At 43.6% G+C, this 129200-nt stretch overlaps 14 protein-coding genes across 14 annotated transcripts; 11 read left to right on the top strand and 3 right to left on the bottom strand.

The window, feature by feature from the left end:
- The first annotated feature begins 15842 nt into the window (after positions 1-15842).
- Positions 15843-34237, top strand: LOC128715826 (serine-rich adhesin for platelets). Its single transcript, XM_053810743.1, has 7 exons — positions 15843-15930; positions 24739-24905; positions 29786-29930; positions 30484-30671; positions 30750-30990; positions 31140-31228; positions 31313-34237. Exons 1-7 carry the CDS (start codon positions 15843-15845, stop codon positions 34235-34237), a joined length of 3843 nt encoding a protein of 1280 aa, XP_053666718.1.
- Positions 34238-39202: 4965 nt separating this feature from the next.
- Positions 39203-39607, top strand: LOC128712426 (putative protein TPRXL). The gene has a single exon (XM_053807318.1). The coding sequence runs from the start codon at positions 39203-39205 to the stop codon at positions 39605-39607; it is 405 nt and encodes a 134-aa protein (XP_053663293.1).
- Positions 39608-50886: 11279 nt separating this feature from the next.
- Positions 50887-51600, top strand: LOC128714226 (general odorant-binding protein lush-like). Its single transcript, XM_053809102.1, has 5 exons — positions 50887-50970; positions 51034-51109; positions 51169-51257; positions 51324-51438; positions 51512-51600. Exons 1-5 carry the CDS (start codon positions 50887-50889, stop codon positions 51598-51600), a joined length of 453 nt encoding a protein of 150 aa, XP_053665077.1.
- Positions 51601-54662: 3062 nt separating this feature from the next.
- LOC128715040 (uncharacterized) lies at positions 54663-55569 on the top strand. Its single transcript, XM_053809921.1, has 3 exons — positions 54663-55292; positions 55361-55441; positions 55510-55569. The coding sequence occupies exons 1-3, from the start codon at positions 54663-54665 to the stop codon at positions 55567-55569; spliced, it is 771 nt and encodes a 256-aa protein (XP_053665896.1).
- A 314-nt stretch (positions 55570-55883) lies between these two features.
- On the top strand, positions 55884-56874 carry LOC128712424 (syntenin-1-like). Its single transcript, XM_053807317.1, has 4 exons — positions 55884-56117; positions 56188-56426; positions 56494-56757; positions 56829-56874. The coding sequence occupies exons 1-4, from the start codon at positions 55884-55886 to the stop codon at positions 56872-56874; spliced, it is 783 nt and encodes a 260-aa protein (XP_053663292.1).
- A 1163-nt stretch (positions 56875-58037) lies between these two features.
- LOC128714366 (protein PAT1 homolog 1-like) lies at positions 58038-60851 on the top strand. Its single transcript, XM_053809240.1, has one exon. It carries the CDS (start codon positions 58038-58040, stop codon positions 60849-60851), a length of 2814 nt encoding a protein of 937 aa, XP_053665215.1.
- Positions 60852-61507: 656 nt separating this feature from the next.
- Positions 61508-72732, top strand: LOC128712423 (serine/threonine-protein kinase ATM). Its single transcript, XM_053807316.1, has 19 exons — positions 61508-61539; positions 62508-63010; positions 63092-63321; positions 63404-63766; positions 63834-63967; positions 64036-65579; positions 65668-66183; positions 66258-66535; positions 66604-67551; positions 67621-67764; positions 67980-68078; positions 68144-68297; positions 68521-68816; positions 68888-69009; positions 69080-70469; positions 70555-71090; positions 71185-71827; positions 71913-72283; positions 72360-72732. The coding sequence occupies exons 1-19, from the start codon at positions 61508-61510 to the stop codon at positions 72730-72732; spliced, it is 8676 nt and encodes a 2891-aa protein (XP_053663291.1).
- Positions 72733-72967: 235 nt separating this feature from the next.
- On the bottom strand, positions 72968-73853 carry LOC128716188 (estradiol 17-beta-dehydrogenase 8). The gene is made up of 3 exons (XM_053811108.1): positions 73814-73853; positions 73119-73736; positions 72968-73050 (listed from the first exon to the last, which is right to left on the bottom strand). Exons 1-3 carry the CDS (start codon positions 73851-73853, stop codon positions 72968-72970), a joined length of 741 nt encoding a protein of 246 aa, XP_053667083.1.
- Positions 73854-74799: 946 nt separating this feature from the next.
- LOC128712422 (vascular endothelial growth factor receptor 1-like) lies at positions 74800-77554 on the bottom strand. Its single transcript, XM_053807315.1, has 5 exons — positions 77506-77554; positions 77296-77444; positions 76747-77215; positions 75573-75775; positions 74800-75501 (listed from the first exon to the last, which is right to left on the bottom strand). Exons 1-5 carry the CDS (start codon positions 77552-77554, stop codon positions 74800-74802), a joined length of 1572 nt encoding a protein of 523 aa, XP_053663290.1.
- A 4331-nt stretch (positions 77555-81885) lies between these two features.
- Positions 81886-82481, top strand: LOC128715375 (ATP-dependent RNA helicase A-like). Its single transcript, XM_053810261.1, has 2 exons — positions 81886-82072; positions 82135-82481. The coding sequence occupies exons 1-2, from the start codon at positions 81886-81888 to the stop codon at positions 82479-82481; spliced, it is 534 nt and encodes a 177-aa protein (XP_053666236.1).
- Positions 82482-84683: 2202 nt separating this feature from the next.
- LOC128715153 (keratin, type II cytoskeletal 1-like) lies at positions 84684-85109 on the top strand. The gene has a single exon (XM_053810034.1). The coding sequence runs from the start codon at positions 84684-84686 to the stop codon at positions 85107-85109; it is 426 nt and encodes a 141-aa protein (XP_053666009.1).
- A 2124-nt stretch (positions 85110-87233) lies between these two features.
- On the bottom strand, positions 87234-87685 carry LOC128715248 (uncharacterized). Its single transcript, XM_053810129.1, has 2 exons — positions 87438-87685; positions 87234-87363 (listed from the first exon to the last, which is right to left on the bottom strand). The coding sequence occupies exons 1-2, from the start codon at positions 87683-87685 to the stop codon at positions 87234-87236; spliced, it is 378 nt and encodes a 125-aa protein (XP_053666104.1).
- Positions 87686-95632: 7947 nt separating this feature from the next.
- On the top strand, positions 95633-102502 carry LOC128714421 (Bardet-Biedl syndrome 2 protein homolog). The gene is made up of 11 exons (XM_053809296.1): positions 95633-95758; positions 96002-96185; positions 96267-96386; positions 97431-97540; positions 97679-98084; positions 98173-98727; positions 100096-100196; positions 100330-100539; positions 100706-100869; positions 101270-101418; positions 102402-102502. Exons 1-11 carry the CDS (start codon positions 95633-95635, stop codon positions 102500-102502), a joined length of 2226 nt encoding a protein of 741 aa, XP_053665271.1.
- Positions 102503-111953: 9451 nt separating this feature from the next.
- LOC128711742 (titin) lies at positions 111954-126067 on the top strand. The gene is made up of 11 exons (XM_053806627.1): positions 111954-114062; positions 114169-114321; positions 114390-114517; positions 115477-115577; positions 115653-116482; positions 117179-118222; positions 118307-119092; positions 119615-121093; positions 121355-122133; positions 122569-122753; positions 123015-126067. Exons 1-11 carry the CDS (start codon positions 111954-111956, stop codon positions 126065-126067), a joined length of 10647 nt encoding a protein of 3548 aa, XP_053662602.1.
- Positions 126068-129200: the final 3133 nt, after the last annotated feature.

Here is a 129200-nt window from a genome sequence, read left to right as displayed (position 1 = left end):
TAGCTCTTGTTACATTGGTTAGAAAAGCGAACAACTGTTCATTACTTTCACAAATCTTACATCTTCACATCCCGCTAGAAAGCTTTCAGATTGCGGAAGTATAAAAGTTTAAATTTTAAAAAAGGAAAACATGGTGCGCAGAGACATAAACTTTGAAAACCCTCATAAACCCTCCTGTTCGTGTTTAATTAAAAACGTGATATTGTTGTTGTAAAGCTAAATATGCTCCTCTCTTAAAGATTCCACCTCAATTTGGGATGCATCCGCATCGTGGGCAGATGCGGAAGTTCTGGAAGTACGAAGGAAATTTTGTTATTTGCATGGAATGCGACGCTTGCACTCCTTCAACTTCACTTCGTTCAAACAAAACTAATGTAGAGAGCCTACCAGTACCTAAAAAAAACACACACTCAAACTTTTCAACAAACTCAAAATTGTATCCTATGAAAGTATATAATGGCACAGTGCTGCTTTAACATCAACTGGCAAGCTTTGTTTACTATCTCTGTTTCAAAAGGTTTTCCACCCCGCAGACATGTCTGTTGAAGGCTTAAGGCACATCATAAAAACACAACTCTCCGGTTCCAATAGGCACTATAGAGAGAGATAGAGAAAGAAACAAAGAAAGAGAGAGAGAGAGAAGAGAAGCATAAAGAGAGAGACAGAGAGAGAAAGCGAGTGAGATGACAAAAGAGAGTGACAAAAAAAGTTGGAAAAAGGTGAAAAGAGATAGAAAGAGAGAGAGAGAGAAAGTAGCGTATAGGAAATTGAAGTACGGCTTTTGGAAGTCTTCTCGTCCAAAAAGAAAGCCTAATGCTGCTAACACATTGGAAAATGTTGATCCTTTACTACCAATTAGCCGGGTACGTAGCACCCTGGTGCGACCAGTTGTTGTTCCATATCTAAACTCTTCCAAGTTACTATAGTTCTTATATTTATAGCAGCAGAGTCGTGCGCGGCTCCAAGGCACGCACCTTGAGTCCGTCGTGTTCCATTGTTTCTTGACGTTCTATATTCCTATACACATACATGATAAAACAAAAAATACAATCTTTATTAACTAGTCATTCTAACTCCTGCTTTTTGGAGCTAATGTTACGAACTCCTACTATCCTTATTGCAAACTACCTTGCCTAGACCGAAACCTAGATGTTGTGATTGGCTGTTATCTGGAGCTGCTACACGCTCCCAGAACGGTCGCATGTTTCGCGCAACATCCAAACGGGTGTGCTTTCTGTACGTCTGACGTTCTGCCAACTTAACCGTATTTTTTTCCTTCTCAACAGGTTGCTCGCACTAGAAGCAACACCTCACATTAGCGTTGGTTTGGGATTGTTTTTGTGATGTAATGTCGTCCGTACCTACACTTAATGCGTGTGTGAATTGTTATCGTACGCTCAGTTTTAAACGAGTAAACCATGGTGTGCTTCAGGGTATTTAAATTGGAAAGGTTTTTTTTTGTTTTTATTGACGTGCGAAGAAACAAACAAAAAACATGTGGCAGAGAGTGAGACAAAAACGCGAAAGATAGTAAGAAAACGCGCGGGCGGGCGTAACGTTTTACACCCTTTTGTTATGGCTTTTCCCAAGGAAAAGCATTAAGCGGCGGCAAGGCAGCGGGAAAATATTGATAGAACCGAGTTTACAGGAAATCGAATGATACAATTGAACATTATCCAAAACTAAAAACAAAAAGAAAATGGAGATCGAAAGGCGAAACAGATGATTGTTGTTATTTATTCAATAAAACAATACACATCCTACCTTATGCAAGGACACGTAGGATATACATAATTCTTATGGATACACACTCACTCTACATATGTGTGCATAGGTTAAGCGACCCGGTAAAGCCGGTAATGAAGACGGAAAGCAACAAAACCAAGCAAAAATCCTACATTTTGAATGTCTAAATGTTTCCACAAGTCAATGTTGTCTTAAGCGAGCAAAACAAAAAACACCATTGGTACATTCGTGTAACGTAGACGATAGTTTACTCCCCGCAATATCTTCACTGGTGTGAAAGATGCAATTGCAATTCAAAGCAACGTACGAAAACAAACACATACATATAGACACGAGCAGCACGCGCATACACAGAAACACAGCAGCAGACAAAGAGAAACCTTACCCAAAACCTAATGATCCGTATTTCAGTTGTTTCGATGTTTGTAATATGAAAATTGTACTTCAACTATATCATAAAATAAAGAGTCCCTTATACAAAGCAGGTTCTTGTATGTGCCGTATTAAAATGAGAAATTTTAGTAACATTCTGGACACTGACAAAACTTATTCATTTTAGTTGGGAACTTGAGATACTGAAGAACGTTTGTCTGGAATTTTTTCAATCGCATTAGAGGTTTCCTGGTTTACTAAAAACACCTCATTTCGCCTGATGCCATTCAATGCGATTTTATGCTACCGATCACTTCTTCTTCACAGCATTATAACCATGGAGATCTCCACCATTTCTAGCGTTTCTTTACTATTATATTACCCGTAGCTCAGGTTTCCACCTTGCGTATGAACGTTATGATCAACTACAGTATATTCTATAGTAAATAATAGGGGTTCCGCATTTGATATACCCCCATTGACCCAATCAGTCTGAACATCATACAGAGAAAGCTAAAAAAACGCGATCACTTCCGGCTTTTCAGTTCTTGCATAATTTTAATTAAATGCGACAAAAAGTTTAGATGTGCAATTGAGAGGAACACAGTTGAACGAGGTCCAGGATTTAAATATTCCTGCCTACAGTAGAGGCAAACTACAGCTAAATTTGACATTCCATTGACAGTTCGTAACGCGTTAGCACGAAGCATTTTGAGCGTTTTATTGATTTGAAAAACATAGGTTGTTGTGCTTGTGCGCATTTATTATCATTATTTCTGTAATAATTGTATTGTTCTGTATTGCAATACAAGAAAAAAATTCACCGGTGAATACGAGTTTGTAGTTAATTTGTGGTTATAACGCTTCCTTGTCCACTATTTGCTTCGATTCGAAAACCAGTCGTGTAACCGCGTGCTCATAAAATTGAATATCAATTCGTTTATACTAACGGGCGCAATACTCCAGTCAAGCTACAACGCAATCGACGGGCACGCAACTCGAAGAGAAAACTGAAACCGGCTTCAGTACAGATTTCTCACAGCCCCAGCTTGCCACTCGAAGTTGGCATTCGCCATTCGTGTGTGAACTTCTACAATTCTCACCTCCTAAAATCTGCACGGAACAGTGAATTACAGGCGAACCGCCTGCCCGTAACAAAGAAATCTCCCTTTCGCGGCAGTATTCCGACGAAAAGATTGACGGATCCTAGTTTTATTTCGCGTAGAAATAAAGGCGCAGCAAAGCGAGAAATCCGGATGTCAGTGCAGAGTTGTCATCTTTCCTGCAGGCGAACTGTCAAGTGTACGAGGAGGACTGCTAGCGACGAAAAGGTAAAATATCGGTTGCCAAGGCTAAAATATATCCGTTCGCTGGTGGTGAACTTTGTGCGGTCGGTTCGGTTTCAGGCCCGCTTGTCCGTACGGGTGCGGTACAACGTTTGGCCCGTGGACTGTACAGTGATCCGCGGTGTTGCCGGTGCAGGCAGAACCAACACAGCCGCCGTAGAAACAATGTTGGTCTCAATCTTCTGCGCGTTTTCGGGTATGCGGAAGATTGGTGCGCGAGGCTGATGAAATGATCATTAATTGGTGTCGTTGAGCGATGTGGTTCTGCCGTGTGTGATAATTCGTAACACGGTGGATATAGGCGCAAAACTTACGCCGAGTGTGGGATGGTATGGTGGATAGTTTTGGCCATAGGGGATGATGCTGCCAGCGAGATCGTCAAGAATAAGACAAAGGGGATGTAGAGGGTGAGTCTGTTAGCCGAGCAAGAGTGAGAAAAGGACTGTGCTATTCGTGTGCGTGTGTAGTTGTGTGTGATGAAGGAAGAATTGCGTTTTCGTTGTTTCGTCGCTGTACAATCGGAAATGAAAGAACTCGTTCACCACGGTACACAATAAAAAGCAATAGCACTGCACACAGACGCAATTGTGACAGTTACAGTAAAGTGCGTGCGAAAAGTAGCCACAGTAGTGGCTAGGAGCGAATAGGAAGGAGAGCATACCCTGCACCGTAGTTTGCGATGTAACGGGTGGTGGTTATGTTAAGCTGTTTAGGGGGGGAGGGTTGGTGATGGGTTACGGTCTTACGGGTAGAATCGAAAGGGAAAAGAGAAGCGCGAACATCTTCGCGTGTGTGGCTCGGTGTATTTACACGCGCGTGTGTTTGTGTGTGGAGATTCGCTGTGTGACGTCCATTGCCACAGTGCCCGAATAGTGAGCAAAAGATGAGCAGTGAACGAATGCGAAAAGTGAGTTAAAACAGCTCGTGAACATGAGAGAGTAAAGCGAAGAAACAATAGGACGTGCACGCTAGAGGAGATAGAAAAATCACAGCCTGCGTGTGTGTGCTCATCCCTTTCACGACCCTATCGTGTGATGATATGATAGTTCCAGTGTATGTGGTGTTGCTCTCCTTTCTTATTGCGTTGTGTGCGTGATGGGGATTTTAAATGCTGTAAAGCATCCACAATTCACGCTGTGTATTCCGCTTACCAGTGCGTCCTATCAACATCGTTCATAATTGTGTGTGTGCTTTTTTTTGTTCTTTGTACTCTTTGTGTCAGCACAGAGCAGGTCTTCTCCTTCAAGACAACGAAGATGCATTCCATAGCAGCGGATCGATCAACCGAACCGGTACTATAAACGATGAGTGTATCCCCATCGTCAGCTTCCTAACAAAATGATACGGTGGTAAACAACGGTAAGCTTATTAATCGCAGCAATCTTGCAGGAATCGTAATACTACGGCCTGGTCATTATTCATAGAATAAAAAGAAACTTCCTACAAGATATTTTAAACACTGATAGATACTACATGGTACATAATAAGGTTAATTACCCGCAGAATCTTATCAGAAGGCTTTATCAAATTTATAACTCTTCCTATTTTACTTCACAAATGGTGTCCACAATACGAGAAGTTGATATAATTGCTCTCTAAACGATTCCGAAGTTTGGAATTTTTATTTTAATTAAACATGTTCGATGGTTCTTTTTTGTGAAAAACAGCTACGGAGCAAACTCACACAATTTGGAATCCGTCCAGGGTCTATTCATACGAAATTTCTACCAAATCACTAGTTTCTTTGTTCGCACGCAATATTTGCCCCACAAGGACTTTTGCCATCGCTGTGCGTACCCTTTTTTCGGTAGTGCCTTTCCGTATGACTGTATTTGTGAGTCCTTACATGAGGTTGGTATGTAATGGGTGAATCGGAATGCCAGTGACCAGATAGGGGGTTATAGCGATATCTTCCTTTCGGCACGCGCTTTGTGTCTGTTTTTTTTTTGTTGTGTATGCTAAAGCAACGCCAGCAACACGAAGGGTGTAAGTTTGCCGGCTTTTTGCCACCCCTCAAGTCGGTGAGAGCGCAAATCACATCAGCATGCTGTGCATAGAGTATGGTGGGTATGTCTAGCTATCTGAGAATCGATAGCGCAGAGAGACCGCGAGAGAGAGAGCGAAAGAGATGCAAAGATTGCATAATAGAGTTGAGCGGGTGAGAGCGAGTATTACTACAACGTGAAAGTAGTTGACTTCGAAACAAAGAGCTTCCTACTAACCGCAAAACGGCGACCAGCTGGTTTTTGTTAGTTGCATATTGAAGATGAATGAACGATAGAGACATTGAAAAATGGTTGATTAAGAAAGAGAGAGAGAGCGCGAGAGAGCGAGAGAGAGGCACAGTCATGCGTGTAGGGCATGAAAGGGTTGCTTATGGTGTGCTGTGTGCTGCAGGTACATTTGCACCTAGAGCACGCGATAAAATGAAGTTTTGTTTTGAGTTGATACAATTCACTTTTCAAATTAGCTTTTCGAACTTGGTATGGCATTTTGTCAGTAACAGTACCTTAGTCACAAATCGAAGAAATGTTATTAAATTAATCTGTGTGCTGAGAGATATCTGTTTCCATCTCTGCATAGCTTTAAAAAAAACATGCCCAGGCTGGGTTCAAATCTCGAGACCCCTAGACGGAGCGTTGACAATACACAACTATCGACAAATCAATAATTCACACTGAGAGAGCAGGCCAATAAAAGAAGGCCTAGACGAACGGGCAGGATTGTCTTTTGGTGGACAGGGTCAAATAATTGGGAAAAATGGGCTATAAATCTTTTTGGTTATTGTTTTTTATGTCGTTTATTGTCCAATCTATTAGGACCAATTCTGGATTCGCTTGGAGCGAAGCTCTTTCATTCCATATTTCATAAACAGCGGAGCTGAATAGAGAGTGGAGCTCCATATTGTAGGGTATTTCAAGAAAATAAACCAAATTCCCTAGTGATGGGGCACTCTTTTAACGTTTTTACCGCATACTTAGTATCGTCCTGTTATGGAATGATTAGAAACTACTCACATTAGTATTATCAGATATCCAATTGTTGTTAAACTTGTGAAGCTGTAATCAAGTCATTCATTTAGAATTGACAACTGAAAGCAATTGCTTCGAATTTTTAGCAGTATTTGTTGGAGTTAGTGATGTCCCCGCGGGATCAATTGGTGTATTGGTAGCAGTGCCAGTCCTTCACACGAAAGGGTCGGACCAATCCTCGGTACGCAGGACTAAATATCCCGCTACGGGTAAATAAAGTAAAAAAAGTCAGAAATGGCAAGTTTAAACCTCTTTAGGTTAAAACTCTTGAGGGTTAAAACCTCCGATAAAGAAGAAAAAATCCTCTATCAAAAGAAGACATTAAGACTAGTGATGAAAGCCCGGATGCAACTCCAGAAAAAAGTTCCGAAGAATAATCTGGAGCTCCTGAATATTCCGAATTTTTTTAATAGACCGCCAGATTTTCAAACAAATACGTTGTTCGGGGCGAATCCGGTGACAACACCGGAGTAAAGTCGGATTATTTCAAAGTCAACTGGAATCCGGCAACTTCGGAGTCGGATTAATCCGGGGTTGGATTAATCCGGAGTCATCGTAACGTTCTTCTGTAAACGTATATCATCGACATTATTGTGAAGATGTTCGCAAACAAATGAGAAAGCGGGAATTACATTAGTTTTAATGAAGTTTTGAAGGCTTTGAAGTTGTACCAGTTTCATAAAGTAACATCTACTGAACAATCAATATTGTATGTGAAGTTGCACATTTTGGTTCATTTATTTTATCCAACTTGCTATTTATTCAGGATATTTAAATCCTTGAACGCAATGGACTATAACCAGTAGGTGTTCCCAAGGGCATTAAGAGGAACATCCGAAGGAAAGAGAACGAACGCGGTAATGAAACGATAGAAGAAGCAAAGAAAACAATGTCTTACCTGGTTAAGGATGGCACAAAAACCGAACTTACATCCTGTGTGGTTTCATAAAAACTGTTTGCTTGCATCTTCTGTTCGTTCTTGAAACAACAAACCCCAGCATCCTGTCCGACAGCTAATTCGGTACGAAGCATCACACCGTTCGAGGCAGTTTGCGGGCAGGTTCGGAAAGTGGATGGGAAAGAAACGAACGCACTACAATTTCCCCCCGATCGGGTTTATGCTTCTCATCGATTTACCCTTTTTCTTCCTTTCTTCTCGCGTTGCTTTATTCAAATACACCTCTTGTTGGATGTTTGTTGGTTCTTCTTTTTCGTTGCTATTCCTCTGTTTCTATTCCATTTTTTGCTTTTTCACATTTATCCTTTCATTTTTGAAACATTTACACAATGCAGGCTATGTGTCACATTCTTTTTTCTTCGTCGAGCCTTAATGAATCTGTTGCAATGTTTTCACTTTCACTTGTGTCTATTCGTGTGCACTTGTTATTTTGTATATCAAAAATGTATTCTATATTATTTTGTCTATTTTTTATTTTATCTAGTTTATGTTTGTTCATTTATACCTTTATTGTCTCTTTTCGATATGTGTAATCATTTTTTTGTTTCTTTTTTTCTTCAAAATTTGTAATTATTCAATGTATTTTTGTATTTTCATACAATTCTAATTTATAAAAAAAAGTTTTGGGTGAATTTGTACTAAAATAAGTCGTACGATCAGTACAATATATTGTACATTCAAGGTTTGATTTCGTTCATTTGCTTGCTTGCCATAACATTATCGTGAAACATGTGCTTCGTCGTGTGCCTTGGAAGATTAATCAAGCCTAGCAGCTGATCGGCATAGGGAAGCCAGGCGCAAGGGCAAATGTATGTCTATGTGTGTGTGTGTGTGTATTTGTCTTTCGGTAGAGTTGTTGGCTTTGAACAACGCGAGTTTAAGCGTGCGCTAATTCCGAAGCTATTTTTATGCTTCTCATTCTTTCACCATCATTCTTTCCCGCTCATTCGTCCGATCGTCACCCACTTTCATTGCATTCGTCACCGCATTTATACAAGGTGGAAGAGCACCGGGCAGGGCCGGGAGGACGGGTGGAAGCTGGTAAACGTGTAACGTTCCAACGGTCATATGCAAATTTTGTCGCGCCCGCGTGTACGGAACTGAGCGCGCGCGTGCTGTGGATGCCATCCACGGTTTGTTTCGGTCGCTATGGTTTATTTTGTGCCGTTTTGGTCAGGAGGTCATCTGCATATGAACTGGACCGTTGTGCAATGGAGAAGAACAGATTTTATATTGATTTTTTTAAATTATTTCTTATTACTTAACATCATGCACTTTGCATCATTTGAAATTATGGACAGCGGCGGATCAATCCTCTTGGAGGCCCTGTGTGGAATGACAGTTGGGGTCGCTTGTGGTACACTTCGGAGCCGCCTCTAGCATACGGAAAGGGTTAAAGCGTTGCTTTTAGGGCCCTTTTTTGACATAGTTCATACACTTTTTCCTATTAAACCGCTTTTTTTCGGCCCTAGACGTCCGCTTACTACGTCCACCGTTAGATCCGCCACTGATAATGGGATGTGTTTGAAGAATATTCTTAGTGCTCTATAACACAGACAATTAGTAACAAAGGGTAAAGAATAGTAACATTTACCAACGACGGCACATTTACATACTTTCTTATGTCTCAATTTAACATAAGATCGCTTCCCTATGTTTGAAGATCGACACAAGTGATCACTCCACCGGTTGGGGTCTGGATGCTTGCGCAACCGCAGACACACATTCCAATTCCATCAGCAGCTGAATGATCTGAAGCAGAAGCATGCAGCATAGAGAAGAATTGAGCTAGTCTTTTTTTTCTTCCTCGTAGATCACAGTGGAAAGGAACACATTCATTACGAAAGCGAAAGAGCACCCCTTCACAGCTCTTCACCAATCGGTTAATTAACCATCCATCCATCCAGACTTCCTCAATGTCAAGGTCATTTGGGTTGAGTCTGTCTAGATCTATTTCGGGATTGCTTAATTCAATTTATCTCGTGCTTCCCGTTCGTAACGCCACGAACAAGACGAAGAAGGAACCCATCTATCCATCTAGTGGGGTATATTGGAGCTGCTGCTACAGACCTTTGACCGGTTGCTGCCATGCTCGTGTGTTTGCACGTCATACATGCATGTATATGTGTACAGCATAGTGCTAAAGCAGAGAGCGAGATAGGAGGAAGAAAAGATTGGCGTAAATTGATCATGCTGCGTGTCGGTCTTGTTGCTATCGAGTGCTGGAAGTTGTGTGTTTTTCCTTCATTTTCAGGCATTAGCACCAGGGTCAAATGGGGAAAAGCTAGTCCCTTGGGATAAAGACGATTCTGTAATGATATTTAAAGCTTGATTTATGCTTTGAAGATGATGCGCGTCGAGTGGTATGCTCCGAAAGGAATTATTTTGTTGGAAACAAGCAGAGTTGCTGACCAATATCTTTCTTTTTTAATTTTTGGATTTGGTTTTGATTGTCCGTAGCTAATCATTGTGCTGTGAGGAACATAACGTTTGGATTAAATACGCGCTGAGTAAAGTTTGGCTTTATTTTAATCACTCACCATGCGTCTCCACTTGTCTTTGGTACAGCCTTAAGATCTGACATCCGAGGAGTCATTATGATAATTAATGTCAAATTAATTTTTAAAAGGGCGAAAGTTGTAGGAGGTTTTCTCTGCAAGAGATATAAAGGGGATCTTGGGAATGTTTGTAAAACAAGTAAAAAAATGCCTCGAAACAAATAGCCAGCTGTAACTAAAATTTATCTGTAAACGAGTGCCTCTATACTCCAATACAAAGAACAACAATACAATAGAGAACAATAGAATGAATAACTGAAGTACCTCTAGACTTCAAGACAGAGAACAATAGTCGAGATGTCAACATCTCAGTAGATTACCTAAAACCAGCTTACAGTCTAGTGTTGCAGAATTAGAAATACCAATTACATGTTCGAAAGCTACACCGACTTCACACGTTTTAGGTGCCCCGGGAGTTCAAGTTCCCGAAGGTATTGGAAACAGCTGCCCGTGCTCAGCAGGAGAAGTTAGGTATTGCTATATGTGCGATAGAACAAGACATGCGGCTAGAACAAACCCTTGCAAACGTAAGGAGTTGCTCCATTAGACGCCATAGAACATGTCAGACAATCGACATCGAACAAGACAGTTTGATTCTATCTGCTATGTCTGATTTGCACGTTGAAACTGTATATACCTTGGCAAATAACAGAGAATCAGTCGTGGTTTTATTTGATTTTAATTCCACACGAATACGAATAAAATTTCGAACTGTCCCTAATACGGTTCGTAACGGTATTCGATAAGCAACTCTAGTGATGGAATTATCATAAGTTTGTAACTATTTCTATATAGTTAAATTGAGGTATATTTTAAATGTCGAATTGAATAAAATATAGCTTAACTGCAGCAATGCCCAGGTAGTCCCTGTGATACACGGTACTGGGGATATACGCGATGTTAAAAATATTTGACGGTTGAGCTAGTTTATAGCACCAAAAATCAAGCATTATAAATTTTAAAATGTAATTCAATAAATTCCCGTTTTTATTATTGTTTTCTTCCAAAAAATCATCTGAAATGACGAATATCTTGTGAGCAAAGGAAGAAGTCCACTTTATAGCTTTCAAGCATAAAACGATATTGCTTCAGGATTTGACATATGTGGAAGTTCGAGATATGCGGATCTCTGTTATAATACAGCCAGGCATTACAATGGTCGCGTAAACCAATTTTAGTTGAATCATTTGTTCAATATTCAGTAACTGTAGATTACCGGGTAAGTGTCTAAAATGTAAATATGTTCAAAGAGCGCTTCCTAAGGCAATGGTCTAACTTGGTTGCGGGCAACATTTTGCTGGCGAAATGTATGGAGTTTGACATTGACAATTGAATTTGTTTTTTTTTCCTGCCATACCATTGGTAACATGTTTCTGGTCATCTTGGTATGACGTAAATTGTGTTGCATATTTACAAATAAAATAGTACCGTGAATAATAGATTTTGGCATTAAATTTAAACAAGTGTACGCAATCCCTGCAAGTTTTGGTTAAACAAGTCAATATCATTTATCAATATTAATACCAAATCAAAAATTGAGAGGTGAGCTACTCTAGCCCAACCAAGTTAGACTAATGCCTAATGGAGCCTCACGTTAGACATCACATTGTCATCCACGCGATCAATTACGAAATAAGACATCTGCCAAACATCTCGTCTAGAAAAAGTGACAGTACCGGCGAAGTGACCGGCAAGCGCATACAGTGCGGAATGCAACGCTGAAGAATAATCTGCAAAAATGTGGGGCAACCCGGGCCAAGCAACGTTACAAGTTCACAACTTCCAGAATGGTTGAACACGAAAATGTGTACGTTTGTTCTTGACGAGCGGCCTAGTCGTATTGCTAACTTAAAATTGAGAGGAGCGTATTGCACGGAATGTACCAGAATGGGGGAAACGATTGTTTTAGGGGGTCTCCAAACTTTTCAGCTCGCGGTCCGCATTGGTTGAAACTATAGTAACGTGGGGGCCGCTTACACATTAACTTGCGGGTCGTTTACAGTTCACATTCCGCTTAACGTGATTTTTTACGGCAATTTTTAGTGTCTAATGTTATAAACTATAACAGTAAATCTTATTGGAATTTAAGCAAATATTTTAACTTCACCATCCCTTACGGTGGTAACATTAGCAAAAGTGTCGCGGGCCGCATTGGAGACTCTCGAGGGCCGTAGTTTGCAGACCCCTGTTCTAGAAGATCTAGTGTAGTATGTGAAGAGCACATTCCAGCACAGAAACAAGCGTACCATGAACATTATGTAAGAGCTGTCTCGTTCTTTGTTCTCTTCTGCGGCGACTCGAGTCACTTTTGGCGATCAGGATGCTAATAATAATATCTTGGCAATATGTCTGTTCAATTGTATTGCGTACATTGTAACTTGTGTGTACTTTACAAAAAATAATACACCCCTTGGTGGGCATCTTACATACCTTGCGTATGCAAGATCTTTGCTGTGTTTGTGTAGGATAAAACGGACCTCAACGTGTGTATGTCCGGATGCTCCAGAACGAAGGTGCGTGGCCGAATATGATTGGCCCGAAGCCTTCGAAACCCACACACATGGACTCGCATATCCCAGAGCGCACCGCGAAGCGCATATAAGACCGGCTCTTGGGGACACTTGCCAGTTATTTGTAACCAGCGTCTTGAACCGAATAGAACCAAAGTGAGGATGAGTCTGTGAACGCGTGTGTGAATTTGTGTGCCGGAAGTAACTTTGCAATAATGGTGCCTTTCTTGGGAAGGTTTTTTGTTTTGTTACGTGAATTATTCTGATCAGTTAGATTAAACTTCTCGTTCGATTTGACCCTAATCATTGGAGTGTTGGTGCGGCTTTTGCACGTTTTGTTGTGAAATATAAAAATCGCCGAAAGAGCTGATCTTTCCGGGGGCAAAAACTACACCAAATCTCCACAAACGATCCATATTTTCATAAGTTTCGTGCTACTGTATAAGCTTACGTAATTTTCATCTCGTTCGTTGCCATTTTTCTTTCGTCTCCGACTCCATTTTGGAAATAGCGAACGCCATTTTGTTTTGCAAAATCGTGAAGATCACTGTATGTGTGAACGTGTTGGAAGTTGATCATCCCCTATGCTAATTTGTATTCTTAACTTTTTAGCTCGCTTCTACCATTCCAGCATCATACTTTACCAATATTTATTTTTCCTTTTTACTCTTCCACAGTATCCGGGGAAGTACTTATGCAAAAACCAGTGCAATTGAATGTGTAACGGCGTGTGCAATTTTATGTGTTATTTAGCAAATTCTTCCAATTGTGGCAATTGTATGTTTTTGTGTGTGCGTGTTTGTGCGGGCCGCTTACCAGAAACGATAAAACAATGTACTGTCAGTGATGCAACGATCAATTTCATCCGATAATGGATCGGTTATGTGGTGCGTGCGTGTAAATATGTGTTTTAGTTAATTTGGAGCACGTTGTATTATTCGACGAAGAATAAGAGTGTTGAAAAACCCTGACCCTGATCAAAGTAGGGGGTCTCCCTAATGGTGGTGGCTGCACCCACTTCCGGTTCGTTTCGCGAGCGTTGATGTGTGTGTGTGTGGGGAGGTTGATGCAACGGGACGCATTTTTAGCAACCCTGGAGGAGAAAATGTTGCTCAGTAGCATCGCCATCGCTAGCAGAAGGTGAATAGGAGCACGTGAGGCGTGAGCAAGCAAATAGTGTGTGAGGGTGAGAATGAATCATTGCGCGTAATCGATTAACGATCGTCGCACGCACATATAGCCGCAGGCCTGAAAGTATCCACGCGCCCACCGGAAGGAAGCATCTCACGCGCACCGTGAATCCCAACGCTGGGCCTTCACGCACATCCTCCGCGGTGATTGTTTCGCGATTACGGCTCGCGGCGTTGTCAGTGTGTGCGCGCGCGCACGTGTGAGAAAGTTCCAAGCGAAAAGTGGGTTTTCTCACAGAACGGAAGCTTAAAAATGCTTCCGCGGGACGTAACGTGTGTGCGGGAGAAGGAGTGAAATGTCGCGCGGCCGACGGTCAGCTGTGTGTGCGAAAAGATAAGGCAACGGGGGCGGGGTAGGGGTGGCCGCACGCGCAAGACGCGAAGAAAACGCATATATTAGTGATCGGTCGCGAATTAGGAGCGAAAGGCCACACGCACACCAGTGCCAAGGGGAAACACGCGATATTCGGATGAGCAATTCATGATCGTGAAAATTCTCCACCGTTTAGGGAGAGAGCGAGCAACATCGCGGTGAGAAAGATTTTTCCCCGCCGTTCGTTGGGAAGAGCGAGAGAGGGAGAGTCACACACATGTGCGTTAGTAAATTCCAGAAGCGAAAGTGGTGTAAGTGCGCGCAGTGGTCCATCAGTTGCGAGGATCGCGTCGTGTTGCTTCAGATGGAAGCCAATATACAAATGTGCAATATAGTGTAGAAGCGTCAGGTGAAGCATTGTGCATAGCTGCAAAGTCCTAGATTCTCGCTCGAGATGGTTCGCTAGGAAAACGGGGAAGCGTTACCCCCCGCTTATCAGTACCTTCGCGGTGTGTTAGTGCATCTGTTAGTCATCCCTTTCGAACGCCCGACTGGCTGGTGTGAGGGTTTGATGCACATACGCCAAATTTTAACGTGTTTCTTGTATGTGTGTGTGTGTTTGTGATATTACGTTTGTCGGTGTTTGTGTTTCTTTGTGTCTCTTATCACCACCACCACCTGTGCCCGGTCGTGGTGCCGCGATTGTACAGCATCGCGATTCGGTCGTTACCGGCAGACTGCAGGGCGTTTAACGGCGGTGCCCGCCCACTACGATCCTCCCACCACCTCCTATCAACCCTGTTCTCCGCGGACGGATAAGTGTTCCCTCCGCGCGTTCGGAAGCTTGTATGTGTCATCGGTCAGGTGGAGGTGGCTCGTGAGTAGGAAGAACAATGGCAAGACAGTAGCCAGCCAAAACGCGTATTTTGCTAGTGATTATGTGGTTCTGTGAAGATTTGAAAAAATACTCGGCCCCGTGTTCTTGCTGTGAAAGCGTCAAAAGAGAGTGAGAGAGAGCGAGAGTGTGTGATCGCGAATGGCAGGTTTGCGATGGAAAACAGAATAATCCCGATCGGGCACTAGGAGCGTTTTGTGAGCTGTGCAACCTGTCTTTGATGTGGAGTAAACCCGTCTGCAAAATGTGCGTACGATAATGCATCAGCGGGAGTTTGGATAGTAACATCAAGCGGTAATGGTAACAGTGAGAACAGAACAGCGTGAAGGCCCCTCATCATAGCTCGAGGTGATAGTCGACAGTGTTAATCGAACGCAACTGTGTAAGCAACTTAGTTGTTTTGTTAAAGTTTCGGTGCTGTTGTGGTTCAATTTGACGACAGTTTATTTCCTTCGTCTACGACGATCCACGGCTTCGCTTCCTCAATCCCGCGAAGTGCCGGAGTGTCACAACACCCTCCTCCCCGATCAACCACTGGAAGGAATGGAAGGAAGCGTTTGCGAGCATACTCTGCTATTCACTGCCCCTGAACAAGCGAGCCTAGAGCATCACTCATGCAAGTTGAAAGCAACGATAAATACTCTGCAATAGCGAACGCTCGCCGGAAGGACGGTGCAACGGTATAAAAACCAAGCTAGAATCCCAACTCTGAAACCTCAATAGAGCCTCCGCGCAACTCCACTCGCACTGGAGCGCTTCTAGGTCGCACAAAGGACAGCAAGATACCCTTCACACACAGCACGAAACCTTGCACCGCGCGCCCCCCCAGTCCAAGGTGACGAAGCGAAGCAAAATCGGTACGGAGCCGGTCGGCGTTTCTCGCTTTCCGCTATTCTACCGCATCTTCCGTGTCATCGGCCACATGGCTAACCCAAAGAAAATTATCCGGGAGATGGTCAGCGGGCAGCGTAACCGCTACACCCAAGATGACTTCAACCTGGATCTTACATGTAAGTAATTGTTTTAGTTTTTTCACATTAAATATTCCAATTCAAACTATTTTAAATATGTGCCACCTGCTAAACATCGGAAGGACACACTTTAAGTAATCTCAAATACAATTGATTGATGCGACCCTTAGACCTTTTGCTGAAGCCGGTAAGACAGTACATAAGAGTTCCGACTTAGTGTCTACTGCAACTAAGTATAAAAAGAGCTTCAACACAATTTCTTAAGCAACTAAGTAATTGCTTCAAACAAAAATACAGGTAGTCTTCGAAATACGCGGTTCTTCTTATATGCGGATTTGGAGATACGCGGTTTTTGGAAATTTGGCGGCTGTGTTAGTTTATAGCACAAAATCTAAGCAAAAAGTTGTAAAACTGGTCTGAAATAGCTTTCTCTGTGATATAAAACATTTGTGTTTAGTTTATTTTAACGTATTCTATCAAAAAGTAGTCTGGTTTGCTGAATAAATTAAGTGCAGATAAGGAAGTCAACTATGCGACTTTGAAGTATAAACGCTTTCACGTACGCGGAAATTTGAGATACGCGGATTATTCCCGGGTTACAGTGGTCCGCCATAGTAGCGTATCTCCAGGACTGTCTGTATCAAAAACCAAATATTTTAAATCTTTTTCCATAAACCATAAATTAGAAGCCATAAATTTAAATAATTTTTCTATAAACCAAGGTTTTTAGAACCTTACAAATGTCGCTCCATCATAACTGTCCGTGCAGAGGTTTCAGAAGTTAGTAGTTAGGGGAATGGAGTGTCAGAATAACATTTTAAGCTTCATTTTCGCACCACCTGCAGAACTACTACAATCTTTCTGTGATCTTACAGATATTCACGAGAATAGCTTTAAGATAATCACCTGAACTGAAGCATTCTTGACCATTGCTTCTTCGCTTCAGCCATCATCAATACTCGCGAAGTGTATTCTGACTCGCTGACAGTAGAAAAAAAACGACTGAATCGTTTAACACAATTGTAAAACCATTTTGTTCCACCATCGGGTTCAATGATCTCAACGTACTGCGCAGCGCCTGATGCTAGAGTGCATTTTGCCAATACAAAAAAGAAGCAACCGCCCACCACACACGCTCTCATGTTTTGCCTGTATGCGCTGATGCTGATGAGACGTGGTGCACGTCCACCATTCCTCATTGACGTTCAGTCATAGCGTGTAACTTTTGGTTTTTTTTCTCCACTCTATCGTTTGACATGCGATTTCAATTATGACAGTTGACAAATTGCATTGCAGCAGTAGCACAGCAGTGCGCTCACGCGAGTAGATCGTACCTCTTCCACAGGTGTGCACGCGCGAGCCCCTTCAAACCGTGAAGAGAAATGAAATCGAAAAAATTAACACACACACACACACACACACACACATTCTATTTGTTTCTGACCGAATATGCTGATTCGGCCTTTACGGTCATAAATGACCTTCACGAAGTTTGTCACACACACGCACACTTAGTACGTGCGCGCGTCACAGGGTGGTTGGGCTATTTTTAGTCGAGGTCATTGGGAGACGGTGGCGATCGAAGTTGACGCCATCGTCGACTGGGACCGGGGACAAGAATGCGCTTTGAGTTAGTTGAAAAGATTTGGAACGATCCCGCCATGGATCAAGTAGATCGTTTGCAAAGCACGAGCGTTTGGTTGCATCCGGTAGAGGGTTGCATGGTGATAAATGTGTCACCACGCAGTGCTTCTTTAAGTGTATTCGAAATTGTGGAATTTGTTTCATAAACCAAACAAAAAAGCAAGAAATCGTTTAACTCTCGTTAGCTCAACGCCAATATCTTAGTCATCTGGAACGCTGTACCAACAATCTTTTTAATTACTTTTGTAATAAACATTCCAGCGGTGAGAATTGAAGTTGTTATTGATGATGTTCCACTACCAATATCTATATGGGATTGAGATGGTCGAATTATCGATAGTTTCTGAAATCTGAAGTCCTTGAAGCTTTGAAGAATTGAAGTTATCTGACCTTTCTTTCAATCATCAAAATATATTTGATACTTTGATGATGTTAATTCCCTTCGAGACAACACGCGGCCCTGCTTTGCCATGTCGTTCTTCAGGAAACTATGGTTTAGCAGTAGCCAGTTTCTTCAGTATCAGTTCCTTCCTAGGCTCTTCGGGTAGCCTTGGTGTTGTGGACCCTTTATTTGCAACGCCATTTCTGCAACCATTCCGCAACCAACCTTCAAGCCATTTCCGATTAGTTCAAGGGATTATAATTTGTTACATCGTTTATTGGAGTTCCATGATGCGTTTCGATTGGTGTCATGCTTAATGAATTCTTTGAGAAGAGTAATTCATATTGTCCTTTAGTGAGGAGTCGACTCTCAATATACTCATGAATCTCTAGTGTTGTGCAAATCAAGCCTATAGCGACGGGCTGAATGACGAGTTGGCAATTTTTTAAGGATTCATGAATCTTTCAAATAGAGATTCAGGATCGTGATTCAATTCATTCAGATTCCTTCAATTCAAACATTCATTCGGGTTCATGAATCTGAATTAGATTAACCCAACAATAATTTCAATTTAGAATTGCTAACAATTAACTCTTAATATATTCATGAATCCACAGAGCTGTGCAGATCATGCCTTCTAGAAGCCTATAGCGGAATGAGGGGCAAGCAAATCTTGACAGATTCATGAATCTTTTAACTAAAGATTCAGGATTGTGATTCGATTCATTCTTTCATCCTTTACAATCCAATAATTCGATTCATTATTTCATATATGTGATTCGAATCATTCTTTCATCCTTCGGTTCAAAAATTCATTCTGATGCATGAATCTGTATCAGATTAACCCAACACCAGTTCCAATGTAGATTTGCCAAATTTTAAAATATAGAATTGAGAAAACGTCGCCTCATTATGTATGTAATTTGAGCTTAAAATGCCAAACAATTACAATACTCTTCTATGAGTATATGAATCAAACTCACAAGTAAGAAGGCTGTTAAAACCAAAATCCTGCCTTTGACCTTCTTTTCAATTGCTTGCGCTGATGTAGATAACCGTCGTTGGCTGGGCGATGACGCAATTAGTTTGATACGGGCGCGTACTTGGGTGTGCAGCCGATTGCTTCTTCTTTTGGTTGTAAAACACGAATCATACACCTCAAATAACCGGCACATACCGCCGCCGAACCTCTCCGCCAGTGCACTGCTGTTGCTGCTTGTTTGTGAATTCCCCCGAGCGAGTGGGGTCAGGCTCGTGATAATCCGATCGGACCTGCACCCCGGACCTTTCCGTATCAAAGTTCTTGTCGCATCAGTTACATGAAGGTTCACGTCCGAGGAGGAGGTAACGCTCAGGCTTATCCTCCACCGGCGTCTTGTCGCACGGTCGACACGCGCGTAAATCAGCGCATAACGGCAACATAAGCAGCTACAACGCACAGAACGCCGATGCAACATATGTCGGGGCTTCGGGCGGAAGAGGCTCGCGTGTTTCCAGCACGGCCACACACACACACACACACACTTGCTGATGACGGGTGGTCGCCTCGAAGTTTGATGATGATTTGGCTGACGACCGTCTGTAGCCTCTTCGGGCAAGGCATTGGGTCGATATGGGGTGTGCAGGCGACACCAACCAGCGTTACTTGCAGCACGCGAAATTTAGCTTATCGCTGGGTAATGTTACACACGCGATAGTGCTGATGCGCTTGCTCACACAATAAATGCTTTGAAATGCGCGCGCGTACACAGACACGCGCTATCAGCAAGCCGGGATCGGGCCGCGAACGGTTTGCTACCGCTTCGGTTCTTAGTAAAGCCAGGCGCTTGCGTCATAAAAGGGGAAGTATAAACAAAAAAACCAGAAACATAACAATTAGGTGAAAATATATATATATTAATAAACCGTTGGCGATCATCGGCTTATGAGCTGGAGAACTTTTGATGATCAGTGGATTTGGTTATCGATGTAATTGAACCTATCCGTTGTGCTGCTTGGCTTGACTGGGATAAATCAAATGATTAATTCTAAATTCGTAAGAAATCCAAATACCTTAAGCTATGCACCAATTACGATTCAGATTCATGAATCTAAATGAATCTCTGAACTGAATGAATGAATTTGAATCTCTATTTGAAAGATTTATGCATTGCTTGTCAGTCATGTTCTTCCCCATTCATTCTATTATTACGAATACTGATTTGAGTAACTCCTCCCTAAAGAGTCTTATGAGTGACTCTTCTCAAAAGATTCATTGGCACTTCAACACTATCATAAGCCAATTGGTTTAAAAGTGGTGTTGATTCATTACAACAGCTTAGCAACCCTTTCGTATGCTTACCGTGGTGGTATTAAATCCATTTTTGTCTCGCTGATTAACCACAAAACATTGCTCCGATTAGGGTTAACCGTGTTTGCAACGATCTCATTTCTTGTTTAATTCGCTCATAATCTTCGGCTATGTTTGATGTACTACTGCAACCACTATAAAGAAGAGCGAGAGTGCCGGACACACTTTGCTGCTGATTACGTATGCAACAATGTTGCAGTTCAATCACAATCTCACAGTGTTGTACGTGCGTGTTGCCGCGTTCTTCGAATGCTTACGGTTTCGCTTCTTCACTTGCTTCGGAATACCGGAAGCACAGCTTTGGTAAGCTGTTGCCGCCGACCCGGTGGCATGAAAACCGATTAATTGGTTACATTAATCACACATTCAGCACCTTACGCAGTGTGGCGCGTCATGCCGTTTTGTGCTTATTATGATCGCTAGGCATTAATTTTAGTGGATTTAGACAGAATAAAGATTTGGGTTATTGCGAATCGTTGTTGAATGTGAATTTGTGAAGGTTCGAATTAATTCACTTATACGTTCTTACCCACTATTAACGTCCCAAAAATGGTTGATGCGCAAAATTGAAATTTATTAATTATTTATGACTCTTATCAACGAATCGGTCAGGTTTACTGGCAAATCCGGAGCTGAAAACGCTCTGCTTAAATCAACTCCAACCACATTAAGGGGCGGCCACAGTCTGTGCGGTGCATTTTACTATGACTTTCAACCCCGTCGCCCCTCGACTCGGGAGCCATTTCCCAATGCCAAAGGAAGAATCGGTCATAGACCTGCGGCCACCTTAGTGTTCGTTAGCTGGCTGGTGGTTACCGTTTTCTCCCCTCCCCCAGCAGGGAAAACTCGATCGTGTGCCGCACGTTGCTTGATCGATCATTATTGTGCTCATAATGTTGTTGCTGCCCTTGAGCGGCCGAGCCGTAAACATACGCGAGCGTGTGTGCGCTCCAAGCATCGTCATGTTCGCATCGTGCTACCGAATGTCGGCCAAATTCTGCCACACACCGTCCATAAACCCATCGAATCACAAAGAGAAGCAGTTTAGAAAAGCCGTAGTAAATGTAATGTTTGGAGAAAAAAATCCTTGTGAAGCTATTCGTTTCGTGTGTGTATTATAGTTTTTTTTTCAAGAAACTGTTTCATATTTGGATTTTTACTGAACTCGAAATAACTCAAAAAGAACACTAGTCTGCATATACAACGATTAGCTTTTTCTCCTCATGTTAAAGAATCATTATTTATTTGAATAAATTGTCTTGAATATTAGACCTTATTAATTGAATTTTGAATGAGAAAGAATTGGGCGGTCCGGTGGTGTATTGATAACGGCTCCAGTCCTCACACGAACGGACTGGACCAAAATCCCATCCCGACCAATCCTCCGTATCAAGGACTGATTTTTCGGCTACGTGGTAAAATTAAGTCTAGTCCAGAAATGGCCAGAAAAGGCAGGCATGACACATTAGCTGCTCGTTACGTCAAGGAGAAAAAAATGAGAAAGAATAATTAAAAGCCTTCAATTGTGTACATCCACTCAAGAGACAAATTGTGGAAAGTGTGTCCCATATTCCCTTCCAAAGGTCTGTTGTCTTCCCAACACTCAATTACACTGTAAACCATTAACTGCGATGTCATTAACGAACGTGCACATTAGAAACGTGGTTTATCAACCTCACCACTGCACAAAACTGCTGGTATTGGGTGCTCCTTGAGTTTGTCATCTTCTTGTCGCTGAGAAGAGTACGATTTTTGGCAGAACGTTGTTTATTTTCCTTGGGACAGTAAGCATTTGACAAGGTGACGAGATCTATGTCTATACTCTTGTACTCAAAAATGAGGAAAAAACGATTAACTGAAGCGTTCTCGCCATCCTTTACCACTGGCAGCGGCACCCAAACCATGTGCGTTTCCAATCAAACCACTGAGAACGTTTGTGGATTAAACAGACACGCGTCGGACGGTACTGTAAAGGGAGATCGCGGGGTGAACCTGATCGTGTTCCGGTCAGGGACACAGACTTGTGACCAGCTGGCAGAGAAAACCGTAGACCCAAACCAACTGATCGGTCTTCGGTTGTTAGTGGGCCTGAACTTATAAACCGGTTCAATGGTGAAGCTCACGATCTACACAGAAACATGGTTTTGAATATCGTAGATCGCACGGTAGGGTAGCATGGACTCGCGGAGGGTGTGGGAATGTCACACAACTCTACGAGGCGCCTATTTCTAATTAGTATTAATTGAGCATGTACTGCTGGCAAGTCAAGCTACGTTGATAGATCATCAAGCATTGACCGCACAGCAGACCCACAAACACACTGCCTTGTTGTACTGTACGGGCAGCTTTGTTTGTTTCTCTTGTTAGGAAAGGAGGACCTGTAGTTAAGTGGTGCCGATACCGATCTACAAACGACCGGAACGGTACACATTCGCATACAGATCCTCCCTCAGTAGCAAGGGCTGTAATATTCAGCTATTATCATAGTACAGGAATCCCAGAAATAGTTGCACAAGCCCTGCGATGTTGTAATGCCACGATAAAGAGCAGAAATTTCACATGTTGTGAACGCTAATCACAGATGAGTAGTTATTATTTACGGAGTTCCGAGTAAAGTCTATCCTCATATTCTGACTATTCGAACTTCAAAGCTTCCACTTCCAATTTTACCATTCGGAAACAACTCTTAATGTATTACACCACTTTTGATCCCACCACGAATTTCTGCGAGTGATTACAATGCTTTGGTGTCGATTAAGCTCACCGGGGTTAGCATATGTTTGAGGTTATGCTGAACTCACCCAAATAAAATAATTTCCTGGTAGCAAACGACATCATACTCTAAGTTAGAAAGCTTAAGCTTTAAGCCTGTATCTGCCGAATAATCTAAGTATCGGGCTGGTATCATTCTGTTCAGATTCGGAAAGGACATTGCATTTTGACATAAAGAATGACACAAGGGATCATTTTTGTGAAACTACAATTTGAGGAAAATCGTTTTAAGTTTAGAATTTTAATTTTAATTCATTTGAAATAATATATAAGTCTGATTATTAAAATAATCCTTTTTCAATTGTTTTCGTTAAAAATAATTTGTTCACATTTTTTGCTTAACTTGGTTTGCCATTAGTATGGCGAGCTGTAAGCGGATAAACCTGGAAACGTCAAAACGCATATAAAAAAATTGGCTTAGAGTATGATTCCGGCCTATATTCGAGAGAGAATAAAAATGGAAATTCCCAAATGTGTTACCCAAAAGGAACTTGTAAATTGTGTTTCTATATTGTAAATTTATTCGCTAACAAGGTACATTAGTGCCGAATGGCAACTGCAAACGAGAATAAAAGGAAAGTCAACAAAAGTGGGGTCCGCCGGCAGTGCAAGCAAGGGAACGATCGGCGTCAAGTGCATCATGGTCGTAAATCAAGTGGCACTCACACAATTGCGCACCTACATCGTGCTTTTAACACGGTTGCGTTCTACTTGAACATTAGCGAACAAAGGTGGCATGAGCCAGTAGACCCCCCCCCCCCCCCTCGGATGAAGTTAACATGATGATGAGGCACACACCCGCTCGCCGGTTCTACCGCCAGCCCGGGCCACCGGTGGTTATTCATTCCCAGGTTTTAAAATTCCAAACCTGAAAACTGCACTCCATAATTCACCTCACCCTCGCCTTTCGTGTGGTTGTGTCTCTCGATGTATTTATGTGCTAATCAGTGGCAATTAGGTATGCAAATTATATCTTCACCGCGTGTTGCTGCCTGTGTTATGCATTTCTGCATGGGAGGAAAAGAATTGGATAGAAATAAAACTGTACCAACCCCCCGGGCAAAAGTAGTCACCCGCAAGCAAAATTCTTGTTGATGCATCGCAGCAGGTTGGCTGTGGTCTAAGCCCGTGATACAATTAAAATGTAATGCAGTAGCGTGCACCTGGATGGTGTTGCTCTTCTTTTTCCGGCTACACTCGGCAGTTCCGAATGGGCGGCAGGAAAGAAAAGTAGCTAACTGCTGCTCGATGGTATGTGATTATTGTTTCATTATCATACATGATCCCGCACATGGGTGGTCTGTGATCGGATGGGCCGTGTTCTACTGTCTACATCAAGAATAGTATCACTACACACAGGCTACACAACATCGTACCGTGCGCAGAATGTACGGATAGCACAGATTTGTCGATTGCTTGCAAAATGCCACAATGTTGAAACTGTAGGGCGTAGAGCTAGCATAAGCATGCTACCACCACCCAGTCCGCCACTCAATTAGTATACAAATTAAATTCGAACAGCGTGTTACACTGTGTTTTTTGTCCGATTTAAATTCCAACACGCCGTTTCGGTTCATGAAGCCTAGACGTGGCAAACGAGCTCTGACTCATTCGTCCAATCATTACCTGCAACATGCATCTTTTCCTTCTATTTTTGAATAGTTAATACTTTAATCATGGCCTTTCATCTTCGTTTCAGACATCATGCCGAATATCATCGCCATGGGCTACCCGGCAGAAAACATGGAGGCCATCTATCGTAATAACCGCGAGGACGTGCTCAAGTTCCTCACGGAGAAGCACGAGAGCAAGTACAAGGTGTATAATCTTTGCTCCGAACGTACCTATGATCCAAAATTGTTTCCGGTAAGTCCTTATTATTGTTTGTTTAATCTTCTTGTTATATAATTTATATATTATATTATTATTATTACATATATATTATACATTGTTTACTGTTCTCATATCCTTCTTTATCTAATGTATTGTTTCTACGGTCGAACCGCACTATTTGGGATATGAATGCCTGCCAACTAGTGAGATCGTACTCGTTGGTTGGGTTGTTTGACATATGCCAAAATCGAGAAATTAACCGAATAAATTCACGATGTTCACCTCTTGTTCATTCTGTTTTGTTCTGTTATGTTCATAAGGAAATCCATCTTTTTCTTAAGGCTGTGACGGACAAGAAAATCATTAAAATCGCATAAAGTCTTCGCAAATATGCTAAAAAATCGTAGATTTTTTTCAAGTAAAATCTTGCGGTCTTTGAGTGTAATTTCATTATTTTTGATTGGTTTTGGCCAAAGTGCCACTGAAGGAACTAAAGAACCTGGCATAGGGGGCGTAGTAGCAGGTTACTAGAATTGAACGTAATAAACAAATCCCTATGTTTTATGGTGAATATTGTTTTTTTTTTTAGAGAAAAACATATTATCCACCATATTTTGTTGAAAAAACGAAATTTGCTTCCAAACAACTTCAACAAGTTCCAATCGTGCGTATGCTGATTAATTGCACCACTATTGGTACACTTTCCCTATAGAATGGAGTCTTTTTTGACAACATCATGATGTTGTTTTGACAGATAGATGGCGAACATCTCAATCCAGTCTAGAAGCCAGATACAAAGATCAGTTGGGAGATGCATTTGAATTGCCAGCAATTTTACTGGACTCCCTAAGTTTTGTTAAATTCGGTCTGTGATATGGTTTTTGGTACTAAAAACAAATGCCTTGAGTCTTAAAAATTTAATGTCCAAGGAAATTACTTCTAAGTTTCTGTCTTTCCTTGGTTCCTACTCTACCTGTAGTTTTATAATAAATTTCAGCGTACAGGAGGAATGAACTTTGATATAAGATTTTGTCGAAAATCAAACGTGCCGAGTGAAGATCGGTGTAAGTTCCGGCGTAAGTTGAAATTTTTCAATCTTATTGTTAAATAATTCATCTTTTTTTGTTAACAATCTTGCCATACGAATCTGGATGGACATTGGACGAGTTTTTTTTTATTCTTGAGCAGTTCAAGATCGTTTGTCCGCTCTAGCATCGTTCTGTAGTGCAGTACATCATTAAACGTTTATTATTAAAAGATCACCCTCAATGCGTACCACCACGAGCGCAGTAGGTCGAAAACCTCCCACGATGGTAGCATCGTATGATGGACACCTTGAGTGCAAACTCGGAACCGACAGTGTAACAAACGGAGGAGACCGTATGTCAACGAATAGCTGTAGAAGAGAGAAAAAAATATAGAAGCGACAGACTCTCGTCTCTGACGTTCACCCTTAAAACGACGATTGATGGAGCTGGTAAATGTGTGAAATGTTGCCAGATGCAATTTAGCTGTTGCGGCTGCATTTTGCTCACTTCCCTCCCCCCCCGCTTGCAAACATCAGCCGCATCAAGAGGCTACCTATAGGTTTCAATCAATTATCGCGATAACGATGATTTAACAATCAAATAATTTGCACATTTCTATGTGGCGAGAGGCAGACGGTTGTAAAAGGCATACATCATCCATTCTATTCCCGCGTCCCCCTTACTTCTCCGCACATAATGCCCTTCTTCCCACTCGTTTCGCGTGTTCCCTTCGATAGCGATCGCTTCATCAGTTGCACATTATTCGCTCGGGTCGCCACCAGTGTCTGGGGCGCGAAAGCAGCTGGGATAGGTGATGCTTATGATGATGGTGTTGATGGCGATCTTTGCTCCGCTCGATCGTTGTCCGTGATTGCCAGCGTAGAGGGGAAGGGTTGTAACAAGTGTGGTTTGCAAGGGCATTGTTCCCTATCGCACGGTTGCAGTTAGAAGTGCATCGTCGAGATTGTGTCTGGGGATCGCGTTGCAGAGTGAGCCCCCGTTACGGCGGTGATTGTTCGCTAAACGGAGCGCTAATCGATGGAAAACGTCGCCGCACATACGGTGTCTCATCGACGCGGTCGTCTGCTTCGTTTATCGGGGCTGTTGCCATGCCACACCAAAGTGGACCGAAAATTTGCCGTAATTCTGCGAATGTGCTTGCCACCACCCGGTTTTAATTGAGGGATTGGATGGTTTTTCCTTATCACACTTTCCGGGAATGTCTCTCCGCACGGCAGCAATATGACGCGCGGTGCGAGGCAACAGGCCGTGCGTGCCCGGTTTTCTTTTTGTTTGCACTGTTGCTAGGCCGTCATCAAAGTGCCGCCGGTTTTTCTTGAGGATCCTGCACGCGTGTGTCTAGGGTTTTGCTATTTTTTTTATGTGCTTTACTGTCTCATCTCTACGGCGACGAATAAAAGAGGGTGAGGACACGAGACTATCCGCTTAGCGACGCGTAGGAGGTTGCAAATCGGAAGATGTGTATCTCTCCTTTCGCCTCCTGAACATCTTAGTAGTTTACCAGACTGTTATCAACACGGCAAGCAATTAGCATTTTATTTTAGAATATCGATCGCTATCGATGTTGTTGTGTTGGAAAAGCATCGTAGGATGCTGACTTGAGCATTGCCAGCTTGTGGCGTAAATTTACGATAAGAAAACCAAGAAATAGACAAAACTGTTTCTAAAACTTATCACTATAATTATTTTGGTGGTTTTTTTAATGTTTGCATATGCAACGGTGTTCGTTTAACCTTTGAAATAGCATGTTTGTCTTATGATTGTTTCAATTGATAAGCTTGCTTTGCAAACGCAGCCTAATCGAATAGGGTGTAGCTTTCCTTAACGTAATATTTCTACAACGCAAACCGTGTTCTTTAACCAAGAGCTCTAGATGAGCCAATGCACAATCAATCTGGGGCTTATTTCCTGGAATAAAGGTAGACAAAACATAGATGTCACTGGATGTTTCTTGGTATTAAATGCTGTGCAATTAATCCTAATCTTACTATTGCGCTGGTACTAATACTTTATTAAATTGATGCTTCCGAAAAATATTTATAGAAATATTGCAACATAAATAGTGAAATAACTGTACGGCTTTACGGATTTTTTGGAATTGAATGTTGAAGAGATTTGAAGTGATGAGTTATGCGTATTTTTTCTGTATTAGCACAGTATTATTGCTGTCCTCCGAGATACATGGTATCGGATTTTTAAAGCTCAAATATTTTATAGCCTTTGCATTAACACAAAATGGATGAAAATGGCTTCAAATAAGACCTCCAAAAATGGCTACAATAATTTTTTAAATATTTGTTAATGTTTTCTATAAAAACATAATTGAACAGCTACTTGTGAGAATTCTTATAATCATTTTAGAATTCTTTCCAAATGCTACTTTCCGAAACTTATCCAATAATGAAAATAAATTATTGAGTATTTGTTTATGTCTGAAGATCACTTCCGATCACGAATTTGATGCGAATTCTTGTATGCTAAAGGATCCGCCAGTTTTCATATTTTTTTTTAATAACAAGTTCTTTGTTTTGATATTAATAAAACATCCATTTATTCGGTAGGTTGTGAATCGTTGATATATTCACAGTAATCAACGTTAAATCATTTGCTACCCCAGAGAAACCCGCGCACACTAATCAAATCATTCCATCGCGAGCCAACCGCCAATGGCGCTGCTGCCTCCTGCATCCTAGAATCAACGTGTCAACTTCCATACGCAAACACACGCGAGAGCGCCCGGTACTGCACTGAGTTAAAATGCAGCGCGCTTGACGCGATTATGCAAGCGACCACAATGTGCTTAAACATGCAAATTTGCTCGATCTCTTTTGCAGCGTGATTGCAGGTGGAGCTAGAAGAGCAACAAGAACAAAAATAAAACCAGTAATACTGCTGCAACCCCCGCGAACAAACAGCGGCAGACAGTTTATCTTTCGCACCGTGAAGCGTGCACCATCTTCTGACATCGTCGAAATGTTCGTTTTGCCAGGCCGGTTGCCTCGTTTTCTTCCCGCTTCTAAGCACTTAAAATGATCGAAGTTGGCGAAGAGTCCTATTCATGTGTGCGCACACTGGGTTGGATTGATGCAATAAAACACGATGCATATACATTCCCTCAGTTTTCTTGCTCGCCTTTGCAAACCCCTCGTATGTTTGGTATCTCGTAAGCGAGTGACTCGAAGGGGGGTAACAGTTGATTGCTCTCTTGCTGCTGCTACTGCCGTCGCCGTTTCGTTGATGTGATTATAACATGATGTTCTTCCAATCTGCCACTGTCGTCCGGTCGTTTTCCGCCACTGTCATCCATGTGCTTAATATAAACTGTGCGGGGGAGTGGTAATATTGCAACTCCTCGGGACTCGCAGCTGATTGTCAGGCCTCGCAGGGGTGTGTTTGGTTGCGTTGAAGGTTAAACTGCTTTGCTCTAGTGCGCCCGTCAGTACCATGACTGTGTAGGAAATGCAATGATATATCGGTTGTATAGAAGAAAATTGTGCATTTAGACATCATTGTTACAATAGTTTATATGTAAAGAACAGATTCTAGAAACAATCATGTTCATTACGTTCTGTGGCTAAGTACAGCATTCTGTTATTTAAAAGGATTTACTCACAGCTAGCATTTTGATGCTGAAGCATAAACCAAAATTAATTTAACACAATAAATATTCTAGAGAGCGACTACACCCGGGATATTGTGACCTTTCATTGTTTGGAGAAGTAAATGTGTTAAAACGAATGTGAATTTTATCTTAGATTAGGTTACTTTTAGTTATAAACAATACGGTTCTTGTTGAATAAAAAAAAATGAATATTCTTTAAAATTAATTACCTCTTATACTAATATTTCTCTTTCGTTTTTCAGTACCACGCCGAATATCCATTCAAAGATCACAACCCACCAGACATTGAGCTCATCGACAAGTTCTGCAAAGATGTGTATACTTTCCTGAATGCTGATAGATCTCACGTTGTGGCTATCCACTGCAAGGCTGGCAAAGGTCGTACGGGTAAGAACATCATTATTTTATCACATTTACTACATTATTATACATAAAACTTGCAAGAACTCATCAAACCCCTATCCGTTGGCAGTTATACAGTTATCTGGTTTCCATTTATCTTTCTTGTAACGACTAAAATACATTTCATGAAAGGTAACACATGTGGACGTTCCCAGCACACAGTGTGTAGAAAATCGATAAGCTGGCACTTTGAATGAATCGGTTTTGTTCGCACGCCATCGCGGATCGTGATCGTGCAGTGTCACGTTTGTACCACACCTTCCTAGTAAAGTTGCCAATTAACGATAGATGGGCATCGATTGTTTCAATTCCATACTGAGTTGTGCATTATTGTTTGATACACGCGCCGCACTGGTTATATTTTCTTTAGACTAATGTACGATGCATTGACCTTAAGAATAATTAGCGGCGACGAAATAGAGCACGTATGCTGTGAATGCAAATAATGCTATGGATGGTTACGTGTATTCTTTATCGAATTAGTTATTATATTCATTATTTGACACTAATCGAAACAATTTGTTTCTTTTCCGCGCAGGAACGATGATCTGTTGCTACATGCTTTACGACAACACCTTTCAGACGGCCAACGAGGCACTGACGTACTACGCAGAGAAACGCACAAAGGACAAAAAGGGAGTCACCATTCCTTCTCAACGCCGATACGTGGAGTATTACGAACACTTGCTGCGCAACAATCTAACCTACCGGAAGGTTTCGCTATATGTAAGTTTTTTTTATGCGAAAAATTAAAACTTTCTTTTAGGTTTCGTTTGTTAAACTTGGCTTTGTAACGCTTTAAAGGTTCTCGAACTGCGCATCTTTCCTGTTGATGTGCCTGTGAAAGTTGGATCTATACAGCAGAAGGATATGAAGGAACCGCTGCCACTGGTGAAATTCCGCCGCACGGAGGAGTACATATCGGTGGAGCTTGACTGCTGTATGCCGCTAGCCGGCGATGTGAAGGTTGAGTTCCGTGGTAACAAACTCGACAAAGGATGGCACTTTTGGTTCAATACGTTTTTCGTTGAGCTCGCTGGTATATGTGAGTATAAGATGCTATAAGTATAAGTATAAGATCCTGACACGAACTTGTTGGAAATAGGGCATGATGTATAGGAAAGATCGTAAATCTGCATGCGATATTTGTTAAAACGCTTTTTTTTTGTTATTTTACCTTTCACTATTTACTAGATGATTCACAGGGTCGATTAGTTTTGGCTTTGGACAAAAAAGAGATTGACGACGCGCATAAAGGTAACGCCAAAAAGTGCCCGGAACAGGTACGTAATGATCCATTAGAATAAATGACTGCCAAAAGGGGCAAACGTACTTATTCGAATTTTCAATGATGATATGCTTTCCAGGTGCAAGTTTTTCTGAATCCGCGAGGAAAGAGTTCCGATAACTTAGACGCTAGGCCGCTACCGCAGCCCTTGGTTGATGGAAATCAAAAGAACGCTGCACAAAACAACCATCACGTGCTACATTACCAACAACAGTCGGTAACGCAGGATCAGCAACAGGTGCAACAAAGGCATTATATTGCCTTAAGGGATCCGCCAAATCGGAGTCAATCGCTGATACCTAGCTCCAACTACGATCCCCAGCTGCATCATCGATCCGTCAATAACAATCGCGCTTCACTGGGTAGCAACCAGCAGAATAGCGGCATTTATTGTAACATCGGGATTAACATTCCGGATGTGGAAAGGCAGACACAACAGCAACAGCTTCAGCAACAACAACTGCTTCAGCAGCAGCAGCAGCAGCAGCAACTGCTCCAGCAGCAGCAGCAGCAACAAGCGCAACAACAACAGCGTCAGCTGAACCATTCCGGAGGCTCTTCCGAGGGTACCGATGAAGATTGGGAATCCGGTGAGTGTCAAACAGTAGTATCGGAAACCATGTGCAAATCAAGAACAACAGCTACTACATCAGCAACAACCGCGAATACAACAACAGCTACGATTACCTCGATCACTACAACTACAACAATCCCCAGTACAACAACACCCATTACCAAATCCAACCAAACCAGTAGTAGTAGCCCCGCTGATCAATCTCCTCCAATACCACCCGCGCGACCAACAGCAACGATGGTAGCAATGGCTACAGCAGTAACGGTACCCAGCAGCAAAACTTGTATTTCCCTTCCTTCCTCTTCCGTTCGTCGTTGCATCAGCGACAACGAAAACTACCTCCTCACACGTAGTAGTTGTGGCCTCATCAGTAAAAGTAGTAAAAGTAGTTATGATCGGCTCGGCGAGCACGAGTCCTGTAGTAGCGATAGTACCATTACCACCACCAACCAAACTCTTAACCAAATTAGCCGGATCTGTCAGATCCCGAACCACCAACGTCTGCATGCTGCAATCGACGATAATACGCCATTCCGATCCGGATCGGTTGCCGATTCCTCGTCGTTAGCAGTTATGTTGTATGATGCTAGTGCGCTACAATTCGGATACTCCAGTGTTGGAAACGACGCTGATCGTTTGTTGCGAGAATCGCGTACTTTGCTGCCATTGGCGGAAACGCAGGAAACAATATCGAGAATGTCTGGGTACGTTAATATTGGTTCTGTCGATCGGTCCGTCTCCGTGGGCGAACGCAGTGAAGTGGTAAACGATCGATCGATAGAGGATCTCACGGACAATGGTACTAGTGGAGGTGGTAGCAGCAAAAGCAAACTAGCGTCTTCATCTCCGTTTCGACGGTTCGGTATGGTCATGAGACGTAAGAAGAAACGTTCGTTAAAACTCAAGCACGCCTCCGGGAGCAATAGTGGCATCGGTGGGAACACACTGTACGGGTCTTGTGCCAGCAATCTTTCTGGCATTTCGGTGGGTAACGGTTCGGCAAAGGGCATGGGATTGGGTTCGACCGCTGCCAATGATGGCAGTGGAGGAAGTAGCAGCAAAAGAACGAAGCTAAAATTTCGTTGGCTTCGCAATATGCGTAGCGATCCGAACTTAAAAGAGACACTTGTGAAGAGCGTTCAACTTCGTACGACCACCATTGGAACTGGTTGCATACTTGAGGTAGCGAAAGGTAGTACCACCACCTCTAACGTCGCTATCCCGAAAAGTCCAATGTCAACTTCTAAGATGCCAATATCGGATATTGCGAGCAGTGGAGGTGCTAAACTAGCAAGTGATATTGTTGGCGACATGAAAGAGATCGCTTGTTGTAATCTTCCCACCGACTATTACTCATTTCTCTGTGATAATCAGTTGAGCTATGAATCGCCCGGCAAAAGTCCGGGCCATATGATGCGATTAGAGTTGGCACTCGCTCGTCGCCCGTCCACCATCGAAGAAGTTCTCCAGCAACCGGGTCCACCGACGCCACCACCACTTCCTCCGCCACCGTCACCCGGATCCCCAGCAGCGATTACCGTGTCCGACACGGACTGCAGCGTAGTGAAACCGAGAGCATCAAACGTCAAGGTTGGCTTCAACGTCAGTCCAGCACCGGCATCACCGGTGGATACTGTACATGGTTCGATTGAGGGTTCATTCGAGATCATTGAGAAAAGTGACGCACTGATGGAACCGACGGAGAAACTGTCGTCTGCAGAACGTGCTAGCGATGGTGGTACTACTGCTGGTGGTCCGTTGCTATCCGGTGGCGGAGGACATAGTTTCTGCAACAAATTATTACAACACATTGTTACCTCGGTTAGCGGTGGGGTGCGTAAGGGAGTAGATCCAACGCTTTCAATCGAAGGTAAAAAACAAGATGTTGAAGGCTCTGTCGAACGTTCCACTGCTGCCGCTACCACCGTTGCCCCTAACAGCATTCGTCGTTCAATGTCATCTTGCTCTGCCCTGACCGAGGTACAAACTATGTCATCGCCAGTACTAGAAGCTGGCACAAGTCCCGTCCTTTCACGCAGTAACCGTTGCGCACCGTTCTCGTTTCGCGAGCTGAGGTCAGAGCTGCGTGCAGCCATGAAGATACCGTTGCCAAAGCATCGAACCCAACCGGCATCGTCCTCTTCGTCCTCGTCGTCAAACATCGCTGGCGTTACCAGTGGCGGTGATAGTTCGACTGTTATTCGTTCGATCGAACGAACCTTGAGCGCTCCTGTGGCTGTACAAACACTCGATTCGGATGCTGGAAATAATAGGATCGCTAGTTTCACGACTTTCGCTGGCAATACCACCTCCACTAGCGTCAATGTATCTTCCGCTAACGGATCATTACCAACACTCAATCGTTCGCAGTCCGATCGCCAACTTGGTGATGATCATCGCTCTGGTCATCGGTCGGGTTTGGGACACTGATGTGTGTTGTCGATACCTCCCACTTTGTTTTTTCCCCCAATAGATTTCCCGTTTAACACATCCTTTACCATATTTACTTCAAACATACACGCAAACACTCACACACATACACACACAAGTATACATGGAAGCGACAAAACAAACTTACGCAAATGAGACATTTAATCGGTGGGTATCCAATTTGGAACAAATGTCCATCGGATGATACTTTCATTAGAGAAGCAATTGTTTTAGATGCATATGGAAAGTGAATAGAACTAATCTGTTAATTATTTCCCAGTTGACGATCGAGGCGTCGCCAACATAAACAATTTATTATTTCGGTAGAGAAGCGTAATCGAAACTTCTAATATCAATACATTTCAATTGGCAAGCGTTGCTGTGATTTAAAGATTGCTTGATATGGGGGAACTAGCAAAGGAAGAAAATCATAAAACGATAGTTAAACAAAAAACAAACAAATAGATCGAGTGGATAGTATTTATCATTCGAGTAGCGATGTAAAGCGAATACTTAAGCGAAGGTTAAAGGCATATAAGTGTTGTATTAGTTACGTTTTGTTTCTGTTTCTTAATTTTAGATTCGGTCAGTGTATAGATGTAATAGAATTAGTGAAGTATCAAACATTGTTCTTTTTTAAGGTAAATTGTTGACGATGTGCAAGAAACGAATCAATATAGATAGAGTTCTAAACCATTGGACGAAGAGAAAATGATAGCCAGATAACGTAGATTGCGTATGTGTTAGACAGTGTAGTGAATAATAAATAGCAGCTGAATATTTTTTAAACATCGCACAACCAGATCTGTAGCGTAATCGTTACGAGAAATTATAGCTGTACCGTGAGAATATACTTGGCAGTAGCGCCCCTCTATAGAACACGTTTATGAAAGGATCTATTTGGTTGATGCTATCGTGCTATCGTCCAAACAATCATTGAGCTGTGGACGTCCAGTTCTGTCCGGTTTAGCTTTTCTGTTTAGATTAATATGTTTTCTGTTATCTTATAGTCTAACGTGAATCTTTAGAACGTTTCTGCTCCCCTCAATTGATTCTAAAATATTACGATCGATGGATTAAAGTGAATGCAATCCTTCAAACGTTACCAATAGTGTGCCCGGTGTCAATTTAATTTCCAGCACTGTAAACATTCCAAGTGTGTGAGAAGGAATCGGAAAGGCAGACGCGATCTTGCAGTTTTGTTTGTTTTTTTTTTAATGAAATGCCCGAATGTCCCTCTCAATATGATCATTTAAAATCCACCTCAAATGCAACTTTGAATTTCAATTTAAACCGTCTTAGTTTATGCAAACATGCCTTTGCCTTTACGTTTTCGTTCTCAATTGTTCCTATTTGTAGCGAATTGGGGAAAGATTTGAGAAATTTGGCGTTCCCCATAACTTTGATGCACGTTGCACTTACTGCAAGTACTGCCCATAAACTGTACAATTCACTGCAGCTATAAACCATTAAGCTAAACCATCAAACCATTAAAAATCATTAGCATACGGCTATGCAGGCATACCGGCATACAGATGTACAATTTCATTCACTTTCCACTGCCTCATGTTCAGGATGCAGCCAGCTCTAACAACAGCATATTGGTTAGGGGAAACGGTTTTTGTGTCTATTTGTATATTCTCACGATTGCGGCCCGGAATTCTTAAAACAAAACTAATTGTGTAACATTTGCTATGCGAGCTCAGGAGGTGCTAATATACCTTACATATTTATTCTTTTACTTATGCACCACTCAACGATATTATTGTAAATGTATCTCACGTTTATTGGAGTGGTGCCAAGCACTTTGACTAACAGCTAATATAAGACACAACAAAAACACTACACACACAAACACACTGACGCGACGTACATGTACCTAAATAGTAAAATATCATCAAACACTCATCCTTTCCAAAACACAAACAAAGCTAATCATAAAACATCCCAGATTCATTTTATCATCATGCACTACATCGCTCCTACTAAAGATTGCGCAGCACGTTATAATAGAACAACATATTTGTAAAAAAAGGGAAATTGGGAAACTATATAGAGAACCATTCGAAATTACCCCACTTAAATGAAACACTAGAAAACTTTCATATTATTTACTATATGTGCACGCTTGTTGTGGTACGGCGTGATAATGTTACTACGCCGCACATTGGATAACGTTCTAAATTGTGTCCGTGTGCTTTTAAGGATCGTGTGAATGTTTGTCTGATTGTTGGATTTTATGATAAAAAGTAAATGTTTGGTGGATGGAAATGTTGGTGGAAGAATTTATCAGGCAGAAAATTGGTACCAATTGATATCCATGGCATGATAATAGTAAAAATTAATTTCTGTTGGTGTGAGCCCCTACTGTAGAAATCTAAATTGCAAAATTCGAGAACAAAACTTTATCAATAGATATTTAAAAGTTCCTCAATATATTCGATGTGTCATTGTGCGTTGGGTATTTGGAAAAATTATAAAACTACAGAATTCGAACGGTCATTAACCATTAATCAAGACGGTGTACTGGAGGTGCAGGTCGTAACACAAACGCTTACCATTGCTGCTCACATGGTTAAGACAGAGAATTTGCATGGTGAGCGCTGCAATCCTATCCTATCAAAGATTCCCATTTCCTTTCCACACTGTTATTTGTTTAATGTAAAAGGCCTTTTCAGGAGAAAAGCATCAAGCGAATGCCGTGCGAAAGGAAAGCGATCCACAGAAGCGGCATTTTCTATCAATCTAATTGGCGATTATTGGAAAAGCGGCAAATGTTACCGTCTCCCGAACCAGTATATACTTTCAATTTACCAATGCCCTACCACTACCGCTACCACTCCCTCCCTCCAGGTAAAGGCGCATGGAGGCGAAGTTCCTGGTTTGGTCAAATCAACAAAATGTTCAGGAAGATGACGTTCAGTGTCCGGACCTCGTCCTCCGCCATTTCTACCGGCAGGTCGGAAATGGTAGCCGGCACCTCGTGCGGGACGGAACGATACAGCGCCGGGCGACGAAACGATCAGCGCCGTCCATCGCGGTCGCTGGCCGGGTTTGTCTCTCCCAATATGGATCTACCCCTGCGCAAACGCCAACCCAGCGCGGTTGCATCGAATTCGTCCTCCGTCTCATGCATCGTTCCATCGTCGAGCGTCGCCTCGGCATCATCGTCGGGATCCACGTTCGGGGAACAGCGTCTGATGGCGGAAACTTCTTCGTTGGACGAGGAGAAAGCGAAACTGCTGTCGGGTGTCGGTGACGCGTACGGTGAAACCGGCACCGATACGGACGATAGCGGTCTGCCGACACGACCACCGTCACACAACGAACACGATCAGTACGACATTTTTTCGTCACCGTTCGACGAGCGGCTGATCGCGGAAAAATCATCTTCCGAGAAGATGTTACAGAAGAATGAGCTTGATGAGGGGTTTCAGTTTGGGTTCCGGCGCGGTACGTCGAACGATCGCATGCCTTCCTGTCCCCCGGATAGTGGCCGTGGAAGCACTGAGAAGACATCGGATGGTGGTCGCGACAGTAGTAGAGCGAACTAAAAACAACAACACGATGGCTTAAAACGTTAGACATATAGTAGAGTGAGCAAAGTGTGCGAAAGCATCGAATGTGTATAGTAATTAGTGTCGAATGATACTATTGTACGATCGTAGAGGAGAGCAGAGATGCATTAGTAGATACGAAAGAGCGGGACCTGTTTCTATCGGATCAATCTCGCCTTGGCGTTATGCCTACGTATGTTAGGCGGATTTAAAGAAAAAAGTTTCCCAGTACGATAGGTTTACGAACCTGAAATTAAGATTTGACCAAGTGTGCACTCTAACCTGCCTCGTTAGCATCGTAACTAGAAAATAGAACATAATCCGGCGGCACCATTGCCACATCGTGTGCAAAGCCCGCATTCTAATAAACCTTCGATTGAGTCGAAGTATCGCAGCATGGATGGAGTGTTCCATTTTATTTGTTTGCGTAATCATGCACCAGGCTTCATCCTTATTGCGATTTCTCGAACAAAAAAAAGCTAATGAAAGTCATGGAAGAGACACAAACATATTAGACAGAACCAGTTGATTACGACGTATCAATGCATTATTACTTAGTCTGTCCTGTTTTCGCTGCATATGTTCAATTGGTACCATAACTCAACAAAGTTGAATTTAAAGTTAGATTCATATATTAGATATCACTGACATATGTATTGGGCAATGTCGTGATTTTTACGTGACGTGCCTTTCAGTAGTAATTAGTAGACAATAAGTTGAAAAAGATGTTTTGTTACGGTTATCATTTTACTTAACTGTTACGCTGTTCAACGTGCACAATGAATAACATTTGGAGAATCAAATGTTTCGTGATATGCAATATAAACTGCAATATAATCTTCATTTTAAGTGCAAATATGTCGAAATCCATCAGCAACAACGAACATTTTGCTGACCGTGCGTGTTGTTGATGATATACGTTATAATTATTACACTTGCACAGAGTATAGATAGTTGACTAATTAATATAACTTTTATCCCTTTTTTTCCTATCCTTACACATAGATCCTTCCGTTCCTTTGCTTTCCCCAAATTGTTGTACTGTTGAATGTCTAATGTTGCTCACACCCTACTTATACTTACTGCGTAGAATAGTATTTGAATATGTACTAACGACTGTGTTATCTTTTTTTTTACATGCTGCCTGTATATTTTACAAAATTTTCTCTCTGGATGATGGGTTTGATAATGATTCTTCGGATATTGGTGTCCTATACATCGCTGCAACGCTACGACCATGTTTTTCCCTAACACGCGTTGTCTCTAACCGCCATTTACTAACATCACAACCATCGCCAATGTTGCTACTATTAATAATATTTTGCATGCGTACCGTATCGTCGTTTAACCATTGTTACCCGTGTGTTTAACTGGACGCGTGTTACGACCTCACAAAATAAATCGATATATGATCATCGCTCATATAGCAGAGTCTCCGGAAAGTCTCATACGATATCGTCTACTGTCCGAGCCGGAAATTGTAAATCTCTTGTCTGCAAACCAGTCCGGCAGTGTTGAAGGACAACAGCCACCAAACCACGACCAGTCACAACGGGGACAATGTCCTTCACCGCGACCATCATCAACATCTAACCGTTGCTCGGGAAATTCGTACGATGCAGGCAGCAGTTCCCCATCGGATGGTTCACCAACTGGGATCGAGAACAATGGTACCAGCTCTGGTTGCGGAACATCATCCTCCAGCTCATCCGGCACGGCTCAATCGCCACCGGTAAAAGGCACGAGTGTGGAAGATGCGCTGACCCGTACGAATCAAACACCCGCGACACAGTCCAACATGGTTGAGGTGTAGGGACAAGACAGGTGCACCGGGTGTAACAAAGGTTCGCAAATTAGATGTATTGTGTTTCGTTTCCGGTTGTATTGCAGGGTTGCGATATTTACAATCGAACATCAGTTACTGTTTTCTTTGGAAAAGTTCGAAATCATAAAAATGCAATGGAGCACACTTGCAAATGATAAATTCTTAGTTTCTTAAACAGAATAACATTCTCCTAACTGGATGCATGTGAGAGGAAAAAAACCATCAGCATGTTTAAAAAATAATGAATTCTTGATTCCAACTTTCTCTACTTCGTGCCACTTGGCTTGGTCGATTTTAATCGTGAAATTTTTTGTTAGAAATTCTTCGTAAATGGCGCCCTGTGTACTGAAGATTTACTATTTTTCTAACAATAGCCAGAAACCTTAACTGTTCCAAATGTTCGATTGTTTAGATAGAAACTCCGTAATACTCCGTGTATTTTCGTGTACTCCCAAGCGTGAGAAGATGGATACACTATGTGATGGAGCATAAAATTGTAAAGCCGTCCAAAGAGAAGAATAGCGCTGAGTGTGGTAATGCCCTGCACGTACAGTGTCGTAATACGGGCGTTCGACCTGGGTGTACGTATTTCCAATTCGGTCACTGCAGAATTGTTTGAAAGGAGGACCGTCTATTAGACCAACAACCCCGTTGAAACTTGCAAACGATGTTTAGCGCCAAATAACACTGGGAACAACAAGGTAGAACTAATCCAACTAACAAACAATAAATACGTAAATTAACGCTGCGGTGGTGTGGTGATTGCCCAAAAACAAAACGAAAGTATCCTTGAAATAGCGTTGTTTTTGCTGTTGCATACTTCCTGCTACTTTCCTTGTTTTATTCCCAACTCTTATCGTGCCGTCCGTTTACACCTTGCTACCTTGTCGTTTATGTCGTCTTTTTTGTTTTTTGTTCTGTTTCGTAATCTGTTTGTTTGTATGGTTGGTTGTTTGATTTTGATTTGTTTTTCTTTGTGTTTTTATTGTTCATTCTTTCTTTACTCTTACCTTCACGAACACAAGTAAAACTTCTGTACAGCTGTACACGCACACCAACACTCACACACACACACTGGCACGCACGAAAGCGTGATCTTTTATGTTACCGAATTGTAAAAACCAATTCCTTTACATTTCCTATTTTCCAGGTGAATCGACGCATCTTTGAAAGTGCACGGGCACATTTCCTTACTCACACATTTCCCTACTCCACCCACACACACACACAATTGTTGCACCACCAAGCGTGTAGAAATCAGCTACTTATTGCTCTGGCCGTCTTTAGAGAGTTATCACTTATCACCCAACCGACACGGTATTTTGCACGAAACAGCAGCAAACCCCGAGTAGTAGTAGTAGTACATCTACCAAGGAATTTATAGAAATATTGTCCCACCATTTTGGGGATTCTTGTTTTTGAAGCCAAACCCTCATAAACTGGAGCGTTTAGTAGGTTTTTTTTCGTGTTGCTTGATGCACAATAAATGACCGCACACGCATAATGTTCCCCGAGTTGGTTTGTTGCAACATGATAGGGTTTTGAGCTGCAGGTGGAGTTAAACATTAGCACAGCTTCTTTAGCACAGCACACCTTGGTCCGAAAGGTCGATTGGCATGGTGACGATAAATGATTACCCCGAAGAAGAAAAGCAAGAGAGAGAGAGAGAGAGAGAGAGAGAAATGTTGTAAAAAATACATGTATTAGCTAAGCGGCACCGAACAAATGTATAATGTGTATAGAATTGTATGTAAATGTGTGTATAGTTTAGCTGCAAACCAGTACAGTTTGGAGTCGAGAGGCAACGGTGATATGGTAAACAAAACAAGCAAAACCTGTGTGCGCGTCCTGGGGAAGAATTGAATTTTGCACCAAGACGCGCGTTACATTCAATAAGCCAGATACGTTCGGTATCAGCATCCAAAATGGTCGGGTTCGTTGATTTAGTTTGTTTGTTTTTGCTTCGTTGGCAAATATTCAGAGAAAAGCATTAAAAAAATTAACTTCCATAATTTGCAATTTCCATACAGTGCGTAACATAACGTTAAGACACCTTGTTCTTTTGAAAATAACAAAAAAAGTAGAAGATATAGGTCAAAATTATGTTCTGCAAAGTAGTACAGAATAATAAAATATTTCATTCCATGCTGGTCGCATATTTTTACGCACCCTAAAGACAAAAATTTGGAAAAAAAACTGTACTATGTCCCAACATTCAAGAATATGATTATGTCTCTTGACGCATTTGAAGCGAGCTGCATCGAAAAATTAGCACTTTATCCGTTTTAAGCAAATAAAACATCTTGTATACATTGTCAGTTTTGCATCAGTGATGGTAATGCATATTTTGAAAGCTTATCTTTACAGCATTGCATGAAATCAAAATCGAAATCAATTGATGCTGTTAAACAATACTAGAATTGAATTGACAGAAACTCAAGAATCAAACTGTTATAAAAATGGTTAGATATGTTTGATTTAAAATGATTCTAAAATGAGCATACGATCAATGTATTATTTCCGCGAAAAAATATGTAAAAGTGTGCGTAAAAATATGTGCCCCACGTAGATAGATAGATTTTCTTTTTCTTTTTGTACAACTTGGCAGAACATAATTTTGTCTATATTTACAACTTTTTTGTTTGTTTGTTTGCTCGAAAAAATAAAATGCCTTTAAGTTATGTTACGGGTTGCAGTGGTAAACCAAAAAGATTTGTTCCTTTCATGTTGGACCGACATTGCTGATGCAGGCTCTCTTTCAATAAAAGAGTGGTACACTCTCTCCAACAGCACCCGCTGCTGTTGTGTGGCACTTTGACGGGAACAGCATTAGTACAACCGAATACCGAACCCCGGATACGATGATAGATGCCATCTGGAGGCTGTAGGAAGTGTTTTTATAAGTGTCGAACAGTAGTAATGTAGTGTAATGAAAACAAAAAAGCAAACAAAAAACACAAACACAGACAACTTTACAAGCCAAGGCCATATTGTTTAAGGACAGAAAGCGATTAAGGAACATTGTAAGGATTCAAATAGCTGACAGTCAAACGGGTGTTGTATTGCACCTGGTTGGTTTATGTTCGCTAGTACAGTTTATGTATATAATTATAACAAAGCTACGTATATAGCAGTGCGAGCAAAAGGCGACTTAAGAGTTTAGAACCTATAGACACATCCACACACATAAAAACACACAAAATTATAAGGCTGTGGTACATAAGTTAAATTTCCAGTTTGTATAATAGTATTCCGACTATGCACACATCTGTCCCTTACCCCACAAAAACACACACACACACACACCTAATTTCCACGGGCTAAGGAATGCAAAGCGCTGTGTTATTGAGTGATAAATTACAGTGAGCAAGGAATGATTTTATTTGTTTGTAAAAGCCTTTGTCAAATGTCTTCTTATCTTTAGTGTTAGCGTTTAAAAGGATTTGTTCCATCCCATTGACATATGCATCCGCACACTTTTAACTGTTGGTTGGGAACTTTTAATCTGTTTACACCCTTTGTTTTGCAATTATTTGTAAGTTTTAAAATTTGCGTGTGTGTGTGTGTGGAGTGTGTAACAAGAGATTAATTTTTCAATATTCATTTTACTCTAAGTATGTGTTCTGTATGTTCTGTTTGTTTCGTAGTAAACGAATCGATAACATTGCACTGTGTAATGGTTGTAAGTCGGGGGCGTCCCAAGTGTCTCCCTTTTCCTTCTGAATGTTCTACGTGTTGTTTCATTGTACTTTGTAGTAGGGATTGGGTTGGGGAAGCGTACAAATGCTTGTGCTAGCAACAATAATGCGGACAAAAGAATAGAAATGGCAGCACCAACCCGCAAAACAGTAGACGAATGTAAAATCATAAACGAATCTGTGCTGGAATCATTAACGGATAAGAACGAATGATAGATTAGGGCACTACGGTATTGTGTATATGTGTTTGTGTGTGTGTGTGAGTACTCGTAGATGGAAAACGCCATCTTTGTCGCGGTTAAGCATGAAATAGTTGCATTAAGTAAGCGGCTTTTTTACTCAAGTGTGTCAAGTGCGCCATGGTGCGGCAAAGTAAAGGGAAGCAGCGCCCACACAAAAGAAAGATTCAACCTATTCTAGCGCCACTACTAGAAGATTTCAAATGCCGTCTCGCGCATATAGTCAAAACAAAACGAAAGCCATCACACGCACGAAAACATCACATTACTCCCCAAATTTCCTCTTGTCTCTTTAAGCCTACCGAAACGTATGATTAGTATGTAGTAGTGTAGGTTCGTAGTTCGAATAGGGAGGGTTTCATACAGCAAAACGCGGACCCCCCCTATTATGGCGCTAGTGTTAAGGCCCAAATCGAACGCCGTGTTGTGTATATTATAATCGGACTATTATTATCGCTTGCTAGCAGTTTGCATAAAAGGAAGCAAAGTAGAAGATCCCCCCCTCTCCCCTCATTTATAGTCCCTTAATGTTTAGTAACGCGCGCAAGCAAACGAGAAACTATTGTACAAGTATGCTAAGATCTAGACCTAGCTGTAATTAAGAGTTCTTGCCTCGATTAATTCAAAGCTCCTACAACCAGTTGGGATCGGAGGTTTTTTTTTTGTTGGCGACAAGATCGGTGCAAACGAATGCGTTGTGTGGTGTTGCTGTGCCGGCACGAGAAGAAGCCGTTCGGTGACTAGTGGATATAGGGTGTGACACAGAAGAGATAAAACTAAACACTAGAGTACAAAAAACCAATATGTAAGATTAGATGTAGTGACTGGCTGCGCATCTTGAGGATGAGAAAAGTAAAAGAAACAAACAAACAAAAAACCGAAGCCGAAACAAACAAAAAAACATTACATTTACATCCCTCTCCTCTATAGGAAGCAAAAGGGCTAAAAGGGGAAACATAGAGACGTGGCACACGGAAGGGACTTCTGCTGCATTTTGTTTCCTCTGTTTATCATTCGAAAAATTGATTTAAAAGCGTACTGTTCCCCTTTCACAAATTAAACAGTGATCGTGAGGTGATCGTATTGCAGAGTAAAATGATTGTGCAGTTTGAAAAAGGCACCGGGTGAAGAAAATGCATACATTTTTTCGCATACAAATACAGGATTTGTTTAATATATACTCCGGTGTGGCGAATGATTAAATGGCGAGAGGGAGAAAATAGGTAGTCTTTATGCTAGTGATACAGAGTAATATGAATTGTTACGTTATAATTTGATTTGATCTCGTTGCTATTTGTGTAAACGTGTTTTTATTTTCTTCTCAATCCTTGCAAGTGATGAAAGGAAAACTCACACACCACCACCATTAATGCGTTCGTCCTACATGCTATCATTGAAATCCCTTGACTTGTTCATGCGAGTTCATGCATATGTACACCCGAGATATGGTTGTATGTGTTGATCTGTACGATAGTTCCATTACCTTGGATGGATATCATCGATCATAAAAAAATTATTTTCCTTCAAAATTAATATCAAAATCAAATTTATATGAAAAAGTTTTGTTTTATTCCTCTTTAATCATTGCAACAATATTATTCGGTAACAAACAAACAAAAATCCTCATGAGAATGTGATAGCACATTGGATTATACAAAATTCGTTTTGAGTTTGCTTGCATCGTTCGATGCACACGTTTGTAAACAAAAAAAAACAATGCTTTTTTACACATGCAAACTTTCGAAAGTCTCGTAAAAGAAGAGCACACGCGACAGTTTTGGGGCCCGGTTAAGAAAACAAAAAAAAAAAACACTTTTTATAACAAAATGCAACAAAAATTATGCTAACGAGTTATTTGATAAAGAAACACAAACAACAGAAGCATATTATATCCTTCGTACTACTGTATATCTTATCGCTTTTCTTGAACAAAACAAGATATCAAACACATCTTTCGAAACACTAGGCTATCGGATGGGAAGGATTAGTAGAAATAGTAGTAGGAGCGGGAAGGAGGTTAGGAGTGTGCGAAGGAGCAATGCGCTTCGGCCTTCAAGAAGAAAACAAAAGAACAAAAATGCGTGAACGAAAAAACACAAATTAATATAGCCACATACACACACATACACACCCCGCCGTCCTCTGACATACAAAACACACACACAAACTTGCGGTATAATATTATGTATATGGGAGCAGGAAATCAACATTTTACAGACATGGCGTAAACACACAGCCCCGCACAGTAGTGGAGAAAAAACAACATGCTGCAGAAAATAATGAAAAAAAAAAACAAATGTTGAGTTTCTATAAGTATGCTTAGGATATGGAAGAAGAAAACCGAAATGGAAGACGATTAAACGTGAAAATATGAAGAATAAGTTTATACGTGCGCAGTTCATTTTTTAAATGACTCCAGCACAAATGGACTCTACATCATAGAGATACTGTTAACAGCAGGATGTCCTTGATGAAAGTAGTTCGTTTGTGTATAGAGTATGGAATCCGAACAAAGAATCTACAAAGGATCGTGCTGTTTGCAGGTAATTTACAATTATATCCAATTTTACAGTTTTGGTACCCATGTAAAAAATCATTTTGTTACAGCAAATTGAATCAATCTTGAAGTTATCTACCAATCAATCCATGTACAAGAAGGAAGATGCACTAGAATGGACCAATTCCGTGGAGGATGTTAAGGTGTTGAATAACTGCTACTAGATATTCTCCCTGACGCTACAAGATCACCACGACATATACGCAGAACAGATAGTTGAAAATAAATAGAAAGTATTCCGGAATGGAAAATCAACCACTGGTCAGATCTTCGTCGTGCGGGAGATTTTGAAAATTGTGGAGAAAAAGCTGTACTCCCTCCCAACTCTTCATTGACTTCAAGGAAAGCGTATGGTGAACTTGTACGAACGGCCAAGACCAACAACACTTTCCACGTGATGGTGGAAGAAAACGTCTCAGTGCTATTCCCTATTGGCTTAACACTTGGTAAGAAGGGTCATCCGCGACTCGGAAGTGGAATTTACTTGTAGACGGATAGTCAGTTCTGCGTACGGAGGATTGGTCCGGAAGAGGTTTTGGTTCGGTACTGTCGTGTGGAGACCGGCGCCACCACCAATACATCTCCGGCCCGTCAGTATTGTTCCACATAAGTTTAGTCCTGGGCTCTGAGACATGGATTTTTGACCTCTTATGGAGGAGCCTGCACAATCCCTAGCTCTAACTTGTATAATGAACTGAGTTGTATATCTGGCAACGAATTAGACTCGTCAGGCTCATTTTTGACGACGACACATGATCGTAAGCGGTTTAGAGAACTTCCTGCCGTTAACAACAGATTGGAATATACGGGTGTCAACCGTTACTAAAAAGAGAAGCGTGTTAGAAAACCTTTCATGAACCATTTTTTGCTGCTCTCGTGTGAGTGTGTTCACACGTAACTTTGTCGGCATTATTACCAGGAGTAAATGTTCGAATAATGCTCTAAGCTTCGTTGCCCCGGCATCACATCCAAAATGTCAATTACCATATTCGTTTAGGTTAGCGAACATCGGTTTGTTCGAATCCTCTGCCGCGAACTCAAATTTGCTCCAACAATTTGTACAATTGCACAGAAGTTTAAAAATATCGGTAATCCACAGGGCCCAAAAGAGGTAAATACGGAATTGAAACGGGTAGCGTTGTTTACAAAACAAATCAAAACAAATTCACAAATCAAAACAAACGAACAAATTGATTTGACAGCCGGTAAACCGTATTCGACCGCACACAGGGGTGAGCAGTCAATTGTTAATGTTCGCAAACCCGCTTCTGGGATCAATAACATCAGCTTTTATTCACAACAAATCTACGAGGTACATTTTACATTGCGATCATATATTAAAAGCCTAATTTAATTTTTTAGTTCGATACATGTGCACATAAATGTAATCCGGCATTTACAAACGAACGGTTAGCGAAACAATCAGCTTTTCGCATACGATATTTCACCACTGGAACGGATGCTACACGCATGCAAGGCAAACTGGCGCGCTGCACACCGCTCTTTCCGCTGTGTGTGCTGCGCTCCTGGTAGAAATTTTGCACCGTGCCGTCCGCGTTGTAGACACAAGTGACAGCACGCGGCCAACCGCGTAACCCTTTAGCGACGGGACGCGTGATGCGCGTGCTGGGCCACGGTCATCCGCACGGGAAGAGCCGTTCGGCACGTGGAAGTGGGTGCATGAAGATGCGAACGAAGCGCATCGTACACGCGGTTGCCATGGTAGCTTCTAGTGATGTGCGCTCCGGAGCGCACCAACGGCTCCGACTTCAGCCAGGAGCCGGTTCCGAACCTACGAGGGAAAAATATTCTCCTCCCTGCTTCCTTTACCACCTCCATCCTACCCCTCTCTTCTCGTCATCCCACATTCATCTTCGCTACTGCACCTTCCATTACCCCCCTTTCCATCCATTCCCTATCACCACCATCTCTCTCTTTCTCCTCACCATCCCGTGTAAACTCCTCCTTCCCCACCCTCACCTTCGTGGGTTCAGAACCGGCTCCAGAACCGTGGATTCGGAACCGGCTCTAAAATATGTCGGAGCCGATTCCGGATCCGTGACCGTTTTTCCCATCACTACTAGCTTCCCTTGCTGCCGTACACACGTTGCGTGTGTTGGTTTGGAGGAAGCGTGGGGCGGATGACGTTGCTGGCACACCCGGTACCAACGCGGCCGCCTGCTGCGACCGTGCGCTCCCGGTACGTTTGTTGAAATTTTTCGTAAGAAATTTTCAATCGAACAAATTGTTCGTTCCGACAACCGGTGCAGCCCGGGCTTGGGGTTTTTCATCGAAACCCGACTAGCGCGGTCGACGCTATTGCTACCAGTTGCCGTGGGTGCTTGCAACGAAACACTCGCGAGCCTGCAACAGCGCGTGCGACACTGGTCGAAATTGTTGAAATGGTTGAAAAATGTAATTCAGCGCTCACCGGGTACCGCGACCGCTGAACAGTGCTGGCGATGACATCCACGACGACAGCACGACACGCCCGTGTGCCGGGTGCGCTTTCAGTGAATGTTTTCTTTTTGTTGTTGGGTATCGAAGTGAGTGAAGTCACCGGACTAGGCACGCAGCGCGATGCAAAGGCAACGCGGCCGGAAGATTGCTTGTGTCGCTGCGCGTTGCGTATGGCGCGGAACCATCTTTCGCCAATAGTTCAACCCTTAGCCGGTCCTTTTGCAAATGGGTTGTTTATTGTGTACAATAGGTCACGGGTTTTGTCCATCTGCATTAAATGGGTATGCTTCCCAAGCAACCGGATAGGCTGTGCTACGAGACATCATGGATGGAACAGGTAAAGAACTTGCCCCGAAAGCTCCCGGAACGGACGGGTTGGCTCGTAACTGAGTTCGTAATGAATTAAATTCGATAAAAGTATACTCTCAAAGCAACATTCAAATGAATTAAGAACACTGAAGATCAGTTTCCTTAAGAAGATGGTTAATTATTGTTACTGGTTCTCAAACAAACTCAACATCGATTCCCTGCGCATCGTTTACCCTTTTGATGATTGGCGGAAGTTTGATCAGAACTGAGATGTCTATCATAAGGCGACGCATACGCTAGGTTAATTTAAAACGATCACCTCACCTCACCAGGGTTCGGAAATAGGACGTTATCTTCATGCATTTTTTAATGTCCAGACTTTACCTCATCGAGATAGTTTTAGGAGCTGTCCAACCGAAGTTGGGTCCTATTTTTATTCTTCCTTCCAACTGCTGGGAGTTAGGTCCCAGACAATTTTGCTTCCCTACTACACGTTTACTGGCTGAAGGATTTTCTTGTCGAGTATCGGAGCGATTACTCGCAGAAGGTCTTCCTCGTCGGAGATCGGAGTGATAACTAACTTTTCATTCGGACATGCCACCGCTTTTATATTGTGCTGGCCATGTCTCGAACTTTCCTGTCTCCTTTCGTGTTTGATCCTGTCTGTTTTTAGTTTGTTCGAGTATTCCTTCGTTCCTTTCCTACAAACAAGGATCTTTTTGTTCTAGCCTTACCGGTTGTCTAGTTTGGGTTTTACCTCGGAACAAAGGACTGATTGTATTCGTCGTGTCCAGGCAAAACTTCCCAACTAGCAATTTGTTTAGTACCCTCTTTTTTGCCTAGGTGGCGCTATTTAGTGTCTTGGCTATTTGCGATGCTCTGGTCGCCACATAGTAATAAAGGAGTAGGGCACTGGCACTTTCCCTTTCATATGGTTGATCAATACTTGAGAAGCTTGAGAAGTACATCTGAAGGGTATCTGTTAGCGAGGAGGATGGAAAGAATTTATATAATTTCATAGGCTTTAGTCACGGATATCAAGCAACTTAAATTCGATCCGCAATATGGACAGTTGCTCGTCGGGTTCCTGGTTCCTGAATATAAGAGCATCGTTTGTTTAGGCTCGGTGCGCAACACAGGACGACGCAGCAAACCTCAGCGACAACGATTTCGACTTGTACGTGAGCTAACGACAACATTTCTACGTTTGAAGAATGCGTATCGTGACTGATCGTCCGACACGAAAGCGGAAGGGGTTCGTGACTTTAAACATTTGTTGTGGCTTAGTGCATCGTGTTGACGAGACGTGAACTTTCTCTAAATTCGACTGGAATTACCCAGGATACATCATCTCCTAACAAGATTTTAGACCAAAACCTAACCAAAGACAAAGATCTTTGAGTTTTCAAGATGTCTGAAGGGTAAAAACTATTTTAATTTAATCTTTCGTATTTTTTATAATAGTGTTCTTGTGCTCAGGTTGAATATTCTGATATTGAACTTTGGTGTTGAACAATTCTATCTCTCTGTCCAATTTTTGTGTAAGGTTCGTGTCAGAAACTCATAATCTCAAAGTCGATCCGGAGGGAGATCTCGTCAGGTTATTCCTTCAATGTTTTTGACATGAAAAATTGAAATCATTTCAAGATTGGTGAACATACACTGGCAGATGTACATTTCAGACACGAATGAATGAGGAAGGAAATGACATTGGTAAAGCAGTTGGCTGCTAAAGGTCAACCCGCGCGAGAGTTGACGTGCTAATTGCCAGCTATCTGTGTGTCAACTGCCGAACGTTGACAGATACCGGCACCGTTTAATTACCGTTTAATTGCTGTCTGGCTTCCCTTCGTTACAACAAAATGCCCAACTACAGTTCAATATAAGTAGCATCGATCGTAAAAGAATGTCTTTCAGACTGGTCTATTTTGTGAGCGGCTGCGACTAGTGACGGTTTGGCACCTGAGAATGATCGGTACTGGGTAGTGGTTGTGGGGCTTAGCCATGAAAAAACCAAGCCGTTGGTTGTGGGTTACGATTGGTTTAATGGTTCTCGTCTGGAGTCAAATCCTGCCGGCGGATGGTGCGGTGAGTGACGCAGGGAGATGGTAGTATTCATCCTCTAAATGGTGTTATTCGATTGTCTTGCAGATGTCCCGCAAACAGTTGATCAACTCGATGGATATGATGCGTTCGGCCTGTGCTCCCAAGTTTAAAGTTACCACCGGTAGGTTGTGGTGTAAAACAGTCGTCCACAAATGCTTATGCACGCATCTCTCGTTTCAGAAATGCTGGACGACCTGCGTAATGGTGTATTCGTGGAGGATCGTGAGCTGAAGTGCTACACGCTGTGTATCGCACAGATGGCAGGAACGGTACGTTTTGTAGGGGAAAAAGCTTTATGATTAGAGACACATCGCATTTGACATCTTTTTTTCTAGATGAATAAAAAGGGTGAACTTAATATCCAGAAAACACTCGCCCAACTGGACGCCATGCTGCCGCCGGACATGAAGGAAAAGGCTAAGGAAGCGGTCCAGGCATGTCGCGAAACGCGTGAGTACTGAGCATGCCTATCGTTTGGCGTATCTTCTTCAGCATAAACACTTCGTTTCCTTTTCTCCTCAAGAGGGTCGTTACAAAGATTCTTGCGACAAAACGTTTTACTCGACCAAATGCCTCGCCGAGTACGATCGCGAGGTGTTTCTCTTTCCTTAGTTAGTGGTCCGTTGGGTCCGTTCCAACAGGGTCTCTCGCTCGTCATCATCATGTCTGGGTTAGGCGCTTGATCGTCTTATTGATGCGATCTAGCACTGGGATCGCAGAGTAACCAGCAGGCAGCACGCAGAAGAGCAACAGCAGCAGCATCAACTCACGGCAACCCAACACACTTCGGTGCCCCCTTGCACCCAGCACATAGAGCAGAATAGCACTGACGGTGATGGGACACCATAGGCTGGGCACACACGTACGTCCACTGGACGTCCAAAATCCACGAAGTCATACAAAAATTCAAAAAAATTGGGTCCTGCCGTGGACGCGTCCACAAGACGTCCACAAAGCACGAAGTGAAAGAGGATTCGGAAATAATTCTCTCGAGAGCAGATCAGTGGACTTGTTCTTACCCGCTTACGCAGCCTTGCTGTTGTAGAGTAAAAAGGATGGATTGCAAAAAGATGGGTTGTGATCGAACCGTTGTGAGAACTAGGAAGAAAAGCATTGGTTTTTTTTGTGATGAAATGTTTTAACACCACAACATATTGCGAAGCGGTTCCCGATATTTTGGAACAATATTATTTTTTTTATTAACTCTTTATTTGCAATGGTTTATCTTAAACCTACATGAAAAATATAATTACATGAACACATTTTAGACTAGGCAAAATGAACATCAGATCTGGCTCTCAAAACTCAAAGAAAATGTTTATGAAAGGAACTAGGGGGTAAGATAATAGATCCTCTCTGAATTTTACATATGCTTCTATTAGAAAGACGCGTACGGAGCATACGAGCTGATCGTGCGACTATTGTGTCTCGCTCGTGCGTACGGTAAAGGATAGGCGTTTATGTTCGGATTTGCACGAAGTTCGATGTGGACGTGGGCAGGACGTGGACGTCCCGTGTGTGCCCAGCCATTGAACCGTGAAATTGCCATCACACCCATCACAAACGCTTGCTTGCATCTTCCCAAGCGAGTTCAAGCGGCGGGGTCAACGTTAATTAATGGTAGCGCATGCGCGCCGTTCCTCCACCCGCATGTTGACTGCGCACGGGACGCTTGGTTCTGGTTGGGTTGTTTCACGCGTACGGTTAAGCCGGTTGATACCTCTCGCTGCGCATGCTACCCCGTTACTTGATCCGAAGCTGCTTCGGTGTCCGATGACGGATGATCTCGTACCCGATCGAGGCCAGCACCGCGGGATGATCGTGATGCCTTCGGGTGTGTGAGAAAAGATCGCCTGCAAATTGTGTGCAGTCAGCACTGTGTTTCGGGCCATCCCTGGACCTGGTCCAATTTGTGCGCATTCTTATTTATCCTAAAGAAACTCTGCTCAAACGTTTCCAGTGTTACACAACTTTAGACAGGATTAGTAGAGATCTATTCGGATGCTGGCACCTCCTCCGGAAACCGTTTCATTACATCTCCTCGATCGATGATTAAAGAATGATAGGAGCTTATAGTTGAAAATCTTGGTCAAACTATTCAAATCGCGTTGAACAACAAACGTCCACTACAGTTTACAGAAAAGGTTGTTTACGTTTTATTGTTCAAGAGCTTTAATTTATCATTGGTACTTGTTGTAACAGACAACAAATTACTCAAAGCTTAACGATTATCGACAACAAGAGTTTCGCCAGACGATTTCTATAATATATTACGTACTGATTAATGTTGTGCTTAATGAATCTTTTGAGAAGAGTCATTCATGTGAATCCCAAATGAGGAGTCATTCAAATCAGAAATCGATTCATGATTTAGGATAAGCTCATAAAAGGAGGTCATAGGTCTTGGATGACGCATCAAACTTTCAAATAGAGATTCGATAAGTCTTAACGATTGGCTTGAAGATCAATACGACGAAGACAAAGTATCTGCTTACCGGAGGCGAAGATCGTGAGAGGACCAGACTGGGGAGAAGAGTTGATTAATTGACGATCTTGAGGTTGTGGACGAGTTCTGCTACCTTAGTAACTTAGTAATCTAAGCAACCGAAATCGGGAGGCGCATTGTAATGGGGAATCGTGCCTACTATGGGCTCAACAAACTCCTAAGATCCAGAACACTTCATCAAGACACGAAATGCAACATATATCGTACACTGATACGTCCAGTAGTCCTCTACGGTCATGAGTCTTGGACGATACGGGCGAAGGACGCCAACGCTTTCGCTATTTTCGAGCAACGGTTGCTACGGACTATCTTTGTGAGCAGGGCGTGTGGAGAAGGCGATTGAACCACGTGCTAGCTGTGCAGTTTTGCAGGGGCTACGATGGCTAGGGAACGTAATGAACATGCCTTCAGGAAGGTGCACGCCAGCGACACGTTCAACACGAGGCACAAATGAGTCCAGCGAGTTCGTTGGCTGGCTCAAGTGGAGCAGGACCTGTCGGAGATTGGGGTGGAGCCAGGGGTGAAGGAGAGCAGCCCTAGCCTAGATGACCTAGCCTTCTCACCACGACTTGCTCAACTGTGAGCGGGTCAAGAAGAAAAAGAAGTCAAATAGAGATTCAATATTCATTTATTCAGTTTCAAGATTCTTTCTGATTCATGAATCTGCATGAGATCCACCCAACCCTAGTACTGATCACTGTTTTATCTATTAAACATTATAAAATAATGTATCAAATGTACATTGTTTTGTGTCGTAAAAATACCTATTTAAATTATTTCAGATGTTATGAATTCTCAGATGTCAGAATTATTTCAGGAAGTATTTCAGATAGAAAAACATGGTCGATTTCTTACGACGTACGTACGTTACGTAAAAATCGAAAGTGATTCATAACAAATCATGCGAAACGAATGTGACCCTCCTGTAGTCGTTTAATATTGAACTTGACGCATTTCAACCTCATTGCCATGGTAACGCAAATGGTTAAACATACGTACATCACCCTCGAGCGTATTATTCGGTACAGCAGCAGTAGTCAGGTGCAGCTGAAGTAGCAGCAGCAGAAGGTAGATATTTTTGCAATCATAGTAGCATCCTGGGCAAATTGACTAACTTTCGGTGCAAAGTTTTCGCTTGTTTTCCCCAAGTATTGCTGTAGCCTAAACGATGAATTCTCATTTTTTCCCTGGGCGTACCACACCGGAAACGATGGTTGGTGGTATTAGAAAGTGGGAACAACTTTCGCGCACATCCACCAAGCGAACGTACGTTCCGTTCGATGACGAGTTTCATCAACCGGTGCCGGAGTTCCAACGAAAGGAAGATTCGGAATCGGAACAGGAACAATCGACAGAGGATCCTGGCACCCCAGAGCAGCACTACTCCGAGTCGGAGTTTCACACCGAGCAAGAGGAAGACTCCGGCGAGGAGCAAAACAAGGACAAGAATGACGACGACGACGATTGGCACGAACGGGGGCAGATACGGGTGTCCCAATATCCGCCAATGAACATCGAACCCGATGGCCATCTGCTGCATATTGACTTCATCGCCAACCAGCTGGAACGTTTCGAGCTACCGGGTTCGGGGCAAAGCAGAGTACATCGGCGTACGGTGGCGGGCGCTCTTGGGAGCGGACTGTCTACGCGGAAACTTTCCGGACAGCAGCAGCACAACATTTCCTTCAGCCGTGAACGTGTGCGCGAAATCGAACGAACCAATCAAATCCTGCTTCGCCGTATCATTACGACTAGACCAACGCTGCAGACACAAAACAGTAAACCAGTGAAGCGCAGTGTATGTATAATTGTGCGGTAACTTTACAGCTAAACTAAATCCTAACACAAAACGACACTGTTCCACAGAGCTCGACGAGTGCATCGCCAGTGACCAGCGCCGCTGCGAATCGGAGAAAGATGCAAGAACGAATTGCGGTGGAAAATGAGGTAAGTGCGGCATTAGTACGCACCTTGCTGTCTGTTGATACCCAATTCTCCGTCGATTTCGTTTTTAGATCCTGCTGCGCAAAGTGAACTCAGTTGGCAGCAAGCTCTCGAAGCGTACGAGCTGCTAAAACGTTTGGTCAATCTAACGTTTTTTATCTGTACCAGATTTGTGGAACTACTTCTAGTCCTTTTTTCGTTTTCTTTTGTCAAATTGTTCGTACTATCGATCCTTTTGCTATGGTTTTATTGGAATAAAGATCGGTTTAACCCGTCCAGAGTAATCGATCGAATGGAGTAATGTCGTAATGTCCCGTCCGAAACAATTCCTCAATAAACGGTTTGCTTGTATAGTCGTATTTGTAATCAGACCTAATACACCACCATGCTCTTGAAGAGGTAACATTAAATCCAAACCAAACGGATCGGCTTATCGGTCACAATTATGACGGACAGTGAAATAGACAGCGTTTGTGGTTATCACATTTTGGAACCCAAGATCAGTCTGACGAAAACATTCGAAACAAGCGTACGATCGATGTCGATCAGTTGGGAACAGCAGGATTTGTTTGTTTCTTCCGTGAACAGATCCACCGTGAACATTGAAGAGGGGAATAATGTCCAACAGTGTTATCCCATCCGAATTGCACGATTCCCAGCGGCCAATGGGATTAGAGAAGTACCTAGCTGCGGGCAGGAGCTTGAGAAATATTCATTTTTGTGACGTTCTTATTCTGAAATGCTTACAGCTGCTTATACGCAAAGATGAAGGAGGCAAAATTGGAGTTACCGGAAGGCGCATACACGAAGGCAAGGTTCTCATCTGTGCCGTCACTCGAAGAAGTCCTGCATACATCGCAGGCCTTCGGTACGGGGATGAAATATTGTGTCTAGAAAATGAATCACTTTCCGTGTTAGAACTAGATTGTGTGCGTGATTTGGTCCGGAAGAATCTTCGTAATAGCATAAGATTACGCACGAAAGACAAGTAAGTCTCGTACAAGCGTCTTGGGTCTTGTGTGATCGAGGGGTAATTTTATGTCGATGCATTACAGACCAGGTGAACGGTACGTGACAATTGAGAGGGATGTGCAGAAAGGTTTCGGGTTCCGGTTCATGAATGGAGAAATCACCTTTGTCCGAAAAAACACCGTGGCAGAGCGGCGAGGTCTGGAACGAAGGCTCCAAATCATAGAGGTCAATGAGGAGGTTGTCGTTGGGATGCAGGATGAAGATATTGAAGCGATCATCAATGCCAATGATGATGTGGTTACCCTATGTGTAGTACCGGTGAAAGTGTACCGACAACTGTTCAGCAGGTAGTGATCAGTAGAAGGCGTACATTTGTGCAGTGACTTACAAGCTATCGTGTCCATTTTCTTCACTTCAGGTTATTTCCCATCGTCAACGATGCGCACACGTACGTTGAGTTCTAAAACAGTACTGCATCTCATTTCCTACGTCGTGTTTTGCTTTATCAACTAGTTTGATAAATAAATAGTTAAGCTCACATATTTACCCGGTATTGGATGATGTGTCTCTCCAACAGAACTGTTGTACAATACTTTACTAATTCAAACTATAGAATAGTGCAAATAGTGCAAAAATAAAGGTTTTTTTTTGTTTTCACTTTTCCTAAACCACGAATCTAATCTAAATACGCGCTGGCATCCATCCAAACACATCTAAATTGCTCGGGTGTCACTTTTCAAAATTCAAAATGACATTTGATGCCATCTGGAAGTTGACAGTGTTGCGCTTTTGTCAAATCCCGCACGGTGCAAAACTTTTGTTTAGCTCCATGTTCGACGAAAAGTAAAGCAATTACGATACTTTTGTTCATTTTTCTCTCAAAAAGTTGAGTCGAGGCTCTGTTAATTTGTAGAAGGTGACTTTAAGGTGGCTCGTAGAAGGTGACGCTCTAGTACAACGCTTGTGTAAGGTGCTTATAGAAATCAGCTGTGATTGTGTAGGTTCAAGCTTCTCGGAATTGCGGTGAACAATTTTGACTTGTGTACTGCTTGGCCTATCGTTGGTGAGTATTATTTAAAGTCTTTCGGTAGTATCAGACTGCGAAATAAGGCAAGTTACATTAAGATTTTCCATTATTCGAACACTGCATTATCCTACATCGTTCGATTGCGCGCTGCAATTCGACGACCTTGAAAGGGAAGCCGCTATTGTTTGGATGAAAATCCGCCGTATCGCGAATGCCGGTATCTTTGTCAACATGTCCATTTATGATGCAGCGTCCAATACTAGTACACGGAAAATAAAGGAGCCGCATTTGACATAGCTTCGAAGGTTGTCATTTATTTGTTGGTTCGATGGTTATTGAGCAGGAGTTTTTTGCATCGGAAGTGTTTCACCATCCACTAGCGTAGATAAAACTTAAGTTTAGCGGTTTGCATTGTTAGCTCCGTTGTACAACTAATAGTGCGACGTTGCGAGAGCGGCTGGACAGTTTCATGAATGTACTGTACTTTTCTCACATTGCTGTTGTTCCAGCTTCAGGCTGAGTGTTTGGTGTGCGTGTAAAATTGCGATCCGCTTTAATGTGTGCCGTTGCCGTGTGGTTCGATGAGGAGTGAAGGGCACAATGGATTCGTTTTTTGGATTTAATACTAATCTTTCGGTGGAGAACGACGAGGACGATGATGAGCTTGGCAGAATATGTCCTCAGGCACGCACAGCCGGCCTGCGTTCGCCACTGCAACGGCGATGTAAAGAAGACATTTCGGACGAGGAAGAATATGACGCTCTGAATGATGAAACGTTCGGTTCGGCGGACAAAGGAGACTGGGAAGACATTCACGAAAACCTGGTACGGCTGGAACGTGGTAGGAATGGCATAGGAGCGATTTCCTTTCCCGGGGATGACGATGACGGTGATGGTAGCAGTGGCGATGTGTTGTTCGAGGATTACGATCTGGATTTGCAGCTTTCGAAGTTGACGTGCTACGATACCAACGATGAGAGCGGGCGGAGCAGTGCGGTTGCACAGAGCATTGGCGATGAGTTTGCGAGCAAGTTACGGTTGGATCCGAGCATATGGGGTAGTCCATTAAAGGCACAACCTGCAGCACAGCAACAGTACACCGGTCACAAATCGCACGTAGCTCCATTCGCCTCGCTTCAGTCGTATGTCGGATTTAAACCTCCACAACTTCCAACGTATCCGATAGGCGAACAGAAAACTTCACGGCCTCCTCCTGCGTTATATCCACCAATGAAAATGCTCTCAGTGGAGGATATTGAGCGAAGCATTATACAGAATCAGCACCAACAAAACCAACAATCGTTTCATTTATTTCAGAAACAAATTGCACAACCACAGCAACCTTTGCAATCGTTTCGTCCATCATCAACACTGCCGGTGAAATCTCGCGAACATTTTACGGCGGCTAAGGATGTCAAGACGATGCCACCCATGCCGCTAATTAATACATCGATAGCTCCACCGTTGGGAGTTACGCCCTCGATGATGACACCACCACCGCACCTGTTGGCAGCGAGAAACTGTGCCCTGTTTCCGCCGGGGCCGCCACCACCAGCAGCAGCTCCCTTGTTGAACCATCCGAATCGTCTTCCGCTTGGCATATTGCCGTACAATATGTTAGCTGCACGACCGTACTCGACACCAATCAACAATCTAGCGATGCATCCTGCTTTTCCTCCGCGCTGTCCATACGGTTCGCCGCTGCAAGGATTTTTAGGTCCACCACTGATACAACGCCATCCAGGACCTCCGGGGCCATTTCTGCTGCAACGCAGTCCAACTCCACTGCAGAACAATCAGTTTAACCAGCGTCTAGTGCAGGAAATACAGCAAAACCATCCGATGCTAGCATTTAACCGACAGCTCGCCAACTCTTTCAACAATGGAATGATGAAGAACGTATCGCAAAACCATCCCAGGCCAGCGCCCGTTAAGCAGATGCATTATCAACAGCAGCAACGATCGTGGTTATCCAACGGCATACCGGAAGATGCTGGGGTACCACCGAGAGAACACGATGAATACGCAAACATGATGAGCACGCGGGACAAGCAGTGGTTGATCGGGATACAGCTGACGCAGCTCAACTCTGATTTACCGTATCTGAACGATTATTACTTTACCGTTTACAAGCAAAGATTGGCAGCGGCGAAGGGTGAAAATGAAAATCGTATCTACAAGGAAAACCAACTGAGCCATCCGTTTACCCAGCCGAAGGAACATGCCCAGCTGCTACTGCTTTCAATGCTAACGAAGAACGTCAAGGGTGGATTGTTGAATTTGGGTCGAGAACGTAGAAGTTCCGAATCCAAACCGGCCAGCGGTATCGATGGAAAAGATGGCACGGTAGGTGGTCGTGCATATACGCCATTCCAGTTTGAAAAGTCGCTCGGAAAGTTGCAGTGCGGAAGTGTCACGGCACCGAGGAAGCTTATCGATGCCGATGTTATGGGAAGTGATCAGCTGAACGGGAATGGCGTAACAGCGGCGGAACAATCGTTGACGCAGCGCAAGGCTCGACATGTGCTGTTGCTCATTGAAACATTGTACAACCTTGTGCTTAAGCTGGAAGATAAGCTTAACCCGACCGCCATAGCCGCTGCCGCTTTGTTGCGTGAAAAGAAGTTACGCGAACAGGACATGCTTTGTGACGCTGCAGGTACCAACGATGGTTCCCGCGGTCAGCTACACACGTCGGGCGGAACGGATACGAAGTGCGATGGAATGCTAGCAGAGTTGGAAGTATCATTCGAAGATCTATCCACTTCCCTGATAGGTCAGCTAACGCAGGACAAAATTACATCCATACTCGGTGTACGCAAGGGTCGCATATTACTCCGGCGTTCGTTGGCTGTTCTTCATGGCCATGCTGCTCGCTGGACGTTGTGGGGTATGATTTTTACCGCGCTGCCCTGCCTGGCCAAACGGGATCGTGACGACGCGGAGGGTCTGCTGTTGACACTGTTCAGTGAGTTTGAGCGCCAGATTCGGTATGGCACGATAACGGATTTGCTGCAGGTGGCGAAAACGATCGGTTCTTCGTGCAAGGTGATGCAATGCATCGTCAGCAGTAAATTTCTGCTCTCCTGCATCATCACCATAATCTTTCAGATGGAAATGTTTTGCGGCAAAAATCCGGCCACACTCTTAAGCGCATCGCAGGACGACTGGTGGATATCATTCCTGGCGGACGTGAACAGCGTAGTAAGGGATACTAGCCGACCAGCGCACAGCAGCGTTGCGATAAATCCTGATAACAATATCGTTCGCACGCTACGGGTTCACTTTGCACGCTTCGGCACACGTGTGGACGGGACGGATCTGCTAAACTTCATTACCGATAATGGGAATAGCAAGCAGAGATCGGGTGCGGCCAGAAAACAATCATTACAAGAATCAAACGTCACCAAATGAAACAACGAGCGACGAAACTAGTAATATGTTCTCTAGCACATTCGTTAAACTTTGTGTATATCGCGCACAATTACATTCTCTTGTTAATCCAGCATGGAATGAATTTCACATTTAACATTGCGTTATCCATTTCTTTCTGTTACTTTTAATGTTTATGAAAAACGCGTTTGCGATACTTTTCTTTTTTATTACGAAATTAATAGCTATCGTAATATACAACACACGCACATTCACAGTTGACATGCGTTTGCAAGAACGGAATGTGCATTTTCGGTGGTCATTAAAGTTCCTTCGATCGCGAGTAGTGTTTCTCTTATAAGGAAACGGTTGTAAATGGGTAAAACCGATTGACTTTATTCCATACTCCATGCTGTGACATACGCATTGTTAGAGACTGCTTTTTACAACAATGTTAACTAGTAATTTAAGTTCTTCGCACACCTGCTTCTCCAAGAAGCCAATGCTAACGGGAAAGGAAAACGAGTGTTTTATTTACACTGTAACGATACGTTTTAGTTAGATTTGAAGCCAATCAAGGGATAGAAGTAGTAATTAATTACATGGTTTTGGCACCTGGTTGTATCTGCCGCGCTCTGTATGTGATTTATCGTGTGAATAACTTGAAGTATTTGCCATAAAATTCATCTAAATAAGCAATGTATGGTAACCATGGGACGTACGAACGACGGTACCAGACTAACGGTTTCCATTTTCTTTAAAATCATTCATAACTTTGATTTGGATTTATTTATTACGATCTCTAAGGTACCATCAATAGGTTATTAGGGGCCATAATGGACTAGATGATTGCTCGTGCAATCCTAGGTCTCGGTGGGACTATTTCATGACATTTTGATTATGGTTTTATGTAAAGGAAATATTGCATAATCCTGGAGCAGACTTTTGTTGTATTCGTTATAACTCCTAGCTCCGTTAATTTAGATTAATCAGTCCGCCTTTCTGCTTCCACGACTTTGTCTAAAAGAGAATTTAAATAATTCAGTAGATTCTTCGAGAATGTAAATAATTTCATCGCTTACATACAGCAGCATTTAACATTAACTTAAAAACAACCAGCCAGAAAATTAATTAACCAGCAGTATCGATTTAGAAACTATATGTAAATAATGATTCGTGTAATTAAAAGCAATGGGGGCAAATGGTGAAATATTTGGCAGTGAATATAATTACAGCGATTATGACATGATGTGCATACCGATGTGGCATTGTCGAAGAAAACATAACTAAATAAATCATTCTATTATTTCTATTTTCTAACGCTTATCAGCGCGAATGAACTTGGTTATTAAGTTTGTTGCCATAATCATTAAAGTGTCTTATATCACAAAGATAGACGGATTTGTAAAGGCCACCTCCTCAAAGATTGTAGTGCTACAAATTAATGCATTATGGATGTAAACCTTTTTTTTCTTTCTTACTTTTGTTTCAGTTTGCAATTTAACAAGAGTTTGTTCCTTTGGGCTGGTGCTAAACTTCAAGTGAAGTAAGCATGTGATTTGCAACACGACGTTGAACGTGTTGATAAAAATAATCTGCATTTGTGAGTCTCAGAACGATCCGCATCGTGTGTTCTTACAGCACGATACACACGAGTTAAATTGAAACGTGTTCTTAATAGTTTTCTCTGTTCTGCAGCAGCAACTTTTCCACTGACCACCGCAACTATACTAACGGACAAACAATGTCTAGACTGGATCGGGATCTGGCCAGTCTGCTGGTCGAGTTGCCATCTGACAAGATTACCGTGCGCCAGAAGGCGTTCAGCAAAATGCGTAGCATCCTGGAATGCCGAGAAGAGGAATTTCTTGCGTACATGAAGTCAGACTCCTTCGAAACAGCTTGGACAGCGCTATATGATGCTGCGTTTAATGGTATCCTGAAGCAGGGCTGTAACAACAGGGCACAAACGCAGGCTAAAAATGCTGACTACGCCGTGGTATTTAATAAGCTATCTGAGCTAGCAATGAGTCAAGAATCACCACAGCTTTCGTATAAAAAGTTGATTGAATCGTTTGTGCGCGTGGTGACTGATGAAGGAGTGCGAGAACTTTTAGGAACGCTCCTGTTACAAATGTTGAAAAAGTGCGTCCTGCTATCAAAGTGGCCCCTAACGTCGGTTACTTACGAGCAGTGGAAAGGTAAGCAAGTACATGGACAACCAAAAATAGATATTCTCCTAACCAACCACACACGGTATGTGTTTGTTTTTTTCTTTGTAGATATTTTCGACGGTTGTTTCGTGTTGATGGATTCATTGCAAGCAGCTAAAACTTGCGCTCCAAATTTCCTTTCAATAGCTGTGACAAAATTTGTGAACAATTGTTCCAAACAAACTTTACTAGCTACCTATCTAACCCGTTTGATGCATCACATACGACAAATGGTGAATGAAGAAAAGATCAATGTTGTTTATGATCTCATTAGTACTGCTACACAAATTGTGCAGGCCGTAAGTTTGAACTTCGCCAACAGCCATCAGTAACATTTATGTAAATATTGGTTTATATCGTTTTAAAAAATATTTCTTTTAGATCATAGTAGATTGCAAGATCAAAACAATTCAATTCTTGGAATCACTAGTACCGTACACCGTCAAGATATACAAGAAAGCTAATCATCGCAATGAACAGAGAAGCGTACTGTTCCGCCTGATGCATTTGTCGCTTATAATCTTGTACCCGAATGGAAAGTCACTCTGCCACGCTAAAACGCTTACGAAAGACTGTTCATATGCGTTCGAAAACGAGGAAGAGAATAAAAGAACGTTGCGCGAATACCATTACATAGTAATGTGCGAGATGAAGACCCAAACAGTGCCATCATCGTCCCATGGCACAATAGAAAAATATTTTTGTGATGGTTTCATTGATTTTGCTGCCAGATTGTGCTATACGGTAAGGCAGGGCGGGTATAAGATTGAGTTTGAATATGGTTAGTAATTTTTCCAATGTTCAATTACAGATTTATTGGAATGAAGATAACTGGAAGGAAGGTAACAGCGATGAAACAGCCGTTAAGCGAAAGAAACAGTTTAACAAACTGCAAAGCGTAGTGGATATGGTCGGTACTGCTCCGAATGATTACAATTCACGTTGGTATGGTACATTTTTTTGGCATCAGAGAAACCAATCTGACATATTTATTGTATCCGTTTTCTTTTAAGGTTATTCATATTAGCAGCCATACTTGAGAGATATAAAGCAGCTATTAGCATTGAAGATTACTTGCACGTGCTGCACTTGTTGTGTAACATCCAACCAACGTTGCAAACGTCCATGGAACATAATGCATTTAACCAATGCTGTACTGCGTTACTCGATTTTGAGCAAAATACAACTAGCCGAACGTTGGCCAGATCATTCAAAGGTGAACAAATTGAGCTGTGGAACAAAATCATTGCTGCTGCTTTTCGTGGATGCACCAACACCAATACCAAAACCAACGGTGAATCTAATTTGCTTCTTCAGCTGCTGATACGACACCGGAAATATCCTAACGTAAGCTTCTTGAATGGTACAGTGCTGGAGGCCTTTTACACGTATGCAGTGAAGAAGACGAACGTGAATATCGTTACGGTGCAATGCATTCTGGACACGGTGGGTAGCGTGGAGTGTTTGGGCAATGTCGATGATGTATTGAGTAAATTGTTCAACTACCTGTATCCCCAAACGCGTGAAGCTAAAGCCAAAGCAATAATACATACAAAGGAAGAATTGAATGCAAAAACATTGGCACACATTTTGATACTATGCGTGGTAACCAAGCGTTCTACCGCAGAAAAAGATAAGATCGCAACGAACAAAGAACAACATTCCGATTTGGTAGAACACTTCTACCAAGAGCAAGATAACCAAATGCAAACGCTAGAGCAAACACTACGGCTACACGGCTTGGAAGATTTGATAGCATTAGAGGAACACATGAAGCAAACACATGAATTGCGTGCTGCAGAAAGAATCTACTTTAGTATAAACGAACCTTTGTTTTTGCGGCTCTGTGAGGTAGTAAGCTTCGACAACTATGTCCTGTCGATCGATAATCGTTGTCTGGTTGAAGGCATGATGCGCATCTGCTACGCTTTGGAGCTGTATCTGGAGATGATGAATATACTGTCCGTACATGAAGCGTACAATGAAGAGCAGTGTAGCAGGAGCCCACTGTACAAGAAAGCACTGATTAAATTCGATCAACTAAATCAAGGTTTTAAACAGCTGCTGGAAAACCAAGCGATACTAGATGAGAACAGCATTATACGTATCTCCGAACGACTGTTGAACTTGTTTCGTGGCCCTTATCATCGGTCGGTAAAAAAACTGTTACAGGAAACCGAACATACGATGATACTGCAATGGACAATAGAACAAATAGATACCACAGAGCGCGAAGATTCTCCGTCCGTGACGGTGTGGCAAGCAGCTCAACTTTCTTTGGAAGAGAAATGCCAACGATGCCTGCAAAACATAATAGCGGAATATTTACAGTACGATGGACCGTGCACGAATGCGGTACACGAACTTCTGGAGAAGTTGGTGCTGAACGTGCACAATAGCTTGGATTTGTTCTATATGTTCGATTTAAGCAGAATTTTATTGAAACAAGCATCGCACGAGTCAGTTGCGGTATGGGTCCTTCAAAATATAGCAGATGTTTGTAAAGTTCATTATACCGACCCCCACATCGCGGAGATGATAATTGATTTGTACGCCGGTAGGTAATACCGTTGAGCATGGTGCGGTGATCATATAGTTTTTGACTGCTGCTATTGATGTTTTGTTTGTTGTTTTTTTTCTTCTAGATTTAACCTCATTTGTAAGCCCGTACGAAAAGATGATACGCAATGCTACTATTGTGCTGCATTTTTTTGTCAAGCAGTGTGTCAAGGATACGTATTCTGCGCAACTGCAGGCGAAAATATTTGCTCAAATTAAATATCTGCTCAAAGCTTATCCACAGCACATCCACACTCAGATGCACGACGCCATTTACAGCACATTGGTTCCACTTCTCAGCAGCTCAAATTACCGAATCATGCTGGAGGGTGTGAGAAATTTATTGCACTTTATGAAATCCGACTGGGCGTACAGCGATGTAGCATCGTTCCCCAACACCTTCTTCCAATACCAAATTCAGCTATACGATAAGATCAACTTCGACGAGCTAGTATCTGCCGCTACGGATGAGGACGAACGGATAAATGTGATAAGTTGCTGTCTGCAGTTGCTCCTTGGAATACTTCGCACAAGCTTTATGTTGCGCAGACGTGCTCTGTGCGATTATGTGCTGTTAATCCATTCGGGAAACATCAATGATGGTAAGACTCTTTGTACAATTGATACTCATTGTGAGCTAATGACACACACGCACATCCATTCATCTGCTTCGTAGATAAAATGGCAATTGCAATGCGAACTGCGTGTAGTAACGGCGTGATAGACTTTCGAAAATTGCTTCAAACGCATCTGGACTCCGTGTTAGAATTGTGGCTTGCCAAAGGAAAACGTTTGCTGCATTTTCCGTACCGCATATCGGGTAAAGTACGCTCAATTGAGGAGTTTGTGCAACACTTTAGGAAAAATATCGCGTACATGATTCTTTGCATGCAACCGGAGCAATTCGAACAGTTCTGCACATCGATTGGCGTACAGCAAACCGAAATAGTGAAGGTATGTGACTGTTTTGACATTCAAACCCGATTTGAATGTATCAATTTGAAGGAAATGTTTTGTTTCAGAGCATAACGCCGAAATGCATGTCCTTTCTGCTACCGAAATATGCCAAATGCGACGGAATGACACCCAAGTACAATGAAATGGCTGGTCGAATGCACAAAGCACTTGCACCTTTTTTTCGCACGACAAATTTGAAAGAACACGCAATTGAAATCATCATGCATCTAACATCCCGGTTGAATGAAAATGATGAGCTGGGAAAGCTTGCCGAACTAGATCTGCCTAACCGCTCAACCGACCACCTGTCTATTACCAAAGCAACGTACGCAACAGCACTCGAGCATTTAAAAGAATCGGTTTGGGGTACTTCATCCCACAAGTACGCGTTGTTGAGCAATCTGTGTTTGAAAAATAGTACGGCCATTGAACGGACGCTGATGGAGGTGAAGCGATGGCTATGGGCTGCCGAAGAAAGTGAGCAGAAAATGGTACACCTATTCCAGTATACCGTCCTGCTCGACCATTTGAAGGAGTACATCGGCCAGCAGGAGGAACGTTCATTCAAACCGTATCTTGTGCGTGATGCCGTTTACTTTCTGTCTAACCTTTTGGGGTCTTTTCCCACTTTACGCCTGGCAACACTAAACAGTATGGAACGTTTTCTGTGCATTGTGGTAACGTCAAACGATGCTTCCGAGCTGCTGTCGGAACATCTGCATTTTATCGTATCATCATTGCTGGAGGTAGAAAGTGTAGATCCGTGTTCAAAAATTGCCGACAAATCGTTATCGTTGCTGCGGTTTTTGATTTTACAACACGCAACCACATTCGGTAGCGCAATCGGTAAACTCAACTACTTGCCGAATGATGAGCGTTTCGATGAGTTGCGTTTGATGATTTCGCGCCAAAAGACGGCTGGCATTGGAAATTTGTTGCTTCGGGAGGAAATTGCCGCTCTCATTGAGTTACCCAATCTTAGGTATGAAGATCTAGCTGCATTAAAAATTATGGTACGTTATTCGTTACATAAGTATGTAATTAGTCTCAAACATTAACTTTACGCATATGTTTTAAAACAGCTTACGACGAAAAAGAAAGAGCTTAAAATGTTGTGTGACGAATTGCTCGATCAGTCTGCATCGAATGGCTGCAATGGCGAAAGCGTGCTACATCGGTTGGTATACATTTTACTGGAAGTAGTGCGAAACTCCTCTTTCGATAAGGTAAGGTTGTTGAATTTTTGTTGTTGTTGTTTCTCAACCCAGTTCAAAACTGTTGGGATGAATTTCAACACCATCGATTTCGAATGTGAACATGTTAAAATGGCAACTGTGTGTTGACAATCATATTGACATTTTTGAATTGGGCTGAGAAACACTGTAAAATCGTAGAAGTATATTTATTTATTTTTTTTGTTTCGAATCATATACATTTTTAGCGATCGATGGAAGCTCTCCGCTGTTTAGGTGAAATTGGACCGATAGATTTAGGTACAATGCTACTTAAGACAGATGCTGAAATGATCGCTTACGACACGGTATGGAACAATCGAAACGTGGAAAACAAACCACTATATTAATTACAATATATGTTTTGTTGCAGATCAATAATTCCAGGGAAGCGATCGAACGATGCGTTGATGTGTTGCTGAGCGAAATGAATGTGTTGATAACGGGTAAAGATGTTATGGTGGGATATATGGCCTCACAAGTTTGCTATGCCCTTCTCCGCGGGAAAACATTCCATGCTTTGGCGGGTAAGCATCTATAGTGCGGAGACCGACATTTGTGCCCTTCTGATGTGAACAGGTCGAGCCACTCCAATTTAGAAATCTGTTACAAACAAACCCTACAGGGCGATTTTATTTTATGTGTTGGATTCGATATTGTGTAGATGTCGGAAGTGAACTATCCATGTCATCCACGCCTATCCATCTATCCATCAGTTTCAATTAAACTTTTCTTTTTTTTTTTGCACAGCGAAGCTTCCAACACTCCATCCATTTATGATAAATTCTCCCGAAGAAGTAAAACTCTTCACATACACTGCGGGACGAGAGCTGGCTTTGAATACGATTCTGGTAAATACGCGGATTGAATATCACGTTTTTGTGCAGAAATTGTCTAGCGCGCTGCTGTTATTTTTGGGCAACAACACTGTGCTGAAAAAGTTAGCCGAACAGGAACCCACAGTTGCAGTAAAAATCGTCCCATTGCTGATGCAAATTGTGTTAAAACAATTCGAAGAGAGGATCATTGAGCATATTGCAAATTTTGTAAGCATTCTGCACCATTTATTAGTTATTTACAGGATCATATCTAAAATCTGTATATTTGCTCGTTACAGATTAATGAGTTTTTCAGTCAATTTGATGTTGCGAAAAGTGAGGTGCCTTATATCTTCAATGATCCTAAAGCAATACAGCTAATGCTAACGAGTGTGGAGTGTGCCAGGATACATAATCAACTGTACGTGATGTATACATGGTTTCATGTAAGGAGGTATGGCTTACTAACGTCTGGACTCTTAATTTCGCAGGTTTCCACAGTATAAAATGTCCATTAACTATCTGCCAATCGCACAAGCTGCGCAATTTTGTCAAGCACACTTCAAAGCGATACTGTACGGTGACCTATGGACTCGTGAAGAAGAGCAAATGGAGAACGGTGCGGGGAGAAAACATCCTATCCTTCTGGACGTAATGAAAGCTTGCCATCGGGCTATTGGTGATAATGATGCTGTTAAATCCTTTCTGAATCCAATTCACGATCAGATGGCATACTATCTGTTAGACCAGAATTACGCTAAATGTTTGGTCATGCAAGACGCAACAACGGCTTGGCGGGAAAACCCACGTGAGGGCACTAGCCACAGCGCTCAGGAAGGTACAAGCCAGATCTTCTTACAAACGCTGAAACATTCTTGTCTGTACGGGTTAGCGAGATCATTGCATGTGCCACAGCAGATTGATTACGAATGTGCGTGGCGTTTATCGGACTGGAACGTCTTAAGCGAATTAATCGACACCGATCACTCGGACGTAAAGCGCGATACGGTCGGCATAAATGGGTTGCACGTGCAATCACAGATCTTCGAACGAGCACATTACACCGCACTCAAATGTTTACAGCTGAGAGATGAGCCAGCGGTAGAGGATGCCATCGTAGAAGCCCAGCGGGCGATTAGCGAGATTTTCAAGCTAACCAGCATAGAATCGACTAAACATATATACCATGGTTTGTGCCGTTTGAGAATGTTGCAGCAGATAGAAGATTTCAGTGCAATACATTTTGGGAAACACATTGATTGTGAAGCGGATGTGCTGCACAAGTGGAAGGAACAGGACGATCTTCCCCACAGTGAATTTTCGCTAATGGAATGCATCCTATCGCAACGGTTGTCTATCTTAAGCACTGCCGGGGTTCGTAGCAAACGTAAATGGGTTCAACCAGCTGTCTATAGCACCCTGTTGCTTTTAATCCACGAATCGCGCCTGCAAGGATACGACGATTGCGCTATACGGAATGTTGTTCTGATCGGAAAGGAACAGTTACCCGCAAACATTCAATCGATCGTGATGCTCGAAAATGCGCAGCTGAATTGGACGTCCGGGCATCGTCTGGTGGCGCGCGAACTGGCTTGTGAAGTAATGAACAGCAAGGAATACAACAACCCTATGGTGAAAGCGGTTGCATTCAGACTGTATGGCGAATTTCAGGCAGAAGGCCACCTGCAAGAGACAAAATCACTCTGTACAGATTACTTTCAAAATGCGGAAAAGTGTGTAAATTTTGTCTTGTCGAGAGAGAAGAGTGATCAGAAAGCAGCATCTGATACAATTCCTTACACCCATCGTTGTTTCGAGGCCGATCGTAGTTACACGGTTCAGCACACTGTCGCCAAATATGCAGATCGCGAGTTTGTACGGGTATGGCAATAATTTACCATGCCGAACGATATTAAATCTAACGAAATTAACTAAACTGCGCTTCGTTTGTATTTTTTTTTTGTAGCTCAGCAAATTCTTCCGCTCGCAGGAGTGGGAAGCACGCAAGGCCAACCTAGCAAGAATGGAAGAGGAAGCAATGCGGCTGAAAGCAGAAGCGGCACGCGCAACAGAACAGCGGTGCAAGGATCTAGGTCGGTCGCTGCACTCGATGCACAAAAACTTGCTGCGAGATAAGAAAGCAGCTGAGGAAGTGGAACAGACCCGGTGGGATTATCTGAAGTTGGCACTGTGCTATTACCTGAAGTACGCTAAGCAAACAACGATCGTGAGCGATATGGTGATATTTCGAATCCTTTCGTTGTGGCTAAACAATCATCAGAATGCAAACGCAAGGGATATAGTGGAAGAATCACTGCTCACCATTCCCTCGTACAAGTTTATTGCGGTACTGCCGCAGCTCACTCCGAGGGTAGGCGTGGACAATGCCGTTGGTACATTGATGCAAAAAGTGCTGATACGATGTGCGCGAGATCATCCGCATCACACGCTACCGTTTTTGTTCGCGCAATTGCATGCATTTAAAGATCGACCCGAACATGAGTAAGTACTCGCGCTTTTTCTTTAGAGGGACATGTAAGAACCATTATATCAACAGCAACATATGTAATCAACATATTTTTTTATATTTCAACAGAGCTCCTATTAATGATAACCGGTTAATGGGTGTGCGCGAAGTTTATAATAAGCTAAATCAAGAATCGGCGCTAGGGAAATTATTGCAACAGTCGGAAAGAATGAATCTCGCTCTAATTGAGTTGGCTAACAAAACCGTATCCGGAAGCCCTACTTTTCGAGAGTACACCATGACCAAGAAGGACTTATTGGCACAGTTGGAAAATTTAGATCTCATCCATTGCCCCACGGTAGAACTGCCGGTGATGCAATGCGGAAACTACCGTGGACGGATCGTGGGTATCAAGCGATGGGATCCGAAGGTCATAGGTGTGGGTGGAATTAATGCGCCGAAAAAACTCATCTGCCTGTGCCTGGACGGAACAAAACGAACGCAGCTGCTGAAGGGCAAGGATGATATGCGGCAGGATGCAGTAATGCAGCAGGTGTTTGGAATTTTGAACATTTTGCTACGTCACGATAAAGAAACGGCGCATCGCAAATTGTCCGTGCGTACGTACAAGGTGGTTCCGTTGTCGCGGCTGAGTGGCATCTTAGAATGGTGTAACAATACGATGCCGATCGGTGCGTGGTTGCTCAACGGGCATGTAAAGTATCGACCACAGGACATCGAACCTACTGAGGCACGGAAAAAATTGATGAATGTAAGTTGCGTGCAATCAACCAACCTAACGATATGGGATTAAGAGCCCTTTGCTGACGATTTCTTTTAAACACTTTTTATTGCAGAACGCTCAAACTGGCATGACGGTGGAGAAAAAGCTGCAGAACTATTTGGATATCTGTAACAAAATACGGCCTGTGTTCCGCCATTACTTTCTCGAGCAATATCTCAAGCCGGGCGTGTGGTTCGAACGACAGCAAAATTACATTAAGAGTGTGGCCGCAAATTCGATGATTGGTTACGTGCTTGGAATAGGTGATCGGCACGTGCAAAACATCTTAATCGACAAGCTTACCGGCGAAGTGATACACATCGATTTTGGCATAGCGTTCGAGATGGGGAAAAATTTACCCACACCGGAAACTGTACCGTTTCGACTAACTCGTGACATCGTCGATGGAATGGGCATCAGTGGTGTAGAGGGAGTATATAGGAAGTAGGCATTTTCTCAATTTGGTACCTGTGTTGTAATTTTCATTTCACTCATTAAAAAAATCATGTTTGCTTTGTAGATCATGCGAAAAAACGCTAGAAGTGCTTCGTAAGAACCAGACGGTGATTCTCGCTATTTTGGAAGTATTACTGTACGATCCACTGTACTCGTGGAACGTGCTTTCGAACAAGAAAGCGAATCGTCGGCAACAGCAAGCATACCTTTCTACATCTGCTGACGAATCGGATGTTGACGAACCGGTTGGATTCTCGATACGAACAGACATCAATGTGACGGCAGAGAGAACCCTGATGCAAGTAGAAGCGAAATTGCTGGGTCAGGAAGATAACAAGTACATCTCGGTCGAAGGCCAGGTGCAGATGTTGATTTTCAACGCGAGAAATGAACGTAATCTCTGCCAAGTGTTTGCTGGCTGGCAACCTTATCTGTAAGTGCTATTGTTGTTTTTGGCATAATATAATCTTTTATTCCATTTTTTCAATTCATCGCTCATAGCAAAATATGCCTACAAAATATTGAGAACATTATGTTGACAAATATTCTCAACAGTAAATGCATGACTGACGGAGGTAGCACGTTTCAAAAGAGGTAGCTTGAAGCTATTACACCTGTATCGATTACGGTCCCGTGAATGACGGTGCAAAAGGTTCCGAAAACCCGTTCGTCTTAACCACCAGTTACTTCGATAGAAGTACCATTCACATAGCTGCTTTTATCCGATGCCAAAAACGCTGCCACTTCCCCAATTTCTGCAACACAAAATGAAATGGGTTACTTATGGTGATCTGTGTGCGCATTTTTGCGATGATAAGCTTACCCTCCGGATTGCCGAAGCGACGCAAGGCACACTGCATGATCATCATATCTTTCACCTTTTGCGGCACTGTTCCCGTCATTGGTGTGTGGATGAATCCGGGCACGATCGCATTGACGCGAATGTTGTACCGACCAAATTCGCGAGCAACCACCTTCGTCATCGCCTCGACACCCGCTTTGCTGGGCGAATAGTTCGATTGACCAATGTTTCCTGTGCGTGCAACGATCGACGATACGTTTACCATCGATCCTGCCAACTCGTGCTCGATCATTGCACGGCCGAACCGTTGCAGTACCAGCCAGGTACCCTTCAGATTCACATTGATCACCGCATCAAAATCGGATTCGGGCATCTTCAGCAGAAAGTTGTCGCGTGTAATGCCAGCGGAATTGATAACTATCGTCGGGGGACGCTGGTAACGATCAACCACTGCCTTGAGCACGGTATCGATGCTATCCCCGGACGAGACATCCATTTCGTACGCGGCATTGTCACCGGTTGCGCTGAGTGATGATACCGTTTCCTGAGCGGCCTGTACATTCCGGTCGACCGCGATGACGATCGCACCATCGCGGGCCAACAGTTTGCTTGTTGCACGTCCTATTCCCGAGCCGGCTCCTATGTTTTACGTAACAGCGTTCGCATGCGTTAATTTTTATGCTGCCCTTAAGTTCTCATGAACCCCCTACACTTACCGGTCACCAGTGCCAGTTTTCCTGCCAATGGAGTGGCCATCGCAATGGTAAATGATATAAATAATACAAAATTTACACAAAAATCAAGCCGTGTTATTAACGTAAAAGCACCGCCGACACCAGCGTTATCGTGTACGTATTCCAAACCTACCAAAACAAACAAAACCCTCGCCATAAACATGTGATTATGGCATGTGTGACAAATTCAACGTAAGGAATTATGGCATCATAACCTAGGTTTGATCAGCTTCGCATGTTTGGTCATGTAATAGTCGAATTTATTTCCCTTTCTACGATGTAGGAGTGATTTTGATACAAAAAAAAATAATTCATTGCTTCTTTATGAAGCATTTTGGCCTGATTGCAAAATATAGCGTTATTATTAAAAGTAAAGCAAACCAATGATATAACAGGGTGGTCCTTACGGGTTATATGCAAGAAATTAGTTCAAATATTTATTTAAATATGTTTTAGTCACCATCATCGTTCGGGGACGTAAATGATTTCATTAAATTTGTAACCAGTGATAGTTGGTTATTGTTATACACATGATAGGTTACTTATTTCGTTTTCGTTAAGAGTTTTGTTAGTTAGATCGTTTTCCAACATTGACCTTTGTAGCTAACGAAACATGGTCAAAGCCTGGACACGTTACGAGCATGATATCTTTGAACATTTTTTAGCAGATTACAGGCAGATTACATATTCGGGGGAATATAGCGAATATTCCAAAATGGGCACCCAATGTCTGAGAGCATTAATGCTTGTTATTATTTATAATTTCTCAACAGAATCATTTAATTGCGTTTCTAGTTCTCTTTGTCTTCTGAGAAGATGTAGATACGCTTGCACAGCCCAAAAAATGATGCCGATAAACAGCAAAGTGACCAAACCGGCCGCTCCTATACCACCTATGAGTAACCACTGCATTGAATCTGAAAAAGAAAGGGGTGGATAATTAATACGATTAGTGATTTGTACTGCTTTCAATTGATCACACCTTCCACGACAATGTGCCACACTTTGATCGCCTTGCCCAAGCGGCTTTCACCAATACATTTGTAAGTGGCTCCGATTTCGTCCGGTTCGAGCGAAGCGCGGATAACATATCCTTGTTCGTTTGTCAGATGTTCGTCATTTTTAAACCACACAATATCAGGCGTTGGTGTTCCCTCGATGTCACATTCCAGCCGGCGGTGATCACCGGATGCGATCGTAATGTTTACCGTATCGTTTTCGCTGACAATGTGAGGCTTTGAGGGATAGTGTATCCGCAAGTTCAATGTTTTAACTAGCACCGATCCGTTTTTGTTGTGCACCACACAAGATATTACGTTTTGGGACGCGTTAGTAATGTGCGTTTGGTACATAACAGTCCATGCATAGGCGGACCTTTGTCCCATTCGATTGTAGGTACTTCCGCTGTGACGTATAACAAACTGGTTGGTGAAGTTATAAACATCCACCTGGCACGCCATATTCACCGTATCACCGTACAGTACCACATCCGTCGGAGAAACGACGCTAAACAGCATTAGGTCGAGGAAATTGCGCACGTACAGAAAGGTTTTGGTCGATGAGGTTCCCTCAACATTCCCAGCCTGGCAGGTAACAATGCCGGGACCCTTTTCTATCGGCCAGGAAGGAACGATTACTTCAAAGCTAGTTGTATAGTTGAACACGGAATGCTAAAATGAGTTCCAGATTAGCGCAGAATAGTTTGCTCCAAAACCATATCCATCGACCATCGGAGACTTACGCGCGCTAAGTGTTGCGGAATGTTTGTGCTTTCGCCACAGTGTTTTTTTTTAAACCCGTCTAAATGATCCATGCTCAATGCATCACATGGTGTATAGGAAAAGGTAATGTTTGGTGTAGGATACCCGTATCCTCGGCACTGTAAGTTGATGTAGGTCGAACTGTTCAACACATTGTAATTGTTCATGTGTACGGTAGGGGCGCCTGAAGTAGTGATGGGAAAAATAAAGTTGTGGTCTGAATCGATTCTGGCTAGCTCCGAAATTATCTGGAATCGATTCCGAAGAATAGCTCCGGAACCAGTTTCCGGAATCTGTTCCGGAATCGGTTCCGGGATCCGGGAGAATTGATTTCGGAGAAAAGGTCTTTAATCAGGTAAATTTCAACACAGATCGTTCTTAACTACGGTTGTATCGACAGCCGATCCAAGCGATTCAAACCAAACGATAAACGATGCATTCTCATGGATTTGACAGAATGGGTGAATACTGTTGCGACTTGATGGTTAAACATACATTACATTTAATATCTTCTTATAAAAACATTTAAACTATTGTATAGTCACATACATGAAAATTGCAAGTGACATCAATACAGCGCTCATGGCATGATGTACAATAAAGAAAAGGAAAACAACAGTCCGAGTAGGGTTCGAGCTTGTCGGAAAAGCACGATCAGGTAGCCCGAGCATTGCTGGATTCACTGTGCTAACCTATTCGACTACATAGGAACATTTGTTGGCCAAAGCTTTATTGTTGAAATAACAACTCAAAACAGAGTTTTTTTTTGTCTGAAAGAGTTTACAATCCCGTTGCCAAATTTAGCCTAATTAAAGACCTTTTCTCCGAAATTAATTCTGATTTCGGTGCAGATTCTGGAACTGATTGCGGAACCGATACTGGAACTGATTGCAGAAGCGATTCCGGAACTCATTCCGGAACTGATTCCAGAACCGAGTCCAGAACCGATTCGGGGACCGATCCAGAACCGATTCGAGAACCGATTCGAGAACCGATTCCGGAACCGATTACGGAATCGATTTCGAGAATGGAATCGGAACCAGGTAGTCCAATTCCGAGCTCCCACCTCTATACTGAAGTAAACGAACAGGAGAGACAACATTCAACCACAGATTAACAATTCAACGTAGAACGGGGGTTTCGTCTTTTATCTACCTCGTATCAAGATGTGCAGCAGAAATTGTTCCATCTGTTGGTTGTGAAGAACTTTAATGACGAACTGTCCACTAGCTTCTATCGTCCCGTTTCGCACGTCATACGAAACCATGTCAGATGAACGATTTTCGTAACACTCCCTAGCATGTTTCAGAAAGTGATCACAGAAGCTAACAGCGGGTTTACGATCGATGTAAACCTCTCCATTGAAAGGAGCGTAATAAAGGGCTAGCGAGAAGCTACCATGGCTCGGGACATCAAGCACACCACTATTCCCGGCGGCACTACCTGTTGTGGGCTCCAATGACGACTCGTCATCAGTGCCAGATAGAACGAATAGTCTCATCCTGGTACAAACAGTTTCACTCGCACAGCAGTGGTAAGTGCCGGTGTGATCTTTTGACACCGATCGGATGATTAGTGTAGCCCCATCCGGCGACAAACGAACGGCGCTGGACGGGTTTAGTGGCTGAAACAGAGCGAAACATTTGAAGTAATCACACTGTGGAGTAGACGCTAACACTCTGTGTACAATGCTGCATATCCAACCTCGTACTGCGCATCGGATCCGTTGGATGAATAGTACCATAGCAAATTGCTACCCTTTGAGGCGGTGATACATTTTAGCTCGATCTTGCGATATTCGATCGCAATTCTTGGACCACTTATAAGAATTGAAGGCACCGATGCGCCATGCACTAATGGAATAAAATTGCCACGTTAAGATGCAGCACACACAAATAGAGGTTCACTGCTTACCAAGACCGATCGTAACTAGCGGGAGGAATTTAAATAATAAGGCTTCCATCGTGGAGCGCATTATTAAACGATCGCTCACTACTTTCACTAATCCACTGTGTACACGCTCTGAGTTACACTGGAATACCCGTTGGTAATACTTTGTTCCTTCTGAGTTTTCTCTTCTGAGTTGGCAATACTTTGTTCCTTCTGGCCGGTCATCTCAGGACAACTTACAAACGCGTAATGATTCAAATTTAAATGATGGTAGTTCACAGTTCACCGTGTGCTCAGTTGAAAATGACTTATCTATGTTTCACCAATTCAATATCGTTATCTTTCGTAACCTCTTTAGTGTGATGCCCCTCTGCTATTTACGCATAAATATTTAATATTTATTTGAAAATATTCAACCATGATTGTTTAGGCATACGTGTTTCGATAGTTTCAATTTACAATTTACGCGCTACTTAAAAATTCTTTGCTAAAATAACAATCAATTTTTCGCACGAGTCAAAGCCGGTTCATCATGAAAATGAGTCAGCCGCGCACAACATTAGCTTATTTATCTACGAAATTTGTCTGCTGGATTGTGTTAGTTTGCTAGTTTTTCTTTCCAAAACTACTGGGCGCATTCAAATCTTGCCTGAAAAGTACATCAAACGCTGAACTGTCTAGGCACGGTTAGTTCAAGTCTCGGCAGACGGACAATTAGGACTAGCAGAGAAAGAATGTAGCTGTGATGTTTAAATGTCTATAAGATTTTGATGCAATTGCTTTCATTAAAATAGACTATTATTAGATTTGGCAGGTTTATGGACATCCATGTCCAACTGTACTACCGTGAACTATCCACATTAGAGATAGGAAATCTAAGTCATTTAAAGGAGTTATAGCTCAGTCAATGAGCCTGAGTTAACTTTTCAACTCGCTCATCTAGATTTAAGGCATTTAGCCAATTGGTCATTTGTGTATTGGTCACAGCGAAGAATTTAAATCAAATCTGAGTTAGCTCTCACATGAGTTAAATCCTGAGTTGACTCACACATTAGTTAACTAATGTCAGACTCAAAATTGAAAAATCATTGTTGCTTTGAATGGTTTATTTTGCTGTGATGAATTGAATTGAATCGCAAAAGAGTTATAAAAACTCTTCTTGAAGTTTAGAAATACTTCACTCTCCAGAAAGATTTAAATCATTACTTCATTCTGAATCGTGTTGAATGGGGTTGGTAGCTAACTTCTCCAGAGGCTCCTTGTAGTCGGGGTCCCCTCTAGCATGGTTTAAGCGATACAATTTCGGGCAGTCCGCAGCCGCTCAGTCCGCTTACCGTAAAACCCGCCACTGCCTTGCAGCTTATACAGAATTCCTGCAAACGATAAATGCATGAAGAACTGGCCATTTTAAATGTGATGTTAGATTAATCGAGAAGCAAATTCGGAGTAGAAACCTTTTGCGACCAATGCGGTGAAATAATTATTAAAACTCTATATTATGTCTACTTGCTGAAAATCCTTGGCTTAGCTTAATAGTTTTTAATCAAGCTACAGAAAGGAAAAAAAACTTCTTGCATTAAAAGTTAAAATCACGCGTCAAATGTCATACCACAAACAAAAATTTATTTCCAACTCTAACGATACTTTGTTTAATTAGTTTACAGTGTATAAAGGAATTTGTTGTTAACAAAAGAAAGCTTTAAAAGTAGCATCGCATTGTTTAATTCTCGCTGTCTCTTGAGGCGTTGGTAGCTACCATGACTAAGCACCCACCCTTGAGCAGAGCAGAGTGTCATGAACCCAACGACCTTCAGTTTTGCTGGACTTTGGTGGCTGGTGGGAGGACTAAAATTTTCACATTTATTTCCATTCCAAATGGGTAATATAGATCGCCCGTATTCGGCGCGTTGTGATTCGTTAACGATTTCGTTAGAACTGGAAGTAATTAAAGGTTGTGTTTAATTGCGGTTAAATTGAATTCGTGGAACCGCAAAATTACAGCCCGCAGTGAAGCTAAACATTTAGCATAAAGATGTAAACAAACTGTTTCAGGGTTGTTTGACCAACTCTACCACGATATTGATTTTTGGGCCGTGTTTTGTTGGCACAATGACAAGTCAACGAAGTTCCAGCGGGGGCAGTTACAAAACCGTCCATCATTGCGGTTTGTGGTGGTTTATCGACCAAATGTTTAGACCTCATGAAATAATTGGGCGGTTAGTTGATCCGAACCGTTTGCATGTATTTTTAAGCCAGGGCCAAGCAGATACAGAAGGTACATCTGATAGATCTTGATGTGATGCGATTATCATAATTGCTAACAATTAAAATGGGGATTCACAAATGTCCAAAATTACCCTACAAATAAAAACGGATCGTTCCCGCTCGGTTTTAGTCAAGTTTCGAAACTCTTTTTACGAGCCATGGCCGTCGTTTGCTCAGTTCCATTCCGCTGGACTTTCGTAGCGGTGATCCTGTTCCTCACAATTTTCGATAGCACGTCAACAGCCGTCGAAATAGGCCGCGGTGGTACTGGAAAGCAAGCAGCTACGATGGCTGCCGCCAAGCACACCGCATCCGATCACGTGCGGGAAGTTCTTGGACATGTCTTCGGTCGGGACGATCGATCCTACTCCGGCAGCCACAGTTCGAGCACGAGCGACGAACGAAGTGACCACGGGGGTCGATGGGGCCGAAAGCGAGACACCTGTCGGTATGTGAGCCGATCGGGGAAATTTTGCAAGTGTAACTGCTACGATCGTGACGATTGACAACATACCGGGATTTTCGAACAACGTTGAATAAGGGGCCACCTGTACGGTAAACCGCGGTCTATGGTGGCTTGTTCTGGTAGAAGGATATCTTTCCCTGGAATGTTGAAATAAAGAAATCTAATGCAATAACGTTCGTTGGTTAACATACCGAGCCTAAATGTGCTATTTTTAAATATTAGTGTATTCGGCTAGTTAACTAATTAACTAGCTATTTATCTAAAATATTTATCTAATATTTTAAGAAATTAATTTTTGCTCCGTATCTTAGACTTCCTGGCGTATTATTTTCAACAAATTCTATTATCAATTCTTATTGCCCCTTCCATAACAGAGTTGCTCTTAAAGAAAATATTTGCTTCTAATGCTAAATATCGAAATTCATCATATTTTCGCTGGAAATGACAATCTTACCGTGTTGATACCACGTAGAACGCTTACGCAAACGAGATAAGCTAAGCCAAATCGCAAACAAAACATTCACGTACACGTCCAGTACACACTTTTTGTGTAATATACTTGAAATACGAAACTCCTGGTGGAAATATTAACAGTTTCATAGCTTCGTTTCCACTGGTTTTGTAAGCCATCAACAGCTTATCTGTAGAATTTTGTGTGAAAACATAACGACCACCATTCGGTGGGAGTGGTACAGCCGCGACAGTGTTTAAAGCAGTTTCATTTTTAAGCTTCCGACTAATTCCGTCTTTATGGTCGAAATAAAGGTTTGACATTTTGTAGCCCTCTCTCCCTCCATAATGCCTGCTCCTCTCCGGTACAATCGATCGAGTTTTGGAAATAGAACCAAAATGAAATGTTTGTTGCGTTTGTTATTGTTGCGTTGAATGTCGGATGTTCTGGTTTTGATGTGTAATACAGTAAGCAAAGTGTATGAATGATCTGATCACAGCTTAAAGTTGCTCCATCATGATGATTCCACTGCACGCGGGCTCAACATGCTAATTCCGATCGCTTACCCTCCCAAGTGACTCACAGCAGCTTCACTTAGCATCTCGGAGGCGGATGGATGCGGAGTCAATTCGGATGGCATGTGTTGTCCAATGTCAAGTTGACACCATCCGCCTGCTCATGGCATCAACAAAGACAAGACGTACGGCGTACAACAAACCGGTTACAGTTTAACAAACTTTTACGCGATTGTAAACTGCCCAGCGGCGGACGTGCACAGGGGTTAATGCGCCCGGGCTCCGGTCTATTTCTAGCCTGCGTACATGCTCGATGGTAGTTGACCAGTTATGTGATGCTTCATACCTACCAAAAATGCTACGCCTAATAGCACTTTATTAATACACACGTAAGACGCGTACGTATTGTTTTGGAAATTTATGATCATCCGGTGGAGGAGCTCTGCAACCTGAGGAGATGCAAATTTTTGGCCAGAACAATGTCTATCCTTGAAGGGAAAAGTTAGACCTTCGTTACTTGCAACGTTTTACTGCCATATGCTGTAATGAAACGTCAACAATGTAACGTATTGTTTGCTGATTGTGCGTGGAATCGTTGCTAGATTGGTTGGTTCTGCTATTTAAGAGATGTTCCAGGTCTTTTCGAAGACATTACCACTTTTACACACCAAACTGCCAGGTGGAAACGAATTCGTATCACTTTAAAGATGAGATCCGTTGGGGTGTTACTTCTCGTTGTGCTAGCTGCAGCCTGCCACGGTACGACAACCGACCGTGAGGATATTGCAGGATCGAAAGACACCGCATTGGCAACGTTCCTGCAACCGCTGGAGGCTAAGTTACGCGAGGATCAAATCATCCCCGAGCGTCGTTCCAGAGAATTAAGCTATTTCGGTAAATATTGTAGCGTGTGGAGGATGTGCAGGACGTATAAGTCACTCTCGACTCTTTTTTAGGCACTGGCTATAGCTACCACCCGTACGGAGGTCATTACAATCCGTTGTATTCGCCGTACAGTCATCAAGGTGTATACAGTCCTTACAATAGTCCTGCCTATGGTTTCGGCGGTACCCTGAACGGATACGGTGGTGGGGCTGCAGGGTTCGGTGGCTTTGGAGGAGGGAATGGTGCCTTCCTAGGCACTGGAGCTGGTGGATATCCCGGATCGCAGTTCGGTTACTCCGGGTTTGGCCAGGGTACGGGAGCGTATCCTTACGGTGGCGGGTTTAATGTAGGCCAAAGTCCGTACGGTGGTTACGGCAGTCAGCTCGGAGGGTATTACAATCGAGGACTGTACGTTTGATAGCCAAGAATACCGATCGTTTTGAATGCTTTCGATAATGACTGACAAATAAAATTGTATTACAACTTGCTGCAAAAGGAACTTTCATACGTCGTCTTGAATAGTAGCGGGAAGCTAATTAAGATTGATTTATCAGGGAAAAGATGCAAGAGGTGGACGTCAAAAAGACGAGTCGAGTCGAATGAAATGAAGCAAACGAACGCTACTAAAAGAAGGGCGAACACGAATGGAACGGTTGGTAACATAGAGCGAAATCGATCGGAAAACGGTGGCCCACACCCGAAGTCAAACAGAAGAGAAAGAATAAGCTATAGTAGACGAGAGAGTTGATACCATGATACCAAGAAGCAGGAGCGGATTAAGCGGTACGCAAACCAAGCTAATGCTTGGCTTGGAAGCTCGAGGTAATCAGGAGCCCCAAACACCCAAACAAGCTTAGTGATGTACCAGTAGTCAAGAAACACTAAGAAACCTTAAGCACACCTCCTGAACTCTGCAAAAAGGTTGAGAACAAAAGGCTCCTCAAAGTTGGGGAACTGAAAACCTCAAAATTCGCCCGGACAACAGGCGAGGAGTCGACCCACAGTGTGAGAATCACTAAAACTTTGAGGTAGGCAATTACCTTTATTCTTAGGTCCTCCAAGTAGTTTAATCCGCAAATCAGGCGTGTGAGAATCACTAAAACTTTGAGGTAGGACCTTTATTCTTAGGTCCTCCAAGTAGTTTAATCAGCCCCTGCCAACAAGACGATCCTCTAAGGAATTTACGAACAGAAAACTTGGTGCTTGATTATACAACGTACGCACAAGTACTAATAGAACCAACCTGACGCAACTTTATGCGTGTGAGAAGTAAACAAAACTAGAATGATGTTGCATTTATCGAGCATCGAATGATTTTGAAGACGTAATTAACATCTAAGCGTTGTAGCTAAGATTGACCACTATTTGTGTCATTTACTGTGCAAATGTGAACTTCAAGATATGTATTGATTACCTACAAAACTCCGAAAGCTCCGACAGAATTCTCGTGACGGTATCGTTAATGGTGTTTTTATGTTTACGGAACTGAAAACAATCGCGTAGTCACTAGGGGAATTCCTGCACCGGCTGTTTAGTGGCCGATAAGCTAAACTCCATCCAGCATCTCAACAACCGCAGACAAACGGATGCTACGATTACGACGCGGAAACACCCCGTTCTATCGCTTCAACGGCTCGATCGCCCAAAACATGATCTCCGTTGCGTTGCGTATCCCCACCGTTGCAGACGGTTGACGGCACTAGGCGAAGCTGCGAGAAGAAAAACATCCGCGAGCTTTAATGGCCTCGCAATCGAAACAAATGCTTTTGTTTTTCTCCATTTTCGGGGACATTCTTTAACGCTGCCCGTTGTCTTTGCTAGGGGGACGATGGGATGGAATGTTCTCCCCGTGTCGCGTAACGCACCATCAGTCTAGTTGCCGTTTCGCATCTTGTACGCATCTCGCCCTCGGCCACCGTTTTCTCCTCTGGTCCCTCCCACTCTCCCAAAAACACGGGACACCAACGGTGGGCTTTACGTGCGCCGCGGTGGTGTAGATTTGATATATAAAAACGATCATCGCCGGGAGACGATCAAACGACGGGCAACGCTCGAGCAGACCACGGAAAGCTCCAAAGTTCGCTAGCAAGGTTTTGTTCCGTAAGGTAAGATATCGTTTGTGCGCTCCGGGTAGATGGTGGAACCATGACGGAAGAACTATTCGAGAATGAGTGTTTTGGTAACGCTTATCGTTACGTGAGTGCTAACGTGAGTGATCGTTTTGTGTGCAAAACCGTAGATGATAAACATAATAATCTGAAAGTAACAGTGTGCTAATCGATCGTTCCCGCTTCACGAGTAGGGGATTTTATCTGTTAGAATGCGATTGCTACTGTGCTGTACTGTCTGGATGGAAATGACGGAAGCAAACATTAGCGAAGGGGATAAATTCTGGAAGCGTATTCTTTGCATCCCGAATTCGAACTGTTCATTGACAGAGATTGCTTAGTTTGTTTATCGGTTTGTTGGAGGTTGATTGATCAAGAGTTCGAAGATCACGCTCAAGAATTTGTGAACTTTTGTGTATAGTTAATAGCATGTTCATAAGTGTATAATCGAACGTCATTAATAGAATATTCTCTGTGTTCTTAGGTGATCGGACGCCACTAACACTCCAACAATGAAGACTTTCTACAGCTTACTTGCCCTGGCCATGATCGGTCTGGCAGTGGCTTATCCTGCGGAACAGCAACCATCAGAGCAGGACACAACTAACACAGAGCCACCTGCAGTGTACATGGAACAGTTGGTGCCGGACGAGGCACCCGACGCGTCAGTTCCGGAAGCGCCAGAAACGGAAGGTCAACGAACGAAGCGTCATCTTGGATTCGGTGGCGTTGGTATTGGCGTTGGAATTGTTGGTGGTGGCTTCGGCGGCTTTGGTGGCTATCCCGGCGGATACGGATACGGGGGCGGCTTCTATCCCGGGTACGGATATGGGGGCGGTTTCTATCCCGGTTACGGATACGGTGGCTACCGGCGCTACGGTTACCGGTATGGTGGATACGGATACGGTGGTGGCTTCGGAAGTCCATACTTCTTCTAGGCGGCCGATCGTGTGATGATGTAAAAAGAAAACCAAAAAAAAAAAAAATAAAACTGTGAAAATATGACGGCAATATGGCGCTTCGCTTCGGTAACATGGCAGTAGAAAGAGAAATTAGTGAAGGACAGACATTTTTGGTTTCTTCTCGTGGGAAAATTAACCGTTTGACCAGACAGGCAAACAATTGTGGGAGGGTTAAGTGTTACCTCCCTCCCCTCCCCACTGCACGTCACTGAACTGCATAAAAATGGCACAAGGTCAAGACGGTAGGGCCTGTCAACCGCAAATTTGTTTGTGAATTAGATCCATTGCGCAAATGTTCCCACGTGGTTTGTGTGTCCGACCTAGCAATTTGCTTGCCACAGTTGGATGATCTTTCGGATGATCAAATGATTGTGTTTTTGGCGTAATTAATTTATTGCGCCAAAATCCGGGCGTTACCTTTTGTTTGCTGCTGTGACTTTATGTTCTGGTTGGGGGTGGTTTTTTGTTACATAAGAGATGGATGCATATCAACATTAGGCCATCGTGCCGTTATTTTAGCGCACATTTTTTTGCCATATAAATTATAAAACCTGTTTTCCTTCATCGAACGACACCAACATTGAATACCGCCAGGCCACTGTGTGAGAAATGTCACTTTGCTAAACCGCAAACGCTAGATGATGACGCACATGATGGGAGAAAACTTTAAAGTCATCATGTGTAATGTATTGTCATTGCCTAGCCGCGTTGCATTTCCGTACTTCCTGCGGTGCATTGCACTTCTTGCACGAGCCGGGGATTCACCGGACCGGGGATTGGACAGAAGTTAGCATACACGCGCGTCGATCAATGGACGATGCGCTCGGTCGCTCGGCGCAACGCCACAAAACCTACGCACCGTGTGTGCATATTCAGTGGCATGATTTAGCGCTAATGGTTCTGCGCCGTTGATTGGTGCGAATAGCAGTGACCGGTTTGGTGTTTGGTCAGTAGCGGGAGAAAGTGTAAAAGGTGCCGTGCCGTGTAGACTTTAAGAAGGACGCTCGGTTAATTAGAATTTTTCCATTATGCATTGAAAGGTACCATAAAGAAAGCGTTTATAAAATATGTCTTTGGATGTTTTAAAGTTTGAAAGAGTTACTGAAATATTTTAAAGTTTTATTTTTAAAAAATATTTAAAACACTGAAAACCTTAAATGTTCTGTTTAAGTTGTTCTATTCAAAAGTGTTTTTTTTCTGTCTAAATAATTATTCATTAAAGCATTTAATTCTATAACTTCAGAGCTTGTTATGATATAATAACCACTCTTCTTAAATCAATTACGGTGGCTTAGAAAATCATTAACAGTACAAATTATCATAAAACTTCTATTTACACAAAAAAGGCAATTGAGAAATGTTTAATTAAAACTGAATTAAAATGAAATTAGCAGAACAAAAAATCAAAGGAAAAATCACTACTCGCCGCGATCTCTAATGTCCCTCCAGTGATGCAACAAAGAAAGGAGGGAGGCGTTTTAGTTCTCATGTTGTGCAATGTTTTCTTATCGAATTCTAAGGAAATTACACTTTTTATTACTTTTTACTTGAATCACCCCTTTTTTTTATTACTTTGTGAATCACACGCAGTTGAGTTTCGGTTTAATTCTTTTAGCAAATGTTTTAATGTATTTTTTCTCCTTTTTTCAACCAATTCAGTTTGGAACATTTGTTTGCTTCAAACACGAAATTTTAGATGTTCCATTAGTATTGTTTTATTAAGCAATACTAGGCAATAAACAATTTTATGTTTTTTTTATTAATTATTTTGAAATATACCCTAAGGAATAAGAAATTTGCAAGAAATGTTCAAGTGTTTTATTATTCATTATAAGTAAATCGTTTATTAAATTAATAGAAAAGCATCAGCGAAACGTCGATCGAAAATAATAAGATCCAATCAAAAGGAAACATCTCGTAATAAGGAAAGAAACTCCAACAGCAAAGAGAAAAATGGATGTCCTTCATCTACGCTTTCGAAGCTACGGCGCCTACTTCCGCACCAGTTGAACCAACAAATTACATTGCTTTGTCATGCCGTATCACAATCGTTCTTTATTGGGTACTTTTGTAACATTACACTTTACACCACACCGCTTCTCAGTAGTATCCTCCACGACGATAACCGCCGTATCCGCCACGGTGACCACCATACCCATATCCCCCTCTGTAGCCTCCATAGCCACCATAGCCTCCGTATCCACCGTATCCACCGTATCCGCCTCGATATCTGCAACGCGAAATGGCAATAACAAAGAATTATAAATCACAAAAACACCGATTCGCGATTCCCGATGGACCTACCCGCCATAACCACCGTAGCCACCGTACCGGTGGTGTCGCTTCTCCCGAGCCACCTCGCCCAGATCCATCACGGTCTGATCGTTAACCGCAACCATGTCTTCCAGCGTGAGTGGTTGCTGATCCTGCATCGGATCGTCCATCACCACCATCGCCCCGTCCTGCTCCACCTGCTCCACCGGGACAGCTTCGAGGCTGCCAAATGCCACCATCGCCAGCAGGAAGGTACAGCACACGTACAGCAACTTCATCCTTGCTTCACACACTCGGCGTACACTTTTGGGTTTGCAACAAGCTAGCGTTCCCTCCCGATGCGGTGTCGGTGTCGTTCTAGATCGGTTTAGTGCATGCCGGGAACGTCGATGCCGTATTTATACTTGGCATTTTGCCCCCGTTACCGGCCCGTGCCCGGTTCTGGGATTTTTGTTGTTGCGGCGTACACACACTAGAACCTTGCAGTGCGCCTTATGCACACACGCACCCGGCGATCGTATCGTTTGTCATCATCGCACGACGCAGATCGCGGTGTGATGGCGCTTTCGTGTCGTCCGCTTCCTGGTTGTCCACCCAACTCCCGACCCGCACTTACACATCGCCACCATGTAGCAGCAGCAGCAGCTGAACGGCTCCGGTATCATTAGCCGAGCGTGTGTGCGCTTGCAAAAGGGCAAACGCGTGCTGCCAAAAGGAACACAGAGCTGAACGGTACGTTAGGCAACGAACCTCTTGTTGATTATTGTTTTTAATCACACCCGCGGAACTGGATCAAATTTTGTGTTGTTTTCGCGTATTGACGATTCCTTCCCCTTCCCGTCTCGGCAAAAGGTTGACTGATGGTGTCGTAACGCAACACCTGTCGTGGGTCGTTTGCCTTCGAGGTGGGAATTTTTGTGAATGATTTTCCACACATACACACACACACCGGCCCCGGTCCCGGTAGCAGTGAACCATGAACTCTATGCGATATATCATCGTCTCGTTTGACGAGTTCCGATCCGAGCATAGGGGTTTCCCAAAATCTTCACCTTGTTTACAACATAATCGACGCATATGTAGGTGACTGGGTGCGGTGGCTTTCGGTGGTCAACCAAGGACGGAAAATAGTTCAATGTCAACAAAGATGAGGCAAACAACTTGTGATTGATTTTTGATACCTTTCTGACGGTGTCATGATGATTCACGGCATAATTACTAAGCGCTTCTAATGCCGTGTGGCGCTCTGACTTATTGAGCAATGGCAGCCAAACGAAGAGTAAACTTTGAAATGTAAGCAGATTAATATGATAACTTTTTAATCTAAAGTGCAAGGTAGGCAGAAGAGGGTAAAAATAAATGAAATCATTTTAATTAAGAAGTAAATAAACAAATTTGACAAGGAAATAGATAACAAAAATAAGTTAATAAATAAATACTCAAGTAAGGGTGCAATTCCCAACAAAGTTTAATATAAACTTAGATTGTCAATCTTACTTAAAAAAAAGAAGTAAATAAACAAATAAACAAGGAAATAGATAACAAAAAAAGTTAATAAGTAAATTATCAAACCGGGATAAGACAATTGGCAAGGAGGAAATGCCTTGTAAAATTTGAAATATTTGTAATAACTCAACACTTTGTTGATAATACGGCAAACGCCGTCATCATGGAAGAAATAAATAATAAATAAATAAATTATCAAATACACAAGTAAGGGTGCAACTCCCATCAAAGTTTAATAAAAACTTAGATTGTCAATCTTACTTAAAAAAAAAGTAAATAAACAAATAAACAAGGAAATAGATAACAAAAAAAGTTAATAAGTAAATTATCAAACACACAAGTAAGGGTGCAACTCCCAACATAGTTTAGTATAAACTTAGATTGTCAATCTTACTTTTGAAGTTTGAAGTTTGAGTAACACATTTGAAGTGTTTTACTTTTTTTTAATAGTTGAAAAAAGTTTGATCTACATAATAATACTATCGAAAAAATAGCTGAAAAGATAACAGATTGTCAAAATTCAACAACAATTTAAAAATATTTATATAATGCTCTTTTACAATATGTCAAATTTGTGTGACTTTTCTATTGTATCGTAACACTTAAAATTAGACAATACAGATTGATGTTATACTTTCCAAAAAAATTAACGTAGCATCAAGCACACTTGATTCTTCTTAAACAATTAATTTGCCATAAAACTCCTGAAAAGTAAATAATGGGCTCTTCTGCACAGACGTCAAACTTGTATCTAAAAATACGGAAAATTCCCATTAGCTATTCGCATCAGGTATCGTCTGAGACGGATTTCTACAAAATTCGACACGTTTCGGGCAATCTTGCGGCGAACAGTGTCCATCTCAAGTTCACCCCCCACCGATCACACCGGACGCACCACCTTCCCCACCCACTGGTCACGGACCAGTTATGTAAATGTAGATTTTGTCTAAAAAAGAAAAGCAACGCACAAAACCAAGCCCATAAGAGCCGGCCACGGGGGCTTCATTTGAGGCACCAAAAAACCGTCCGATTATTACCAGTCATCTGCAGACGGTTCAACCGAACAGGTCAGGTGTCGTCCGCGTTGGTATCAGGACATTCGGCAGCTTCTTCCTCACTGTTCCAAACGGGAAACACTACACTACTTACGATCCACCATGAAGCTGTACTGTGCAGTGCTAGTGGTGATTGTGGCGTTGCTCCACTGTGGCCACACGTTTACACCGATCGATTCCCCGGTCGATATGCTGGCGGAAGAGAGTCAGCTCAGCGGGGCCGAAACCGTCGCGGCAGTGGACGATGGTACGGTGCGGGAAAGGCGAGGCCTCAAGTACCAGTATCACTACAAGGAAAAGAGCATCGGTGGCGGATTGTTGTTCCCGTTCAAGCAGACGGTCGAGAAGAAGGTACACATCAAGCATGGACACCACGGGCTGCTCGGCGGACACCAGTATCGCGAGGTGACGAAGGTCAAACAGTTTGGCTTCGGACGCTAATTAGGCGGTGGGCCACCGAACAACTAAACCGTTACGCGTTTGCTCAATGATGGGAGATGAAGAAACAGCTGAGTTTTGTTATTTACTTCTTTCGCGCTGTTGCCACCAAGGTCGGCATGATAATAGTGTAAGAGTGTGGTGCGTGGAAAACGACTACGATGAGTGAACGTGAAAGGTGTAACCGGTGGAAAATTATATCAAGTCTGACCTGAAACCGCGTGGATGCGTGGAATCGTTGATGTTGTGTAATAAAAATAATATGTTTTTTTTTATAAATCGTGTTTTGTTTTTAAACATTATCAATACTATTTGTTATAATCATTGGAACCACTACGAAACATTTAAATATAATGAAATATTTTTAATACTTTCTACTTCATGTTAATAAGGGTCATCTCGGCATTTGGAATCATCCCAGGACAGAATAGAAAGTTTCTTATGAATTTAGCAAAGTAGCATCTGTCAATTTATTCAAACAAATGCCATTACAAATGTATTGGTTTAAAACAAATTGAAGCTCTATTGCTTATTCATTATGTTATTGTCAAAATAAACGATTTATAATATGAATAAGCCTATAAAATTAAATTAAATTGTGGTTAAAGTATTATAGCTAACAGTTTTCATGGTTGTTTCTGTTGTTTATTTTCCATTTAAACACAACACACTGTCCAATGACGTAGATGTTATGCAAAAGTTAAATCTGTAACTTTCCATTTAATTGGGGCGAAATCTTCTTCATGGCGCAACGACCTACTAAAGGCCATTTCTGCCGTTTCTGGCTCAGTAGAGTTCGGAAAGTCGGATAGGATAGTTAGGAGGGAACGGTCAGGATACGATTTTGACACAAAAAAAAATATTTGAGCTAGTAAGACGCTTTGATTGCTGTGTTAGTAAACGATAATATAAGGTGTTTTTAAACAATTTTTTTGTTGTTGTTAGTTTTGTCTCTTTCCTCTTGAATTTTAAAGCCCGAAGAAATATTTCAACGTTGCGAAAATTTTGCACGATATTCCAAAGATATTCTTTGTTTTACACAACACATCTTCTTATCGCTTATCGAAGTTTAAAGTTTTAAAAGAATGTGTGTGTTTGTTAAAATACAAATTTCATTAAAAAAAAAACAGCTCGAATAATTAAAGAAACAAATGTGATTTAAAAAGAAGCGTTTGAAACGGTCGATATATTTGACCGTTATCTTGCTCCACTATGGGTATACCACAGTGGTAACCGCTACGGTCATGACTAAATATTTAAAAAATAGAATTTTTCATTTCTTTTGTACAGCGGTACGGCGGTACCGTTGTATCAGCGATCACATTACATTAAATTACAGCTCGTTTATTACAAATAGATCATAATCAAAGGTCGTTGGTTAATGTTAATGTAATGGTTAAAATGTAATAAAAAATAGTAGAATAATTTAGACAAAACCAGATAGCGTTTGAAACATGTTTCTTGTCTATTCTTCCATTTCATTCTTTTGTTCAGAGCACTTCTTCAGAGTTCAGTAAGCAATGCCCCATGCATCACACTGCAGCTTGAGTTAGACGTATTTAAATGCGTCTCATTTTCTTTCTGCTATAAAATTAAAACTCCAATGATTTTGGTTAGAATACAGAAATGGAAATGTTTTTTATTCCGTACATTTAAAGGGTAACAAAATGTGTATAAGTGTGTAACTATATAATTGTAACACCAAAATTTTACTAACACTGATCTTAAGCTTTAAAACCTAAATATATAAACCTAAATACCAAAAAAATCATCAAATAAGATATAATAAAGTGGGATAAAGTTTTCCGCCCGATTTGATCCAACATCTTGAACCAAATTATGCTAATTATCGTTTTAGATTAAATGTGTTCTTTCACTTCCTAGCAGCATTACGAATTCTGAACTGGAAAGCTGAACCCGTACCCGCGTTGCGAAACTTTTGGTGGAACCTGTTCAGCAAGTTGCCAGCCGTATAGTGCGTCTTTATTTGTTTGCATATTTGATTTTTGCATTTGAAAACTAATGCGTATGCTGCTGACGGGAAGGTGTGTTTGCTGATGATGAGCAGGATGAGGTTCTAGAGATGTTGCCGGTACGACCGCACTCCAGTGCACATTGAGCTGCGGTACGAATCAAAAGCAAAACACATGAACATCTTACACTGTTTACTTGTGGTGCTCGTACTGATCGCTAGAATGTATGGCGACGGCTCGACAGCTTCCGTGGGTGCGAAGCACGTGAGGGAGCGTCGAAATCCGTTCCTATCGTTTCCGGGCGGTGGATTCGGCGTTGGAGTACGCTACGATGACTCGCGGTACCGTAGTATACCAGGTGAAGGTTTGTGGAAGGAAGTAGAATTATTTAAACTAATGGAAAGTTTTCCTCCTAATTATCACAGGATTCATCTTTCAACGTTACGACGGATACTACGGACATCGTACTCCCGATGCGTACGCTAACCTCTTCGAGTAACGATCGGGTTTGTTAATCGAAATTGACACCATTCGTTCTACCGTCCAGAACTGATGTTTTTGTTTATTACTCAGCTCAGCCTGTCTCAGACAGACCCGCTATTAGCACCAACAAGCTATTGCGAGTTTCCTGGACTACCGCAGAAAGAAGCTGCACACCGATCCAACGCAATACATACGCAGCGTGTTTGTAGAGTCAGTTACGATGCTTCGGTTGAGAGAAAATTAACGCCTCCACTAGCTGCTATTTAAGTCCTGTTCCGGTGTATCATCCGTTTCCATTCGCTGCACAACCGTATGATTGTTCAGTTTTAACCTCTCGGAAGCATTTGATCACCACAGCTAATCACCGAAAAGTTTGGAGTGTTTGTTTTTACCAGTGCAATGAAGAGTTTAATATTATTCGGAACGTTAATCGCTCTGCTCGCCCTCGGAGGTGAGTTCGTGCAATCGAATCCAGTGCCGCAGTTTGGCTTTGGTCTCGGTGTGATAAGCCCATACAGAGGATACGGAGGATATGGTGGATACGGAGGCTATCCTGGATACGGTTACGGTGGCTATGGCGGATATGGATATGGTGGTTACGGATATGGGAACGGATATGGATACCATCGAAGACGTTTCTTCCCTGCGCCTCCTGCTATACTGGTTGGATGAGTGGTGTAATGGAAAAAAAACAACCTTCGGAAGTGATCACAAAGCCTGTGTTGACAATCAATGAACCTGTTGTGCTTAATGTATAATGTAACATATAATGAAATGTAATATATTTTAATAAAATAACAGTCACAGTGTTTAATAAACACTTTTGCGAAATTACTTAACTCGTTGACGCGATAAAACTCGGCCAACATTCTACAGTAAGCTAAGTCGTTGTTAGAACTTAATACTAAGACGAGGGAATGAGTTCTGGAACATGAAACTTTCAACTGGAGTTGGTCGTGTATAGCAAACACCTTTTTCCGAAAAGAAGCATTTCTAGCAACGGAAGCAATACTAAGCAGCGCTTCCGGAAGAAGTAGAGCCTCATCAACTTTAAGGAATGTAATGCTCGTTTCATAAAAATTGAAATGTTTCTATAAGTAAATAGAGTGGAAAATCTAAAAAAAAATTTGTAGTAAATGTATTGATAAACCCTACTATTTTAAAAACAAAAGTGACAAAAATGTCCAATGAGTCATTAATGAGTCAAAAATGAATAGAAACTATGGGACTTAATGTTTTTCTCGTTGGAAAAAAATATACGTTGCATTTTGCACTACAGTCTTTACCCGTGTTACGCGAATAACACGAGCCAGAGAAAATCGCGTAACTCGAATTTTCGAATTTTCAATTATTCTAATTTTTAACTCGAATTCTATTTATAATATCGTTTACATTTAGTATTCAGTGATCGATTTCTCCTTTTTTCGTTACAAAGCACACTGTTAATTGATATTTTTACGATTATTTCGACAATTATAGTAATTTTTTACCAAAATTAAAGTTTTTAACAAAAAAATTAATTACACATACAAAATTACACGAACTGTCATAATTTTGAGAAACGTGTATATCGAATTCGCGTTACTCGGGAAAACACTATTTCTTTAAAATTTAGCAGTAACAATTTCTGGTTTAAAACAAACTGATGGTTTGCTACAACTGCATGTCAATCTGAGTGCAATTTGTTATGAAATTTCGTTTTCATTTGACAAAGGTAAAATATGATTCATGTGAAGAGTTTAATATATAGTAATATTTAAAATCATTAGCTACGGCCTTATTTTACTGGATTCCACACATTAAATGGTTAGCCTTATTTCAGGCATATTTTTCTAAAGTATCTTTTGTAGTAATCATTCGTGATTCACACAAATGTCGACTGAATAAACGAAAAATCAAAGAAATTAGTTTTCTTCTTCCAATAAGTTCTTTATGTTAAAAAAAAATATTTATATTAATATACTTCCTAATTAGTTCTATTAACATAATTTATGAATCAGCTTAACTTAAAATTGCCAACAAGCTTCGATGTTTACGCTTACCTTTTATCGAAAATTGTAACCGTGTACATGCACCTTAACGTTCGAATTTCGAACATGGATCGTGCAAGGGGCACCAATTTACACCCCGTTCATTCGTTTACAGATCGCTTTCAACGATCGATAGCACAGTACGATCGAGTACCATTTCAAAAATGAATGAGAAATGGATGAAACGTTATTTAGAAAATAATTTTAAACAAATCTTATCAGTAGTAACGCACAACAATCGCATGGACTATGTTCACAACATGGAAATTTGACTACTCAACTATAGTCACTCAGCTAATCAAGCAGAGCAAATCGAACCGCAATTGCTCAAATAAGATTTTGCAAAACAACTATAACCAATTAACGTAAAAAAACTAATGTTTTATAATTCCCAGCAAAAAGTTTGAAAATTTTAAAAGCGGTGGTACGACTGCACGGCATGGATAGCTACGGCGCATCATGTACTAATGTCATTTGTTAAAACGGAACAATTACATCATTATTTCTCATTAACGTTCTTCCACCTGTTGCATCCGAAGTCCACAATCGAACTCCACTATCAACAGGTATGTCACCACACTTTAGTACGCATGGGCGAACTCCTCGTCACCGCCGTTACCATGGCGTGAATCAACGTACAAACAATCGCAGTGAAAAACAACCCGAATTCGAGTCATACTGCATCGGGTCGCTGGATCAGGATCTTACGCCACAAAATAACGCGCGAGTCGTTCTAAGCTATGGACATATCAACGAAACCCGTCTTTTCCTTCTCGCTCAACTATAAAGTGTTTGAAAAGCTGGTGACCTGCGGAAAGTACGACGGGATACATTCCTGTTTGACCATGGTCACCACCGCGGATAAGGTAGGTACGCGTCCGCAAGGCTCGTGTGTTTGATGCGTGACCCTCGGACGGGAAGTATAAAATGGCGTGAAAAGAAAACAAACACATAAAAAAACTAGTTTACCATTCGACGATACCATATATCGGGTGCCGGACTGTGCACGATCGACTACCGTCACGAATCGAAACGATCATGAGTGTGTCCATTTCCGACGTTGACTGACCCAGGTGTGGACTTTCTCGTACCTTAACCTCCTCCACCAGATTCTAATCCACACACCGCACAAACGGTACGGGCTGCAAAACTCGAAGCTGTCGATTTCGGAAATCAAAAATGACATCGCGCTGCTCAACATGAACTTTCCCATACGGGCGATTGTGGCCGGGCGGCTGAAGAAGGACGACGAGCGTGACGTGCTGGTGATTGGAAGTCCTTCACATGTGCTAGGTCGGTACGGGAGAAATCCGATTGGTGGCAAGCAAAGGGAAATTGATCGAACTTGTATCTGATTGCATTTGATTTTTGCAGCGTACCACGTGGATGAAAATTGTAACTTGTTCCAGAGAGATTTCCATGAGGGCGTTCGATCGGCGGTGATCGGTCCCTATGCCAATAATCCGGGCAATACGCTGATCGTCGGTGGCAATGGTGGGTATTTATTCGCCTTCACACGCTTCATGCATCATATATTGCAAATTTAGGTTAAGTTTTAGTCTTATTAGTCTTGAACTTACTTACTCAAAATTGAACACCCAAAAGTCTATCAAAATAATTGATAAAAACATCAGTTTTTAATGTTCTAAACAACCCACTTAAAAATTCAGTACGACGTGCACAACGTGATGTTATTAGAAATAAAATTTATGAACCTATATACCTTTATTATACGTATATTTAGACAAAAAAGTCATCAGAATAATTTAATGTTTTAATGTGAGAGCGCAAAGCAGTATATAATTATGTTATTTATTATAACATTTGTAATAATTCTAAACTAAACTACCCTAACTAATCTAACTTTAGCAGCTGTGTCTAGAAGAGACGCGTGTCCACTGTCGTTTCCGTCGTTAGCTTTGGCTGCCGGGGGACATGATAGTCAAACAGATGCTGAGGGTTGTTAAATGCAACTTGCGCTCTGAGGAAAGGGTCCTTCTGGTCATAACACGTGAGCCTGTTTGGAATATAGAGAGGAGCTCTAACACGCAGGGAACGGGAAGGATCATATAGAGAAGTTGCACACCAAAGTATACCAAACTAATCCCGATTCTTCCTAGTCCTGGAAGCCTGTAGTCTCCATAGCCTCCAATTCCAATAATGAGGTATTCCAGTAATATAGTCTGGGAGGTCATCGTAGATCTTGCCATTGGGAAGTAAACGTTTTAATACTGTTCATTAATTTAATACTGCTAAGTCTGTAGAAGTCGTAGCCTCCAATTCCAATAATGAGGTATTCCAGTAATATAGTCTGGGAAGTCATCGTAGATCTTGCCATTGGGAAGTAAATCTTACAACACTGTTTCTCTTTTGAATCTTTTGAAGACTGTATGTAATAACTTGTGCTTTTATGTGCTCAACATCACATCATCACGACAGCGACTTGTTTGTTAAATATCTGCCCATTGAAGCTAATGGAATTGTTCCATGATTAGCCATCAATCAATACAGTAATAAAAGAATATTAAATATTTGCAGCCGTTGTGCGGGGTTACAATCAGGAAGGTACCGAAGTTCTGTGGCTGATAACGACCGGCAGCGTGGTTGCACTGCTACTAATCGATATCGATAAGGATAGCCAAAATGAGGTAAGACGTTATCGCGCTAGACTCTATCGGTGCGTACCGCAGCTAACGTGATAACAGCCACCCTTTCGTCTAATGCATTCCATCAAGTAAGTAAGTCAAGTAAGTGGTCTGTCAATGTTTCGTTACGCTTGATTACAGCTCATCATCGGCACGGATGATGGATGCATACGGATCTACAAGAAGGAAACGCTGCTGCACGAGTTCACCGAGGGCAACGAGATACAAAGCCTGGTCGCGCTGCGCAATGGGCAGTTTATGTACAGCGTGAAGAATGGCACGATCGGTGTATTTGAGGAGAACGTGCGAATGTGGCGCATCAAGTCGAAGGCACGCGCTACCGCGATGGCCACGTACGACATACTCGGTTGCGAGTCGAAGCAGATGATCGTCGGCTGGAAGAGTGGCAAGCTGGATGTACGCGATCCACGTACCGGGGACGTTTGGTTCCGGATGAGGATGAACGATTTTGTCTGTGGAATTGCGTGCAACGATTACCGCGGGATTGGTTTGCTCGATCTTGTCATCGTGACGGCGGATGGAGAAAGTGAGATCGAGTCGGTGAGATCATCTGACGTAAATTTATGACGTTTTTTTTTTTCTTTTTTTGCCTTTCATTACGCTAATCACATTAGTCAGGGGATATACGACGCCAAGCGTCAACATGCTGACGCTGCACAACGTCGCGGACGAGGAGATGAGTGCACTGTTGACCCAGAAGCAGAAGCTGCTGCTCGAGCTGAAGCACTACGAGAACAACATCAAGTACAACAAGGAAATTCTTAGCAATACGAGCGAGAGTAATCTGGTGCAGAGTGTGCCGGACAACGTCGGTATTATACCGTCCAATACGCGGCTTCAGATTGGCATTTCGACCAGCTACGACAATAACGACATGAACATTGACATCACCGTCTCGACCAACAATTCCACCACTATCCGGGCGGTGCTCATCTTTGCCGATCAGTTGTTCAAGGAGGAAACGTTGATCGCACATCTCACGAAGGACGTTTCGCGCATACTGATACCGCTGAAGACGCTCAAGGATAATGCGCAGGACATCCATATTAAGGCATTCGTCGGTTATCCGAGCAGCGTACAGTTTCACGTGTTTGAACTGACCCGCCAGCTGCCAAAGTTTGCCATGTACACGATACCGCATAATCTGACCGGCTCGCCGAAAAGTGTGTGTGAGTATTGTGGGTGAGAAATCATTCATTTTCCTTCCAAATAGCCTGCAGATGTTTTAATTCTGAGACTGCTCAAGACAGCTTAATTATTACTGTAAGTTATTAGCATGTGCTTCCATACATCTCTTCATAATAGCTTGCTTTACGTTCAATCTCAGGGCGGTTAATGGCGATCGGGTACTAATCGTTAACAGATGTTGCCCTTAGGGCACTCTCACTAGAACTCTTTTTCTTTAACCTCAGACTACCTCTTGGGAACCTTTCTTTTAAACTTAGAAGCAGCAATAGATTAGAGTAATATATCTTCATAAAATGAGAGGTGCATCTCGACGATCTTGATTGTCGTATGATGTTTGGAGGAATGCCAGATATTCCAAAAATTCAACTCATTAAAAATGTTAGGGAAGCATTTTCTAAGTTTGTTATAATTAAGATGTCGTTACTTTCCGAAGTTATTCTGAAGATTACTTCATAAAAGCGATAATTGGCGACTTCATATTTTGGCCTCAAATTTAATTCTTGATCAACACATTCTAGGCGCAATAATCTCAAGAGATGCCTGCCATATCAGGCTTTTTTATTCTATTTAACTGTAGCTGGGCAATCAAGCTGGGTATGGGGAGGAGAGAAGTAACTAAAACTAAAGATTGTGGAGATTGCACAATAAGACTGATCGCCATACAGATAGGTCCGGTTAGCAGGTATTTCAGTTATAATACTAAATTTGTATATTATTTTAAAGAGAGTTTTACGTCGTCCAACTCTCGCACTTCGCCTTGCGTGTTTAAGTACGAAAATCTGCATAGTCTTTTCTGCGACAATAAACTCAAAGCGACCCTCACCTTATAGTAAACAGATGCGCCTTTGTACTGGTTACACCCTCTTGTTTTCCACGCCACAATCTGCTTCCCCACCATCAATGCTGGGCCATTATCAGCCACAAATCTGTAGTGTGTTAACTCTTGGTTTGAGGAAAAGTAGAGGAAGACGCACGAAAACAAAAAAAACTGGTACATATCTGTCTGCCCAGCAAACGAAAGCGATAAGTGTCTGGGAAACGGGTTTTGCATGCTCGTTTACCGCCATTCCCCAAGCACGCCGAGGCGGTCCCCGTGTTCGCGTGCATAGTCGGTTTGGGTTTTTTTTTTTTGCTGAAACCGCATGCGTCATGGTACGTTTTTGGCTTTGATGGTGGGGTTAGTGGGTCCGTACATGGTTAAATACAACCCACCCCATACAAGTTCGCACACCGACAGTGTAACTCGGGTGATGCACTGAAAAGGAATCATGGTGACTGTACGTTTCTTTGCCGACTCTCTATTTCTCTCTCTCTCTCTCTATCGCTCTTTCTTCACGATTCTATGGCAGCCTACATCAACACACTCCCAGCGAAGGATGGCCCGGGGGGAAGTTACGTCGAGTTTCGCATCTCGGAACGTCTGAAGCGAATATGCATCTGGGTCAATCAGGTAAGCCGTGTCTGCGACGCTCAAGAACGATCTTTGGCGCCCGTATATCATTCTTCCGCGTAAGCACCCAAGAATGCACCGGAAAACGGGCCTACGGGGGGGGTTACTTAAAGTGTGCGTTTTTCTTACGTAGAATTTCCTGCTACCGTCCGACATCGAGTACATGACATCAGATGCGGACGCGACGGAGCTAAAGCTGAACCTGATCAGCTTGCGCACGGCCAAATGCGTGTGCCTACACTTTAGCTACGACGGCAAGACGCGCTTCTACACCGAGGACATCGGTCTGGCCGGTGACCTCGTGCAATCGTTGGTGCAGTTTCTGAATATAGACAACATGAACGTAAGTAGATGAATAATGCGTCCCATTGTGTACCGATGGGACGATCGTGACAACCGGTCGACCGTCGGGCCGCTGGTATCTTATGCTACCAACCAAATTCGTTCTGGACGTCCTTTACTGAGGAAGAATGATTTTTTTTCCCATTCGCTACCCAAAATGCACGCAGTCTACAACGAGCTTTCCGGTTGTGAGCGACGAAGTGAAGGAACTGTTCCAGAAGCTGCAAGGTCTGCAAGACACGGAGAAGCAGATCAATTCCGAAATCGTGGAGCACATCAATCAGATCAAAAGTCATCTGATACGCGCGGAGGACGCCCGTTTTTACAATGGGTCAGTAGAAGTCTATTCATTCTCAAGCAATATTATTAGCATCGTCTGCATCATACGTACTATGTGACGCGAACACGGTTTCGACTTAAATGCAGAGTGCAAATTGATTTAGCAATTGTCAGCCCGCGCTTTACCTCGGTCACCTGCGGCACTTTAGCTTGTTGTTTCTCACCGTACGTTGAAGATCATCACCGGTTTGCTGTCATGGCAACATGCAAAGCGATGATGTCATGTGGCTGTAAAAAGAATCACAGTAACACGAGTCCTCTCCATTCGAGCCTCTGCTTCTCTGTAAAAAAAAAACCAAATTTCTCTCGCACTTTTTCTTCCATTCTTCCTCACTACGATGCCATCATCACCCGATGCCGAACCATCGTCGACGTTTGCGGTGAACATGTAGCGAAGACGTCATTAAGTATCACAATGAAATGATGGCCACAAACGAAGATCTGGTAAAGAGCTACAAAATCCGGCTGGTCAACACGAGCGAAATACAGCTGGCACTGAAGCGCATCCACGGTGTCCTGTACAATGCGTCGAGGTTACGAGGTAGGTGGGCAATAGCGGGCAGTTTTAAGTGTTTCTTGCACTTCCAGTATGGACAAACACACCCAATCGGTCGTTCAGTCGCTGCGTGGACAAGGTGTCGCCGTGGATGGGGACGTCAATGAACGATGAAACCGAAAACAGCGTTTAGCTTCACTAAATTTAGAGTTTCGTTCGCTCACACGTTTTGGTTAAATTGCTTCATGGACATGAATAATTCAATCTGAAGAGCTTTCTTACCATTCGGACAAACAGTCTGCTATAATCGGGTTTGTTTATGAAACGAGGGGAGGAAAGAAACCCCAACAGTTACCGTTAGATAGCTTAGTTGACCAACTGGCTTGAACATTTGTCAGAGATGACTTAACCGGCGCGATGTCTAAGCTTTAAAACGATACGTTCGCGTGCTGTTAAACGTTTGGTCCAAACGATCACAAAATTCACATCTTTAGGAGTCTTCCGCGGACAGAGAAGATTTCGGATGATCTGCGGTACACCGGTCTTGATGATCTTAATTAAGCAAGTTATCATGCAATTATCATCACCGAGTGAAATTTCAGCTCACTTAACAGCGTCCAAACGATGTCTATCAGAAGTGACTGGGAATTGCATCAAAGCGGAGAATACCTCGGCCATGTTTGTTTGAGTAGTTTGGATCTGGGATGGCTTCAATCTGTCCATGAATGAACGACCGTTCGGTGTTGGTGACATAAGGGAGAGACTAACTTATTGCCACCATTAACCCAGCAGGCTCATTAGCTTTCGCACCGGATGCAGTCAATGTGAGCCTTCGCATAAATGACACGGGCAATGTGCGAATAATATACTCCTCCGTAGGTGCACAAAAGCAACCCATACTATACATTCCCTAGCGAACGCCATTGTTTTCGTGCAAACACTGCACCGGATTGGGGGTGTATTAACTTACTTAACTATGTAACGTTGTGTTTGGTTTCGTTCTCTTTACCGCCCTCGCCTCACATTAGCCGGAACGTTCGCTTCGGCCATGATAGGCAGGTTCAAGGAGGCACTCAAGACGAACAACATTGATGCGGTGCTTAAAATCATCGAGCTGGGAGAAATGTAAGCCAGAGAGGTGAGCGGGACCTACCGTCAAGTGTTTGCAGCTAATGGAATAGGCTGATCAACGTTCACATCCACCACGGGGACCGAGAGTTGACACTTGATAATGTGTTTTTCATCGACGAATAAATCGATCGTCGATCAACATCAACTGCTGATCGGCAACGTGCTTCGAGAGGGATAAAAACTGGACAGCGCCAGTCCAGGAGATCAACGAATGGGACTGAATTGAGGTTTTTATTTTTGGAATCAACTACCCACATTCAAGTAAGAGCACCGGTATTGCAGCACGCCCAGGGCCACCAATGGTTGACTTCGATTCTGAGTAGGGGAAAGCTTTTTCTATCCCACACGCTGCGGCATCCTCCTACGCCACCGTTCACGAATGGTCGGAGGGGGCTTTCGTAGCAGAAATAAATCAGTGTCGGCAAAGTTCGTTACCAGTTCCAGTAAAGGCAGTACGATCACCGCTGGAATTGTAACACCACTTCCAATAAAACACATCCTACGTGATCGTCGATCGTGTACACGACCTGGTTGATGACTTCATACCAAAGCGCTGCACCGGTTCTAATGGGGGAAACGCCACTGTACTACTTATTATTGACAGCACACTAGGACGTACGATTGTTGTGTACGGCATATAAGGAGAAAGACTAATTGTTCGAACAAAACATGATTGAAATACAAAACTGATTGCTGTACGCTGTACACGCTTAATATCTCTAATGCGTTTCCCTCAGTAACGAAATTGAGGAATTGACCATATTTTTCAATCACTTATTGTCGACGGTAGCTGAAGAGTACCTTCACCTATTGGTCAACATAAAATTGTGCACCCAAATCACAATCGTTACAGCTTTCATCCACTTCCACTTTCAAGGTTCGTGACCAATTCGTCCGATGTTCACCGGCAGCTTCACTTCGGCAGCCTACGATCGCGTAATACATCCAAAAACAGACATGTGAAAAACAGGTTTCGCTGCAATAAAAGTCGCTCGAGAACGGTTTCGCACGAGAAGTTGAAGCTATAAAGTCGGCCCAATACAGGAAAGATTCCGCCCTGGGACCCGCCGGCGCTGAGAGAAACGATCGTTCAGCAAAAAGGTAAGTTGGTCTACCGATCTCCAACCCGGCAAGATATCTCGCGAACATCCAAAAGACAACATATCTGGGCATCTGGGGGAGCCCAACGATGGTAGTCTAGCTGTCCAATGGTACAGCCACCGCGTTTTGCTTGTGCTTTTCGGACCAAAGACGACACGACGCGCGATGGATGGTTGAATGTTTGCAATACATTGCTCAGGGCCATCCTACGGATGTGCGGTGATCGTGTGCATGAGGCTTCGTGAAAGGTTTACGACAAGTACGAGTGTGTTTGCCCACCACCAATACGGGTGTGGCTGTAGTTCTCTGACATATCGATTGGAAAAGTAAAATTCGTTATATCGGGCGTTGTATCCAGTAGATGACTTCGAGTTCAGGAGATATGCATCAAATGAACAAATACGAATGAAAGTTATCGTACAAATGCACAACAAAAAAATTGCTGAAGTAAGACATTTCAATATGTCTTATCTTACCGACGAGGATATCCGAGTCTGTGTCGGAAATGGTTTGAAAATGACACCACATTCTTATTTGTTTTTGCAAATCCGGACATGACATGGAACCTGATCATGACAAGACGATCATTCTGAAGTCTACAAAGTCTGAGTCGATGAAATTGAGCGGAACGAAATTATAGTCTGCAAAGTTTGTATATTATTAAAGCAATAGTTGTCTATATATATTGTCATCAGGAGAGGAAATAATTAAGAACATAAACTCTAGGACATTCTCGAATGATATGCAATCTCTGGTGTCTAAACATATCTTATATTGGTATAACAGATTTCCTTTAAATTGCATGCTTTGCCCTCATTCTACCTTTATTAACCTGATAAGATCACAGAAAAAGGTCAATGATATGATATATTGTGCAACAACTCCAAGTCTTCCACGGAATTGAGTTCCACCGAAAGAAATTATTGGAGAATTTGATTAAATAACACCTTTTAACAACGACAACATACACATCTTGATCGTGAGATATACAAAATATAAACTTTTGATTGTTTTTTTTCGTAGATTACGTAGCTTAAAGTAATGTGTAGATCATTTCTACGACACGGTAATACGTATATCGTGCACTAATCAGGTGCTAGCTGTGTGAGGCGAGAATTCCCAACAAACATCTATTTGCGCTCATCGTCAAGGTTGTTGTGGAATGCCGTGTCGGTCCGATGCAATTGCACTGATAAGCGCTACAAGCCCCGCTAGATACAATCCAACGCCTCTTTTCAACTATAGCCTCACCCTTCCACAATACGCGTGCAACCGCTCAAACGCTGCTGCCTCTACTAATCCAACCCAAACCCTTTGCATCGGTAATGATAAAGTCGCGTGTAACCCATTACTTTAGAATGCAGTTTTTCATCCACAGTTCCAATTCCAAAGGCACCTCCGCGGTAATGTGTCGTTTGATGCACACAATTGTACACCGAATTTCATAGACCACAACTTTGTAGTCGGTTGATAAGTGGTCGACACCTTCACGGGTGGCAAGTAGGTCCCACTGTAGTGCACACCGTGTGGTTCGAAACAGAGGTAACCTTGGGGGTCAGTTTGAAGTGTTGAAAATTCGGCACTGCTGGTCAGTTTGTTTATCTAAGCATACGTTGTGTTTGTGTGGTGGGTTTTGCTAAGTGCTGGTAACGAGCCAAGGTTTTATCAGACGAACACCAGGGGGATTCTTCAACGAACATCGCAAGTTAGCAGCTACAATGAATTTATGCGGCCACACCAATCCCGGTGAACATATTGGACGCATCAAGCGAGGGTCGTAATTTTCGCTCGCCAACCACACGACAACGACAGCAGTTGATTGTCAGCGGAAAGTATGTTTTATTTTCACATTCCTTCCACGGCGAGGAAAAACATCGGTGGATCGAAACACCACCACGCCCTAGTGCTCGTTTATCGGTGCGTAGAAATAGGTGTTTTTTTATCAATTTGATATAACGTTTAGGGTCTTAATATCGCGATCTCTATAAATATCTTCGATAAAACGTACGTCTTTAGGTTATGTGAAATATATTGTCGCATTAGTTGAGCAAGAAACGGTGAAAAATAGCAAACCCATTTTAAGGAAAGAGAGTTGAATTCTGTGTGAGGGAAACTCTTCTCGATTATCTATAAAAACAATGAAATAACCAAGTACAGGTGTACAAGTACATTGTCCTTTTCGGTGACAAATAATTTTATAGGCACTTGACACTTGTTCACACCTGATAGGAGGAAGATGGCACTTGTATAATCTGCTACCGCTAGGCTATCAATTAGAAGTTTCAGGGCCTACCGGGAGTGGTAGTGCGAGTACTGTTGTTGCTACCATTTTGTTTAAACACTGCAATCATGCACTTTGGAAGCAATCAGTGCCGATGAGCAGCAGATAAGCTAATAGCACTACTGGAAGCACGTGCTTTACAATGTATTGGAGGGATGAGCACTTGAAATACGTCGCGAGGTTCTTTGGAGAAAAGGCGAAGAATTCCGTCTTTTAGTAGAGATGTTGCCATTAGTTGAAAATTGGTGTGTTTTGAATTTAAATTCCAACAAGATCTCCTTTCTCCTTATGAAAGAATTAGAGTTCTTTCCAAGAATAGTTTAAGTCTCAAGAATTCAAATTCCAACAAGATCACCCTTCTCCTTATGAATGAATTGGAGTTCTTGCCAAGAATAGTTCAAGTCTCTACCCAAACTAGTGTCTAAAGACTGCAGGAAGTATAATAAGTTAAAAATACCCAATAGAATCACCTCTATAAATATGATCTCACAGGCGATAACTCTTCCTAGCTGGACGGTGAAGATCACTGCATCACAATGTCCAAAAATGGCCATATCGACAAGATGTACCGCTTGGGCCATTCGTCCGAACAACAACAGCAGAAATCGTTATTACTCGCCACGAAAATGGATCTGATATCATGTTTGCCCGATTTTAGGCAACACCGAGAGCTTCCTTTTCCGGCAAAACACCAAAATCCGACAAATCTCTCCACTCCAACTGGAAGTGGTACCAGTGTCACCCAACCGCACGGTCGATCTGTTTGTGGGCGATGGTGAAAAAGTGTGTATTGCTTTATTTCGATGGCGTAGGCCGAATATTGCCAGCCGGAGATTGTAGTGTCTGAGTAGCTGTGCGAAGGTGGTTGGTTGGTGTCTTTTTGTAGCTTACATTTCTTGGAACAGAAGGTGGTACCGAATGTCGCCTTCGTGCGATCTGGTGACTTGGCTGCAACGCCACTGTACTACTTATTATTGACAGCACACTAGGACGTACGACTGTTGTGTACGGCATATAAGGAGAAAGACTAATTGTTCGAACAAAACATGATTGAAATACAAAACTGATTGCTGTACGCTGTACACGCTTAATATCTCTAATGCGTTTCCCTCCGTTTGATGAAGAATTGACCATATTTTTCAATCACTTATTGTCGACGGTAGCAGACGAGTACCTTCACCAATTGGTCAACATAAAATTGTGCACCCAAATCACAACCGTTACAGCTTTCATCCACTTCCACTTTCAAGGTTCGTGACCAATTCGTCCGATGTTCACCGGCAGCTTCACTTCGGCAGCCAACGATCGCGTAATACATCCAAAAACAGACATGTGAAAAACAGGTTTCGCTGCAATAAAAGTCGCTCGAGAACGGTTTCGCACGAGAAGTTGAAGCTGTAAAGTCGGCCCAATACAGGAAAGATTCCGCCCTGGGACCCACCGGCGATGAGAGAAACGATCTTTCAGCAAAAAGGTAAGTTGGTCTACCGATCTCCAACCCGGCAAGATATCTCGCGAACATCCAAAAGACAACATATCTGGGCATCTGGGGGAGCCCAACGATGGTAGTCTAGCTGTCCAATGGTACAGCCACCACGTTTTGCTTGTGCTTTTCGGACCAAAGACGACACGACGCGCGATGGATGGTTGAATGTTTGCAATACTCAGGTTTGCTCAGGGCCATCCTACGGATGTGCGGTGATCGTGTGCATGAGGCTTCGTGAAAGGTTTACGACAAGTACGAGTGTGTTTGCCCACCACCAATACGGGTGTGGCTGTAGTTCTCTGACATATCGATTGGAAAAGTAAAATTCGTTATATCGGGCGTTGTTTCCAGTAGATGACTTCGATTTCAGGAGATATGCATCAAATGAACAAATACGAATGAAAGTTATCGCACAAATGCACAACCAAAAAATTGCTGAAATAAGACATTTCAATATGTCTTATCTTACCGACGAGGATATCCGATTCTGTGTCGGAAATGGTTTGAAAATGACACCACATTCTTGTTTGTTTTTGCAAATCCGGACATGTCATGGAACCTGATCATGACAAGACGATCATTCTGAAGTCTACAAAGTCTGCGTCATGAAATTGATAGCGAAACGAAATTTTAGTCTGTAATGTTTGTATATTTTTAAAGCAATAGTTGTCTATCTATACTGTCATCAGGACAGGAAATAATTAAGAACATAAACTCTGGGACATTTCCGATTGATATGAGATCTCTGGAACCTAAACATATCTTATATTGGTATAACAGATTTCCTTTAAATTGCATGTTTTGCCCTCATTCTACCTTTATTAACCTGATAAGATCACAGAAAAAGTTAAAAGATATGATATATTGTGCAACAACTCCAAGTCTTCCACGGAATTGAGTTCCACCGAAAGAAATTATTGGAGAATTTGATTAAATAACACCTTTTAACAACGACAACATACACATTTTGATCGAGAGATATACAAAATATCAACTTTTTATTTTTTTTTTCATAGATTACGTAGCTTAAAGTAATGTGTAGATCATTTCTATGACACGGTAATACGTATATCGTGCACTAATCAGGTGCTAGCTGTGTGAGGCGAGAATTCCCAACAAACATCTATTTGCGCTCATCGTCAAGGTTGTTGTGGAATGCCGTGTCGGTCCGATGCAATTGCACTGATAAGCGCTACAAGCCCCGCTAGATACAATCCAACGCCTCTTTTCAACTATAGCCTCACCCTTCCACAATACGCGTGCAACCGCTCAAACGCTGCTGCCTCTACTAATCCAACCCAAACCCTTTGCATCGGTAATGATAAAGTCGCGTGTAACCCATTACTTTAGAATGCAGTTTTTCATCCACAGTTCCAATTCCAAAGGCACCTCCGCGGTAATGTGTCGTTTGATGCACACAATTGTACACCGAATTTCATAGACCACAACTTTGTAGTCGGTTGATAAGTGGTCGACACCTTCACGGGTGGCAAGTAGGTCCCACTGTAGTGCACACCGTGTGGTTCGAAACAGAGGTAACCTTGGGGGTCAGTTTGAAGTGTTGAAAATTCGGCACTGCTGGTCAGTTTGTTTATCTAAGCATACGTTGTGTTTGTGTGGTGGGTTTTGCTAAGTGCTGGTAACGAGCCAAGGTTTTATCAGACGAACACCAGGGGGATTCTTCAACGAACATCGCAAGTTAGCAGCTACAATGAATTTATGCGGCCACACCAATCCCGGTGAACATATTGGACGCATCAAGCGAGGGTCGTAATTTTCGCTCGCCAACCACACGACAACGACAGCAGTTGATTGTCAGCGGAAAGTATGTTTTATTTTCACATTCCTTCCACGGCGAGGAAAAACATCGGTGGATCGAAACACCACCACGCCCTAGTGCTCGTTTATCGGTGCGTAGAAATAGGTGTTTTTTTATCAATTTGATATAACGTTTAGGGTCTTAATATCGCGATCTCTATAAATATCTTCGATAAAACGTACGTCTTTAGGTTATGTGAAATATATTGTCGCATTAGTTGAGCAAGAAACGGTGAAAAATAGCAAACCCATTTTAAGGAAAGAGAGTTGAATTCTGTGTGAGGGAAACTCTTCTCGATTATCTATAAAAACAATGAAATAACCAAGTACAGGTGTACAAGTACATTGTCCTTTTCGGTGACAAATAATTTTATAGGCACTTGACACTTGTTCACACCTGATAGGAGGAAGATGGCACTTGTATAATCTGCTACCGCTAGGCTATCAATTAGAAGTTTCAGGGCCTACCGGGAGTGGTAGTGCGAGTACTGTTGTTGCTACCATTTTGTTTAAACACTGCAATCATGCACTTTGGAAGCAATCAGTGCCGATGAGCAGCAGATAAGCTAATAGCACTACTGGAAGCACGTGCTTTACAATGTATTGGAGGGATGAGCACTTGAAATACGTCGCGAGGTTCTTTGGAGAAAAGGCGAAGAATTCCGTCTTTTAGTAGAGATGTTGCCATTAGTTGAAAATTGGTGTGTTTTGAATTTAAATTCCAACAAGATCTCCTTTCTCCTTATGAAAGAATTAGAGTTCTTTCCAAGAATAGTTTAAGTCTCAAGAATTCAAATTCCAACAAGATCACCCTTCTCCTTATGAATGAATTGGAGTTCTTGCCAAGAATAGTTCAAGTCTCTACCCAAACTAGTGTCTAAAGACTGCAGGAAGTATAATAAGTTAAAAATACCCAATAGAATCACCTCTATAAATATGATCTCACAGGCGATAACTCTTCCTAGCTGGACGGTGAAGATCACTGCATCACAATGTCCAAAAATGGCCATATCGACAAGATGTACCGCTTGGGCCATTCGTCCGAACAACAACAGCAGAAATCGTTATTACTCGCCACGAAAATGGATCTGATATCATGTTTGCCCGATTTTAGGCAACACCGAGAGCTTCCTTTTCCGGCAAAACACCAAAATCCGACAAATCTCTCCACTCCAACTGGAAGTGGTACCAGTGTCACCCAACCGCACGGTCGATCTGTTTGTGGGCGATGGTGAAAAAGTGTGTATTGCTTTATTTCGATGGCGTAGGCCGAATATTGCCAGCCGGAGATTGTAGTGTCTGAGTAGCTGTGCGAAGGTGGTTGGTTGGTGTCTTTTTGTAGCTTACATTTCTTGGAACAGAAGGTGGTACCGAATGTCGCCTTCGTGCGATCTGGTGACTTGGCTGTAACGTTTGCCCGCACGCACTTGGCTGCGGCCGGAATGAATCACGGCGGATTGAGCTGATTCTGTTTCTAAATTTGGTATTCGCTGCGGTAAGCGGAAGAATCGGAAATTAAAGGGCGCTGAGTGGTTTAAGCGATGTTTACGAGGGCCAACGGCAATGTGTCCCGCAGGAATGGAATGTAGGGAGCATTTGCGCAACGGGATTAAAAATAGAGTCATTGTTCTTTGGTCATTCCAACGTTCCATCAGCCAAGCCAGCCACTCCAACTTCTGACCACTTCCGTTCGAAGATCTCCCGGTGGTTGCACCCTGTCGCGGGTTGCCCTTTTCGAAATCGCAACGCCACACCACCCGGGTGGCAGAGGTTGATTCCCCGGGTGCCTGATTGCTGTGCGCGTTAAAACCACGCACACGTTCGTTCGCGGTGGGCTTTCGGTACGGTGCGCGTCATCTTTCGCGCGGGTTGGTGCGCGACACACACGTAGGCGTCGCTGTCGGTCGTGGTGGACGGCTTTTCATAATACTTAATTCATGGAACAAACCGGCGCCGAACTCAGTTCCATCCTGTCCGTCGAGCAGTAAGCAAGTGATCTCTTCTCAGTCCCCGGTTTGTGTGTGTGTGTGTTTTTTTTTAAATTGTGCAGAAGGTTGCCGTGTGCTGAACGGGGGGGGCAAAAAAACACGAATATATACACAACCAACAAAAAAAAAACCGGCTGCTTCTCGCGCAGGCGTAAGCTTACTCTCTTGCTCTCACTCTTTATCTCACAGTACCGGTGGTGTATACGCATTGTAAAGCAATAAAAAAACAGTGAAAGAAGAAAAAAACAACCCTAGAGATCGTGTCAAAGGGGTGTAGTGAGCGTGGAAAAGCATCCCCAACCCGACCGACGGACGACCGTTTGGGGTGGCGGTTTACGTGTGTGCCCGTGTATAGGTGTGGGGGTTGTGTTCGTTCGCTCATAAGCACTGCTGTGCATCTCGCCGTCGTTCAGTCCGTTCGTGCAACCCGGTGCCAGTGAGTCGTCGATCTAGTGACCCTGTGCGGTGTGCCCTGCGCGATCCCCATCGCTTGCCGAGCCAAACGTGATTACCTCATCGGGCAAAGTGTGTCAACGCATGTCGTACGCATGCAGATGGTTTTAAAAGTGGTTCTATCGCGTTAACTGGCCACGATCCGTGCGTACCGGTGCCGTCACCCTATCAACGAGGTGATAAATTAGTGTACAGTGTGAAAATTACTTTAGAAAAAAATAAGTTTTAATAAAAGAATTCATTCACAATACCGCGTTGAGTGAAGAATTTGTGCGTGGCAGTCGGTCTCGGTGTGTGGCACAGTGCAAAACACAGCAGAAAAATGGGATTGAATAATCGGGATAAGCAGACGAAGCTGAAAACTCAGAGTCTGCTAGACTCGGAGCGTACCGGACAGCAGACGGTGACAACGGTGACCGTGGATCACGGTACGGTTGCGATGCCACTGGAAACGATGGCCGTCAGCTCATCGACGAACAGCAGTTCCACGTTCCAGCAATCGTCCACGTCGTCGTCCACGACGAAGATGCAGTCCAGCGCGGATAAATTCCAAAAGTCCACCACCGAAGGTCGTGCGAGTGAAGTGCGTGAACGAAGCTCCAAAACAGATGGACAAAAGTTCAGCTCCGTCAGCAGTATGCGTAGTGAGGCGAGCAAGTCGAAACAGATCGATAACATCATCGAAGAGATACATCATATCGCGAGTGATACGATCGGTACGACGGCATTGATTGGTGCATCGGCCGGACTGGAGCTACCAGCGAAGGTAACACAGAAAACCGTGCGGGTGGGCGGTGGTGCCAGTGAACGGAAGGAATCGTTCGTCAGTGACAGTGTGGCCGGAGGTCGTACCACCGTGTCGAGTGTGTCCGGTGACGCTAGTCACCAAGTGATATCGGCCATCGGTCCCAGCAAGATCGAGATCTCGAAAATGGCTCTTGATAGCAGTGCGCTAAGCAGTGTTACCAGCAGCACTAGCAGCAAAGTCATGCAAAGTAGCAGTGCCATAGAGAAGAAAGAACAACACCAGCAGTCATCACACAGTGCGGTGCATAGTGAGCAGAGTGTGTCCGAATCCAGTGCAATCTCCAGTTCGCAAACGACTGAGTCCAAGTCGAGCAAAAGCACCCGCACGTCTGCTACCAGCTCTAGCCAATCAATGTCCACCGCTCAGAGCAAGACGGCCCAGTCCGTATCGGAAACATTCCAATCGTCCGCGCTTGGTGAAAACGTGAAGTCTTCGATGTCTACCGGTGCTGGGCGACAGAACGGTGTGCTGTCCGTCGATGGAAAGCAGCCATCGGCCGTACAACGCCTGCCCGATCATTCCACGTTCGATCAGAAATCATTCCAGCTCGTGGATGCAGACGGCAAGACTCGCCAGCAAGTTGACAGCCAAAGTTTCTCTACGGCTCAGAGTCAAGCACCGACGACCAAAATCTCGTACGATGCGGCCGGCAATCAGATCACAAGCACATCTGCTTCGTATCAGGCTGCGCAGGGCTACAGTACGTCGTCTTTCCAAAGTTCCGGAGGTGTTGACTTAAAACCGTCAACGGGGAAGCTTGGGGACAAGGATGGAAAACCTCGTCAGCTTGTCGGCGGCCAAAGCCAGACGATGTACGATGCTGCAGGCAATCTGCTCACGAGCACCTCGTCATCGTATCAAGCTGCACAAGGTTACAGTTCCTCGTCTTTCCATACTACCGAAGGTGTCGAGCAAAAGTCATCCCACGACATCATGTCGAGTTCATCCACAAAACGGGCACAAAATGTAACCTCCTCCAAGGGCGGGATGTCCTCTACGGCTAAGGATTCAGTTATCGATTCAACGACACTGGACAACTATTCCGTGCAGCATGATTCCGCAACTGGACAGCATTCCAACAATATGCTCATGAAAACCGAATCTGCCCATACGGTAGCAAGTCTATCGTCGGCGCACGACTCACTAGCCAATACCATCCAGAGCACACAGCTGATCACGGAATCGGCCAGCCAGGCTGAACAACGGCAGCAACATTCCGAATCGACGAAAACGATCGAAACGGCCTCGCACTACGCTCAAATGGACGAAGAAAGCCGCTCCCGCCGGAAGACGTCGGAGTATCGTGAACAGCGCGAGTCTAATGCCGCCATTCTGAAGCGCAAGATCTACGACGAGCATGGCCGTCGATTGAACTTGATTGATGAGAAAATTGTGCCGAAAGACATCGTGACGGCTGATCTGCAAGACGATGTAACGAACGTCACTAAGACTTCGTTTGAGGCGAAAATTTTCAACCCCAAGCTCAAGCGTTGGGAGCTGGTCGATCAAAAGACGATCCTTGAGAAGGATGTAACTACCGACATACCGGTGGAGATCGTACAGGAGCTCGAGGTGGAGCGACCGGAACTGGCCAACATTACCACCACGATTCAAATGACGAAGGTGGGTAAATTTGCTATCGAGTGTTAGGCATTGCTACGGCAGGGGATTCTCTCCACCCAGGCCACTGCACCAGGATGGTTGACTATATCAATCTTTTGATTTGTAGGTCTACGATGCGAAAACCAAACAATGGAAAACGATCGATCAGAAGAAGCATATCGATGTGCTGGAAAAGATCACCTTCCTCGAGGAGAGTTCCGGACGCTCGGAGTTGGATGAATCGGAACGAACCAAAAACCTTAAATCCATGGATATGGTGGTAAGTTTGCACAAGCTAAAGGAACACCCAAGGGAACTTTAACGCACTAACCATGTTTGTTTTCGCAGGATCGAGTGACGATCAAGGAAGTAAGCGATTTGAGTGATGAAAAACGAACCCAGACCAGCAAAAGCACCAAGCGCAAGGACGAACAAACCATACAGGAGCAGTGCATCTGTGAAATCTGTACCTGTGGGTAAGTTGAACTGTTTGGTAGTGTGTAGGCGAGTCCCATATTCCCAACCTCGTCTAATTGCGAAGTCTGACACGGTGTACCAAACCACCTACTAACGTACGTTGCATGTCCTTCAAACTTTTAACGAATCGGAAGTGGTAAATGCAACAACACGATCCTCGACAATCTCTACTCGCTATAAATACAAAAAATCTTCAACCCACAGTGACAGCATTGTGGTGTGTCTGTGCTCGCTGCTTCTCGCTTTCATACCGTCGCAATCATTGTCGTCGACCGTGTGTAGACCTTAAATGGTCAATTGGCAAGATCACCGAGCCGAGCGTGTTCGCGGTTCGTTTGGTCACCGTCGTTCAATTTATGCTCGTTTACAATCAACCTACGCGGTCACCCGATGACATCATCAGCGCTGCTTTGCCACGAGTGGATCGAGATCTATGCTGGTGGTGGTGTTGGTGGTGGTTGTGCGATCAACGCCGGCACCCTCGGCTGCAATGCTGGGCGTTATTTATTTAGTTTGTTTTGGTTTGCCCCTTCCACCGCTGTTTGTTTTTATGGTGGTTGCTTGCTATGAATTCTCTCACCCTTTATGTGCCCAACCGCTTATGTGGAGGAAGTGTTATGATCACCTCAACTACTACCGGTCAATTTAATAATAGTGATTGTATTTTAATTACTATTATAGATTTTTGTTCTTTTAATCATTTTGATGTCTTTAATGTACTATTCTGATTTATAATTGTTACTATAATTTAGCATTTTTTTCATATTACACATCGTTGGTTTGGGATTAAAGTTTAATTTGAATCTGATACCCGTAGCCAAGGCTTACGATGCAATAATGCGGAATTTTTTGCAACTACCAAGTAACAAACTGATAACTATTAGACAATGACTAATTGGGCTGTTTTTATTTAAATGTATTGAAACATATAACGTCTAATGAAATGGAATCTTTACAGGCGTCATAATTGCTACAACTGCGGTGGAGGAAATACAACGACTCAAACCAAATCATCAAAGTACTCTGCCATGAGCAATTCGGAAAATTTTTACCATCAAGGTATGAACAACGAGTAGCAAGTGCATAAAGGTGTACCATGTAACATGTGTTTATTTGTGTTACCCATACTTTTAGAAAATTTCACATCGGAGCTCAGTGCGCAAAAGTCTTCCGGACGCAGAGGAACATGGACTATAGAAGATGCAGAAGATCATTTAAATCGCCGAGAATCGTATACAATTGAACGAAGTAGTACCACGCAGGAAGCATCTGATCGAAGACTAACATGGACTAAAGAAGATTTTGAAAAACTTGATATCGCAAAGCTGAAAGCCGATTATGTGCGACCGAAGCCTATCAAGCATGAAGATAACCTTAAACCAGAGGGAGATTTTATGGTACCCGAGCGAGTGGGTTATGTCCCAGGGGAACGAGTAAAACCTATAAGACATGATGATAACCTACGTCCCGAGGGCGAGTTCTCTACTCCAGAAAAGTTGCAGTACAGACCGGCCGAACGTCCGAAGCAAATCAAACCGGAGGACAATCTACGTACCGAGGGAGCGTTCCAGTCTCCCGAGCGTCCGGAATATCGCCCTGGAGAGCGTCCTAAGCCGGTGCGTCATGATGATAACCTACGTCCAGAGGGAGACTTCGAACGTCCTGAGAAGGCGCCATTCCGACCGGCCGAGCGTCCGAAGCAGATTCGGCCCGAAGATAATCTCAGACCTGAAGGAGATTTCCAGAAGCCTGAGAAGCCTCAGTACAGACCATCTGAGCGTCCGAAACAAATCAAACCGGAGGACAATCTTCGTCCTGAAGGGGAGTTCCAGTCGCCTGAACGTCCGGAATATCGCCCTGGAGAGCGTCCTAAGCCAGTGCGTCATGATGATAACCTTCGTCCGGAAGGAGACTTCGAACGTCCAGAAAAGTCTCCGTTCAGACCAGCCGAGCGTCCGAAGCAGGTTCGGCCAGAGGACAACCTAAGACCTGAAGGAGAGTTCGAGAAGCCTGAAAAGCCTCAGTACATACCGGCCGAGCGTCCGAAGCAAATTAAGCCGGAGGACAATCTTCGTCCTGAAGGAGAGTTCCAGTCTCCTGAACGTCCGGAATATCGCCCTGGAGAGCGTCCGAAGCCGGTGCGTCATGATGATAACCTTCGTCCGGAAGGCAACTTTGAACGTCCAGAGAAGACTCCATTCCGAGCGGCCGAGCGTCCGAAGCAGGTTAAACCGGAAGACAACCTTCGTCCGGAGGGCGAGTTTTCTACTCCAGAGAAGCCTCAATACAGACCGGCCGAGCGTCCGAAGCAGGTACGACCCGAGGATAATCTCAGACCTGAAGGAGACTTCGAAACGCCGGAGAAACCTCAGTACAGACCAGCTGAGCGTCCGAAACAAGTACGGCCACAAGATAATCTCAAACCAGAAGGCGATTTCGAAAGACCTCAACCCACAATTGTTGGAAAGGCTGAAAGAGCGCAAATCGTTCGACATGAAGATAATCTCTACATGGAAGGCAACTTTGAACGCACCGAGAAAACGGTATACATTTCTGGTGAGCGACCGAGGCCCATACGTCCCGATGATAACCTTCGTCCGGAAGGAGACTTCGAACGTCCCGAAAAGTCTCCGTTCAGACCAGCCGAGCGTCCGAAGCAGATTAAGCCCGAAGATAACCTTCGCACTGAGGGAGAGTTCCAGACTCCAGAGCGTCCGGAATATCGCCCTGGAGAGCGTCCTAAGCCGGTGCGTCATGATGATAACCTTCGTCCGGAAGGAGACTTCGAACGTCCAGAAAAGTCTCCGTTCAGACCAGCCGAGCGTCCGAAGCAGGTTCGGCCAGAGGACAACCTAAGACCTGAAGGAGACTTCCAGAAGCCTGAGAAGCCTCAGTACAGACCGGCCGAGCGTCCGAAGCAAATTAAGCCGGAGGACAATCTTCGTCCTGAAGGAGAGTTCCAGTCTCCTGAACGTCCGGAATATCGCCCTGGAGAGCGTCCGAAGCCGGTGCGTCATGATGATAACCTACGTCCGGAAGGCAACTTTGAACGTCCAGAGAAGACTCCGTTCCGACCGGCCGAGCGTCCGAAGCAGGTTAAACCGGAAGACAACCTTCGTCCGGAGGGCGAGTTTTCTACTCCAGAGAAGCCTCAATACAGACCGGCCGAGCGTCCGAAGCAGGTACGACCCGAGGACAATCTTCGTCCTGAAGGAAACTTCGAAACGCCGGAGAAACCTCAGTACAGACCAGCTGAGCGTCCAAAACAAGTACGGCCACACGATAATCTCAAACCAGAAGGCGATTTCGAAAGACCTCAACCTACAATTGTTGGAAAGGCTGAAAGAGCGCAAATCGTTCGACATGAAGATAATCTCTACATGGAAGGCAACTTTGAACGCACCGAGAAAACGGTATACATTTCTGGTGAGCGACCGAGGCCCATACGTCCCGATGATAACCTTCGTCCGGAAGGAGACTTCGAACGTCCCGAAAAGTCTCCGTTCAGACCAGCCGAGCGTCCGAAGCAGATTAAGCCCGAAGATAACCTTCGCACTGAGGGAGAGTTCCAGACTCCAGAGCGTCCGGAATATCGCCCTGGAGAGCGTCCTAAGCCGGTGCGTCATGATGATAACCTTCGTCCGGAAGGAGACTTTGAACGTCCAGAAAAGTCTCCGTTCAGACCAGCCGAGCGTCCGAAACAGGTTCGGCCAGAGGACAACCTAAGACCTGAAGGAGACTTCCAGAAGCCTGAGAAGCCTCAGTACAGACCGGCCGAGCGTCCGAAGCAAATTAAGCCGGAGGACAATCTTCGTCCTGAAGGAGAGTTCCAGTCTCCTGAACGTCCGGAATATCGCCCTGGAGAGCGTCCGAAGCCGGTGCGTCATGATGATAACCTACGTCCGGAAGGTAACTTTGAACGTCCAGAGAAGACTCCGTTCCGACCGGCCGAGCGTCCGAAGCAGGTTAAACCGGAAGACAACCTTCGTCCGGAGGGCGAGTTTTCTACTCCAGAGAAGCCTCAATACAGACCGGCCGAGCGTCCGAAGCAGGTACGACCCGAGGATAATCTCAGACCTGAAGGAGACTTCGAAACGCCGGAGAAACCTCAGTACAGACCAGCTGAGCGTCCGAAACAAGTACGGCCACAAGATAATCTCAAACCAGAAGGCGATTTCGAAAGACCTCAACCCACAATTGTTGGAAAGGCTGAAAGAGCGCAAATCGTTCGACATGAAGATAATCTCTACATGGAAGGCAACTTTGAACGCACCGAGAAAACGGTATACATTTCTGGTGAGCGACCGAGGCCCATACGTCCCGATGATAACCTTCGTCCGGAAGGAGACTTCGAACGTCCCGAAAAGTCTCCGTTCAGACCAGCCGAGCGTCCGAAGCAGATTAAGCCCGAAGATAACCTTCGCACTGAGGGAGAGTTCCAGACTCCAGAGCGTCCGGAATATCGCCCTGGAGAGCGTCCTAAGCCGGTGCGTCATGATGATAACCTTCGTCCAGAGGGAGACTTCGAACGTCCAGAAAAGTCTCCGTTCAGACCAGCCGAGCGTCCGAAGCAGGTTCGGCCAGAGGACAACCTAAGACCTGAAGGAGACTTCCAGAAGCCTGAGAAGCCCCAGTACAGACCGGCCGAGCGTCCGAAGCAGATTAAGCCCGAAGATAACCTTCGCACTGAGGGAGAGTTCCAGACTCCAGAGCGTCCGGAATATCGCCCTGGAGAGCGTCCTAAGCCGGTGCGTCATGATGATAACCTTCGTCCAGAGGGAGACTTCGAACGTCCAGAAAAGTCTCCGTTCAGACCAGCCGAGCGTCCGAAGCAGGTTCGGCCAGAGGACAACCTAAGACCTGAAGGAGAGTTCGAGAAGCCTGAGAAGCCTCAGTACAGACCGGCCGAGCGTCCGAAGCAAATTAAGCCGGAGGACAATCTTCGTCCTGAAGGAGAGTTCCAGTCTCCTGAACGTCCGGAATATCGCCCTGGAGAGCGTCCGAAGCCGGTGCGTCATGATGATAACCTACGTCCGGAAGGTAACTTTGAACGTCCAGAGAAGACTCCGTTCCGACCGGCCGAGCGTCCGAAGCAGGTTAAACCGGAAGACAACCTTCGTCCGGAGGGCGAGTTTTCTACTCCAGAGAAGCCTCAATACAGACCGGCCGAGCGTCCGAAGCAGGTACGACCCGAGGACAATCTTCGTCCTGAAGGAAACTTCGAAACGCCGGAGAAACCTCAGTACAGACCAGCTGAGCGTCCGAAACAAGTACGGCCACAAGATAATCTCAAACCAGAAGGCGATTTCGAAAGACCTCAACCTACAATTGTTGGAAAGGCTGAAAGAGCGCAAATCGTTCGACATGAAGATAATCTCTACATGGAAGGCAACTTTGAACGCACCGAGAAAACGGTATACATTTCTGGTGAGCGACCGAGGCCCATACGTCCCGATGATAACCTTCGTCCGGAAGGAGACTTCGAACGTCCCGAAAAGTCTCCATTCCGACCGGCCGAGCGTCCGAAGCAGATTAAGCCCGAAGATAACCTTCGCACTGAGGGAGAGTTCCAGACTCCAGAGCGTCCGGAATATCGCCCTGGAGAGCGTCCTAAGCCGGTGCGTCATGATGATAACCTTCGTCCGGAAGGAGACTTCGAACGTCCAGAAAAGTCTCCGTTCAGACCAGCCGAGCGTCCGAAGCAGGTTCGGCCAGAGGACAACCTAAGACCTGAAGGAGACTTCCAGAAGCCTGAGAAGCCCCAGTACAGACCGGCCGAGCGTCCGAAGCAAATTAAGCCGGAGGACAATCTTCGTCCTGAAGGAGAGTTCCAGTCTCCTGAACGTCCGGAATATCGCCCTGGAGAGCGTCCGAAGCCGGTGCGTCACGATGATAACCTACGTCCGGAAGGCAACTTTGAACGTCCAGAGAAGACTCCGTTCCGACCGGCCGAGCGTCCGAAGCAGGTTAAACCGGAAGACAACCTTCGTCCGGAGGGCGAGTTTTCTACTCCAGAGAAGCCTCAATACAGACCGGCCGAGCGTCCGAAGCAGGTACGACCCGAGGACAATCTTCGTCCTGAAGGAAACTTCGAAACGCCGGAGAAACCTCAGTACAGACCAGCTGAGCGTCCGAAACAAGTACGGCCACAAGATAATCTCAAACCAGAAGGCGATTTCGAAAGACCTCAACCCACAATTGTTGGAAAGGCTGAAAGAGCGCAAATCGTTCGACATGAAGATAATCTCTACATGGAAGGCAACTTTGAACGCACCGAGAAAACGGTATACATTTCTGGTGAGCGACCGAGGCCCATACGTCCCGATGATAACCTTCGTCCGGAAGGAGACTTCGAACGTCCCGAAAAGTCTCCATTCCGACCGGCCGAGCGTCCGAAGCAGATTAAGCCCGAAGATAACCTTCGCACTGAGGGAGAGTTCCAGACTCCAGAGCGTCCGGAATATCGCCCTGGAGAGCGTCCTAAGCCGGTGCGTCATGATGATAACCTTCGTCCGGAAGGAGACTTCGAACGTCCAGAAAAGTCTCCGTTCAGACCAGCCGAGCGTCCGAAGCAGGTTCGGCCAGAGGACAACCTAAGACCTGAAGGAGACTTCCAGAAGCCTGAGAAGCCCCAGTACAGACCGGCCGAGCGTCCGAAGCAAATTAAGCCGGAGGACAATCTTCGTCCTGAAGGAGAGTTCCAGTCTCCTGAACGTCCGGAATATCGCCCTGGAGAGCGTCCGAAGCCGGTGCGTCATGATGATAACCTACGTCCGGAAGGCAACTTTGAACGTCCAGAGAAGACTCCGTTCCGACCGGCCGAGCGTCCGAAGCAGGTTAAACCGGAAGACAACCTTCGTCCGGAGGGCGAGTTTTCTACTCCAGAGAAGCCTCAATACAGACCGGCCGAGCGTCCGAAGCAGGTACGACCCGAGGACAATCTTCGTCCTGAAGGAAACTTCGAAACGCCGGAGAAACCTCAGTACAGACCAGCTGAGCGTCCGAAACAAGTACGGCCACAAGATAATCTCAAACCAGAAGGCGATTTCGAAAGACCTCAACCTACAATTGTTGGAAAGGCTGAAAGAGCGCAAATCGTTCGACATGAAGATAATCTCTACATGGAAGGCAACTTTGAACGCACCGAGAAAACGGTATACATTTCTGGTGAGCGACCAAGGCCCATACGTCCCGATGATAACCTTCGTCCGGAAGGAGACTTCGAACGTCCCGAAAAGTCTCCGTTCAGACCAGCCGAGCGTCCGAAGCAGATTAAGCCCGAAGATAACCTTCGCACTGAGGGAGAGTTCCAGACTCCAGAGCGTCCGGAATATCGCCCTGGAGAGCGTCCTAAGCCGGTGCGTCATGATGATAACCTTCGTCCGGAGGGAGACTTTGAACGTCCAGAAAAGTCTCCGTTCAGACCAGCCGAGCGTCCGAAGCAGGTTCGGCCAGAGGACAACCTAAGACCTGAAGGAGAGTTCGAGAAGCCTGAGAAGCCCCAGTACAGACCGGCCGAGCGTCCGAAGCAAATTAAGCCGGAGGACAATCTTCGTCCTGAAGGAGAGTTCCAGTCTCCTGAACGTCCGGAATATCGCCCTGGAGAGCGTCCGAAGCCGGTGCGTCATGATGATAACCTACGTCCGGAAGGTAACTTTGAACGTCCAGAGAAGACTCCGTTCCGACCGGCCGAGCGTCCGAAGCAGGTTAAACCGGAAGACAACCTTCGTCCGGAGGGCGAGTTTTCTACTCCAGAGAAGCCTCAATACAGACCGGCCGAGCGTCCGAAGCAGGTACGACCCGAGGACAATCTTCGTCCTGAAGGAAACTTCGAAACGCCGGAGAAACCTCAGTACAGACCAGCTGAGCGTCCAAAACAAGTACGGCCACACGATAATCTCAAACCAGAAGGCGATTTCGAAAGACCTCAACCTACAATTGTTGGAAAGGCTGAAAGAGCGCAAATCGTTCGACATGAAGATAATCTCTACATGGAAGGCAACTTTGAACGCACCGAGAAAACGGTATACATTTCTGGTGAGCGACCGAGGCCCATACGTCCCGATGATAACCTTCGTCCGGAAGGAGACTTCGAACGTCCCGAAAAGTCTCCGTTCAGACCAGCCGAGCGTCCGAAGCAGATTAAGCCCGAAGATAACCTTCGCACTGAGGGAGAGTTCCAGACTCCAGAGCGTCCGGAATATCGCCCTGGAGAGCGTCCTAAGCCGGTGCGTCATGATGATAACCTTCGTCCGGAAGGAGACTTTGAACGTCCAGAAAAGTCTCCGTTCAGACCAGCCGAGCGTCCGAAACAGGTTCGGCCAGAGGACAACCTAAGACCTGAAGGAGACTTCCAGAAGCCTGAGAAGCCTCAGTACAGACCGGCCGAGCGTCCGAAGCAAATTAAGCCGGAGGACAATCTTCGTCCTGAAGGAGAGTTCCAGTCTCCTGAACGTCCGGAATATCGCCCTGGAGAGCGTCCGAAGCCAGTGCGACATGATGATAACCTACGTCCGGAAGGAGACTTCGAACGTCCCGAAAAGTCTCCGTTCAGACCAGCCGAGCGTCCGAAGCAAATTCGTCCTGAGGATAATTTACGTTCGGAAGGCAGTTTCGAAAAGCCTGAGAAGCCTCAGTACCGTCCTGCAGAAAGACCAAAGCAAGTGAAACCACAGGATAATTTGAAGCCAGAAGGAGACTTTGACCGGCCCAAACCGAGCCCGGTAGGTAAACCAGAACGTGCCCAGATTGTCAAGCATGAAGATAATTTACGAGTAGAAGGAACCTTCGAAAGAGTAGAAAAAACGGTATTTGTCGCAGGCGAACGTCCAAAACCGATTAAGCCTGATGATAATCTCCGCCCAGAAGGAGATTTTGTGACTCCAGAGAAACAACAGTATCGCCCAACAGACAGACCGAAACAAATCAAACCTCAGGATAATCTTCGTCCGGAGGGAGACTTCGAACGTCCACAAAAATCTCCGATCGGACCCGGTGAGCGCCCCAAACCTATTAGACATGACGATAACCTACGACCGGAGGGTTCATTCGAACGGCCAGAGAAGGCTACTTTCAAACCGGGTGAGAGGCCCAAACAAATACGGCCGGAGGATAACTTGCGCACTGAGGGTGAGTTTGAAAAGCCAGAAAAGCCACAGTTCCGTCCGGCCGAGCGTCCGAAGCAGGTTAAGCCTCAAGATAATCTGCAAATTGAAGGAGACTACAATACATTCAAGGAATACAACGAACTGAAACAACGAAAGGAAGCCGTATTGAAAGAGGTGCAAGAACCAACTATCGCTGATGGAACCGTGCTGGTGACCACACAAACTGTCACAACCATCCTGAAGGGCGAAAAGAAACAACCAACCGGGCGACAAATTACAACCAGTGAGGTACATGATCATGCTACCCGGTCAGAATCGGAATCATTCACGCACAGCCAGACACAACAGCAGCACCATACCAGTGAGCAGGTTTCTAGTTCTACTGCCATTAACCGAGCGCAGCGTAATGAAGCTAGCATCAACGAACGCGATCGTACCACTTCGCAACGATCCACGACGAAACATACGCAATCGATTCAAGACGTTTCGGACCGAAATGTTGCCGAATCGGTAATCAATCAAAGCCAGCATCACGCGGTCAATGCGAAAACGGTTGTCAGCGGAATGACACAGCAGCAAAGTCACAGCCAGAGTGTGAAATCATCATCCTCCAGTTCGAAACTTCACCAGACAAGTTCCTCCATGCAGCAACATTCGTCTAATAGCAGCAGCACTCAAGTGCACCAAGACTCCCGGCATCATTTACAGCACGGAGATGCACACCACACGCATACGAATGGTACAATTGCACCATCTGATGGTGGCCCTAAAGGAGTACATCATCACACGCGGGAGCAAGTAACAGGCTCTCAAGTTTCGTCTTCGAGCAGCAAGATCGTCATCGATGGAAAGGTCGTGACAGACCAGTCGGCTTCCTCGAAGCAGGCCACCGAAAAGCTTGCGATCGATGGTGTAGTTGTGACGGATAAAAGCTTCGTTGAAAGGCAGAAAACCGGATTTGACGGTATGGAAAGTATTTCAAACGCCCACAGTACACATGGCACCAGCAGCGTCCTTCACGATGCGACCTCCAGTTCCATTGGAAGTCGTGCGACCACAAAGTCGCACAGCCAAATGCGCTCGTCGAACAATATCATTCACGCCGAGGCCACGAACGGCCATTCGATGGGACAACGAAACGGTACCCAGACAACGTCCGCAGGTCGAACTTCATCTGGTCAAACAACTGAGACACAAGTGAAGAAACTGATTGGTGGAAAATGGGTAACGAAGACGATCAAGACGGAAAGTAAGGCTTTGGGTAGCGATCAACATCAGCACGGTTCAGAACATGGGGCTAGTAAGCTGTCGGTGTCCGATCAGGTGGATCGCCACCAGCATCACAGCAAGGTGTCGGGGGTGGAAATGCACACGCACACTGCATCCACCTCTAGTTCGGCAGTGAGCAAATCTGAATCGAGCAGCACTATGATTAGCGATAAGGTTGTGCAGCGTGGAGTTCGTACGGGTGAAACAACAACCGCATCCGCAGGATCGCCGTCCGGACGTACGGGCGCTCGGGGCAGCTCCAGCATAGTACTGGGAGAGTCAACAGTAGATAGTAGCTCCTCGAAACGCCAGCAGACGAGCAGTACCACCAAGCTGATCGGTGGCAAACTGGTGCACATGGCCAATTCCAACGACACCAACGCCTCCACCGGAGCGGTCAAAGCTTCCACACAGAACGCCTCGAACGCTCACCACTCTTCGCTGCAGGAACATCTGTCATCGCAGACAGCATCCGCAACATCCGCATCGAACGTGATGAAGTCCAGCAAAACGGAGTCGAGCAGCAGTCATGCACAGTCACAACAGCACTACAACCGCAAGAACACGTTCGCATCGTCAGAAAACGTCAACAACTCGATCCTCTGCCGACCGGCACAAACTTCCACCGCGACCACGACACAGCACGCCGCCAACGGAGTGGCCGGAGGCATGAGCGTATCCGGCTCGATCCAGCGCAAGAGTATCTCCAACCTGAACGACAGTGCGATGTACTCGACCACGAACCGCACCAGCTACAGTTCGCTGCACCGACGGGGCAAAGAATCGGTCGAGTCAAGGATGCAGGACTACTCGAAAACACTCGAAACCGGCACGATCAGCAGCCGTACGGTTCGGGGCCAGCCCTGTCCACCGCCGACGCTGGCCGGTACGGGATTGGCCGGCAGCAGTACTGTGACCACGAGCTCCAGCGCATCGGCTGCGAATCAGAAATCGCTCCGTGATTACCACTCCGCCATGAACGTGACGCGCAGCTCGACGAAGGCGAATGCATCGAGCATCTCGTTCGGCGATGACAAGTTCCACGGAACCAGCTCCTACAAGGTGCAGTACATCCAGCAACACGAAGGACGCAGTCCAGCCGCCGTACACGACAATATGAAGCTGTCGAAGGTCACGAAACAGCACACATACTATGTGCGGGACAAGCAGTAGATGCGTTCGGGCTCGCAAAGCTGGCTCGTCTTGTTATCTTTCCTGCTATTCATTTTATTTGTTTTGCTTTCTTTCTTCCTCTAATGTTTGGATGTGATCCATTATTTAGTCTGATATACATGGCTTATACTATTATTGAACCTTATCAACGACTCATGCGACAACGAAACGTTCTGCATTCTCTTCAAACACTCCAGAGAAAGACTAATCGTCGAATATAAGTGACGCATTATATATACTGCATTATTATTCTCAACATTGTTACGATAGTTTATGCTTTTTTTAATAAAACAAAAAAATATATAACATACCTATGAACGATACTAAATAATCTTTTATGGGTTTTTAAAAGAGAAAATGGTTGGGTCGAGACCGAAAAGACTCCAGATTCGTATGTTAATTTCGGCTGCAGTCCCCCTGATGCATCGTGCATCTTATTGGCAAGGCATGAGTCCTTATACTTATCGCTCATTTAGCATATACCATAAGCCTCTGCAACAAATGACTTTAAAAGTCATGCCTTTAAATACTTTGGCATTCGATCAACAATAAAAGGATTCTTCAATGTATTCGCCAAAGTTATTGTCACGTTGTAACGGCGCGATCGTACTAGGGGTGAAGGAGTTAGAATGTAAATTGCGCTAGCGCCTAGCAGAGGGCGCTAATTTGAACGCTTTCGGCCGGGAACTACTGAACGGTGACGTGCAGGAGAAAGCGTACTTGTTCCTGTCCTTTGACAAGGATTCTTTCTTTTGGAATCTGACTGGCCGACGAAGTGAATGAATTTTTAGCATAGGAAATTGTTAGGAAAAAGTATTAATAAAGAAAACGATTGTAAAAGCTAAAAAAGCCGAATAATTCTGGTTCTGGTCGGGTCCGAGACAGCAAGAATTATTCTAATGGCTTTTCAAATCGACTACTTTACTTATACTTTGGATCTAGCGTTGTGGTCGATTTAGTTCAATCTCAAGGGTAGATACTTCACGTTAAGCTTTCAGACTTAACTACTCCTATTTAACCCAACCTGCCGCTGTTCTACTCACGAATTACAGCCTCTAGAATCTTCTTCCAAATCTAGATTTCTAGGATTAAGATTCAAGGCATTTAGTATTTCCACATTACTTCTTAAAGTTTTCATAAAAGCATTTAGTATTTCTACATTACTTCTTAAAGTTTTCATTGGGGTTGGGTACTTGAAAAATATCTGCAATAATGATATTTTTACATTATTCCCATAAATTACATCCAAATAAAAAATTATTTATTTAATTTCAGTGAAAGTTGATTTAAAGCTCAAGTTTTTGATTAGCTTGGCTTCATATTTCATATACGAATGAGAATAGAACGCTCGTTAGAATTGAAGAATTAGTCCTTGATTGTCCTAAAATTCTACAATTATTCACTCAATTCCTCATAACTAGACACCGAATCAACTTTAAAATGCTTCTTCTTTAGCAGCTCAATAACTTTAAAAGGTCTAAGGGCTGCCATTTCTGACTTTCTTTGACTCTATTTACTCGTAGCTGAATAGTCAGTTCTTCGCACAGAGGATTGGTGCGGATGGGGGTTTGGACCGGGCCTTGTTGTGTGAAGACTGTCACCGCTACCAATACACCACCAGGCCGCCCCAACTCCAAACTGCACGTATGCAAATTAGTTTGTTCTAAAACTTTTAATTGTCTTACAAACAGATGGAGTTTTAGTAAGCATACTTGAACTGTAAACTTGACCCTGTAGAAACTTTGGCCAAAACCTTTACTATCGCGTACCGTCAAGCACTCTTCCCACCCAATCGCGAAATACCAACGCTAAATTCAAAAGCATAATTTCAAACATTCAAACAATGTTGTAGACTTCCTGCACCACTTCCACCCGACTGGCACCCGGTTCTGTTCTGACATATGAATCCAACCGAGATTCATGTCGTTCTTTGTTTTTCTCCCACCCATAACATCGTTATTTCCACCGATTACCATCCCAACTTCATCCAACCGTAACGACAACAAGTGCATATACCCTCTGCCACAATACTCCTTTCGCACAAAGCGGTGGCAAAATATTTTTTCACCATAATTTTCCCCAAACAACCCCCCCCCCCCCCCCCCCCATTTGGAAATGTTTAAAAAGAAAGCACACATTTTCCCGCTTGAAAAATGCATTTCTACACTGGTACGGGTAAAAGAATTTCGGCACCGTTTGGGGGAGGGAGATGAGGGTTACGCGAAAGGAGCGCGCTCCACCGTTCCGTGCATCAAAATCCGACAACAATGACGTAGCAGTCGGCGCGACAACAAGTCGTCGTCCATGAACCGGGGGAAGCGCAAACTCGAATGAGCGAGAAATGGTGGAAACCCATGCGCTCCATGAGGGGTGAATTTATGAGGCCCTCGTCACGCAGTGTCATCGGACGGGGTTTGATACATAATGTACAGGATGTGGTGTGCGCGTTGATAAGTGTGTGTAATCAGGGCATTTGAAATTTAAAGTAAAAAATTTGCTTTATCAATTACATACTTGCTAGCAATTTAATAAATACACATGCTAAAAGTACATTCAATGTACTTCATAGTAAAAAAAATAAAAAATAAAAAGTTAAAAGTCCATTGAAAGCTATATTAACCGTCAGGAAAACATATAAAATTTGGAAAGTTTATTCAGCACATTTTTTACATGAAAACAAGCTTTTTTTTATAATATTCAATTATATTCGCTTTGTTTTATATTATTTTATATAAATTTATACAACTTCTTATTCTGAAAAATAAGAAAATTTATAGTTTTATCCAATTTTTTCATAATTTTTACCCATAGTTCCTGTAGCTACCTTGCATTCGCACCCGCATTTGAAACCGCTTGGCTTCCCATTTATTACACGCACACGTACACACACATACACGCAACTGCAAACGCAACCCCGTACAGTGACGACCGTCACAACGACACCCCAAAAACGCTAGTAGTAGTGCGCACACTCCCGCACAATACACCCGGAGCCGATGTTTTACGACATCTCCGTCATCTCCGCGCGCGCTGAAGCTGCACCGCGGAAGCATTGCCATGGCGTGACCAAACTGGGCCCCCCCCTTCAAAAAGTTCCGACACGGATCTCAGTAGTTCGCTGTCCACCAGACGG

Source organism: Anopheles marshallii, chromosome 3 (assembly GCF_943734725.1).
Source record: "Anopheles marshallii chromosome 3, idAnoMarsDA_429_01, whole genome shotgun sequence".
NCBI classification, from domain to species: domain Eukaryota; kingdom Metazoa; phylum Arthropoda; class Insecta; order Diptera; family Culicidae; genus Anopheles; species Anopheles marshallii.
Note: the sequence above shows the minus strand (reverse complement) of the source record. Positions and strands in the feature narration are given on the sequence as shown.

What these genes read in the sequence shown, in the direction of transcription:
- LOC128715826 (XM_053810743.1), top strand. Translation starts at nt 15,843, where the DNA reads ATGGCTAACCCAAAGAAAATTATCCGGGAGATGGTCAGCGGGCAGCGT. An exon ending in ATGATCCAAAATTGTTTCCG is followed by an intron (nt 24,906 to 29,785) that starts GTAAGTCCTTAT and finishes TTCGTTTTTCAG; the next exon opens with TACCACGCCGAATATCCATT. An exon ending in ACCGGAAGGTTTCGCTATAT is followed by an intron (nt 30,672 to 30,749) that starts GTAAGTTTTTTT and finishes AACGCTTTAAAG; the next exon opens with GTTCTCGAACTGCGCATCTT.
- LOC128712426 (XM_053807318.1), top strand. Translation starts at nt 39,203, where the DNA reads ATGATCATCGCTCATATAGCAGAGTCTCCGGAAAGTCTCATACGATAT.
- LOC128714226 (XM_053809102.1), top strand. Translation starts at nt 50,887, where the DNA reads ATGAAAAAACCAAGCCGTTGGTTGTGGGTTACGATTGGTTTAATGGTT. An exon ending in TCCTGCCGGCGGATGGTGCG is followed by an intron (nt 50,971 to 51,033) that starts GTGAGTGACGCA and finishes ATTGTCTTGCAG; the next exon opens with ATGTCCCGCAAACAGTTGAT. An exon ending in TCGCACAGATGGCAGGAACG is followed by an intron (nt 51,258 to 51,323) that starts GTACGTTTTGTA and finishes CTTTTTTTCTAG; the next exon opens with ATGAATAAAAAGGGTGAACT.
- LOC128715040 (XM_053809921.1), top strand. Translation starts at nt 54,663, where the DNA reads ATGAATTCTCATTTTTTCCCTGGGCGTACCACACCGGAAACGATGGTT. An exon ending in GTAAACCAGTGAAGCGCAGT is followed by an intron (nt 55,293 to 55,360) that starts GTATGTATAATT and finishes ACTGTTCCACAG; the next exon opens with AGCTCGACGAGTGCATCGCC. An exon ending in GAATTGCGGTGGAAAATGAG is followed by an intron (nt 55,442 to 55,509) that starts GTAAGTGCGGCA and finishes TTTCGTTTTTAG; the next exon opens with ATCCTGCTGCGCAAAGTGAA.
- LOC128712424 (XM_053807317.1), top strand. Translation starts at nt 55,884, where the DNA reads ATGACGGACAGTGAAATAGACAGCGTTTGTGGTTATCACATTTTGGAA. An exon ending in AGATTACGCACGAAAGACAA is followed by an intron (nt 56,427 to 56,493) that starts GTAAGTCTCGTA and finishes GATGCATTACAG; the next exon opens with ACCAGGTGAACGGTACGTGA. An exon ending in TACCGACAACTGTTCAGCAG is followed by an intron (nt 56,758 to 56,828) that starts GTAGTGATCAGT and finishes TCTTCACTTCAG; the next exon opens with GTTATTTCCCATCGTCAACG.
- LOC128714366 (XM_053809240.1), top strand. Translation starts at nt 58,038, where the DNA reads ATGGATTCGTTTTTTGGATTTAATACTAATCTTTCGGTGGAGAACGAC.
- LOC128712423 (XM_053807316.1), top strand. Translation starts at nt 61,508, where the DNA reads ATGTATGGTAACCATGGGACGTACGAACGACG. An exon ending in CTGCCAGATTGTGCTATACG is followed by an intron (nt 63,767 to 63,833) that starts GTAAGGCAGGGC and finishes GTTCAATTACAG; the next exon opens with ATTTATTGGAATGAAGATAA. An exon ending in TTGAGCATATTGCAAATTTT is followed by an intron (nt 68,817 to 68,887) that starts GTAAGCATTCTG and finishes TGCTCGTTACAG; the next exon opens with ATTAATGAGTTTTTCAGTCA.
- LOC128716188 (XM_053811108.1), bottom strand. Translation starts at nt 73,853, where the DNA reads ATGGCCACTCCATTGGCAGGAAAACTGGCACTGGTGACCG. An exon ending in AAAACTGGCACTGGTGACCG is followed by an intron (nt 73,737 to 73,813) that starts GTAAGTGTAGGG and finishes CGTAAAACATAG; the next exon opens with GAGCCGGCTCGGGAATAGGA. An exon ending in TCGCTTCGGCAATCCGGAGG is followed by an intron (nt 73,051 to 73,118) that starts GTAAGCTTATCA and finishes TTTGTGTTGCAG; the next exon opens with AAATTGGGGAAGTGGCAGCG.
- LOC128712422 (XM_053807315.1), bottom strand. Translation starts at nt 77,554, where the DNA reads ATGGAAGCCTTATTATTTAAATTCCTCCCGCTAGTTACGATCGGTCTT. An exon ending in GCTAGTTACGATCGGTCTTG is followed by an intron (nt 77,445 to 77,505) that starts GTAAGCAGTGAA and finishes TTATTCCATTAG; the next exon opens with TGCATGGCGCATCGGTGCCT. An exon ending in GATCCGATGCGCAGTACGAG is followed by an intron (nt 77,216 to 77,295) that starts GTTGGATATGCA and finishes GCTCTGTTTCAG; the next exon opens with CCACTAAACCCGTCCAGCGC.
- LOC128715375 (XM_053810261.1), top strand. Translation starts at nt 81,886, where the DNA reads ATGAGATCCGTTGGGGTGTTACTTCTCGTTGTGCTAGCTGCAGCCTGC. An exon ending in CAGAGAATTAAGCTATTTCG is followed by an intron (nt 82,073 to 82,134) that starts GTAAATATTGTA and finishes ACTCTTTTTTAG; the next exon opens with GCACTGGCTATAGCTACCAC.
- LOC128715153 (XM_053810034.1), top strand. Translation starts at nt 84,684, where the DNA reads ATGAAGACTTTCTACAGCTTACTTGCCCTGGCCATGATCGGTCTGGCA.
- LOC128715248 (XM_053810129.1), bottom strand. Translation starts at nt 87,685, where the DNA reads ATGAAGTTGCTGTACGTGTGCTGTACCTTCCTGCTGGCGATGGTGGCA. An exon ending in GGCTACGGTGGTTATGGCGG is followed by an intron (nt 87,364 to 87,437) that starts GTAGGTCCATCG and finishes TTCGCGTTGCAG; the next exon opens with ATATCGAGGCGGATACGGTG.
- LOC128714421 (XM_053809296.1), top strand. Translation starts at nt 95,633, where the DNA reads ATGGACATATCAACGAAACCCGTCTTTTCCTTCTCGCTCAACTATAAA. An exon ending in TGGTCACCACCGCGGATAAG is followed by an intron (nt 95,759 to 96,001) that starts GTAGGTACGCGT and finishes CTCCTCCACCAG; the next exon opens with ATTCTAATCCACACACCGCA. An exon ending in TATGCATCTGGGTCAATCAG is followed by an intron (nt 100,197 to 100,329) that starts GTAAGCCGTGTC and finishes TTTCTTACGTAG; the next exon opens with AATTTCCTGCTACCGTCCGA.
- LOC128711742 (XM_053806627.1), top strand. Translation starts at nt 111,954, where the DNA reads ATGGGATTGAATAATCGGGATAAGCAGACGAAGCTGAAAACTCAGAGT. An exon ending in TGTGAAATCTGTACCTGTGG is followed by an intron (nt 114,518 to 115,476) that starts GTAAGTTGAACT and finishes GAATCTTTACAG; the next exon opens with GCGTCATAATTGCTACAACT. An exon ending in CAGCCGAGCGTCCGAAGCAG is followed by an intron (nt 121,094 to 121,354) that starts GTTCGGCCAGAG and finishes CGTCCGAAGCAG; the next exon opens with GTTAAACCGGAAGACAACCT.